Here is a 144,179-nt window from a genome sequence, read left to right on the forward strand (position 1 = left end):
TTGAAATGGAAACTTGTCGAATTACAAATCAATAATGATTATTTTAACACATGAATCAATATGTGTAAGATTTTAATTGTAATCAACAGTTATGTAAATTAGTTGCAAAAACTACAAGAAAAATTTGAAGAGAACTTTGTTGATACCAATAGAGTTGCTTTTCAATTTATGTAATACCTCTTTGAATTTGATGCATTGATCCTGAATCAACACAAGAGTTGATGACTTTACTTAATTTGGTAGTCATTTTGAAACTGATATGCTTTTGCTTTAAAGTGAAATCAATTCTTCTTCTAAAAATGAATCAGTTTTATCAATGTAGGCACAGTTATTAAAGGAAAATGCATTTTTGGTATTTAATTTAATTGTTGGAAACCTTTTAAATATGTTTGGAACAAAACTCAGGCATGTGAATCTACTTTTTTTTTTCTCAGAGACAGAGTCTCACTCTGTCACCCAGGCTGGAGTGCAGTGGCGCGATCACAGCTCACTGCAACCTCGAACTTCTGGGCTGAAACAATTCTCCTGCCTCAGCCTCTCAAGTAGCTAGGACTACAGGCATGTGCCACCACACCTAGCTAATTTTTTACTTTTTAAAATTTTCTGTAGAGACAGAGTCTCTCAAACTCTTGGCCTCAAGTGATGCTCCTACCTTAGCCTTCCAAAGTGCTGGGATTACAGGTATGAGCCCCTGTGCCTGGCCTGAATCTACTTTTTCAACTATAAATGTTACGAAATCTTAACACAGATCAAGTATTCATGATGAAAACTTAGCATCTGAATTGAAAAGTTGCTATAAATATAAAATATTTGATTTTATATTTGCTATTTATTTTGATTTGAAAATTTGCTATAAAGAAAGAATATAAAATATCTCATTAATAATTTAAAATGTGTATTATTACATGGTGAAATGATAATTTGGATATATTGGGTTAAATAAACTATTATTAAAATTAATTTCATCTGTTTATTTTTTAACTGTAGCTACTAGAAAAATTTAAATTATGCATGTGGCTCATATTATGTTTCTATTGGACAATGCTGCTCTAGACATTCAAAGGGCCAGGACTTTCTCATCCTTAGGTTTTAGTTTAAATGTCACCGACTCCACGAAAGCTTTGCTGACCAGACATCGAAAGCGGCAACCTCGCCACACCCCACGCTCCTGACCACATACAGTCTGGCTCACTCTCCATCCCACCGCTTGCTTTCAACTTTTTTCATAGCACTTACATCATCCGAAATCTTATTTACTTACTATTTACAGGTTTATTGTCTGCATTCCCCACTATAATAGGACTGTTATATCCCTAGTGCTTGATTAAGTACTTGATCAATATTTAGTGAATTATAATAAACTCCAGAGAGGCCACCTTCCAGAAAATTTGCAAAGTCATCCTTGATGAAATCATGAATCACACACACACACACACACACACACACACACAAATTATTAAATTATTTTTAAAATTACAATAAAGAAAAGAAATTGGCTTTTAACAGAAGAGATTCCTGGGTATTAAAAACCGGTTCTGGCAATTACATTTTCCCCTGACTCAGCTTCTTCAGTTGTTTGTGCTGAAGCAACTACCTTTTCTGAGATGAAATTTAGCAAATCTAACTCAGATTTTCCCACAATTTTGTTTTCAAACTTGCCCTGCTGCTGTAATATTAATGTATTTACACCTGCATTCTCTCATGTTTGACTTTGCTAAATCTCAGCTGTGCTAAATCTTGGTAGTTTAGGGCAATTTTTTCTGCGTCTGATCTTTTTTTACATTTGGTGTCACAAAAGCCAGCCAGCTTTTCTCTTTACATCAGCCCTCACACTGCCCAATGGCCCATGAGAGGAGGGACAAATAATTTTGTTTTTCTATGGCATCTGAACCAAATTAGACGTAGATTCTTAAAAGACTGAGGATTTAAGGTTTTCGATATGGGAATATTAAGCCACACTATCTTAAAATCACATTTAGCAAAACGGTGGCGCTGAAGAACTACTGCTTTTAGGAGCCACAACATCCCAGCCTTGCTGAGGTGGGCTGAGAAAACGCAAGCGAGGGCCCCCAGGCAGGCCGGAGCGCTGGCGCAGACACAGCTGGGACCAGCACGCTGCTGATGGGGACCCAGCAAGAGAGACGCTCAAGCAGGGGAAGCTCAGCACATCTGAGCTGGGGGTGGGGCGCGGGATTTGTGCAAAGCCACAGAGAGTCAGACATGGGTGCTGTCTTCAGAAGGCAGAGCGCAGTGGGACCCCTGAGTGCCCATGGCCCTGGTGGGCCCAGCAGGCTGGAGGTGAAAGGTAGACACAGACTGCAGGAACCCTCCTCCTCCAGTGCGGTTGCCCCCACGTCTAAATGCAGTATGGGGAGCTCTTGGGATTTACAAAGTGTCAACATGAAGCTTCAGATATTTCCAGTTTGGAACTCTTTCGCCATGTCTGTGGTGGTCTTGTTTCTATGCCAGCCCTGGGGATGGGCAGCTGTGCAGGGAGGTCACCCAGCCACAGGCAGGGCAACCGCACTCAGGACCTGCTTAGCATTCAGTGTGCCTGGGGACCAGGTGGGAGCCATCGTGAGTGGGGGTCTGGGCTGTTTGGGCAGAGGGGAGAGGCAGAAGCCAGGGTGTGCTGGGGAGCTGGTCACATGCAGAGACACACAGCAAGTGGACAGGCAGTGGCACCAAGGGTGTGGCAGCAAGTACAGAGTGGGGGCTTGGAGTGTCTAGTCCTTGAGTGACTGGGAGCGAGGTGGGAATCTAGCCCTGGAGGCTCCTGGGCACAAGGGCAGAGCCCCCAACCACAGAGCCACAAGCCTCTAAATCCAGAAGCATCCTCAACACTGGGGAATTAGGTCCTCCCCAAATGTGCTGCAGGTGCAGGGGTCAGGCAGGCCAGCAGCCATCAGCTCTGTCCCCCTGCCGCCGTACCCAGGCAGGCAAATGGACATGTGGGCCACATCTGGCTCGGCAGACTAGAGATACACAACAGACGCTTTTGCCCAGTTTGAAAATTTGCAACTGGCTGGCAGTTTGCAACACCACCGCTTTCTGCTATGGCTGTCCCTGGGCATGGCCAGTCTCTCCCTGAAGCCGCAGCCTCCTAAAGGTGGGCATTCATCTGCTATTCCCCAGGGGCTCAGCACGGTACAACTAGCAACCCATTATTGCTAAATAATAATATAATTTAAAAAATATCAACCGTAGCTTTTGATTCTTTAGTTGACATCTTGACCTAAAATAGGAATTTTAAAACATAATGGAAAACATCTCATTGAGATCCTGAAACTGCACTTGATTAACGCTGTCTATTCATGTCATCCACTTACGGTGTCTTTTGAGTAGGTTGCTCTAGGTCCTAAATGACATTTCATTTCTAAAAATGAGAGTAAGTTGCAGGAAACATACAACTGGGATCTTGGTCCAGGTTTTCAACCGTCTCCTTTCCCAACCTTCTAATTCTGGCTTTGTAATGGTTCTCAACAGGGGTGCTTTTGCGCCCCTCAGTGGACATTGGCAGTGTCTGGAGACATTTTTGTCTGTCATTACTGGGGTGGGGTCTCCTGGCATCTGGGGGGCAGAGTCCCGGGGTGCTGGAGCACAGTGCAGCTCTCCCAGCAGCCAAGAATGATCCGGCTCAGGACGATGGCCCTGCTGAGGCTGAGAAACTCTGGGTTACAGGGATGAAAAAAGCCAGCAACAATTCCCAGCAGCTACATCTGCAAGAAAAGTTTTATTCCATGAAATAAATTTAAAAATCATGTTCTAGCTTTTTCTACATTGGTCCTTGACATCATTGTCGCTACTATCTCCTACTTCTTCAGTTTACTTTTCACTCTAAGTGCACTGATTCTGCGAATATGCCTCATTTTTTTTTAACGGGGAATGAAAAATGAATTGATTTCATATGCTTAAACAATAAAAAGATGACCCAAAAATATACAGAACAATTACTATGAAATCAGTTGAAGATTTATTTTTCAGCAGGAAAAAATTAAAACCGCATTGCTAAAGTCTTTCAACATTTCATTTTTTTATTTTTCTATTAATTAATAGTACATTCTTTAAAAGAAGTTAACAACTTCAATTCCAAATATAAGGATTAAATAATGCAAATGAAAAGCTGTCATTTTCAGTGAAGCTATTGCCTAATTACTCTGGAAAAAAGTTTTTCTTATGACTGAACTGATGCAAAAATCCCTTAGAAAAGCTTCATTTGTTGCCTGTAAAGAGTCTTCTTAAGGTCACTTTTACTTCTGGACCACCCCCTTGTTTCCAGTGAAAGAGTTCTGCTTGGTAATGGCTTGTGGTTCCACAGTGTTTGTGTAGGAAAAGCGCAGACTAAGAGATACTACTGAAGTTGCTCCAATTGCAGATTCTGCCACGAAAGGAAGTCCCAACACTGTCACATTTCCCCTTCATCTTCAGCAAGACACATGAAAAGAAAACTCAAGTCCCACCTTCATCTCTACCGTGACCACCATTTGCAGCGGCGCTCAGAGGCTGCCGTGCGTCAGACGCAGCCCCCTGGCGGCCCAGTGTGCTTGTGGAGTAAGTACCCCGCGGGGTCTGGGTGTCGGCCCCAGGCGGGCCAGGGGTCTGCAGACAGAGGCGTCTGGTGGCGGCTGGGGCACCCTCGAGTGAGCCATGGCACAGAGCACCAAGGAGCCGAGTGCCTGCCGCGGTCTTCTCTCCGAAGGCGGGGGAAGAAGCAGCGCTCCAGACAGGACAAGAAAAGCCCACGGACAATGCTCTCCAGTCACCAGCCAGTCGCCGTCCCGAGCTGGTACCTACTGCTGGGACAAGAGTGCACTCCTATTTGCTTTCATTTTTTCTAGACGCTTCACTAAGTGGCCGTTGCTCACCTCGAGCTCTTCCGTTTTGTCCAACGCAGAGCGGAGCTGGAAACAGAGGAAGGGCGGTGAGCTTTGAGGAGCTTGTCTCCCCCAACATAGCAGGGTTCTGTGTTGCCAAGATTCCAATCCTACCAGAAATACAATTACAACTCGGGCCCACTAAAGTCCTAAAAATGCATGCATACATCTCTGTGTGTGTGTGTGTGTGTGTGTGTGTGTATTTCTTAATTTAAAAAGTAGCATGAGGCACATGATTCTGGCATCATGAGTGACTAGGGAAACTTCCTCCTCCGAAACAACTGACCCCAGATGGGGCACACTGTTGGGGACCGTCACGGTCTCACAAAAGGTAAGTGAGGCAAACAAATGAACACATACAAACAAACAAGAGCTGAGCCTGGCCAGCTTGGAGGCCGTGGCCCCCCGCAGCCTGGGCAGCCAGCAGAAAGGCTTCTGTAGCCGGAAACCAAAGCAGGAATGTCTGAGGCCAAGAGGGTCACACCTGCAGCCAGGGCCCCAGAGCCTGGGACTCAGGGCAGGAGATGAGCAGCAGAAGTTGCGCTAGCGGGAGCCACCTGGACACCAGGCAGCAGGGCAGAGTGGAGGTGCCCTGAGCCAGAAGAACTGTAGCCACAGGGCTGTGGAGATAGGGATCATTAGAACAGAGTCCATGGCTCTGCTCCAGACCCAAAACCTTCAAGGAGGGTGGCTGGGGTCCTGGGACAGAAGTCCTTCCAGCCATCACCAGCAGAGGCAGAAGCAAGTCCTCTGTGCAGGAAATTTCCCCAAGTCAGACCTGGATTAGAGTATTCCTACAAATTAAAACCAAGCATATTCTCACAAAACACTAAATACACGAAAGGACAAACCATTTGAGTGAGAGTCAACAGAAGAAATAAACAACAGAATTAGACCCCCAAACGCTGAATGTGCTTCAGTTGTCAGATATAGAAAATAGAATGGCTGTTAGGAAATATTTAAAGAAATAGGATATAATTAAAAAAGGGAGCATATGCACAACAAGAAACTATCAGGAATGAATACACTTTTTTCAAAAAAAGGGAAACTGCAAAATCTATGCAAAAACATTTTAGGCATCATGAAACAGAGAGAGGTATGGTGATGGAAAATATAAAAGAGAGATGGTTAAAAAATGTGGAGGCTGCAATGAGAAGGTCGAATATCCTTTGATTAGAGTCCAAGAGGGGAAAGTGGAGGGACTAGAAAAGAGGAATTATTGAAGGAGCTAATGGCTATTTTCCAAAATTGATTTTAAAAAAGAATTCACAGATCCAAGAACCACTACACATCCCAACCAGAATAAAGAGCAGTAAACCCACATCTAACATATTAGGGTGAAACTGCACAAAATCAAAGACAAAGAAGGACTTGAAAGAAGCTAGAGAGGGAACAAAAAGATTCCCTACAAAGGTCCCGCGATTAGAACTGCAGATTTCCCCACGGCCTCGATAGAAGCCAGAAGACAGTAGCTACGTGCATTGAGGAAAAATGACGCCCATCCCAGAGCTGTATCTCCCTCGACACTATTGTCCAAGAACAAGGGTGAAATAAAAGCACATAACAAAAACTGAGGGGATTTGCCACCAAGAAGCCTACTCTAAAAGAACTTCTAGTGTAGATACATTAAATGATCTAGATGTACACTGGGAGATACTAACGGGAAAGATACTTACGTGGCAAATACGTAGATATGTCAAAACAAACATGGACTGCACAAAACAACAATAGTACTGTCTGATGAGTGGACATACGGGTATACAAACACACGTGTGTGAACCTGTGTACGTCAGGAAGGGCACTAAAGCTAGTGTTCAAAAGTGCCATCGTACAGGAGGGGAGTAAAGATGTGGTTTAACTTCAAGACTTTTGAAGTTAAATATGAATAAATAATATCCCAAGGGTGATCACTAAAAGAATAGAAATTGAATATAAATTTTAAATTTGGAGAGAGAAAAAGGACACAAAAAGGGCAGGACAAATGGATACCCACAGTAGGATGGTAGAAACAAGTCCAAAAATACCAATAGTGATGGACTAAAGTCTCTTACGAAAATACAGATTTCAGGTTCAGTCAAAACCAGCCACCACCTGGCTACAGGCATTTCAGGAGAGACAACCCAGTGCACGACCATGCAGAAAAGACTGGAACAAGCGATGGAAACGCCCAGAGCGGACAAAGCTGCTGCTGCCACCTGATAACTGACAAGGTGAACTGCAGGGACCAAGAGGGTGGCTGCAACTTATCGAGGGGATATAAGAGTTTTAAACATTGATTATTAATAGCCTCAAAATATATAAAGCAAAATCTGATGGAGAAACAGGGAGAACGAGACAAACCCACCATCATCTATTGGTGGAGTTCGACAAATCTCTCCGTTACTGAGAATTTCGGCAGACACAAAGAATCGGGTCTGAACACAGACTTCACGAGCTTCACCAGTGGGAGAACACAGAATTCTGCATCTGCAGATCGGAGGCGACACATCTCCCTAAGCACATTGGGGGCATTTACAGCGATCGGTCATGTATCAGGTCGTTAAGGAAGAACTAACAAATTTCAAAGACCAGGTATGATAAAGACCATGTTCTCTGACATAGCAAAATTAAGCTAGAAAGTTAAATGGAAAAAAAACCTCACGTTTCTTAAAAAGTCTATTTCTAAACAACTCATGGGTTAAAATATTAATACAAATCATAATGGAAATCTGGAAATACTTAGAATATGGTAACTGAAACAGCCTTCATCAAAACGTGTAGGATGCAACACAAGTGGTACTTTGAGGGCAGGGCCAGTGAAGCAGAAGGAAAATCTGGAGAGTTTGACGGGGAAAAGCATTTGGTCAGTTGGGTCAAACGCACGCAAATGACGCACGAGGTCAGATGGACATATGGAACCACCACCAGGCCCCTTTGGGAAGGCGATTCCGCTAGAACGGTGAGGGGTGCAGGCCTCGGGGAGGGAGGGACCTAAGGCTCTGAGTGCAGACGGCTTGTTCAGGGGGTCGCCCCTCTGCTATTAAGGGGGATAAGGACTGAGGTGGCACGGGGGTGAAGAAAGATTTTTAAAGAGGAGAGAAAGTGCATCTTTGGACACGTCCCCGCTGCCCCCTCCCATGGGAATGGCCGTCCCAAGGGTTTCCCTGCAGGGTCTCTCCTCGGGTCTGAACACGCAGCAGCCAGAGCCACCCGTGCTGCTGGAACATGAACCCGCTCTGCGCCTGCTGGGCGTGGACGGGCTTCCTCCCGGTCTCACGTGACTCACCCCCGACCAGCTTCAGGCCTGTCCTCATAGGTCACCAGAAGGGAAGTCTTCCTTGGCCACCCACTTACAACTGCCCCTGGCCCCAGCCATCACCACACCCCACCCCTTTCCTGTGTTCGGGCACGTTTATTCTGACTTCTCTCCTCTACAGCGTTGGCTCCAAGAAGGCAGGGACTTTGCCCCTGGCACCCAGTCCCATGCCCAGCACCCAGACCCATGCCCGGCACCCAGGAGACACTGTAAATATTTGCTGAATGAACAACTTTGCCAAGTGTCTTTAGTAGGGTAAAATATGTGTAGTTAAAAAAAAAAAAAAGATTGGAAGTACAGTAATTTGTGAGTGTGACCAGCAGGTGGCCTGAGAGCCGCTGGGCTTCCCAAGGGCACTTAGTCCCGGCCTCACGCTGCACCAGCGCCCGGCCCTCAGCCACAGCGGGCCCACTTCTCCTGGTTCCTCGCCAGGCTGGCCCCGCGTGACAAAACACACAGAGCAGAGAGGCCTGGCCACTCCTTTATCTCACATACTTAGTGTTTACGGCTGGGGCCTATAGGAAATGCTCAAACCTGACGGTGCAACTGGTTGATGCCAACGACTGGCCCTAAGCTCCCCCCTGGCTGAGCTGACTCCTGTAGAAAGACGCTCGCACGGCGGTGAATAGCCCCGTGGCACATTTTACTGTAGCGAATCCTCCCTCTCCTATCCCAACTAGGGGGACATTTATTACCCGTTCTTTCCCTAGAAATGGCCTAAAAAATTTTACCTCTCTTTGCAGTTTCCGCTTTTCAGCCTTAAGTTCATCTTCTATTTTTTCTGCATTTTCAGCAGCCGATTTATAACGTGCTACTTGACTCTCTAACCTTATTACCTAAAAGGAAGGCAAAAACCACAGGTATAAATTGATAGGCCTGTTTTCTGTCTTCAATTGCTTTATTTGATCTGAGATCAAAGGCTGTGGTTTAATAGCTGGGAGAACACACCCTGCAAAGAAGTATGAGGTGACATTCTGGACTATTGCACAGGTTATTTGCTCATATTTCTGAGTGACCCTGACAAGGACTCGCTTCCCTGACCCCGATAGACTGGGTGGCCCCCACGGTGCTGGTGCCCAGCCGCCCTGGCTCTGTCTCACCTCTGCGATTACTCTGTTGGAAACGGGAGGTCGAGGCAGAACAATGCAGAGGTTCCGCCAGGAGCTCAGTGCCAGTCTGCTCTCTCTCGGGGCTGGTGGGCAGGACGCAGGAAAGGGCAGGCAAGGAGCAAAGGAGGGGCTTGGGCAGGGCATCCCCCCCATCAGGGTTCTGAGATGACAGCAGCTCTGCCGCACACGCTAATTCTCTTGTGATCAAAAGCGTGCTTTGTAAAACTCGTCACCTCTGTGTGCACTGTTCTCATTTCTGTTTCTATACAAATTTCAAAAAGTTCCAGCCATATCTACCCACACCTGAGGGTGAGAGAGTGGCTGCTTTTCTCCCTCCCTTTGGCTGGAACAAATTGCCCCAGGGCCCAACATGCTAAGGCAGGAGGGCCCAGTCTAGACCCCTGGGAGAGCTGGCCTGGCGGGGAGGGAGACCCAGGCAAGAGGGATGTTCCAGCATGAAGTGCTTTTCACTTCACTAAGTTATTTTTAAAGAGCAAAATTTAAAAAAACTCCCAAGCCACAGTAGCTATTTTCTACAACTGTTGCTCATAAAGGATTAGTACCTATTATAACCACCTAAATCCTAATAATTATCTTTCCTTCCTACTTGTTCTCTCTGTAAGAAAGACTTTGAGAGACTTGCTGTCTCAACGTACTCCCCTCAGGATCTTTTTTTGGTTCTAAAAATCTCTGCTTCTTTTTGTCCTCAGCCTTTCAGGGCTATTTCCAGCAAGTAAAACTTTGGTTAATCATCAGTTTAGCTGTCCATTATTGCTTAAAAAGGGTACACGTACATTTTGTTCTAATGCCGTTATCTCTTGCTCAGATTTTGCAAGTTTAAATTTGAGGTCGCTGATCTGTCTGTTGGCATCCCCTGAAGGTTGAAAGAAAAGGGAAATTCGTTAAGCTCTTGGGCTTTTAAAATGTTAAAACAGTAGTCACTGGGAACCAAGCCCTTACTTTATAATTATCTCAAAAATCTGTTAGTTCTGGCCCATGCCTGCACGCTTGCCCGAGTGGGAACAGGAGAAGGCTCTCTCTCTCTGTGAACCCAGGCTGGGAAAGTGCCTTTATGCCCTGGGCAGGGGGCAGCAAACCCCAGGCAAGAGAGCGCCCGTGGGTGAAGAAGACAAAAAGATGTTGGGGGTGGCAGGAAGGCGGAAAGAGACTGGGTGTAATTTGATCTCCCTTAAGCCTGTTTCTACTCTATTGGATAAAAAAATACCTTTCAATTTTTTCATGCAACCAGATCAAAAACCTGCTGTACCCAGTAAAATAAACGTGGTTTCCATCAGCGCTTAATAGGGTGGTATCTTGGTGCGCATTTTGGGGCACCTGTTCTAACTGATAGGCTCTGAGAGAAACGCCTTTGTTCTGTCCACCTACCCATCCCTGCTCTGTCCCACAAAGAAACATCTTTGTGCTTCTGTATCAAGAGCTTTTGGGGGACCTAGGGGCATACTGGGTACTCTTTGCCATGACAGTTTTTCTCCTCCAGCACGAGTCTAATACAAACAGCACGTGGAGAGTTTACTTCTGTACGAGAATTGGCATTTACTTTGTAGATCCATTACGTGCACATCTGTCCCGTTTTCCAAGACATCATCTTCCGCTCGGAGACCGTCTAGCTTGCCATTCTTCTGTCTCTCCTCCAGCTGCCGTTTGAGTTTCTTAATCTGAAAACACCCGCCAGTAAAATATGTTAATTTCTCTATTCTAAATGAGACTGAAAAGCTGCAGCTTAGAGCCTATGAGAAAGGAAGCCGCATGCAAGGTAAAAACCAACACCCAGAAGTGCAACTGCCCATTGCCTTGCAGTGCCAGGTGTGTTTCCTGGTGCCACAGTGACAGGGCTGGTAGTTAAGCCCGAGATCACCAAGATCACCGTGGTAAAGGGTTACAACCTGCCCTGCAGCCCACCAGCCACACAGGGGATCCCACCCCTTTCATAAAGAAACCAACTCAAATAAATAAAAAACCTCTGCCAATCAGTACTCTTCTCAGGAAGAAAAGCAAACGATTTTTACAACATCAGCCTTGAATTATTTTGTGTCTCTGGGTGAAAAGTTATTTCTAAAGTTGAAATTCCTCTAGACTCAGGAGATTGTACATAAAGTACTTCAAATGTTTATCGGTTAGCAAGTCAGTGCACTATTAAACTTTTACTTTATTCATTAAGAAACCAGAAAGGGCCCCGTGGAGACTTCTGGGCTCAGATGTATCTTAATTAAATTCCCAACAAAGTTCTTGGTGCACTTTCCCACAGAACCCGGTGGTGCTGCAGGTGTGCTCAGAGGCGGGTTGCCAGCCCTCAGGAAGATGGTCTCTGCACAGCTTTCCTCTCTCTAAGACAGAAACAAATACAGTCTTTCTGCTGTGTGTGGTGTGGAGTGGGAAACCCCCAATTAAATATAAGCCATCAGTGCATGGTGCTTTAAGGAAGAAAGTACAGAATTCCAATGCATACATGCTTTTAAAAGATCACAGGGAGTTCAAGAGAATCCTCCCACTATATTTAGTGCTTTGCCCAATGGGCAGAATCTTCAACAGAATTGTGAAAAGGGAGGCAAATACACTTGATTAGGCTCATGAGGGAAAATTAGAAGAACTGAATTTCTTTAGAAAAGTTGTGGAATGATTTAATAAATATCCTCCATTAAAAAAAAAGATCAAATAGGACAACTGTTTAGTTTTCTTGAGGTAGGTGAGAGCAATGAAGATAAACCACAGTTAAAGCAACTGTGATCAGCTGTAATAGAGAAATGCCTGCCAGGTAGGGTCACTGGGAGAGCACAAAACCGATGTTATGACAAGCAGAAGGAAGAGAAGCGGTGTTTGGAATGACTTAGTAATGCCCTCGCCACTCCATGGGCAATCTAGGACTTTTACACTAACATTTATTTTAGGCAGCAATTTGGTACCATATACCACATCCTGTTGCCTGGCTGTGGGTCTGAGACATCCTCATGAAACCTCATATGACTTACAATGTTCTATTTGGATAAAAATACTAAGACCACCAGTTGGCTTGGAAATTATTTTCAGGCATGATACATTTAGGGGTTTTCTGAGTAAGCAAAAAGTAATAAGGATGGGAAGGTGGTTTCAGGTGCCCTGTTCAAGAACCCATAAAGTAATAAAAAGATTGTTACCTGTTCCAATAAGCATTCCCGCTCTTCCACAAGCTTTTTCAACCTAATAGCTAAAGAAATCAGAAAGATACGGGTTTAGGTGGATCTGAGTACTGCACCTTTCAGCACACGGCTAAATTGAAGAATGATTGTTCAGGTTAGTGAAACGAATGATGAAGGTAGTTATACACACGTACCATGGTGAATGAGGCCACAGACAGGACTGGGGGAGAATTCAGCCAAGGGGGGCTGGGTCAACCGCCCAGAACATGCTTCACGTCGGGAGCAGCTTCCGGCTGCATGCAAACAGCTAGTCTTCTACCTTAGGTTAGCATGCAAGAACTCTAGGGCCAAGCCACACTGCAACACAAGATCTCACAGGCTTCATGGTTTAACATCATTAGCAATGCTGAAACACACTGATAATCACGATTCAACAGCACCAACATTTTCATTATCTTCCCCTTATAAGTTTACATCTCAGACGTGTTTATCTTTCTCATTTCTCTCATAGACTCATCGATGTCAGAGTTTTGATGACATGTTTATGAACCCTAAGTCCACTGACAACATGTCTGCTAACCCAGTTACCAAAAGCTGTTATTCTTTTGAGGAGAAATGCAGTGATGGTTTAGGTGTCTGTCATTCATCCCACCACAGATAAATACAGATGCATACACACTGAGTGTCTCTAAATTGCCCAAACATCTCTCTGAGGGGGTGTCAAGTACTATACTCTTCAGATTCAGAGGAGGAAACCAAGGCCTGGGAGAGTTTGGGGGTTTGGGTAAAATGCCACACCAGTTCAAAGGCAAAATCAAGACGATGGGATGATGACAATGATGACAATGCGTTTTGCACACTTCCTCTGTGACACAGACAGGCACTGCTCCAGCAGCTTTGACACCATTAGCTCGTTTCAGTCCAGGAAGCCCCATGGGTGGGCTGTCATTACAGCCTCCTTGGACAGAGGAGGAACAACGGCGGCCCAGAGGGACCAAGCAGCCTTCCTGAGGCCTCGCACCCCTAACCGCTGCACGCCACTGTTTCTCCAGATCGAAACTCACACCTCTGAGTCCGCCCTGACTTCTGGCCCAAGGCTCTGCCTCCTGAGAGGACACTCTGCACTCACAATGCCTAGCTCCAAAATTTTCAGAGTAAAACTCTAACCCCGGTCAGCCATGTGAACAGGAAATAACTCACATGAAATGTATCTTTGTTTTCCTTTAAAAAATCATCCAGTCACAGTCTAATCCAAGTTACATCTTTCTTTGTTTTTCCAAAGAGTCTAAGTTGTTATTTTGAAAGGCACAATGACAAAATAAGACACCAGAAAATGTTGAACATAATATAAAGTGAATTAAATTTATGATCCTTTTGAGTTCCATTTTCATTTACATACAGATTGCTTCTGACAGATGTCTTATTCTTTCCCTTCCATAAACTCGCCCACACTGAAACAAAAGCTTTTTGTACTCACAAACCTAGCTCTTTTATCCAATGTCACTTTTTATTTTATCTCATATATTTTATACTCCCACAAACAAAAACTACAGTCATCGTAAGAAACACTGAATATGCTAGAACATGATCTTGAGGCTCATATATTTATTGTACAATTTTATTATTTTTTTCTATTAGAAGACTTCAAATATTCTAGATTAGTAGAAAATAAATGTTAAAATGTAATGAGTGCTCGCAAAAAATAAAGATAATCTGACCTTTAGTCTTATAGTGAGAATATAAAAAATAGAGAGATAAAACTTTTAAGGAAGAGAAATTTTAAAGCAGAATTGGAGAAGACAATGAAAACTAAATAATTTTAAGAAAATGAAGCAAAATAATTTGATATGAAGAAAGTAGGAGTACTGCTTTTCATAGCTTTAAAAACCAACAAGTCTAATTGCTGAGTGAGCAGAACACATTACTGATGTACTTACTGTGATGCTACTTAGCAAGAATACTGGAAACCTAGTACTACCTTGTATTTACTCAGTAAATAGTGTTGCTCATCACTGGTCTATAGCATCCGATTATAAACAGATGAAAATTCTTCATTTTAAGACAGTGACTGCAGCTTTTTGAAACGAGGCATCAAAAAAGATGAAGTCACCTTGTCCCCAATTTACGATGTTCTTTTATACTGGGAAGTTAGTTGGCTATTAAATGTATTTTAGTAATATTATTAAAGGATTACAATTTTAAAAACCTGGTTTTCATACATTAAATCTCAACAACCTTTCTGGTATGCATTTTAGAGACCCATGAAATGGGAAAAAAAAGAGGTAGACCTAGAAAATTCCTGGGGTAGCCAAACAGGTGTTGGGATTCTGCGAGCTCCCGTGCTCCTTGGCCGTTCTTTCGGCCTGCCCGCTGTTCGCTGGCCTGTCCAGGCAGAGCACGGCCGACCAACAGCGACAGCGGCATCCGTAAGCTGCGCCTGTCAAAGTGCTGGATCTGGTCCTCCCCACGCCCTAAAAGGCGGGTCTCACCCCACTCTCACACAGCAAAACAAGGCCCCGGGAAGTTAAACAGACTGCTCATAATAATGTATTTCCAAGAGCATATTGTTAATTCTGTGGGTTAATTTCAGCCAACACAGGCCAGGGCTCCTCCTCCCACTGCCCAGGACAGTTACCTCCCCTCTGTATTCGTAGAGGTGACAAAGGAGGATGAGGAGGACTGAGGGGGACCAAGGTCTCTGGAAAACACCCTGACTGGCTAACTGCGGTCCTCACACCCACTTGGTCTGACTGCAGTTCCTGCCCAGGTTTTCACCTGCCTGAGGCCAGCCTCCCACCAGGAGAGCGGCTCCTGCCTGCAAAACGCAGACTGGGCCAGGCCGCTGGAGCCCTGGCTGCTTCTCCTATTTCCAGGGCGCGGGGGGACTGTAGAGTTAGGAAATACATCCCTGCGTCAGCTACTAGCCATTCACATCTCCAAGAATATGTACGAGAGACCGTAAAGAGTGGAAGGATGTTCCTCTGGAAAAACAAAGTTTTCTATATACACGATCATCACTCTGAACGAGTCCATATTCTGCACACGACACACACACCCCTCCCTTTCCTTCAGGGGCCTGGACGTGGGAACCAGCCTGACCGCTGCGCTCCCTTGGCTCGGTGGCTGTGTGGCACGTGGCATGCTGCACGCGAGGTCTTCCAGGAAAGGAGGCTGTCGGTAGAAAACACGAACCCCAAACCGTCTATGCCCCAGAATTAGCATTCCAGGGTCCTCGTGACGGTGGAAATTTAAACAGACATTAGGTCTTCTGTTAACTGCAGACACTAAGAATTATAGAAAGTAGTTAACATCTCATTCTGTAAAACTTTAAAAATTTTACTGCTCTCTGACCTTTGTATATTGTAACAACCTATAATTCAAAAATCTATTTTCCCCTATTTTCTACATACACCCATAATTATAATTAATTATACCTTTGAGACAAGATTTACAGCTACACACATTACCTGTGTTCTGGCTGCGGCTGAAAAGTACCCACGCTTTCTGATGTCAGGTGTCACTGATCAATGGTTCTCTGTTCTGTATGATAGTGACCTCGGTGGTCTGGGTTTCCGTAGGGATAGGGCTGGCAGGTAACCTTTCGATCCTTTTCTGAGATTGAATCTTTTGACATTGAAATCTTTCAAACATATTTCCCTGCCTTCTTAAACTGACTACACCTAAGTGAATCATCTTTTGATAATTTAAGGGCCTTCACTGTGAATATCAATTACTGTGCCCTGCTCTGACGTCATCACCCCCCGGGGCAGAGTCACTGCCGTTCATGAGGAAGGCTCTGAAATAACCAAGAAACGGTTTGGCTGTTCAGAGTCTTTCCTTCCTTCCTCTTTGCTCGGGTCCTGACTCCCAGCTGTCCACGCCCCGCTGGCGGGCCGGGTCCTCCCTGTGTGTTCCCGGCACCTGCTCTCCATGTACAGAGTGATCAAAACTGCGCGTTAATGAAGGGACTAGGAGTGGACAGTCGACACTGCTGGTCGGCTGGATTAGGGTGCGAAGTGTGCCCACTGGCCTGAACGGGGCTTTGAATAACATGGGATAGAAGGGAAAGAACTTAAAACGGTCTGATGATCTCAGCTTGTGATGGCTTTGGTGTTGCATTGCTGCCCCAGAGGCCTTTGAAAGCAAAGACAAGGGCTGTTTGTACCAATGCGGCTTTGCTGAGGTGAAAGCGGTAAACTGAAACCCTTTAAGGTCCTGTAGAGCCCTTTGACTTGATTCTCCAGCAAGCCTCCGATTTCTCTGTCATCCCCACTGTCCTCTACTTCAGGGACACTTAAGGGGAAACAGTCAACGTTTCTGCCGCTTTCATCATACTCTTCAAACATTCTAAGGATTGGCACATTTAACCAGAGCAACACAATGGAGACCTTTCACAGCTGGGGATCCTCATCAGAACCTCAGATGACAGGAGAGGGTGCGAGGGGTGACCTCTCACTCTCCCACGACGGCCCACGCTAGCACCAGGCTGGACGCCAGAGAGACGTTCACTCACGACAAAGGGCGCCAGGTCTGGGCCTCCCCCAGCAACCCAGAGGCAGACAACCTTAAAGGTGGTCGTCATGTAAAACAGTCGCCAGCATCAGAATTCAGCTCACCCAAAGAGTGGAACCACAGGCTTGTAAAATTATAAAATGTGTTTATTTCAATTACATAGTAACACTTATGTTTGCCTCAACTTTTACTGAGGTTTTGGTCTTTTTGCATTCAATTATATCTTGTAACAGTAATAGGAACACACATAATCTCATAAAGTGTCAATTAGCATTCATAACATACATTCCTTTGTGATTTCATGTGTCACAATTTTTTAGTCTACCTTTATAATTATTTTTTAAATGCTCCTTTGTATAGAAAATATATTTTCTCTTCAGGCAGATCGAAACAAGAATTTTCAAGTAACAATATGCTGAGAAACAATAAATGAAAATATTTATACCAAAATACCAAAAGTGGTTCAACTCTTTAAAATATCTTGTTATAGTCTAATTAGTAGTCTGCACAAGAAGTAACCCTTTATATTGCTCTCTTGCATAATGATTAGACACTCAAACAGAAAGAGAAGTAATTTTAAGGTCCAAAACCATTTAATGACTTCCCTGCCCAAATACTGCAGTAGGAAATGAAATTTCAACATATGTCACTTCCATAAAAAAGTTTTTTTAAAAAAATCGTAGTATAAATTGAATTTGGTACATAGCAACAGCATGAAGTGAAGTCAAAGTCTCCTACAAAGTAAATTCCGGTATCACTAACAGTGAGATCCAAAAGCATTGATTTGAGATAAAAGATTTACATGAAGTAAAGGAAAATAAGAGTCCCCTCATGCTTTGAGAGATTGTTAACCCTAAAATGATTAATTATTGTCCTAAGGTGCAAATCTTATCACTCAGTGACCTATTTGCTATTTGGGTGTTTATCTCCTTTAAATACAATGCCGTACAGGTTACAATGTATATACTAAAATCAAGTATGAAAGTACACGTATGTGAAGGAGGCATTAATTTAAATATCAATTATACTCCTAATACAGAAATCTAAGAAAGCTGTTTGGTCATTTCCGTTAGAAGCTGATATGTTTGGTCAAGAATGGCCACGTTCATATCAGCCCAAGGCAATTGTTCCACATTTTTATTTCATTTTAGGCTAGAATATAAACAGTACACATTATTGTCTGATACTACTGGAATGCTCTCTGTTGGAACTTACAGTGATAACAGACATGTCTTTCTTCCTAACCTGGGTGACAACGTCAATGATTAAATATGAACCTACAAGTAGCAGTCCTGTGCCTTAGAGCAGCAGAGGACCTGATTGACGTCGTACAGTGCATCTGAATCAACTTAGAACATTCTACTTACGTCGCCAGGGGAGATGACAGACGGGAGCCTCTGATGATTAGACTTACTGTGCAGAGTCCCTGGCCCCTCTAAAACCCGGCCTCACATCGCGCGGCCCTGTGCAGCGGCCTTGCTCAGGACATGGTGCAGTCTTCCTTGCTCCTGCCCTTCTCACCCCCTCTTTTCGTGTCTTCGCTGCTTTCTGAATCCAAGTCCCCTGCCTCTCCCGCTGGTGCCGGGAAGTCGTCGCTTTCTAGACTAATGCTGTCTAAGGCTCTGTCGCCTCTCCCACCAGGGTGTTCCGGCATCGTGGGCCCCCCTGCACTGCCTGTTTGGGGGGCATCGTTCATTTCCTCCACGGGACTCTGACTTCCAAGCGGGCTGTGGCCACTGACTGCTTCATTCTCCGGTTCGGGGGGACTGTCTTGGGTGGCACCTTCTGTCTTAGCGTTACTTTTAATAACATCTTCATCTAGTTCTTTATCACTAACACTAGGGCCTGAGGATTGGATTGTGTCATCTTCAAACTCTAACGTGTCTCCACCGGCTGTTACTCTCCCTGCTTGTGTTTTTACTATTTCTTGGTTAAGTGCTCCATCCAACTCAATTTCAGGGTTTTCTGGACAATCAGCATTTTCCCCGCTTCCTGCCACAGTGCTCTGCTTTGGATTTTCAGCCACCTCATCCTGAGCTTCCACTGTGGACTCTCCATCAGTGAAGGTCACCTGCTCTTCCTCCTGAACTTCGCTTATGTCTGTGCTCTCATGTGTCACCTCTTTCTTAGCATCCTTAAGGGTTTCTACAGGCACTGGTGACTTTTTCTTCTTGTTTTTCTTCTTCTTGTTCTTTGCCTTCCTGGGTGATGACTCCAAGGCCCCTGCCTGGTGGCCGCTCTTCTCCTCCCTGGGCTCTCTCGTGTCTAGGGGGTCATGTTCAGTGTCGACCAGGCTTGGGCCGGCTGCCTCCTGATGATGGCTCTTGGCTGCTGGCGAACCAGGAACGTTCTGGACACCTGCCTCGACTGGTTGCTCACCCCCAATCCCTGCTTCTTCACTCTCCCCTTCACTGCCCTCCCCACCTGCGTCCATGCTCTGCACCGGGGCCGCCTGGGGCTCCGCTGCTTCCTGGCTGGTCACTTCTTTCTCTAAACTGCGCCCCACGCTTGGATCCAGCTCCTCCGGGGCAGCTCCCGCACGCTGCTCGTCATGACACGCTGTGCCCAGCTGCTGCCCACCCGGGGCGTCCCCTGCCTGTGCCACGTACTCTGTGCGGCTCGCACTCTGCCCACAGGGGTCTGCGCCTCCCCCCTTTTCCAGTTCAGATGTCGGCAGAGGAGCGGACTCCTGACGCGGCTCTGGGCTAACCTCTTCCGAGTCGCTTTTAGAATCCTCTTGTTTTCCTTTTTCCTGCTTTTCCACAGATTCCCTACTCTGGCTTTCGATATCGAAGGCATTATCACAACTGCCCTGCCTGCTCCTAGGACCTGGGGCTTCCCCGTCTAAATCGCTCAAACGGTGGCTAAGGAAAGCTCCAGTCCTGTCATCCGGCACGTGTGTGCCCTCAGGGGACTTAACCTGCTCTACGCTTGCAAAGAGAGGGGTGTTCTCTGGACCTTGGCTCTGAGCCTGCTCCTCACGGTCGGCACCCGCTACCGTCCCCAGGGGGGTCACTCTGTCTCCATCGGAGGCTTGCTGGTCCTCGGCACTGCCACCGGGGTGTGCCTCCACGTCCACACAACGCTCTGCCGTGTCCTCTGTGTGCTGCTCTTTCTCAGTATTCTGCAAGATTGCTCTTTTCCCCACATTCTCCACCATTTCATCTTTCACCTCCACTTCATTGGCTCTTCCTAAAAGACCATTAAGAAAGTTGAGGGGACCCCACGATGTGGTAACCACTCAATACACATTAAAATGTAAACACACGTTCTAAACCCCACCGCCACTCCTGCAGAGAGGGAGGCGCCAGGAGCCCCGTGGAATGGAAGCCTTCGCCAGTCTGTGCGGCCAAGCGGCAGCTGCGCTAGTGAGTGTTGGTCAGCAAAGGCCACGGCCACCGCCGCAAAGGCAAGGGTGGCTGCTGGTGCCACCTTGTGCGGACGGATTTTTAAAGGTGAAGTTAAGTTTTAACAACTAGAAAGAGCTCTGGATCAGGCAGCCAAACAACCCAAAATGATGGGTTTAAGAACAGACTCAGGGTTCATGTTCCCCCTTCTCCTTTGTGAATGCACAGCTTGACAGCTCACGCTTTTCCAGCCACCAACCCGCACTGCGCATCTCCCTGCTCTAACAGCAGCTTTCAAATAATTTTTTCAAAAGAACATTCAGTTCACTTTTAGAAACTCAGCCTCAAGGTCAATCTGGAGAAGATACTTTTGAAATAGTCCATGCAGTGAAAAGACATCTATCTTCTGCCACCCAACTGTGGTCTTCCTGAGAGCACCCCTGTCTGTGCCCCGCCGCCCCTCCCTAAGGGACTGGGCAGAGCGCCAGCAGGGGGCAAGGGCGTAAGATCAAGTGACCACTTGATTAAATAATCAGCTAGTCACCAGTCAAAGAACGTACTACTGCTTTAGAATGAACAGTTATATTTTGGATTCTCCAAACAAAACCTTAGCGTGTCAGATATAGCACCATGTCACTGAAAGTCAAGGCCAGACAATTTTATAACCAGTGGTCTCTGTGGTGGGTGCACTTAGCCCAGGGAAAATGGGGGGCATATTAGGGCTTCTGTTGAGAGTTAGTTTTACTTCCCTCTTTAACAATTTCTTTGTATATGTTTTGTAGTGTACATTTTATATTAATGAAATAGTATACATATATAAATTAAAAATAAATATATATATTGAGACGTTCCCACAATTCTTCACTAATAGGATATGTGACCAAAAAACATTTGGAAACCACTTACAAAACTGATATTTCTGATTCTTTAAGCGTTTCACAATGGTTATCAAAGATTTGTAAAACGTATATTTGAGTAAGAGCAGCATGATGAAATTCCTAGCTGTTCAGGGAACCAATATAAAGATATGGCAGAAGTGAATTATCTTTTTCAATAACTTTTACACAATTTGTAAGAGCTGTGTTTCTTTAACAGTCATAAAGGTAATAAATGAGTTACCTCCCCAGGAAGCAAGTCCTGAGAAGTGAGGACCTATGGGTCCCACATTTCCATAAATAAGAAGCAGTACGATGAAAGCTTCTAGATCAAAACCAAAAGTCATGGGCCCTGACCTTATTCCAGCCTCGCTGCAAAAAGCTGGTAAGCAGCGACGGACGAGGCCTCATCTGCAGGCTACAACCTGAGGCTGCACACAAAAATCTGAAGGTTTTCCCCAAAGCCAAATATTACGACAAATATTAATCAGTGAGTCTTGGCAGATCTTTGAAAATTTTATAAAATATTCCTACAATCTGTTGGATTCCTCAATTTTATATTCTTTCAGAAGCAAAAAGGAGGGCCGCCTCTGAGCAAGGCGGGCGATTCAGACCCTTGCTGGCAGGGCGCCCCCTCCTCACCCCCACCCCCACCACCCAGGGCTGCCTGGCCACCTCCAGGGCTGGCTCAAGAAGGGCTGGGCAGGAAGATGTGCTCTGTCACCAGCACCAAGCCGCTGTGCACAGCCACCTCGCACCCCCAGAACACTGACTGCCGTACAGACGCACAGCGCTGGCTCACAAGAATGGGCAGCTAACTTACTGCACAGCCTTCCCTGTTCTCACCTTTTGACAATTCTGTAATGGAGTAAGTTAAAACAGCACACCTGGTACATATCTGGGGAAAACCAAACAGTACTCTCAACACTGTCACTTAATTTGAGGTTACTTTCCTTGCATTCACTGTCTCACTCGGTAGCCTGGGGAAGCAAAGAAATGCATACTCGAGCCACTGGTGATCACGGCACGGAGATGCACGCCAGACAACACGTGGGCGGAACCACACGGCGGGGTGCTGCGGAGTGCGGAGACAGATGGCATGCTGCGTGACTGTTAATTGATCAGTGGTGATTACTTCAACTCGAGTGATGCATGAAGGTGAATCAATGCTGGTTTGAAAGATGAAAGGACCCAAAGGAAACAAATACTTACCTAGTGTCCCATCCGCCGACTTGAGGGCATTTAACTCCTCTTTTGTGATCTTGGTGGGAGCTTGGTATCCAACGTTATTTAGAGTGTCTGAAGTCTCTCCATTAGTAGCTATTTCTGAATTTAGGATTATTCCATGTTTCTGGGAACAAAAATAGGCTCGCCGTAATCCTCAGTGATATCAGGTTAAACTCTTGTTTTATTACTAATAATAAAAAACAAAACTATTTTTCCTGAAGTAAAGGACGACTCTACAGAGACAGAGAAGTGCTAAGGCACCACACTCATATACATTCTATCAACACACACAAATCTGCAATGCCTTCCTCCAAAGGCGACTTCTTTCTTAGATGTTCTAATTCATGCCTTATTTGCTGGTGACAAAATACTTCCAACAGGCATCCTATTTATTTATTTGTTTACTTGTTTATTTTATTTTTGAGACAGAGTCTCACTCTGTTGCCCCGGGTAGAGTACAGTGGTGTCACCATAGCTCACTGCAACCTCCAACTCCTGGGCTCAGCGATCCTCTTGCCTCAGCATCCCAAGTAGCTGCGACTACAGGCGGGCACCACTGCACCCAGAGTAGAGAGGGGGTCTCGCTCTTGCTCAGGCTGGTCTCAAACTCCTGATCTCAAGCGATCCTCCCACCTCAGCCTCCCAGAGTGCTGGGATTATAGGCGTGAGCCACCGCGCCTGGCCAGGCATCCTTTTAAACCAGCAGTGATGGCCTTGGGGCTGCCACAAAGTGGACCATCAACAAATCACTGTAAAGTACCCTTTACTTTTAAAGCCCTGGCTTGCATTCTTTAAAGAGAGTGAGATAAAAAGAAGTATGTATGTGTTCTGAAAGGAAAGGAACTTATGTTAAAGAAGGAATTCAGAGGTGGCTGGAATGTTCGGCATATTCAAGAGAAACACAAGTCATGCTCGTTACAGAGTGAAGTACTTTAGAAACAGCTAAACTTCACGACTCCGTGGGTCCCTCACCCACTGCCTCCTGCCCTTTCCCTCGTGCACGAGGAATCCCCACCCCAGTACTCATGACCTTTTCTGAAGCAGCATCATGAATCTTAGCTCCAGGCCTGTCCCCTGCTGGTTTACTGCTCTGGCTTTGACCCCGGCAGACAAGCAGCAGACACTGATACGGCTCCCACTGGTTACTCAGGGACTATTCAGCCACCTTCTCTCAGCAACACCTCTTACAAAGAGCCCACCCAGAGTGCTGCCCTGCGGTTTCTAACTCTGCGCCAAGCCAGCAGCTGAAGACCCCCTGACGTGGGCCCACACAGGACATGGAAGTTTCCTCCTCCTGCGACTCAGTGGGTCCCCAGGTCTAAGTAGCATGAGGCTTGCCCATGCCACTTACCAGACTCACTGTTCAGCTAGAGAAATCCTTACATTTGAGGCTTTCTATAAAGAAGCAAATAAATTATCTAACTCTGAGAAATATCCTGGAGAATTTATCAATGAGTATGAGAAAAAGTTTAGATAATATATCAAAAAATTCTTGGAAATCAGAGTTGTGTCCAAGATCAGCTATGCTTGTGAACATCTAAAGGCCAAAGGCATAATCCACTGAATTTACATTTATTTCTCGTCAGTGTCAGTTAACCTAAGATTTTAATTTATTAACAGAACTAAAATCAACAACATACAATTAGTTAACACCAGTACACACACATATTCACAGAATCCCAGAATGTGCTGTTGTCACCGGGATTTTTTCTTTTAAACTGTACTTTGGCTTCATACCTTTAATTCCTCTTTCAGCATGACTACTTCTTCTCTAAGATCATCTCGTTCACTCCTTATGGAATCAAAGAACTCTTTCTGCCTCTCTAATGCCTGAGCGTGCAGCAGAGCAAAGAGAAAGAGATTGGCGGGGTGAGAAGGTGCTGTGAGAAGCAGGAACAAGGAGTCGGCTCCTCCTGTCTAAGACACTAGCAGACTTAAGACGTCAGAGAGACTCTGCTCAAAGGTACAAACACAATGCAAGTATTAAGCTTTTCATGTAGTTTACTCGATCCAAGAAACGTTCCCGTTCATGCTCCCTGAAGACATCGGGCTGTGCAGCACACAAACACAGCGCCAGGCACGGAGGCTGCTTCATTTACGTCACTTTCTAGCTGTCTGCGGGTTGCAGCCTGCGGTGGAGGGTTAACAGGAGCAATGGACCCATGTAAATGAGGGGTCAGTAAAGAACAAGAAGGAACGCTGAAGAGCCCCCACGTGAGAACTGTTTCAGTAATGTAATTATTTTTATACATTGACTCTTGGCATCTGTTGTCACTGATATGCACACAGTGGTCATAAAGCAAACACACACACACACGTGCACACACACACATGCGCACAGCGCTAAGGAAGCGAAACACGGGGCGCCACGTGCAGGGGTCAGTGTGCGAGATGCGCTCTCGTGTCTCTGGGTCTTTATCAGAGCTATGTGTGTGAGTCGCTATTCTGGGGAAACCAAAATCACAGCAGTTACTTTGTGGGGTTCCATTCTTCCTATTCTTCAACTCTAAACATAGGCGGGCTGCCTCTTCTTCTCTTGTGGAGGGAGAGGGGTCTGGGAGGCCTTCCCCGAGGAGATTTCAAGGTGGGAATACTCGGGGCACAGCCCTTGCAACCCTGCAGCTTCATCAAACCGCTTCCAGGAACAATCCAGGCACCACCAGCCTGGGAACTGCAATTAGCCTGACCCTCCCTGTGTTCAAGGGGGCACAGGCAGAGAGCGCCACGCTCATGCCCCAAGTCAGCATGGAACGCTGAGTTCACATCAATCTGGATAAGTTAGTGTATTCATTACTTAATTACACAAATCAGATTAATTACCATTAATTAAATTAATAAACGTGTGTGTTACATGGCAGTTGCATGCATACTCAGACAAGCACTTTTGCAAACCAAATTTCTGAAAAAGCTGTTTGCTAAGCAGCCTGCCCATTTGAATAGATTTTCAAAGACTTGAGACTCCTACCCCTATCTTTTTGTCTTTCCACTCTATTGTTTCCTGAAGGTCAGAAATCTCCCTGATATAACTCGCCTGCTTCTGCTGTAGCTGTCGGATTTCCTGAGGAAAGGAACAGACAGAAAGAAAGAAGATAAAGGGTTAAGCAGCAAGAGAAGCCCCAGCGCTGGAGAACCTGGGAGCTGGGACAGTTACCGCGTTGACCCCGAACTCACTGCCAGCATCTAGGGTTGTTTCCTTGTCCTACTCCCAGCTTTAAGAGGGGCAGGAAGAAAACCTGCTTGGGTGAAATTCTCACTTTAAAGGCACCAGTTAAAGTACGGATTGAGTTAAAACACTAAAACCAACCCTGTATTCGTTTCCTATTGCCACTTTAACAAATTACTACTAATTCAGTGGCTCTGAACAACACAAACGTATCCTCTCTCGATTCTGGAGGTCAGACGCCAACATGAGTCTTACAGACTAAAATCAAGCCCTTCTCCGGCGAGGGTCGGCGTCCCTGCCTTTCCCAGGTCCGGGAGCCGGCCGCATCCTGGGCTCCGGGTCCCGTCCTCCCTCACTCCCACATCAGCTTCCTTTGCCACGTCCCTGCTTCTGCCTGTGACCTGCCTTCCTCTTGTAAGGGCCCTTGTGGCCACCTCAGGCCCACCCAAATCATCTAGGGTAACCTCCCCCTCTCCGGGTCTTCAATTTAATCACATTTGCAAAGTCCCTCTTGCCATGTGAGGTGACATATTTACAATTTCCAGGGATTAAGATGTAGACATCTTTGCGGGGTAGTGATGGTGTATTGTCTACCACACCTCCCGACAAACACATGACCACCAAAGAATAAAGATCTTCACCAGCGACAGGATCCGTTTTCCTTAAACCAGGCATGGAGAGTTAGCTTAAACTCTTAATTTTAAAAGAACTGATAACTTGACACATCTCTATAGACTGAATTGGGTCCCCACCCACCCGCCAAATTCATATGGTGAAGCCCTAATGCCCAGAGTGACTGTATTTGGAGACAGGGTCTTTAGGAGATAATTTAGGTTAAATGAGGTCATAAAGGTGGGGCTCTGACCTCATAGGATTAGCGTCCTTATACAGACACCAAGAGCTTGCTCTTTCTCCACCATGCAAGGACACAGCCAGGTGTCTGTCTGCAGGCCAAGAGGAGAGGCCTCACCAGAACTCAACCTTGATCTGAAACTCCAGTCTCCAGAACTGTGAGAAAATAAATTTCTGTTGTTCAAGCCTTGCAGGCTATGGTATTTTGTACAGTAGCCTAAGCCAAGACAGTCATGAACCAACAAATTGCTCCAAAGTCAGAAAAGAAAAAGAAAAACGGGAAACAGCGACCTACCTCAAGCATTTCTTCTCTTTGCTTCAGGGCCTCTTTCACTTCAGCAAACTGAAATTGCAGCGTACTGTGGGCATGTTTTTCCCTTTCGAATTCCTATGAAAGAGGAAGACAGTACTAAGGCAGTGGAATCACATTCTTCCGTCCTGCTAGTTCATTTTTTTATGACTTACATCTCCCCTGGAACAAATTCCCTGCTACTACGTCATCACACTCTGCAAGGCTTGTTTTAACAACACAAATCCATCTCTCCAGACTTTGTAGAAGATACCAGACAATTTACTATAAAATTAACCTGAAGAGCTGATGGGACACAAAGTATTTAATTCTTAAATGGAGTAATTGTATCTTTTCCCAATCAGCAGAAGATAAATGAATACGATTTTCATAAAATCTTTGATGCTCATAACTGACTATTTCTCCATGGTGTTAAGAAAGAACAAAATAAATAAAAATCAGGAAATATATATTAACCAGAAAATCTTGACGCATGTGATTGTGCCTTATGCAAGCATGTTGGCTCTTTCGTGGGCATGTTTTTTCAAGGTTATGATTTTATCTTACATGTGAAACACTAATGTTTTCCTGGTAAAACTGTTTCCAGTTTACATGTTGAAATTATGCATATCAATATTTCAAGTCACTCAGCAAAGAGCATGGTATTCTTATTCTCAGAGGTTTGGGTTTCCTGGATAAGTGGAGAATGATTGTTTCAAAATATGTTATTAATACAACATAAATTTTATATTATATACACACATATACATACATACATACATGCACAAACAATCCACCATTCTCTATCATACTAAAACTTACTTTGTTTTTCTCTTCATATTGTCGCCTAGATTCAGCCAGTTGTTCTTCAAGTTCCAACAACATATCTTTTAGAGTATCAACCTGGTACATGAAGTTTGTCTTTTCATTGTCTAGCTGAGCGTTGGACACCATAGCCTTCTTATATTTCTCCTCAACTTCCGCTAGGGAGTCCTGCAGAAAGCAGGTCATATTTTTGAAATTGTAGAAAGAAAACCAAAACAAAGATTAGTTCAGTATTCTTAAAAAAAAACACAAAATTCAGCACTAAATTTAGAATATATTTCTTAGAGTATACAAATTCGCATAAGAAACACATGGCAATTTTAAATGCACAGAAATCTCCCCTTTTTAATTCAATCAAATTCTCCTCACTCAGAAAATTAGTTACTAACTGTGTCTAGAGGTGAAAGCAACGTATACACTCATTAGAACAAAGGAGACACACAGTGTGGGAAGAGTTGTGGTCACAGAGGATCTTCCCATTGCAGCGTGTCAGGGCTGTTCAACAGGTTTCTGAAGTAATCACTCAAGACACGTGACCAACAACCGGAAAAGAACCAGTGTGTGGCGGCTACCGTAACTAAATATCTGCCACAAGCCACAGGCAGCCGCCAATCATCCCTGTTCTGGCTTATGAACCGGGAAAGGATTAATAGTGACTTCAGATTTTTGACCTATAGGAAAACTAAACAGGGTGCACAGGTCTCACTGGGTAAGTTCTGGAAAGACAAAGGTCGTTCCTTTCAAAAGGCAGCCCAAAGACAGACGCCTGCAAAATAAACAGCGCTGCCCTCACACGGCTCACGCCTTGCGGGTCCCCATCCATGAACGGGGGCAGGTGACTCCAGGAGAGCAGAGAGAGAGATATCGGGCCCACTGGGCACCAAGTACCCAAAGCTAAAGAAAGAGGTGGCAGCTGCCTGGTCAGGGGCAGCAGGTGCTGAGCGGCGGCCTCCTGGAGACCAGGGCCGGTCCCGCCCTGCGCTGCCATGGCAAGGCAGTGATTTTAGGTGTGGCCAGTTGTTCCAGGCTGGTTCGGTAACTCCCTTCACATATGAATTATAAAAGCCAGAGTCTTAGTTTTTCTCCCTTTAAAGAGAGATGATAAATATGGAATTGACGTCTTAGTCATATGATTTATGTCACCTCCTCTGTTTGGCGTCCTTTGATACCGAATTCAGACTATTTCTCAGGTCCCTCAAGGGGACTGAGAAGGAAGAAACAGACCGGCCATCCACTGCTAGATCCGCGACCCGCCATGAGCTGTCTGATGAAGACAGTCACCTGCCGCTCACCCCACCTTCCAGGAACACGGCGCCCAAACTTCCCGGCTGGCACGATGACGTACTAACTCCCCACACTCCAACAGTAGTGTGTGTACACTCAAATCCATCCCAGGTGACACACATGCAGACTTAGTAATCGATTAGTAAAATGTTACAGTACTGCCAATAATTTGGAGTTTTAGAAGCATGGCATGTGGGGACTGCCTTATTGGTGACATCAGCTATTTTGAGAAGCAAATCAAATGAAGCATGCTTTTATGCAACTACTACAAAAAGCGAAGGAAACAAAAAACCTTCTTTAAGTGTCTGGTACGTGTCTATGGTAAATTAGAAACTGGTTTTAGGCCTGAGGGAAGGATGGTGAGTAGAAGACATACTTGGGGAATGTGTTAGTTTAACCCCTTGGACTGGGGAGTTACACTTTCTTTTTCTTGTCTTTTTTTTTTTTTTTTTTTGAGACAGGGTCACACTCTGTTGCCGGGCTAGAGTGCAGTTGCATCTTCACAGCTCACTGCAACCTCAAACTCCTGGGCTCAAGTGATCCTCCTACCTCAGCCTCCCGAGTAGCTGGGACTACAGGTGCATGCTACCATGTCTGGCTAATTTTTAAATTTTTTGTAGAACTGGGGAGCCCAGGCCCCCATAGTGTAGGACTACAGGCGTGAGTCACTGCACCCAGCTGGGAGTTATTACTTTCAAGTTTTGGTTCAACAAACTGCATTTGGGAAAATGGTGAGTGCACCCCCATGCTAGCATTCTCGCCGTTTTGAGTTCTACAGCGGGAGTCTCTTTAGAGTAAGCATGCACTTTGAACTTCATCTTCAGGATCTTCTTAAGTTAAGTTGGGTTAATACTGTGACACCACACTTTCATAAACTGGTACCTTCATCTCTTTCAGTCCCTGCATGTATCTGCCTTCTACGTCCTGAATCTGGTCCTTTAACTCACTGAGTTCCTGAGGAAAGTGGCAAAAAAGGGCAAATGATGTTAAGGAAAAAGGGGTGATTCCCTAAATCTTTTATACTTCTGGGCAGTATCTATTATTTGGGTAGTTTGGGCATCTGATTTTCTTTTTGCTTCTATTAAATGTTAAAGGAAAATAAAATACATTTCAATACTACAAAGATTAAAATTTAGGTGTATATTGTATGATTTTACATAGTTTCAAAAAACAAGCAAAAGAGCTTCTGAAAACAGTACAGCTTATTCCACTCATATTTAACGATTCCTTCCAGCACTCTGAGTTCCTACTCTGTGCAAGATACAGTAAGATGCTAGAGGTAAAAATCACCAAAACTTTGTCCCTGTATTCACGGAGCTCCAAGTCTCCACTTTGCCAAACTCCTGGTGCCTGGGACAGCTACGGCCTGAGCTAGCTTCCCGGTGGGTTCCTGCCGAACAAATGAAGGGCACTACGCCCTCAGGGCAGAGACAAATCAGGACTGCAACAAATGAGTTCCGTGTAGGAAAAGAATAAACAAAGAGCTGCGGGAGACCAAGGGACAGCACAGGGAAACCATTTTTCTGGTTTCATTTACTTATAAAACATAGGAGCTGGAAGGCGTCTTCAGGGTAACCCAGTCCAAGCGCTGGTGGATGCTTAAATCCCCCCTCTGCCTGCTGGGCAAACGGCCGCCCAGTGCTCAGACATCACCGGTGGGAGCCGGTTCCCCTTTTAACCACTTTTAGTATTAGAAGGCTCTGTCACAAATACGCCAGCTCTGACCCCCTTCAGCTCCCTGTCCTGGTTCTGCCCTCTGAGGACAGAAGTTCTAGAAAACCAGCCTTCCCTTCGAGTCGTCTCTTTTTCAGATGCAATGTCCCTAGTTACTCTAACAAACAGCATCGTGTGTCTCTTTCACACACAGAGACGGTCACCAAATGCCTGGCACCATCCTGGCTGCCGAGGATAGAACAGAAAATGACTACATTCCAGTGGGAGGAAAAATCATTAAAATATAACAGCGAGGTCTACTAAGGGCAAGTGGCAGACAGAAAGGCAAGGACACATTCTAGGCAGAGGGGGAAGATGCTCAGAAGCCAAGGTCGGGTGACAGCACTTGGTGTGGTCAGGGAACAAGAAATAGTCTGGCCACCACACGTGCCAGGCACACAGATGACCGAGCATCCGCACGCCGTGGTCAGCGCTCTTGCCACGTGTGCCCTGCTGGGCGGGGGAGGTCAGGGTTGCTTCCTGCACGAGACAATACCTGAGCTGGGTCTTGGTGTTATGAGAATGCCGTGTTTTAGGGGAGGGAAGGGAAATGTGACTGAGAAGAAAGTTCCAGAACTTTATGGATTAGATCTTTTTTTAAATTAGAAGAACGATTTTCACAAAAGGTTCTTTGAAGCGAGTAGAGCGTCTTACCTTGATTTCCCTAATGGAGGCCTCAGTGTCGATGGAGATGGAGGTGTCCCCGCTGCCTCTCCGAGAGGATGTCCCTCCCAGGGAGGCCAGCGTGGCCGCAGACAGGCCCGGCATGTTGCGAGAGCCCTGCAATGTTGTGAGGGCCAGGTGTGATTTCAGACAAAAGCAAAATTACGTGTAAGTCTAACATTACAGCACCTTTCCGTTAATTCCCTGTCCAGATTGGGAGCTCTCCAGGGGGCGTGTGGTGGGCAGCAAGGGAGGTTCCCTTCGCGGAACCTCACGGTGCTTTGGGGTTTGTCTGGACGAACCGTGAGCCGGTCGGGTCCAGCGTGAAGGCCTTCGCTGTCCTGCGGGAGTCAACACACTGATGCGACTCCTGGGGGAGCCCCGAAGGGACGTGACACCAGTGTGGGTGGGCCCCTGCCTCGTCCTGTTCACGTACTGGGGAACATCTTTATTAAAGACCAAGTTCTTGTCAGTTTCAGCCATAAATGTTGGGACCCTCTAGGTTTTTGAATGATTTCTTACCTTCTCAGCAAAATCTTTGTCTGGTCTCTCTTCAACCTGCACAGGAAAATGAACAAATATTAAATACTTATAAGGATTAAATGGATACCATGAATTTAGAGGGTAAGATTAAAAAAATAAAACATTAGCTTCCTTTGCAATTTAAAAAGTGAAAAGTGGGACTCCAAAAATTTGCCTTTACACATCTTTCCTGTTTGGATGTCTCTCGAAGGGCTCCCTTCTCCTTTCCTCAGTAGAAGCCTCGCGGGGGCCCAGAGCAGCTATGGAGCTGCAAAACTGTTCCCAGGAACGGCGAACCCCAAGGGAGAGCTCTGGACTGTGAGGGTTTCTCAGGACGAGAGGCTGGGGCTGGCATTGGTGTTTTTTCTTTGCTCAGTGTGCAACAAAAGACAGGTTTCTTTTTTTCTCTTTACTTTTTTTTTTTTTTTTTTTGGCACATTGAAAGTTCCTTATCACAAGCCCACTGGGAAGGTTACAGGGCTTGAGTTTATCTCCAAACTCTCCAGGACTAAGCTGTCACCTAATCATGCTTTCCCCATCACGCCTCCAACCTCACTTCCTGCAGCTCAGAACTTCTTCACTTTGCCAGAGAATCATCGGAAGGCGTGTGTGGCAACTGCAGACCACACCTCTGATTCAGCAGATCTGAGAGGCGACCTGGGACTCTGCAGTTACCCGGGTGAGCTCACGCAGCAGACAGTTCAGACCGTAGTTTGACAGATGCCGATCAAGCTCTGGCCGAGGCCGGGGCTCAGGAACACTTAAACTGCTCATGACGACATTGGTGCAGGGAGACCAACAGCAGCTCAGCACAGGGTGCAGGTGCCAGGCACATGGGCAGAGTGCCGGGGAGATCTCCAAACCACCACTTCCTGTCTTGTGCTCCCCGAGTTTGTGTGGGGCCTGATGTCCCTGCACTCACTGCCCTGTGCCCACCAAGAAAGCTCACTGCTGCCACCTCCCCTCACCCGAACTCCTTGCACCTTCCCCTTCCCCTCCAAGCACAGCTGAAGCAACCATGAAAACAAGACCGACGACTGCAAGGAGTTACAGCCAATCAAGGGGAGCAAATGGAATCATCCGAAACACCCGAGTAACCCAAAAGAAGGCAAATTCCAAAACCAGCTCTTAGCTCAGGACGGCCAAGCTCAAGGGGTCTCCTGCCCAACAATCCGAGTTTAGCCCGCGGGTCTGGCTCTTGCAGCCACCCTCAGTATGAACTTCCCACTGTCATCTACCCAGTTCCTTAGTGTCCAAAGAGCAGGAGAAGAAGTAAGGGAAGAGGCCCTCAGATCAGTAGGACGGCCCCAGGGACAGCCAGCCTCGCTGCCCACTTTGTTATTAATAAATAAGCCCCCTGGGTGGGCGGGGTTGGGGGGCTTGAATTCCCAGTGGTCCCTTTGCCTAGAGGGTCCTGAGCCCCGGCCTCGGCCAGAGCTTGATCGGCATCTGTCAAACTACGGTCTGAACTGTCTGCTGCGTGAGCTCACCCGGGTAACTGCAGAGTCCACCTTCCACTTAGCCACAGCCACTGTCCTCCAAGGGCCAGTCCAAGGCCACGTGTCTCATAGGAGCTTTCCCCAACCTCAGCCCGCTCGTGACTCGCCTCCCTGACGTCCCTTGGCACTACTAATGTGACACAGTTATGCCAGTAAAGACGGTCACTCTCCAGGTGTGCCCACACCCCCTGCGTCTGTTGACGTGTGTTGATACGTGTAAACACGCACACCTAGAATTATTTTTCCAGATGTGCCTATCACATCGGCCTCACTGCACATTTTGGGGCTCTGGGGCAGCCTCCGATGGCAACAGTTCTGTCTCCCCTAGCAGAGCCCCCGAGAGCCCTGCGCCAACGTTCTTGGCTGTGAGGCTGATTTTAGCATTTCAGTGTGGTTCTTCTCTTCACCTGGGGGCAAAAATATTCCTGAAATATTTTTCAAATTAAAATTTCAAATAACTAAGGAAGAGTGAACTACCTAGCACCTAGTCTGCTGGGGAACCAATGCATTAAGTCTCCTGGGCCCAAGGCCTTCATTCCTTAGAATTAGTTAGTTTGCAGAACAAATATTAATTACACATTAGAGTAAATTCCATTTTGTTTGTTGTCTGAATTAAAAGGGACACATACTCGTTACTTTCCGGCAGCATAAGGTCTGTGGAGCCCCTCGGGTTCCTGCCAGGCCCGGAGCCCTGGCACGCCACGAGCCCCCGCTAGAGGGCAGCGTGTGCCGGCTCTGCCGCCGCCGGGCCCAGAGAGCGGCTGCCCGGCGGCTGCACCCACCTTATAAAGCGCCCCTTTATAAAGCCCCTACCAGGGATGGGTCGGTAAGCCGGGTGGTGGGTTTAATTTTGACACATAGCACAATATTTTATCTCTGAAAATAATACACAAAGAAACTGAATAAATGAAAGGATTTTAAACATTGACAAGGTGTGGGGACCACGTGGAGGTGTCGCCACCAAAGGGGGACGTGGAGCAGGGTGGGGCTGGGGATGCCTTGGCCACGCGGCTCCCAGGGGCTCCGCCCACAGCAGCCGGGCCTGGAAAGGGCAAGAGCACAGGCCGGGCAGCCCACTCACCTTATCACTCCCATCCTCTGAGCTAAACTAAACGTTTTAGGCCCAGGGGAAAACCTCATGCCAACAGGTGTATAAAATACGCACATCAGTATTTCACGATCACGACTGAGTGTACAAAGATATCTTTTAAAACCTACTAGAAACAGTCACTTCTAAAAAATGTCAGTGGAAGTTTAGTTTATGGCAACTTTCCCTTTCAAACACAAATGCTTAAAGGAGCACATCAAGTATTTTGTGAATTCCAACCTCTAACATGGTGCCTAGATGAGTTTACTACTTAGGCTCACATAAACATGGTGCCCCGTAAGGTTTAAAATCCTAGGATTTCCACGTCACCAGCTGCTTGTCCACTTGCCTAGAGACAGAACACAATTCGTGGTCACCCGTCCACGTTCACAGAGACACCCTGCCCGAGGGGACAGGTCCAGAAAGAACGTTTCCTCATGCTGTCCCCAACTCCCAGCCAGGCAACACCAGACCCTGATGGGAAATGGTCACCGAAGCGTCACTGCAGGGTCCCTCCTGAGACACAAACTGATGAGGGCAAACATTGCTCAGAAAACACTCATTTTTAGGGTAGTTTTCTTTCGAATTTAACTGACGGCAGAGTCTATCATTGGGTGGAAACGTTTGGTTTTAAATCCAATAAGACTTACATTATCCTGAATGACTTATGCTTGAACTCCTGTGTTTACAATTCAAGGCCCATTTTACCTCCCAGTCCCTGCCCTGCCTCTTCACGCAACAGGAAACATGAGTCACAACGGTCTTTTGTTTTTCTCGTTCACTCCTGTTTTCTCTGGATACAGAAGGTAACACAGGGGCCTGGGCTCCACTCAGGACATTCCTGACGGACGTTTCAGAAACGTGCTCTGGGTTCCCCGTGGGACTGTGGGGCCGGAAGCGTCAGCTTCACCGGGCAGGTGTGTGGTCCGAGCCTGGTCCTCAAACCTCCGGATTCCAACGCTCTCTGAGTCCCCCCAGTCCCCACACCCCGCAGCCGTGCAATTGAGGTTCACACTGCACGTGTGACCATCGGGGAAGCACCCATGAGGACACGGACAGGTCTGTGTTTGCTCACACTACAGCCCTGTGCCCGGGACATTCTAGGTGCTCAGGGACTGAATGACTGAACCACAACTTCCTCAAGGAGGAGAGCCCGGACGTGTTGGAGAGGAAGAAGAGACCACTCCTCTTCAGGATGGGGAGAAACGAGAATGAGGCACAACCGCGTCACGCGTCCCTGTGAGCTGCAGCCCTGGGAGGACCCGGGGAGGGGCAAACTCTAGGTCCTGGTGCTCCCAGGTGGTCTTGGACACAGCAGCACTTTTTCTCAAAGCGGGACAAGTGACCCTTTCCTTCATTCTGGTCACTTCTGCTCTTTAATAGCACTGCCCTGCCCCCACCCTCTGGGGCCCAGGCTGTCTGTCTCTCTAGCAGATGTGAGTCCCCCAAACCCAGGGCGGCACTCCCTGCAGAGCCCCCGGTGTGACCTCCTCCTTCCTTCCTCTGTCCTCACTCGGACTGGCCCTGGGTGCACAGCCCTGATGAAGTGCCAGGCCAGGTAGCATTTCCCAAGAGCCACCACGCTGCAACAATTGTATCATCCCCTGGATAAGCTAGCTAAGGAGAAGCAAGTTAACAATGCCTCATTTTTTTAGTTGTGTTTGTTTTTAAGGACGTCAAGACCCTTCTTTCCAAAATCTCAAGAAGTTTATGTGCCTGGCCAGATGTCACCAGCCAGGAATGAGCACTGTGACATTTGAGCCTGGTTCCTGTAACTCCCTGTCCCCTGAGGAAGGCCAGACCGCGGGGTCATTCACCTTTGCTGTGACCCTCACCCTGACACTGCCCGGAACCGACTGCTCCTCCCTCCTGGGCGGAAGGAGTATACAGAGTACCAAGCTAGATTTTAAAAACGAAAGTTATATGCTGACGAGCAGCTGAGTATCTTACTATTATTGCTTGATCGGTTCTGGGGAGACTTTTAATGAGGGGCAGTAGGTGCCTGGCGTTCGTGTGGTGTTTGCCACACACCTGACTCGCTCAGCCGCCCGGTTTCTCTCCCTTCTCGCTGGTCTCCAGGGCCCCTGTGAGCCGGGTGGGCACAGTCACGTGTGAGATAGGAGTGGGGTCAGCAGGTTACAGAGGGGACAGCCTTCGCGTCCCCAGAGAAGCAGGCTCCCACGTGCTAACGCCCTCCGCTCTCGGACCAGCTCCAGTGTTCTCACCCTCCGTGGAGGGACGGTGGAGAGCAACGTTTCTCCAGGATGGGAGAAGCACCGCTGCGGGCCGGTGACGGACGGATGGCGCCTGGGCCTTGGCCCCGGAGTCGTTGAAACGGGGTGGGTGGGGACGGAGGCGGCTCCCGTCACTAGTATGGCCCCAGAGCTGCTAGAGACTCCCCTGTTTTCTTCCCCAGAGCAGCTGATATCTGCATTTGGTAGGAAATCTCACAGTTTTAAAAGACTGCATCTGATTTAAAACACAAACAAATCTCCAGCACAGTAAGGAAAACTGGCCAAATGAGGTGTCTGTGCAAGGGGACACCTCAGCCCTGCAGCAGCTTGTTTGACTACCAGGAACAGTCCGCGAACGTTTAGGCATCAACACACTGAAGCACAGTGTTGGGTGACCAAGTTAAGAGCCACATTTAAACTTCTCTGTAGCTGGCGGGTAAGAGATCGCCTTGCCCACCCTCCTTCTCTCTGCCCAGGGCTTACCAGGGAGGGGGCCGCTGGCCCTGAGTGCGGAACCCTCCCCTGCAGCCCACAGCCCCGTTCCCCAGCCAGCATCCCCTCCGCTGTTCCCAGCCTCCCAGACCAAAAATGTCCTGCAAAACCCTCCTTGAAAGAATGCGAGAGTAGCAGGGTGCAGGCCTGTGAATGTGCATATTCTGAAGGATCTGGGAACGAATGCACCAGAACTAGGAATGTCCCAGCGTTTACAGACCCAAGCTTTATTTTAAACACTGCCTGGGTCTGACAACAGATAACATTTCAAACAAAATGTTCAAAGTCAAACCTTCACATTTTTAAATATTAAAAACCCACACCTTCATGCACATGGCTACATTTTTCTCCCATTGCACAAACTTTCCCTCCTCTAAGGACTGTTAACAACTTCTTTTATGGTCTTTGAAAAATTTAGCAGTGTAATCCTAATAATACCATGAAATAGTAATCTTCTAAATTTGGGACCACTGGAAGAGGAGGAGAAAGGGGAGGAGGTGGAAGGGATGAAGGCTGAGGGGCGAGGCCAGGAGGTGGACTTACCACGGGGCTGGCCCGCGCCGAGCTGGCCCTGGAGGAGGCGCGGGAGCCGGAGTTGAGGTGGCCGCTGCACTCCGAGGGCTGCCACACAGCCGCCGCCAGGACGCGCAGCCAGAAACAAAGGAACAGGGTCAGCAAAGAAGCAACGAGAACAGAGGCCAACCGACAAGTTAGCTGTGGAGGTTAGCCACACGCACGCAGGAGGAAAAGAGAGGTTAGGCAGAGAGCAAACGTACACTCAAACAAGTGCCACCAAGAAGAAAAATAAATTACTCACATTATCAAAGGAATACAGAATTCTCGGAGTTAGCAAGAAGAAAATAACACACAGCGTCTGTTCAACTTGGATGTGCAGTCACCCTCGTTTAGACACAGAGAGCCACCCCACGCGGGTGGCAATAACTGTTTTGAGCACCCAAGCCGCCTTGCAGTGCAGAAACCAAACGTCAGGCCATGGTGCCTGGTGCCTGAGCACTGGGAAGTTCTGCTTCTCTGCCTTTCCAGGCACAAACCAAATAAGATTTAGGGTTAATACAAATTGGGTATGGCTTTTTTAAAGTGCCAGATTCCCTTCCACCTGGGTGCCCGTCTGTGCGCACCTGCCTACCCAGCTCCCTGAGCTTTCTCGCTTCTGGTGGAGGAAGACACTGCAACTAAATTCCCTCGCAGCTCTGCCCGCCCAACTTTGACTTGTGCTCGTGTTTGCTCCAGTCTTTAGACATATTTGCATGTTATTAAAGAAAATTCTTATTTTCCTCCGAGCAAGACATGGTGGTGGGGGCAGGATTTGGACACTTTCGGATCACAAGCACCGAGCACATCCTGACCCTCCTGAGGAGCATCTGGGAGAGGGACCCATGCAGCACCGTGCACTGCTGACGGGAGGGCTCCACCCCGTCCCTGGATGCCCCGGCCCGTGCCAGGCGCTGCCCACCCCCTCCGTGGACGTCAGGGCCTGTGCTGACCTGCAGGCTTTACCCTTACGCAAATTATAAGGAGCCCCGGATCTTCAGGGGCACTCAGGGTCTCATCTCAAACACCAGCTCTTAGTGTCTCTGTCTCCCCGCCAGCGTGGATCTCCTGTGACCACATAATACTCACACATTCAAGAAATACTTGTTGAATGAATGAGTGATTTCAACTTTAGACTATAAATAACCATCACATGTTAATTAAAAGCAGTAAGTGTTTCACGGGGCTGTGGTCAGGATGGGCAGGTTCTCCGGACCACTCCTATCTACGCCCATTCCCAACTCGGTAAATATTTACTATACACCCAACTCCGGTGCGAGACGTTGTTCCAGATGCACGGGTGACACTGCTGTGTGCACTCCACATGTATGACATCACTGCCACACATGGCACAGGCAAGAAATTTACCAGTGTTGCCAGCCTCATTTTTTAGCTTTATTCTTCAAAAGAGGAAAACATGGCAGCGCTTTAAGGTAGAAGAATTTCCCCTGAGGGTTTACTGATACGGAGAGAGAAGAACTTCATCCGTAGACAAATCCTGCTACATTCTGTGTCTCTCACGCCCTGGTCGATGGTGTAAGGATACGGCAGACTGTTGACAATAGAGCTTACTGCCAAACCCAGTTTCCCTAATCAAACCAGCTGTCAGACCAGCCAACCTGACTTGACCATGCAGGAAAGAATAAGGTAAAAGTCTCTGTCACTGAGGTCCAAGTGCTGCCTTACGTGTGCAAGTCGTGTGGCTAAGGCAGGGCTAATGTAAGTCAGAAAGCTCTGAGTTTGAACCACAGCTCCATCTCCTGTTGGCCACATGATCAGAGATAAGTCACCTGGTCTGTCATCTGTGACATGGAAGTAAGGACACAGGCCACACGGAAGTGCTGGGTTTAAGAAAGAGAATGCATGTTGGGTTTTTTTCTCTACTTTCACTTTCTGCAAGAAACGCCTTCCCTGGCTCCTGGATCAGATGACACCACCAGTGACAACTACATCCCAGTGTGTCAAACGACTAAGAAGGTCACTTCACACAGCCGTTAGTCCTTCCTCAGGGGTTGCCAGGGGGCAATTCCTGGTCTTCCAGGGGCAGGGGCAAGTCCCCCAAAGTGGGACCAGGACTGTCCATGCAGGCTTGGGGTCAGCCTGGACCCTGAGGTCACAGCAACTGGGGCCGGTGGTGCCTCAGGCCCACGGGCCAGGTCCTTGCTGGACTCTGTCCTGGGCTAAAGGACAAGATACCTGAGCCACAGCCTGCCCATAAGCTAGACGAAAACTAGGGAGGCTTTCTCCCAAGGCACACCCCGAAATGTAAGAAACTGAGTATGCACTTGGAGGGGAACCGTGAGGGTTCAGGGAAAAGACGGGCAAGGTCAGGAGCTCTGAAACCTCTAGGTCCCTTTCTTCTTACTCATGATGCTAAGTTTTTGCCAACAGCAGAGCTTACCAGTCCTATATTAGGCCTTTGTGCTGCCAGGATGAGATGACCTTTCATTTCCTTAATTCTGCTAAAGCCATCACTCCCGGGCAATTCCCAAGGGAGGCTGGAAGCACAGGAATCGCGCTGCTCACAAAGAGCAACGAGGGCCAAGGATCTAAGGGCTGGTGACTCTAGAAGTTCGCCTCAAAGGTGACATGGTAGTATTAACAGAGCACATATGAGCCCTCCATCCTGCCAGACCCTAGAAATTCTACTTACGCCACCAGGAGACCACCTAGTGCTTGGGAAAAATTATCTTAAAGAATTAGTATGCTCCCTCTTTTCTGATAAAAGAAGATCATTCCGTTGCACTTTGTCCATCATACCATAGGCAGGGCTATCTCGGCCTGTAGGCACAGCTGATGAGCTTTCTAGCTGCCTACAAACATGTTCAAGAACTGGGGACAATATTTAGTATAGTGGGCTCTACTACATTAAACAATTTCTGCATTGTAAAAATTGATATTCAATTATATGTCAACAAAAACTAGTGCTATGTCAACTGAGTATTATATTAATATTCATAAAAATTACATTTTAAAGAAACTGTAGGTTAGATTGGCTTACCTCCTAAGAATTCATGAGTATCCATGATGGTTGGACAAACAGCAAAGTAAATCACAAAAATGGACTTACGCAATTAATTAGGTAGCCAATTAATTTCAAAAGCAAAATTATAAAAGCATTTCAAGTACTTCTTAGTCCACCACTATATTTCAGGCAGGGCTGGAACGCATTGGTAGAGGATTGGGGAGGAGCCTCCGGGCACGGGTGCAGCTAGCGCTGCGGAGCACGAACCGGGACTGACCGTGCCAGTTCCACTGGCCCTCAGGACAGGCACGTTCACCTCCTCACTGCCATAGACTCTCTCACGTTTCTATTTTATTACTTTGCTCATTCATTCATTCATTTGCAAATACCCATTGTACCCACTTTATTCTGAGAGCTGAGCCTATCACTTCAAATCCTTTGAAGAGGTGAAAAGACAAAAATATTTTTAAAAGGAAATTAAATATCTGTAATATTTCAAGTCTTTAAATTTGTTCATCTTCCTCCATTATTCAGAAATGAAAACAATTCGTGGCCTGCCAAATTCCTTTTTTTCTCCTGTTATTATTTTAAGAGCACTCCGCTGCTTGTTAGCACGGTCAGCGTGTTAGAAGGGAAGACAGCAGAGGGAACTCGATTCAGGTTAGTCTCCCTTTGACCTCAGCGATGAGTGGAGACATTAACAACCAGAGGTTTCACGAATCATGTTATCCACGACATTTATGACAACAGAAAATGGAGACGAGACAGTATTTCCTCCCTGGGACATGAATCATCTCCCACACCTGGACCCCACCCTGCGAGCACCCCAGGGCCATGCGGGACGGGGGAAAGCGGGACGCAGAAAGCGCCTTACAGCCCGGGAACCGCCGGCCCTGCTCCACGGGGCCCCGCCAAGGCTGCTCTCATCGAACACGGACGCCTGTGACCAAAACAGACTGTCAGGACGGGCACCTTCCTTTCTCCAAGAGTGCCCAGAAAACACTGAAAACATAAGCTAAGGAAAATCAACACGTGCCAGGAGCCTGTCCTGAAAACCACCATGCAGGGCAGGCTGGAAGCCAACTTTTCCAGCTTTTCTCCAAAGAGCCGTGGAGCACACGGAACGTGCAAAAATCAAACGAGAGAGAAGTTTTAGCTGCTGTCAACCTGTGTGCCATTCAATCTCTATTATTCTGAAAAACATTCCATGCTAAGTTAAAACTTGTTAATCCAGATTCCAAATGAACATACAATTCAAACATCCTAAATTTTGTCACGGCACCCTCATACATGACGTTTGAAAAACTAATCTCAAGTGAAGTGACTTTGAAATAAAGTATTAAACTATGTTAATAGTAGTTTTAATGATAAATATTTTATAACTCTTTAAAAGTTGCTTAGTAGAAAACACTATTTGGTTAGCTTGAAAATATGTAATTAATCACCGCGGATAAACAGGAGCTTACAGTACGGAAGTGGCGACGTCAAACTTTGCCCAGTTTAAAGGAACTTAAATTTTCCCCATTTTCCCCTGAGGACACACTGGTTTGCTCAGCCATTGATATAGCTAATTTCTAAGTATACAATCTGGTGGAAATTTAGAAAGTTCTGACAATACAGTATGGCTACTTTGAATATTTAGTTTGGTTCCTACATAGCGTAAGTACCCGTATTCAGAACACGGAATTTGCAAAGAAATACAGTGACATGGATGAGCCTCTGTCCTGGTTACCAACACATTAAAGAGCCAGCTTGCTTTCTGCTAACAGGTAAAGCAAACCTTGCCCGGGTTCCATTCCTAACAATCCTATCCTGGAGGCCGGGGCAGCGTGACAGCTTTATCAGCCCTCCAGAGAGATAAAACCCGGATCTGGGCAAAGGGACCGACAGGCGCCACCAACAGGTGTAAGCTCCGAGCAAAGGTGCGGTCCCGCAGCGGGGCGGCGCGCATGCGCGGTGGGTGCTGGGTAGGGGGACGCACCCGGTAGCTCCCCGCAGGCCAGGCCGCGCGGTGCAGACGCGAGCGCTGCAGGACGGAAGCAAACGGCAGGTTTTAGACGCCTTGGAAAAACACCAGCAAATAGTAAGCAATGAGGCCACCACGGTGCTTTCGGTTACCATGACAGCCACGTCGCTGTGCAACAGTTAGAAGGCACCACGTTGTCAGGAAATCTGACAGATGCAAACCCACAACTTTACAAGAAAGGTAAATCTGAGATGATTTTTAACTTTGAAATAGTAAATGCCAGCATCTTTGAAATATGATTATTTCTAGTCATTTCTTTTCAGGCATTCCTGGACGAAAGGGCCGGGGAATGACACAGAATGGAAAGGTCAACACCACCTACAGCAGCAACAAAAGGGACAACTCAGAAGCCAAGGTTAACAAAGCACTTGGGGGTATTTAGTGCATAATTTCCACCTGTGAAGGGAGCGGCAGGGACAGTGTATTTACTCCTCTTGCAGGCTCCCAGTCACATCTAAGACAGGACAGGGAGCCGTGGGGCTGGCTTGGCGGTCGGCCTGGCACTCTGTGTGCCCTGCATGTCCCCTCCTTGCCAATGAGGAGCCAACGTGAGGACGTGTGTCAGTGAGGCAGTGCCCGTGAGGGGCTGTGCTGGAATTCAAAGGCGGCTCCCCAGTGTGCACAGACTCAGCCACGGAACAGAATCGTGACCGGTTTAAGGCCCCAGGCCCAGGGCACGGCCAGTGAGTCAGAGGTGGTGCGTGGCCGGGCGGTGAGTCCCTCAGCGACTCCAGTCTGCATGCGAGGGAGATGACAATTCAACCTCCAAAACATGACCTGTACTTGGACCTCTGACACGGCTTCCTCGTGTTAGAATAGGACGCGTCTACCTAAAGCTAAAACGGGGAGCACCTTGGGGCTGGAGCTGGACGCCGGCTTTATAAAAACAGGAAACAGAGCGGAGAGAGAGCCGGGGAAATAACACTGTTCTGCCCTCGTCACAAAGACGAAGGAGTCAGATTATGCACAAAAACCTTCCAAATTGCTTCCTGGACACATTTACAAGAGAAAAATATTTTTAATAAAACAAATGAAACCCTAAATGGGGAACAATTGCTGGAAAAGGAGGAGAGACCCAGGAGACCAATTATTTTGGACCTGAGTTTTTGAAAATACAGATTTAATAAAACCCTCCTTTCCTAAATTCCTTTCTTGTATATCAGGTCCTAAATATTTTAGATACTTTTGTTTAAAAGATTGAGAGAAGTTTTAGCAAACTAGTCAAGCCAATTATGAATAAAACACTTACTGAGCTCTGCTCTGTTGACTTCACATAGAAAAGGCTAAAGTATCCACTAAGCTTAATCAGCAATGAAAGGATGCACAGAAGGAAAGAGCAGGGGGGAAAGTGATGTGAAAAGGAGACAGACTCATTTTCCATTCGGGACACACAGGGCACAAGGCCACTACTAGGAAGCCCGAGGTTGGAGCAGCAGGGTTCCTGTAATCAGAGCAAACGGGCAGGCGGGAGGGACAGAAGCTCACACCCTCATGTCATTCAAAGGAACATCAGCACTGTCAAGTTCAGACACAATGACCTTTTACGACAAAAACAGTAAAGGGCATGCACTTATCGGGGAGGGGAAGAAAGATGATCAGAAGGAAATAGAGATGGTCCAGCCCGTTAACTGACGAAACTATTAGATGAGACCAAATCAGGATTTTTGAGTCTACACACAGAGAAACAGATTTTAACTGAGAGCAAGACCATGGAGGTTTTGAAAGTGTTTGTAATTACAGTTCTGATTTGTAAAGTTTTGTGGGAAAAACTCAAAACCAAGAATTTTCAGGGATATCACCTTCTGTTTGACGTAATAAAATACTTCGTCAGGGATGACCTCCTGCTTGGGCCCTAGGTTAGGCATTTACATAAGGAATACGTGTTCAGGATTCACAGAAGTTGTGATAAACTCAGCACAATTCTGAGACTGACAGCATAGGCAACATTTCTGGGGAACACTACTATATAAATTAATGGCTTCCCCCAATAAATGTTTTACTCAATTTAAAGGATCCTTGAAGGGCAAGGTAGTTGCTTCAGATTTCTTTGTTGACGTATTCTAATCATACGAGAACAGCCCAGTCTTTGAAGATGAAGTAGTTCCATGCAAGTCACTTGACAGCACCTTAAGGTAACTCTTCAAGGTCCCCTACCTTGTGCCTCTCGTTCCCATCCCTTGAACAGGCCACATCGAAATGACCTGAAGGAGAGGGAAGTGGAATTCTGGGGTGCACAGGGAGAAACTTTTACTATTTTACACAAATATTGGAACCTGTTGCAGTAGTTGGAGAGAATGCCCTGCGTAGATGTTGCTTGGTCAACCCTGCTGTGGGAGACGGCACAAGGGCCCCCCCCCCCTCGCCACGTGGGAGAAAGAGCCCGCGGCCCCCACTCGGTACCGCACTGTCATGTCCAGGGTTTGCTCTGACAGACCTAACACACTTGAAAAGTTATTCTGAAGAGTCGTAAGTACTACGTTTACACTGATAATTCTCCATGATTATATTTAAATAAAATTGAAGCTGGTGTGCTGTACAGGGACAGACAGGCACCTCCAGAGCATGATGACCAGGAGGATTGGGGGGGGTCGGTGAGTAAAATGAGACTTCAGGTAGCAGGATGATGGGGACTGTGGCCTCAGGGAAAGAGCTCTGATGTCCTTTATGTTTGAATGGGCCGGCTCTAAATTTGGCATTTAACCCTTTGGAGGTGGGTTATTTCTCTTAAATGAACTTATGAGTAAATACAAGCTGAACTTGGGTGAATAATTTGTATCTGAGCAGTAGACATCTATCACCATCTTCTATTTTAGAGCAAGTATCTCAGCTTGTCAAAATGAGGAGGAAATAAAGTTTTCTTAATGACTAAGTGCTCTTTGCAGTAGCACAATCTCCCCTTGAATTAAGAAGATAAACAAGCTCTTTTTCGAAGTGCGAAAACCCACCAATACCTTAGTGCTTATAGCTCATCTTATATCCAGTCAAAACTCACCACTGGGGGACAGGAAGGTCATCAACTTAGGCGAGGGACGGTGTATGAAGCATTACAGGGTCTGGGAGGCAGCAGGAGTTTGGAAAGTGGACAAGCCGCAGGGGTGTTGAGGGTGGTGAACGGGGCCTGTCGGAGGGGAGGAAGAGGGCCGGGGACCTGGAGTTAAAAGACTGTGGCGGGGGAGGAGGCAGAGCCCCTAGCAAGAAAGGAAGCCCTGAGGGGAACAGCACTGGGGTGTGGAGAGTAGGGGATGGAAGGGGGTCCAGCTAGTTCTTCTAGAAGCATTTTAACAAGGTCAAAGGGTACATGGTAGGGTGGGAGTAACGGAGACAGAAGAGGCACTGCGTGGATGTCTGACTTTTTCTGATTTTCCGATTTCAGAGGGGGAGCGGTTGTTGGGGTCAGACACTGCCCTGTACTCAGCCCTGAAGAGCTTCTTCCAGCAAGTTCTCAGGGTTCACGGCCTTTGCTCTGCTCCATGGTCTCCTTATTCTTAAAGAGCGCTACCTGGTTAGTTCCTATTTATTCTTCTTGGGCTTTTATTTTCCTATTTATTCTTTCAGGTTCAGTTCACATCCTTTGTTATGGCACTTTCTGGCAACATTAGTGTCTCCCTAGCATCCTGCCTACTCACCTGTTCATGGCCGCCCTAGTACCCGGTGCCGTGTTCTGTCTCTGTGAGAGCGACTGTCTCACCCGCTTATCTCTGTGACCCCAGCACCCATTCGGTTTCCTTCTTACCTAGACTAGTTCCCTCATTTTGCCGAGTGAATATGAACCTTAACTAGGACGAACAAGCCTTAGCTATTTTAGGGCTCTTAAATGACAGAAATTATATCTACCAAGATTGATGTGTGTTCTTAAAGTATGGGAGGGAATTCTATTGTGTAGACATCTGGATTTGGATTAGATTTGATGTTCATTCCAAGTCTGGTCCATCCCTGAGAAACAGAACAAAATCTGCATGGACCCTACAAAGTATTTATAATTCTGTTTTCAGAAACTCTGTAGGAAAGAACTCCTATGCATTCTTCTCATTCTTTTTTCCCTTTGATTGATTCCAATTAGGAAATAAACACAAAACACGTCCTTTCACTGTAGCCAGCTGAATACGACAGTTCGTACTCAAGCTGGCGTAGTCAAATGCAGGACACAGAAGTAAGTCTGCACGAAATAACTAATGTTAACCACTGCTCAAAAATTTACTTTAACAAAGTAATAATTCATAAAATAGACATTAAAAGAGAAAAGTAGAGCTGAATTCACACATACAAGATTGCATGCTACAAAACCTGTAGTTTCTGAAGACAGGATGTGAAAGATTTAAATGGAAACCAACCAACTTCTCCTCCCTGGATGATGACAAAGTAGAGAATCTGCCGTCACCGCTGTAGCTGGAATTCTGAGCACCAAAGAAGAAGACATTTTAATGGTGAACCCCTCCTTGCTACTCCAAGAGCACTGCCTGTCCCATTCAAAAGGCAACTATGAGCTAACACAACCAAGCCAATATTAGTACCCCAGGGATGTTGATTTATCTAGAATCGAGACAAGTGGTACAGCAGGAATTCTTAACAAATGGAGATTCTAAGCTGTATTTTATATTTCAGTGTCTAGATCTCGGCGATGCCGTGGGTTTATCTAACACTGCTTTTCATAATTTCACACCTCTAGTACTATTTGTAATTTACTTGCTAAATCTCATGCCAGATTGCCTATAACCTCCTAGTCTGAACTATCTTCACTGCATATCTCCTTAGGTAACTAAAATTCTGTTTATTGCAAAATATTTGATTTTCCTTCAGCCCAGCCCATGTGAGGGCGACAGCTCAGCCCTGAAGCTCCAGGAAGGCAGGTGGAGTCAGAGAGAGCCTGCTCCCACCTGTCCAGGTGAGAGCCATTATCCACAGAAGGAAACCACCCTGCAGACTGTCTTTACGGTGTCTTGAGGGCAGTCTTGAAAAATGTTGGAGTCAACCAGAGTCGTGGAGGGAGAGGCGCCATGTATGGAAGTTGCAAGAGGAGGCCCAAGATGGCAACCAAAAGGATCAGTTCTCCTGCTATGGAGACTCTGGGTTCCTGAGAGAGGAAACAGGTATTTCCAACTCTTACATAGGTCTTGTCCTTTTATTCCTTCCCACCAAAAGGTATTTCCTACATCTGCAGAATTTCTCATTCCCATCCAATCTTTCCTCCAAGCTCCTCCTCACACCGTTTCTGGAGTTTTCTGCTCTGGGATCTTCCCATACATGATGCTGCCTTAGATGTACGTTATTTTGTCTTCAATCATTATACTTTCTGATTATTTATTAAATCAATTTTATAGCCAATTACATTCAGCGGTGAACAGTTTTATAATCAGGTCCTTTTGTATTTGATTTATAAAGGCATTACTTAAATCTTAACCAAATCATAAAGTACACTTTTACTGTCTTTATGTGAAAACCAAAGATTAAAATATATGCATATATGTACAACACAGAGCCTGATGTCACCTTGTACTGCCACAAACATGTTGTCAACTACATGTTAGGGATATTCTAGAGAAGAATGTAATATTAGGTAGAAGTTGGAATAAAGAATTTCTAAAGTAACCTAACTCTAACCCATGATTTTTTGTGATCAATTATGGTAATGCATTTAGGAAAGTTGCAAACTAGCCAATAAAATTCCAATGAGCAGTTGAGAGGCCATCAGAAAATACTGCAGTTCTTGTCGTATAACGCTAGTGCTAAACAGTCTGCAGGAATGCTGAGCACGGTTAGCAAAACTGTCAACAGCCAGCATGCACAGAATGGTGAACGTTCCAACCTCTGGAATGGTGTATCACCTTAAAGAAAGGTATAGCAGAGCTGGGGAAAGTTAAAGGACGTCAAGGTAAAAAGCAACACCAGTAGGAGGACCTAGCCCTTAAGTTTGTTTTTCTTAAAGTCTGGAATGAGAAGAGCTTCGGCAAAATATAATGAAAGCGTATGCAATCCTGATGGGAATGAGAAAGTACAAACCTGATCAGCCAGTTTTAGGAAGCTAAGACTGGGCTGGGGCAGAAGGGAGGTGGGGGGGTGTCACCCATTAGAAGCATAAAAATACAATTTAAGTATATATATATATAATATCTTAATATAAAATAATTCAGATCAGTTAAAAGAAATACTACTTTACACAATTAGTAAAATGTATTACTAAAAGAAAAAAATGAAGCAGTAAGAACAGGAAGATTTTAGATCATTTAACGTAGACTGGACCTGTACCAGATCAAGAAGCTTAATTAAAATGTTCCAGTTTAACCTTTTAAAATCCCCAATGACCTCCTTCTTAATAAATCCAAAGGCCTCTGACGCCCTGCCCCTGGCGCGGTTCTCTCTCTCTCTCTCTCTCTCTCTCTCTCTCTCTCTCTCTCTCTCTCTCTCTCTCCCTCTCTCTGGAGCAGTGCTCTGCACTTCCACCTCTCCTCCGGCCCCTCTCCTGCCCACCACCCCTCGGCTGTGAGCCTTCCAAGCAGGAGTGTTCAGTTCTCTTCGGTTTCCTCTCCAGGAAAACACAGACTGTTGTGTATGTGTCTTTAAGACAAACATTCAATGAGATTACAAATGAGAGATGTGAAGAACTGTGAAAATGCTGGAGTTAGTATTTCTGAAAGCTGGACATACTTAATATACACATTATACGCAGACACCTAGGGCAATAAAATAATGACAGCTCATCTTTAATTTTAGATCTGTTTAAACTTAGAGATTCTTATCAATATCTCTTACACTAACGCTCAGAATGTCAGATTAACATTCTAAGAATGTTTGAACACTAACATTCTGAGAACGTTTACTAGCTGAAAAACATTATCTTCCATTCTATCACATGCTGGGGAAAAAAAAGACAGCCCTATCGTAGCATTAAAAAAAAGCAAAGAAGCTAAACTTAGCAATATGGTTTACAAGCTTTAAAGCAACCTGTCTGAATTTCGTGCCATGCAAATTTACTATACTAACCCTGCTAGATCTTCTATGTAGGGACTGTGGTTCATGTAATTCTCCATCATAACCATTTGTCTGTTTCAACGAAGAAAAGAGAATAAGGGACATCAGTACACATGAAGACACAGGCACAAATCAGCAAGGGGTGAGCCGAGTATGAAGGGAGCTTTCTTAGGGAGCACGTGAATGACAAGCTCGGGACAGTACAAACCCCAGCCGCCCCCAGACTGCCCCAGGCCTCCCCTCCCCTCCACACAACTCAGAGAAAACAGCACAGTCAGTAGGCTTTGTGTCACATGTCACTCTGGGTCTTAAGGTAGCGCCCAGTCCCTCCCGTGGGGTGGACACGTGGGCCTGGGGCAGCTGCTGTCCCCGGCAGCTTTCTCCTTTCCTGTTCTATGATGGTGCTGGGGACATTTCACTTCTGCGAAGGCCGCATACCATACCAGCCCTGTGGGGAGTGACCCAGCCTGAATCCAGGCGTTTTCAGTTCCTGGTTCAGGATAAGTCCTCGAAAATCATGGCCCATCGTGAAGCTATATTCAGAAGATTCAGAACTAGTTTCTATTCAATCTATAAATGCAAAAGTTCATCATGGAAATAAGGTTCATCGTGGGGTAGGTACTCTATAGTGGGTTTTCATTCATCCAGTCTTCCTATTTTGTTTTTCAAAATGAAATCCAAGGACATATTTAAATGATTTCATAGTTTGTCCTCCAGAATGAAGAACAATTATGTTCAGTCTACCTTCCCTCTCTTCTCAGTTCTTGGCCCAAGGTCCCCTAACCCCAAGCATGGGCTTTCTAAAAGTGCTCTAATTAATCTACAAGGAAATTTCTGCTGATTCAAGCAAGGCAAGAGCTGTCAAGCATTGGAGACAAAACCATCTCCCGAGACAGAAAAAGGAGAAGCAGTCTACATAACTGGTAAAAATGGAAGGACATGGCATTAGGCCATGGACTTGTGTCCAAATTCCAAACAGATGCCCTGTCATGTGACCTTAAGCAAGTTATTTAACTCCCTTGAACCTTCACTTCCTCTGCAGTAAAAATGTGCGTAATAACATACACTTTACAAGGCCACTGTGAGGATTAAATGCAATGAAAATGAGTATTGCGAGCACTCAGAACAGTGCTCTCGTGCAGCATGTGCCGACTGGACAGCTCCGTGAACACACGTGGAGGGCACCCAGCACGCAGGAGCTACGGGACACCGTTTCTTGTTGGGGGTGACGCTTAGCACATATTTGGCAGCCATGACATTAACACAGAATAAATAACTGAATTTCCAGACAGATTATAAATCCAGTTTCACGAAACCTTGACTATAAAACTACGTATTTACCTTTGCTACAACTCAAAAAAATCAATGAATTTGAAGTTTTGAAACAAAATGTAGAAATCCTTGCACATTAGAGAACTCTATGAGTGACATGAAAACATTTCTGAAATAAATTTTATAGTAAAAACCTTTGGAGATTCGCAGGAGATTTACTGAGCCTAATTTCCATTCATGTCTTCACCGACAAGATGATTTGACATGAAAATGCATGTCAAGGACTTGTATGTTTCAGACCTCACCCTTATTCCCTGGTTATCTCTTTAGAAACTAGTTTCTGGAAAAACAATTAATATAATAAGGAAGGCTAACATCTGAATTTTAGATGACTTTTCCTTTACTAATAAACGAGGAAGAAAACTGTATTACATAAATAAGCCCTCTGGTTTTCACTGTTGCTTATAAAATGCAGACTGCTTTGGAGGAATTCTTCCTCTTGGTCTTTCCATCCTCTAACTCAGCCTGCAGCGAGAGCTGGGGGGGCGAATGCACCCCCTCATTCGCCACCATTTCTCTTCTAGCCTTCCATGAAAATGCAGGAAAAGCTCCTGCTTTGCAGGCTTTGTGGAACATCCACCCAGGTCTGTGGAAATGGGATTCTGTCATAGGGAATATATTCCCAGACTGTGTTCCTAGAATGTATCTCGTTGACTATGTCTCCAGAGTGAAAAGTACTTTGACCTTCTTAAAGAACACCACCAACTTTCTCCTCTTAATTGTGTTTTCACACGTTGTATTTAGATGGGCGGGGCGTTTCTAGGTGGCATAATGGAAGGAGAGATAAGGAGAGATGACAATTAACCATAATAACATTTGAATAAGAAGTCCATAGATAGCATATTAACTTCATGTTTACCCAGCTTTGCTCTATAGAATTCTTTTTACAACACCGTACCGTGTGGCTTTACATGGTACACCTGCTTGTTCACTTTAATGGTTCTACGCTACCAGGCTGTTTCGGGGGACAGTCTGCAGACCACTTGCATCAGTGGTCACCTGGTATGCTTCCTTATTTTTTTTTTAAGAGACAAAGTCTCACTCTGTCGACCAGGCTGCAGTGCAGCGGCACAATCACAGCTCACTGTGACCTCAGACTCCTGGGCTCAAGCGATGCTCCCGCCTCACCTGGCATGCTTCTTAGGAGCACGGGCCCTCACCTAGGAAAGCAGAATACCTAGAGGTAGGGCCCAGGAGTAGGCACTTTAACAAGCTCTCCAGGTGAATCTTACACACGTTAACATTGACAAACACTGCTAGAGGAGAGAACAAAATAAAGAGGACGTTCATAAATTTGCATTTTCTAATTTAGGATAAGATACAAGAGCAAATGCCTTATCAAAACCAGTTATTCTAATGGTAACTTGTGATTAGTCCGAATGCTAATGCGAATGACCACCATGCAGTGTCACCAAGGCATTGGTGAACTTCCCACGTGACCATGCAAAAGTCAACTGTCCACTTTTTAAATTAATGTTAATGTCTATTTTTCTACAGGAGTCAAAAGACAGAGCACATTTAAAGGGCATTAGAGATGGGAAAAAATACAAGAAGGGCAAAAATCAAAACTCTTGAGTGCAATACCTGATGCATTCAATTTAATTTTTAAAAAGAATGAGACTGAAAATAAAAACAAAACTCAAAATGTGTTCCTAACCATTGCTAACATATACATCAGGGACTGGCCCTTAAATAAAATTTACTTTGAGCTTAAAACAAAAACAGTAATAATCTAGAGACACACGGCTAACACATTTAATTCCCTAAAGAACAGGGAAGTTGCTTGAGTTACAGTGTCACAGAAATGCTGTCATCTACCAGGGCAATTGCGGAAGTGCTCCGTGGATAAGTAACGCATTCTGTGAAGGGCACTCTCTGAATCTGATTACACATCTTTGTACTTTGCACTGCCTGCGGCAAATCTAAACCCAGCCAGGCAGTCTGAGTGGCTTAGCAGGAGGCTGGGCTGCAGGGGCGGCCCTCAGCCTCGCTCAGCCTCCGCTCTCTCTGCCAAGCGCAGAGCAGCGGCCCCACGGCAGTCTCAGAGCACCAGATACGCTATGCAGACATACGGTCCTATTTACTAAAAAAGAATTTGCTGAATAATTTTGAAATGCAATGGAATAAATGAAATGCAAAATGCTTTTACGTAAAGTCCCTAATGTGAAGCAGCGTCTAATCTGCTCTAATAACTTCAGCACCAAATCACTTTAATACTGAGCTGTGCTTTCAATGATGACAAATTTTTCTGCTTTCAGGTGCAAATTTTACAAGTTTTCAGGAAGCGTTAAGGCATGGCAACTCTCACAGACAGGATATACGAATAGTAATTCTGAATTTAAATCTAAACCCTCTGTTTTTCTTACTGGAACTGGGGTCTTTCCTCAAAAAGTACTTTCTGGCAAAAGAGCCAGATCATGCATTTAATTTGAATGGACACAGATTAGAAAATAATGGGTTTTCCATTAGGTAAAATGACGTTACATTTAATTTTTTGAAGGAAATATAGAGGCATCAGGAATTCTTGATCTGAGTTCTTTGAAAGCAGACACTATCTTTTTCATCCTGGTATGCACAGCTGCTAAACAAGGTGTGGCAGACAGCTGGTGCTCACACACCATCTGGCGAGGGAGCATTCATGCACCGGTGCCCGGGCTCCAGAGCCTGTCTGGGAAGACAGGGCTGCACCCAGGAGGCCCTGGCAGGAAGACCAGGGGGTGCACTCCAGAGGGCGCAACTGCCCTCCCAGCATCACGGCCCCCAGGCAAAGACTGGCAGACAGACACAGAGGTACTTGGGTTTTTAGAAAAGCACTCATGAAATCAGAGGAAACGCCACAGGTCATTATCAGTCACACCACACACTTAAGGTCACACGGCAAAGTTTATCTGACCAGCTCACCCAGGCGTAGGGACCCCCATACTCCAAGTCGGGCTTCGACTGTCAGAAGAAGGATGGAAAAGGAAAACAACAGAAAAGAGAGTTGCCAAAAATAAATTAAAAAGCTAAATAAAACAGAAAAACAAGCAATCTTCAAAATCTTAACAAAAGGCACTTTTCCATAATTTTTAGGATCTCATGTCTGTTTACAAAAACAGTTACATTAGAATGACAGCTACCATAAAATCTAATCATATTAACCAAAATCTTCATGGCAAAGGTTCCTGTAATTCGTGAAATCTGAAACAGTATGAGAAAGCTTACTTCCTCCTCTGCATCTTACATTCTAATTCTGTTAGGCAAAAGAGTAACAGATGCATCACTGTCAATTTTTAAATAAGGAAAATTTAAAAACTTATAATATCCAAAATCTAGATTTTCTGAGCAGACCATCCACATAAACACCAAGAAAATAAAATCCCCCTCCACCACCTTTTTTAGGGTTTATCATCACTGAATGAAGAAGGCCTGTGCTTTGAAAGTGAAGAAATAAAAAATATGATCATACATCAGAACTTCACAAAATACAGATTTCAGAATATTAAAATACATGACAGCAGAACAAACTGACCATGCACAGAGACGGAGCAAGATGCAATTCCTTGCAGCAGGGTCGGGTGCCTTGCTCGGTGGCAGCGAGCGGCACAGGACAGGGACGGGCAACCCAGCACAGGGAGGACACACAGCCGCAGGCGCCTGCGCAGCGGCACTGGCCTTGTCACCGGCCTTGTCACCGAGAGCCGTGACCCTGAGCAGGCCTCTTAACTGCTCTGGGCTTGTTCTGCACCTATAACAATTAGGAGGTTTGACTCTCATCTCCAGAGTTCAAGTTCTCAAGTTTGGTGGTTTTTAAAGAGAGTCTATTTCTTTCGAGCAAGTAAATCATGAGAGTCGTGTGGCAAACTACCTAGCTGAAAATAAAAATGCCTCCTACTTTCTCCTCCTCTTATTTAGCATCCTAACTGTGGACTTCCTACATGGAATTTCCTACCTTAAACCAAATATACTTGATGTCCTGGAAAAGAATGGTGTCCAACAAAGAAATTAAACTCATTTCTGGTTAAAATCATTGAAAGTGAGAGATGAATGCTGGCATAACCCCAACATACTCGCTAATGTTGCAATAAACTCTTTGGGGCCAGGAAACTCCAAAGAATCTTAAGAAAGTGAACATTCTTTTCCCAGAAAACCATAAGTGCACACAGTTTCAGGAGGATCATAGCTCTGAAGATGATACTTTTTGATAGAGAGTTTTGGATTCTGTCTCAATCTCTCTCTTCCTGTTCTCTCTTGAAACCATATTCATCAACATTTCCATCAAAAGTTCTCATCAATGTCACTAATGTCCCTCACCTGGCCACCCCCCGCCCCATCCCTGAAACGGTGTCTTCATCACTTGGTTTCAAGGACTCAACCTTCTCCTGGGCCTGCTCAGCAGCTGTAATGTCTGTGCCTTGTCTACAGATTTTGTAAACTGAGCTTTGCGTTTATTATACTTTGGTTACATAAATCTTCCTCCTCTAGAATGAGTGGTGTCAGAGGCCCCGTGAGGAAGGTACAACGGTACCATGGAGGTTACGCCGCCTCAGGAGCAAGTTCCAAATAGCACGGTGGCACGTTAATCGGCTTCACCTTTGAATGGTAACTTTCTGGCAAAATCACTATGGATCTGCTGTTGGCACTGCAAGGACAGTGACCACAACAGAGTTGTTTTAACAGCACAATGACAACGTATCGCCTTATCGTGTTATCATTATAAATAGCCAAGTTAGACACAAACTTAGTGCTTATACAGAAGTCAAGGAGTGATTACGATTTAATCATCACAACAATGAAAAACAGGCCTCCAGCTCTGTACAGCCCCTAAGAAAAACGGAGTGGCAGCTTGGAGACCATTCGTCACTCCTGCTACCCTCCCAGCAACGCGGACGCGACTGTGGTAATGAAGGTTCTGGTGGTTTTGATGTGGACCAATATGGAAAAATGATGACTTCCACTCTCGGGAGAAAGAAACAACCAAAGTGCCTACAGTGTATTAATGATCCACCCGCAACAGCAAAGGAACATTGCCCTCTGATTAGGCTTTAAACAGGCATCCTGTCGGTTAGATACTGACTATCGGACTGCAGGGATGACGGATGAGAAGTCTGAAAGCGGGGATGGGGGCAAAGCACTCGGGCCACACACTGCGCCATGCAGCTCAATCGGGTACTGACCCTCAGGCTTCCGCGACTACCCACTGACATGCGCTCGTCTTCATCAGAAGCCTATCAAAAGAAAGGATGAAAACAACCGTGAAGTGACAACATAACACACACAAACAAACCAACGTCCCAGTCACAGAGGGGTGTGGCCGGTCCGACACCATGGTAGTGGGTGGGCCAGCCGCCTCCGAAAATCTCAGCGGTCACAAGCCGAGGTCCTCGACAACATGGGCTACGTGCGCCTCTGTTGTCGTAGGACTATTTATGGATGATACGGATTTAAACTAAGTTCATTAAAGTGGTAGTATTTACGTACAGGTAAAAATACATGGCCTCAGTGTGTATTACTACGCAAATTATATATACACAACCAACGGCAAAACAAGTACTAAAACTGTCATAAATATATTAATACTTGCAGATTTCTCAAATACACTCTCCTTACCAAATTTAGGTCAACATGCTAATAGCTGAGTTCATAGTCTTTGTTTAAGTAATATCAGTATTAATTTCTTTCATAAACATTAAGAGATGATATTATTAAGAGATGATGTATATATTTCAGACACTAAAAGCACACATTAGACTTCGATCAGACTGCCTAGGTAAGCAACGAGCACAGTACTAACCGATGTGGTTCTTCGGGATCTACGAGAGTAGCGCTCACTGTCTTCCTACCGAAACAATGGAGGAAACAGTTTGAAAAGGTTAGAGACAGACAGACACAGCAGAGGTGCTTTACAAAAGCCTAGATAGTCCCATTGCAACATAATACAGCGTTTCTAACCTAAATGTCAAATAAACATGTGCCTTGTTTTCATTTAAAGGCTTTAATTAAACCACTGGAAAATTCTAAAAGGGGGAGGTTCTTAAGCACACAAATAATTGGCGTTCAAATAATTGGCGTATTTCATTTTGCTTTAAAAACAGAGTGTGTCGGGCCAGAACCTGGGTTTTAACTTTTCTTTTCTTTTCTTTTCTTTCTTTCTTTTATTTTTGAGATAGGGTCTCACTCTGTAGTATGGGCTAGAGTACAGTGGCACGATCATAACTCACTGCAACCTCAAACTCCTGGGCTCAAGCAATCCTCCTGCCTTAGCAAGTAGCTGGGACTAGAGGTGTGCACCACCACACCCGGCTAATTTTTTAGAGATGGGGTCTTACTATGTTGCCCAGGCTGGTCTTGAACTCCTGGCCTCAAGTAAGCCTCCCACCTTGGCCTCCCAAACTGCTAGGATTACAGGTGTGAGCTACCGTGCCTGGTCTGGATCTTAATTTTTTTCTTAACCTCTATAATCTGGTCCATTTAAATCAATCTACTCTTTCCTTTATGTTCACAACCTTACTCTCTTTCTCTGGGAATCAGAAGATAAATCATTTCCACAAAAGATCCAATAAAGATCACCCTATCTACTGTATTTTGTGGATTCCAAGGCACACACAGTTTTTCATGCTGGGACATCTCTGAAGGTGGGGTATATCTTATAATCGAAGTTGCTCACAATTATAATTAACATTTTTTTTCTTTCTCAGTGGTATGTAAAACAATGATGCATCCTTTAACTGTGTCTTAAGAGTTGGTAAAAATACATCTGCCTGTGCCATGTAAGCCTAAAATGATGGTTTACAACACAGGTTAGATTTAATCACTTTTTTAAATAGAGAAAGTGTGTATTCTTTATATTTGAAAAACTAGTCTCTTTTATATTATACACAGTATCTAAGACGCTAGGAGATAATTTTACATTTTCCTTTGATTATTTTATGTCTAAGAACATTTAATGGGGCATTTCCAGCCTGGCCAGGTTCCCAAATGCTAAGAGCGTGTGATGATACCCACGAGGGCAGTCAACAAAGCAACAGGGCCAGGAGGAGGTAGAATGACTCAAGTCACTCCTGGTGAATTGAGTGCGGCCGTGTGCTCTCGGACCGGGGGGAGGCACACGGAATGCTCCCTCCCTCTGTGGGCACCGCAGCCTCCTGGGAGGGCCAGTGGCAGGACTCCTGGATCACTAGGGGTGAGCTGGCTCTCACCTGACTTAGGAAGGTAGAGGGTGGTTCTAGGAAACAGGTTGAGAAGGGAAAGGAATTTTCTCACCAGAGAGCAGTGGTTTCAGCAGGCACAGCGGACAGGATGAGCAGGGGCCCGACAGCAAGTGCAGGGGAAGCCGGACGAGGGTGAGGCCAGCTGGTGGCATCACAAAAGAAGGAAACGGAGCATAACGCACCTCTTGGGCTCCAGCCGGACTTGGTGGGCCATGGTGGCAATGGGCAAGTTCGCTGCGAAGTTCTCAAGCCTGGGTACACGTGCCCAGCCTGAGTCCCTGTGGACAGCCCTCTGCCCACGGAGTGCAGGGAGGCCGTGGCAGTGGAGACCCCCAGACTGCTGGCCTGGAGACATCAGCAGTCAGTGGCTACTGGACAGACAAAACGCCCGGCCGGGGCGTCTCCAAGCGGGCTCATTTGGGGATGTAAACAATCAGAGACCAGATGCAGAAATCCCCGGAAGAAAATCTCTCAGTATTAAATTATGGTGCAATAGGAATCTATCTACATAATTAAACTACATAAGAATTAAATTATAAACCATTTAAGTCTTAGAAATTGTATTTGAGGCCTACCATCCACTGCTCGATGTCACCCCATTTTGAATCCAGCCCATAATATTTCTACAGACGGAAGGGAAAGAAAATTAGGCAAGAAGTGAAACAGTAATTGTCTAAGAAACTGTTCTGACATGCATTTCTAAATCCCCGCCCAAGCCACGCAGTGCGGGTGACATGCCAAGGGAAAGCAGTCGGGAACGCGCTCGAGTCCCGCAGAGAAGCCGCGGCCCGCGCAGCCCGGGCAGGCTGTGAGCTGTGAAGAGAGACCCCCACCCCGGCCCCCTCCGCCCCAGCAGGTAATCTGAGCCCAGCAGAACTTCAAGCCCCTCCGTCAAGCTCTTCATGCCTTCAAAGCAAAAGGACTAAGACACAGTTTGAGAGCAGCAGCAGCTCAGAGCCATCCCCGTGTTGCTATTAATACATCAGGAACAAGGACACCCAGGGGATGGGGGAAGTGCGCGCTGACCCCTCGATGTCTAGTGCACCCGTCCCAGCTGCCTGGTGTCTACGCTGAATCTAGGCCCATGGGGATCCACACACTTGGGGTGTCTTTATAGCATGCCATGGGCAAGACGATGACTGTAGCCTACAGAAGAGGTATTTGGACAGGAAGAAAAATCCACAGACCTGCAAGTTGTTTGGAGCTTACTGTAGTTCTAATACCTCCCTGTGTTTCTGCTGTTAGGCTAAACCATCATGGGCCAAGTTAGAATTCGAAAGACAGACTCAGAAAGCCGATTATCAGCACTAATTACAGTAACCCCAATGTTAGGTGGGGACCCAGGTTACAGTCCCAAATAATGGGGTTTTGCTTTTCTCCTTACTTTTTCTTCAATTTCCAATAAGAAAATCAAGAAATAACCCACCAATCCTCCATATCATATAACACAGATGTGAGTTTTCTCTTTACACGTTAAAATCTTATAATCAGAAGAGAAAGTGGATGCTAGAAGTGCAAGACAGTTTTGGACACTGTTTTACAATATCCAAAACGTGCTGCTGCTCTGTTTGGTTTGGTTTCGTTTTGAAGGGCAGCCAGAGTTAAAATCTATGGCTCTCTGATGGTCTCCTCCTAGTCTTAGTGATGGCGGTAAGTAGAAAATTGGAAGAAGAAAAATTAGGAGGGAGAATTTACTGATGCTGTAAAAAATTCAACAACACTGGACTCTAATACAAAAAGTAGATGAGCCACATCTTTTTCTGTAAGTTATTTCCTTAAATATAAATTCATAAAGGAAATAAAAGCAAGCACTTCCCAAAGTCATGTTTTAACCTCAATTTCAGTGAAATGCATCGGCTTAAAGCTATTTTGCATTCAGCTAATGTCAGCTCCTGCTAAGTTCCAGGTTTTTCCCCTGTAACATGTGATGCCATCACCCCTCCTTTATGTCATGGCTTAACTTCAAACATAGAAGAAAAATATATTTTTTCAGAGGAGGGAAGAGGGGCTATATAAATTCACAATAAACTTATTTAAATTCCAAAAGAAATTCGTGTTATCAGTTTTTCTATTTTCATATTTTTCTTTTTGCACTGTTATATACCTATATAAAATATTGCACATTATATATTGTTCTTTTCATGATAAAAATAAGAACTAGTATTCAAGATCTTCCGCCTAGTTCATGGGCAGCCTTGTGGATAGCTACTGTAGCTCTAGCTGCATTTCCATGTCACTCCAGAGGGGCAGGACACCCCTAGACACAGCCAGTGCCATTCACAAGGAGTTCCCATGTTAGCTACCAGCACCCGCACGGCAAACCCATGTTAGCTACCCGCACCCACACAGCAAAGTCCAGAAAGGGCAAAATATTCCAAACGTAAACCACTGTGATCAGCCGGTGAGTCATGCAGACAGAAGCACAAGCCAGGCCACTGCAAAAGGTGCTTGACTTTCAGAAACAGCTTTGATTCCAGAGAAACCATTATACAAACAGCCAACTGGGTGGAGAAGAAGGCTGATTGCCTCCTTTTCCTCTTCATAAACCTCCGTGCTGAAGAAAGCCTTCCCTGCCCCTGGACACACCTGTGTGACAAAGCTGTGCACTGCACTTCCACTGCGGACGTGCACTGTGTACAACTCCCATTCTGACAAGGGTCTCGGACTGCATCCCTGGTGTGTTTGCGAAAGGAAAATGACAGTGATCTAACACAGGAAAGGGGTGGCTGCGAGCGGAAATGATCGCACGGGGCCCCTTTTCTAGGTTTGGGACAACAGCGGGCGCCCCAGCCTTGCCTCTGACCTGCCGGGGCTTGCCCAGACTGGGGATGACGGGGACTCCGGCTTCAGGATCCATTTCAATACTCGGACCCTAGAAAAACTGACAAAGTGCAGAGATTCTGGCGTCTACGTCACTGATCTCTTTGCACTCGCCAGGACGGCACTGGGCAGAGAGAAGGAGACAGAAGGGAAGGCCGTTTGGCTGTGGGCAGCACAGGAATCCGGCACACCAGGCTCCCACGTGCACCGACAGTGGGTGGAAAGGGCGCTCTACCCTCGGAGAGCGAGAGACCTTATTCTCACTTTCTTAGCTGCTCTGAGAGAACAACACAGTTGTATTCTATCTAGAAACTAAAATTCACAAAAAGAAACTATTATAGATGTCACAAGTAACAAACTACAAGCATTTACGGGCAAGACTCACTTGTATGCAAATTCTGTAAATTCTCGGGGAACCGCTCTCTCCTGACCTCACTACTGCTGAACCATGAGCCACCGACTTGCTCTTTCTATTTTCTGAGCCCGGCCTGCCTGGTGTATTCATTGCTAAACCTCAGCCGACTGTACAAAATACTAGGAAATGGGGACACACGCTAGTTCATGAAACTCTGAATATTAGGGATGGAGGGCAGGTTTATTTTATTGCTATATCATTATCTTTCTTACTCAGTTTTTATTATAAATCAATATCTAATGACCTCTCAATAGGTGGTAATTGCATTGATATTTAAAACATTTTATAAGAAAACGACCTTTCTCTTTCAATATATGATTTCAAAAGGCTCCTTAAATTCTGAAATACGATCGTATGTTTTCTTAGTTTTTTTCTCAAGGAAAACAATTTTCTAACATCTTGAGGAAAATGGAGACGGGAAAAGCATTCAGGACACAGGAATGTGTCTGGCTGTGGCTTTTCCTGGGGCTGGAGAGGGGACCTAGCACTTGTTCAAACAAATTCCCACACAAGGCAGAGAAACGGAGTAAGAGCTTCTGTGTATCCCCAGTGCAAGGCGTGATTTCTGAAAGGTGACCAGGCCCTCAGCAAGGAAAAATTAGTCCATGCAAATTAGAAAATAAAGAAGGAAGAGCCTACCTTTTGGACCTGATAGATCTATAGCAAAGAACAAAAAGGGAAAGAAATATAAAATCCAATTAAAGAAGCAGAAACATGAGAAAGGTTCTGTAAATAGAAATACGAATAAAAGCCATACTGGGAAAGAAACAGTGAATGCTGGGAAAATGTGCATAAAACAGTGTCTCTGGTCCCACTGAGAGAATTAGTAATTTCATGACTTACTTCACGTTCCACTTTAGATATATTGGAGAAATACGGGTATACCCACATTGAATCTCTACCACGGTCCTGCTATTGTTCTAATGCAGAAGTTTGTATAACCTATTACCACTTCTTCATCTTTAATTCAAAATTTCTTCTCATACTATTATAGGAAAAGTTTAAACAGAAAGTGCAGAAACTTAATTAGAAAGTCAACCGGTCAAATTCACAAATAATGAAAAAGAGGCTTTCATGTTCTGATTTATGCCGACACATACAGAACACCAGGAACATTCCAGCTAAACTGAGTGATCATTAGAATATCACTGAAATAGTAAAAAAAGAAGTTATTATCACACATTGACACATAAGTTTGCTTCAGAGGTTTCTAATTTTGTAGCAACCACTAGGCAAGGCGGAGATATCTGCTCACTTTCATTCGTTCATTCAACAAAACATTTGTCAGGCACAGTTCAAGGCCCCGCCACAACTCTAAGACTAGACTTAGTGTCTCGAGTCATACGTGGGGACGCTCAGGGGAACATATTCCATGTCGTGACGATAACAGACACAGCACCTCCAACCAAAGAGTTCACCCAGTCAACAGCAATGAAGGAGATACACCCCGATCCGAATTATTTTCTAGTACTGTAGGTTCTTCTAATGAAGTTCAAGGGTCACTTGGATTCCCCCAAAACGATCTACACATAATTTTCCCCTAAAAAGGAGCTCATATCCTTTAAACAGCCCCCAGAGCACAGCTAACATAAGCTGGGGGCCGGTCCTTTCTCACCACGTGCAACTGCTGAAAAGAACCGTTAATGAGAGAGCTGGGTGGGCTGGCCTCTACCTGACACACAGGCAGCCAGCTCACTGTCCCCAAGGCCTGGTCACAGATCCGGCCGGCACTGCTGTCTCTGCTACCTCTCCTCCCTGCATGCTCTCCACGCCCTCCCTGCGGGATCCCGGCCCCAGTCACCAGCTTCCGCCCTCCCCAGTGTTCTCATAGCGTCCTCCCCGCTCAAAAAAAAAAAAAACCCTGGGCTGCTCAGAAACGCCGTGTGCGGGTGGGAAGGCTTGCTACCCAGATGAAAACAGGGATTGTATCTCTCAATTTTTACACCAGAATATCAACCCTACCAGTTAAACACTAGTTTTCCAGAGCGTATTCATTTCCCCTTAATCAACAACTTCAAATGCCACTGCCCCAGGTATCGGGTTGTACAACCTCAGACTGCGTCAGCTAGTTCTCTTACCAGCCAGGCCCAGAGATGTGATACGCAGAGGCCGAGGGAGGTGCTGTCAGCTCACCTTCCTAAATCCTGCAAGCACATCCCAAACCTGCAAGCTCCGAGCACGTCAGCTGGACTCACTCTTCCCTCCATGGGAAGAGACATGTCAGTGGTTCACAGGGATCAAAATGTCTTTACGATAAAAGTGACACATGCCCTAGGATGAACAATTTCAAAATTCTACTGTGACCTACTGACCAAATGACACTTGTGTGTTTGTATGACTGTGGCATTTAAACCAGATTTCCCAGGATTTAATTGGAGTTTCTCTGCAAAGCCCATGCTAACCAGCAGGCATCGAACACCTGAGGGCTGTTCTGGACAGGGCATGGGCTCTGCAAGTCAGGGACCGGAGTCTGCATCTCGGCGCAGCCCTCCAGCTGCCCTGGGCCTGGCTTCTTTATCCTGTGTGTGCAGTGGGGGCTTCCCTGGGCCTCGCAGGGCTGCTGTGAGGGGCAATGAGAGCCAGCCGGGCCCCCAGCACCTCCAACCGCCTCCCTTCCCCTCTCGACATCCATCCCCGATTTTTATGATGCTAAAATTAAATGGCCAAGACTTAGCTTCCCATCTTGGGTTGCAACTATGTTTTACTTTTTGACTTTGCTTTTAAGAGACGGGGGTCTCACTATGTTGCACAGGCTGGAGTGCAGTGGCTATTCACAGGCACGACCTGAGGCCTCGAATGCCTAGACTCAAGTGATCCTCCTGCCTTAGCCTCCACAGTAGCTGGGACCACAGGTGCCGCCACTGAGCCTGGCTTATTTTTAATTTTTTTTTTGGTCTGGCTTGGAATATTGCAACTGAGATGCAGGAGTTCATCAGCAGATTACTCTTACATTGTAGAATTAAAATGCAACAGGAGAGGACTCCCTTTGGCTCAAAGGAATAAAGGGATGCTTTGCTTTTAAAGGAGGCTGTTTGAATAGATGATTTTGTGGCTTAATTCATCTCAATTTTTACTTTCTAAACCAAGACCTTTTTCCAAAGAACTTTATAACAAGCTGCTGATATCATCATTTGTTTATTTAAATCAATTCTACCCCTAATTAAGGATAGAATATATTTTATCTAAATGTATAATTTGGAAGCTAGGTATGCTACCTAATATATTTTCACCTTGATTTTGTAGAATTTTACATTTGTATTCTTGGTGAAAGCAACTTTCTCTCGTGCTGCACATGAGATGAATGACAGAAAGGCGGCTAACACCACGTGAACACCGAAGGAGGCCCCATGCACAGTCCCACTGCCTCCCTGTCCTTGGCTTGGCCACCCCCATAGGGCCGAGGACACGGCCACACAGAAACCACAGGCAGGGCAGGGGATTTAAATCCAATCAAGTGAGGCAGAACCTGGCAGAACAACAAAATATATGGGGAAATTCTTCTTACAACTCTTTTATGACCTTAATAACAATAACAATAAAAAGGACTGTGGGCCTGCTGGGAAACCCGGGGAAGCAGATTAAAACCGGATGCGCCTCGGAGCTCTGGTGCCCTCCACGAGCTCCGGGCTCTGCAGAACGAGGCGGCCACGCAGCCTGAGAAGGTGGCCCTGCCTCTGGGACTAACTACCGTCCTGCCCTGCGCGGTGTGGCTTCTGGAACAGATGGAAGGCGCCAGCAGTGGCCGGCACACAATGAGCCTGAAGTGTCTACTGAAATATGAACAGAAATATTCTACAGAGAAGGTACAGTTTGAAAAGCAATTGGGATCTTGTCACTTAAAACTCGTATTTTAGAAAACCAGTTCAGAACAAAAGCAGCATGCCATTCGGTGGGCCCCGGCAATGCTACATGGAGCAGAGTTTGAGTGTGTGGCGGCTGCTCGGAGTCAGGATGGCTCCCAAGGCAGGTGACACTGCCCCCTCCCCTGCCCACGTATTTGCACATGGAGTGGCAAGCTCCCCAGGCAGGAAGGGCAATAAGTACCTCAGACTCGTGACCAGGGCCTTGTCCCTACAGGGAATGTGACCAGCTTGGTCCTTGTTGGGAACATGGCAGAACAGGCAACCGTCTTAAGGGAAACTGGAGATTCAGATTTTTATCTGAAATCTCATAAATTTTAAAAACTGGTTTGAGTTTTTAAATGTCACCATGAGCGCCAAACAAGAACCTGTGTGTGAAAACCAGCTCTGGGGAAGGCAGCTGGTTACCTCTGTCCAACACGTTAAATTGACACCTTTTTAACAAGAAAGGCCTTTTGGGGTGGGGCCAGGTGTGGTGGAGACCGTGACCTGAGAGGGGCGAGGCTTCTCTGCCTTTGCGGCCACGGGAACCCCCCCGTGAGGTAAAGAGCCCTCGTGCGTCAGAAACGACCTCCGGATCCAGCTCGAGAGGATGAAAACAGGTGGCCGCCGGCGGGCACAGGTGCGTCCACACTGCACGGCCCACGTCCCCGGGGTGGGTGGCTGCCCCGGCTACTTTATCCAGGACGTCTCCTCTCTTCTGTGTCACGCGGGCCTCAGGTATCCTGAAACCTACTCAACACTGGAAAAGCCTTGCGGGAAACAGCTATAAATGAAACAGTTTGGTCAGTTTAAAAATTATTAATCTGCTCTTCTTTCCCGTTTAAATTCAAAGGACCTAATCTAGTTCAGCAGTTAGACCTTGAAGTTCAGCCCAGCACTTTCGGCTCCCCGCAGCCAGACGCTGGCCAGGGAGGGCTCCGCAGGCACGGGGCCCACGCGCTGTCGCAGGACCGACAGCCGAGGTCTGGGGCAGATGCCGGGCTCGTGCTGCGCGCACTCCCGCCCGACCTCAGGCAGAGGTCACGCGTGCAAACGCGCCAGGGGCGGTGAGAGACGGCCAGGTGCGTCCACAGCGACAGGTGCCTCTGCATCTGCACGCTGGGCCTGAAATGAACATCACGGTGAAAAGGCCCAGCGACGAGCCCCGGGCGTTACCTCCTTCTGCTGCCGCTCCAGCTCCTTCATGCGGATCTCCCGAGCCTCCGCGCGGGCCGCGCGCTTCGCCGCCAGCCGGGCCTCCGCCTGAAACAGAGCGGACATCCGATCAGAGGACAGACACCTTCCCGGGACGCGGGCAGCAGTGATGCTGCCGAAAGAAAATCTCGTTCAGACTCAAGAGGTAGACGACAATGAATCCTAGACTCATTCGGGTTACAAGGGTGGTGAGGAGTGACAGTGATGGTGGTTATAGCAACTGCTGCCATTTGTCCAGCCCTTTCAAATCCCAGGAGGGCACTATTCTAAGTGCTTCATGGATAATATATTACACCATGTACTCCTCGAAACAGCCCCATTAGGCAGAGACTGTTACCACCTCCGGTTTATACATGAGGGACCCACGACACAGAGAGGCTAAGTAATCTGCCCAAGGTCACACAGCCTGTAAGTGGCAGGGCTGGGCTGTCTGCCTCCCTCGGAGCTACGACAGACACACAGAGCAGAGCGACAGAGCTGGATGCTCCTGCAGGTTTCCAGCTCGACCCCTCACTTGACAGAGCAGGGAGTGGAGGCCAGAGAGGCTGCCAGACTGAGGGTACGGGGCTGCTGGCCTGGCGCTGGGATTCACCCCCACACTCTAGAGCTCCCGGCCAGCCACCTCGCAGCACCCCTGCACCCTCAGCCTCCCCCTCAGGCCTCAGCCCTGCAACGCGGGAGCCCACTTTTTCTCAAGACAACGAAGATCAGAGCAAATGGTTCTAGCTGTTAGAGTCCTTCCTAATGTTAAAACAAACAAACAAAAAAACCTGCCTCCATTTAACCACCTTTCAATTTGTAGCTGTTCTGCCATATTCCACTCGAGAGCACTGAAAACGCTTGGCGAGGGACGGCCAATGCATGCCTTCGAACCTGGCATTTATGTTCATGTTTCATGTTCTATGATTCTCATGCTGTTATGTTAGGCAGAACAATAGCCCAGTGACATAGATGACATGAGTGTTCCAGAATTTAGATTTCCTGGTATCAAACAAATCCCAGCTTCTTTCCACTTAAGTTTTTTTGAGAATGCAAATCTTCACACCAATGGTTCTACAAACACAGTTTGCAAGGAATTCACATAATCTTTGTTTTTTGTTCAGAGAGGGGTCTTGCTATGTTGCCCAGGCTAGAGTGTAGGGCCTATTTGCAGGTGCCATCATAGCACACTGTAGCCTTGAACTCCTAGTCTCAAGCAATCCTCCCACCTCGGCCTCCTGAGGAGCTGGGATACAGGTGGTTGCCCCCACGCCCGGCTCCTAAAGAATCTTAAAGTAGGGCCTTCTGAGTCGGCCGGCGTGCTTCTGCCCGGTGGGCTCACACCAGGAAGGGGGTCCTGATGTCAAGGGCCATCTCCTCTACACAGCGCGTGTATCACAAATGTATCTTCTTTCTAAATTCTCATCTGAATTGCATTTGGCCGCGGGTGATCTGCCTTCCAGGTCGGCCTGCCTGTGTCCCCATAAGGAATTTGTTCTATTACTTGGTTCATTCACGTGGCTCCTTTATCAACCCACCCATGTCTTTCAAATCAAGGGGTGTCAAAAGTCACAACTGCATCTGAATTTTGAACCCTCCCTGCCGGTTTCGATGTCCAAGGCCACAGCATGTTGTGTGAAGGGCTGTCGGAGTCTGTAGAAAGATCCAGCACTGCGGGAGGGGCTGGGGAAGGAAAGCGCATCACACTGACTTCCTACGGCCCACGGACCACCGCAGGCCAGCAAATGGCGAAGGCCACACGTGGGGAGGCACAGGGCTCCGTGCCCGCTGGCTTGCTTTCTAAGCCAGTTGGTAACAGGCAAGAGTCCTCACGGTGGCCTTAGCCCCTCAGCCTGGGAGAGGAGGAAGGGGGTGCACTGGGAAAGGGAGGGAGGGCCGGGGAGGAGGGACCAGGGTGAGGACACAGGAAGAGGAAAGGGAAGGGAGAGGAAGCTGCCACCAGATGGGGACGGGAGGAGAGGACCCTGGTCAGCAGAATGCTGGGTGGTCCCCAAGATCCCCACCACTGGTGCACACGCACCGCACGGCCCCCTGCCCCGGCGTGTGCGGGAACGCGAGTGTGGTGGATGTCGCTCCTGTGACTGGGATGCGTCACATGGCACAGAGAGTCGCACGAGTAACTGAGATCCCTCATCAGTTGGCTGTGAGTTGAGCAAAAAGGACACTGTGCATGACGGGCCCGCCCTAATCAGTGAGGCCTTTAAACTGGGCTCTAGGTGTCAGCGAGCGTCCCTGCTGGCCTGGAGCAAGCAGGCTGCCGCGTGTGAGGGGCAGCGTGGCCTCGGAGAGCTGAGCGCAGCCCCAGCTGATGGCAGAGGGAACAGGGGCCCTCGGTCCTACAACCACAGGAAGTAAATTCTGCCAACAAAGCCATGTGCGCTCAGAAGAGGACCCTGAACTCCAGAAAGACCCCAGCCTGACCGACACCTTGGCTGCAGCCTCGTGAGACCCTGAGCAGAGATCGTAAGTGAGTGTTATTCCGAGCCGCTGAGTTGGCGGGTGTTGGTTATGCACCAACAGATGACCAACGGAAGGGGGCAGGTGTGAGACGACCCCTCTGGGCTGAGGGGGTCCTGGGCACCTGCACGCCACCCCTCCCCCAGCTCCCATCCTACTCGGTTTAGCTCCGCTTGGATCCCTGAAGAGACCACCTGCCTGAGCATGCAGTGCCTGCCATGCAGAGCTCCCTCTCTGTGTCCTCCCTCGGGTGACAGGCCTCCCGAACAACACCCCGTCGGACCTTGGACCTCTGCGACTCTCGTGGGGCCTGCCGCCAGCAGGGAAAGGGTCCCGTCAAGCGCTGCCTTCAGCCTAACACGTCCCTCCTGTGCGTGAGCAGAATGGCCTTCCAAAGACTAACAGCAGCCACCCCTGCTTTGAGGGACGCAGGCTTGGGCTGACAGCAGAACGACACAAACGAGCCACGTTACAGAATAAATCCCTTGAGGACACGAGCAAGTCAACCTTGAAGACAGATCAACTATACTGATTTTTACCTTAGATTAGAATTTATAAAGACGATAAATTTGTATCATAATTCAACACAATTTCAAGTCGTTGCACTCTCCACCCTCCAAAGTGCCTGCGTCTCTCAGGATGCCCGTGTGACCCCCACTGGAAAGCAGAGTGCCTGTAACACAGGGAGTGGTGGCCACCACCTCGCCTCTAGGGGTCTGCCTAACTAAACCCACAAAAGCGTGCGCCGCGCTCCCCCGGTGCAAACCCATGCGTGGCCGCCTCACAAGCACAAAACCGCCCTTATCAGCGGACCAGCTCTCTGATGCTTGCGAGAAAAACCACACAGAGTTTTGACAAAATTCATCCCACAACAGCCTGGAGGAGCACAGCAGACCCTGATCACTGACACAGTCACCATGAAGTTGCCGGGGACAACGCGGACAGTTCTTCAGGCCTGTGCCTGGATGGTGCAGGACGGCCCTGCCCGGGCCAACTCTGCTGTAACATACACAGTCTCGTGACGGCGACAGCCTGTCACATTGCTCTAAGAGTTCCCAAACACTTCTTTTCCATTTCTGTACTTAGGTTGTAAGGGACCAGGGACAGCAGGGACCACTAACTCACGCAGCAGACCACCAGAGGCGGCCAGCGACAATTTCCAGGGATACAGGCACAGCGACTGGCCACAACGTATAAGTGACGAGGGCCACAATGGGGCGAGGAAAGCGTGGCGGGGACTGCTCTGGAGAACCTGACCCAACCCCGGGAGCTGGGGAAGCACCCGCAGGGCAAGCCGGGAGCCGAACCCTGCAGAGCAGAGAGCAGAAAGCCAGGCCTAGGGCTGCTGTGACCAGCAGCGCGGGCCTCGGCGGGAAGCGCGCAGGACCAGGGTGCAGGCCTCCCTCTCGGCCTCTGGTCTGCAGCCTTGTCTTGAAGGAATTCGGAACCACTGAAGGGTCTTAAGAAAGAACACAGTGGGTCTGATTTCTGTTTTAGAAACACGGCTCTGGCTGAAATGTGGGGAGGAGGTACGGGGCCGGGGGGTGGGGATAGGAAACCCAGGAAGTGAGTCAGGAGGCTGCTTCGAGCACAGAACAGAAACAGCCGGGCCGCAGAACTCCGTGCTAGAACCAAGCTTTGTGCACCGGTCAAGGCTGCAAGGCATAGCAGGAAGGCGAGTGGACAGTGGAAGGACGGCCAGGGTCCCAGAGGTCCCAAGGAGAGCCCATGCGGACCCAATGCTAGAGGAACCCTGGAGAAGAGCCCCCGGCCCCTGCCAGCTCCCAGAGGCTGGTGGCACCCAGGATGCCTACCAACGCCCGACACCAGGGGCCTCTTCCTGCTGCCTGCCAGCCTCAAGGGCCCCGGTGGATATGGAGTCGGGATGCCCCATGTGAACCCTCTCCAAGCTCCCAAATTCAGGGAAGATGACAATGACCAAATGAAGCTGGTAGGACTGAAGGGACAGAGAAAGGTAGGTGGATTTATGGAATTTAGGAGGCAAAGTATAAACTGCACAGGGCTTCAAAAAACAATTCAGAAGACTGTGCACCCTCCCACACGCCCCGTCAGTCCCTCACGCTGCAGCTCTCACCCGAGTGTGTCAGGCCCCCCTGGCTGGCATAGCTGCTCTCTGTCCTCCCCACAGGGCCAACAGGGAAAGGCACAGGTGGCTGAGCAAGCCCTCGGCTACTCCCCTGGCACGGTCGCTTCACGCCGGGGACTCTAGAAATGGCAGGCTCTGGACCCCAAAGCCTCCCTTTTCTGCTCAAGACCGTCTTTGCTGAGATACATACTAAGATATTTAAGGGTGCGATGATAGGATTTCTCTGATTTGTCTCAAATAACCTGGGTGGCAGAGGGCATGGGATACGGACGGCTGTGAGTTGACCACTGTTGAGGCTGGGTCGGGGGGGATACGGGGCCCTTTAAATTGATGGCTCTCAGATGCCATCCCCCAGCACAGCACCAGTCTCACCTGGAACCTGTTAGAAATGCAAACCTCAGGCCCACCCCAGGCCTGCTGGGCTCAGAGAAGCACTCCAGGGGTGCTGGCAATCCCTGATCCCTTGTACCTGCCGCACCTGCCGTGTGGCCGGCCATCCACTTTTCGGTATGTCTGACATATTGCATAATAAATGGCAAAAATTTAAAAAGAAGGAAATGAAGGAGTCCCTAAACCAAAAGCCACGCTTGCTGCTGCTACAAGACCTCCCTGGTGCTGCTGGTTTTTGCTAGAAGCCCCTGCAGTGTCACTCCACTGGGCCCCCCCTGGTCCTGCAGCTGCCTCAGGGCTGGCCCGGAGCAGAGGGAGGCGCTGACACAGCCAGCTCCTCTGACCACATCCCCCAGATCCAGGCTCCAGCTGACTGCGGGTCTGGAATGCCAGAGTGCCACCTCCCTTTGCAGGGGACACAGCCGGGCCCTCTCCCCAGGGTCCTACTGCCCTGGCGGGGATCCCACACAGTTTCACAGCACTGTGTTGTAAAGTAAGACTGTCTCTGAGGGTAGGGATGGTTGGGGAAAAAACGACTGCTGCATCATAATAATCTAAAAAACTGAAACTTTGCCTCCTGAAATCTACTTTCACATCTTATTTTACCATATAGAAACACAACGGCACCCTGGTACCGAGGTGATTGTGGTGAGGAGGGGTCTAAAAATACACAAGGCAGCACAGGCCTGACGCCCCGGCCTCCTAAACAAATGGCCAAGACAGCCAGGTCTCCCAGCCAGTGTCCTCGACGCCATCCCTGCAGCCTGCTGTGGAGCTGAAGGCTTGGGAGGAGCCTCTGCCGGGGTCCCGTCACCAGGCACCCAGCCTGCAGGCCTGAGGGGGAGACAGGCCACCAAAGCCACCCTTCTCCCCCGGGAGGCCTTCTCTGGGCTGCATATCCTTGTGTGATGTCCCGGGAGCCAGGCTGGAGAAGCCTCCAGAGAGCCTCCAGAGAAGTCACCATCCTGAGCCACAGATGAAAGCAGGGCTCAGGAGCTCCCTTCTCGAGAGGTCACTATGTCACACAGAGAGCCTGATGGGCTCCGGTTCTAGACAGAAGCACAGAGCAGACACACGGGCCGTGCGACAGACTGTCCGACCAAGCCTGTTCTTCCAGGGCCCTGACAGGCTCCTGCTCGGAGCACCAGAGACTCCCAGCCACAGGAGACAGTCATCCGGAACAACAGCTGCTCCTTCCTCAGGGTCAGGGAGCTCGGGGACAGGCTGCTCAGGCTGGGGACAGGCCAAGGAGAACTAGAAAAAGAAGTTATTGACCAGGACGCAAAGACAAAGCCTAGGACAGACGCAGCAGAGGGAAAGCTCTCCAAGTACCCTGCTAGCTAGAGATGCTGCCCTGGGGGGAGCAGCCCCAATACCCTGAACCCCAGTTCCAATGACGTCTGGGGGCTCTAACAGCTCTAACATATTTGCATCCTTCTTGTGGCCCCTCCCAGGAAGTCCCCATGCAAAGGACATGAATGTGACATGGTGGGGCAGAGGTTCTGATTGCTGTAGGGACGAAGGTGTGGCAGGGGGCCCTTGTGGCAGCTTCTTCAAAGCTCGGGACAATTTTAGGGAGTCCCAGCTCTGCTAGTCCATTTCCTGAGCTTCGCAGCTTTCCTGGGGTTCCAGCCTAGTGTGGGATTCTACACCCCAGGACCTCCCACCCTGAAGTCACAAAAAAAGTTCTTACTCTGCTTTTAAACTGTGTAGTGACACTCAAGGCATCCAGAATTCTACACAGCAGCTAGAAGGGATTTATGAGCCACAACTCTGGGGCAGTTCTTGAGAAATAGGACTGAGATGTGTCACTTCCTCTGCCCAGGCTGAGAAAGCCCTGGGGCCCAGAGAGGCACCAAACCTTAGCTGAGGAGGCCAGCTCAGCCCAGCGGAGACTGACCGCACATCACTCAGGAGCAAGTCAGCGACTGCCATGCTCCCGGGGGTGGGTGCTGAGCCACTTTGCCAGGAGCTTGTTCCCACACTTTAGGGACACTGCGTGGGCCGGGGGCATCTGCACGTTGATCACACGCATTCATTTGAGCTCCAGGTTTTAGAATCAAGCAGAATTGAAAATCTGGTAGCTTTTCTCCAGGTCCCATGATATGTTCCAACTATAGCTTACAATTTTTTTGGAAAAGTTTGAAGGATGTCTGTAAAGTCGCTCCTGTGACTGTACAGGAAGATTATGCAGGTGACGCCCAAAGTGCCAACAGGGAACTGGTTTTGTCTAGAAACAAGCAGGGGCCTCAGCCCTCGTGGATCCTTCCAGAGCTCAGAAGGAATAAAGCTCCTCTGGATCCTCCGGGAGTTGCCCACAAGCCCGTGTCGGTGTGGCCTGTCGGTGTGGCCTGCCACGGGCCGCTGTGCCCAGCAATGAGGGGCTGCCACACAGGCTCCCTTCCGGAGTCGCCTTCGCTACAGGAAGTGGCAACAGCCACTAACTTTTGTTTTCTTTGTAAATCCCCCACCCCTCAGATGCAGGAGCCTCTAAAAATAGCCTGTTACTCAGGGCAACGAGGAGGGGAAAGGGCGAGCACCAGGCCGCTGCCTCCAAACCGGCCACCGCGTGCATCTTGCTTCAGTCTAGGCAACCTCGGTGAGTCCCCAAACCACAGGGAGCCCCCTCTGCAGCCACGGCTGGGAGGACAGTCGCTGCTGGGTGAGGACACGTGGCTGTCAGTGACGGAAGTGCTGACTCAGAGGGCATTTTGGAAATGGGGGTCACACTGACTGGGGGTGAATGGCATGAAACGGGCGAGGCCGGGCCCGCCAATCTCACCCGGTGTCAGACAGGCCCGCACTGTGGCTTCTCCGGCAGACAGAAAATCTGCTGTTTTTAATTTTTGGATCTACAAACTGATTCCAACTTACACGTAAACTCAAAATATATCTTGCACAGTTCAAACATACATTAAACATTCCAGGAATCAGCATGGAAATTGAGGGAAGACTACACTTGGCTTTGTTCAGAACTTTCCCAGGAGACAGTCACAATTCCAGAATGTCAAATCACAGACGGCGACATAAGGGGTGGTGTGGGGGTCTCAGCAGCGCACACCTGCCCGTCTGCATCCGCGGCTCCGAGCCAGGCACGTCTCTGAGATGAGACGACCGTGCTCATCTCCTGGCATACCTGGGTGTGAGCACTTCTGTACCAAAATTCATGCTGTATTACTATAAATTACCTTTATTTCTTTTTAAGTAAATATTATATTGACTTAAAATTATGCATGCTGGTTGATTTTATAACCTATGAATTTCATTTCAGGTCAGTAATGAGGATGGTAAGGAACTTGTTATAAAAGGGGTGCCGGGTCTGACGGGGCTGGAACTGCAGCTGTAGCAGCTCAGTGTAGAAGCAGGTGCTGTCCTCTCCGCACTCGGATGGCACGCAGCCACACCTCGCAAACTCTCTCGGGGACAACTTAGAGAACAGGTCTGGGGGCTGGTGCTTAGGCCACAGAATAAACAGGACATACTTTCACCAAGTTTAGGTGAAGATCTAGAGGACACGAAGTTAAAACTAAAGTTTAACTGGTTATTTAAAACACCATGTTCCCATCAGAATTAACTCAGATGAATTAGGGAGTACACTAAAATTGTCATGAAATTTTGTGATAAAACAGCGGCCTTCAAAGAAGCCTTTAGCTTGCAAGGCTGCTCCTGCCTGGGCCTACGGCCTGAGGAGGGGTCTACTGCCTCTGCACAGGGGGACCTAGTGGACAAGTCCCGGAAACACCGGGAGCCACTGTCTCTCAGCCTGCTCAGTAGGGATCCGAGTTTCCGCAGCTGGAGACTGGGCAGACCCCGCCCTGGCCACCAGCCTGGGCTCTACCGCTTACCAGTTATGTGAGCTTGGGTCAATTACTTAATTTTTGAACATCCGCCCTCATTACGGAAGTAGGGGGGGCGGGACATAATCTCTAAGAGTTTCCTTCTCCTCTGAAATTCTATATCTACATAATCTCTAAGAGTTTATTTTCTGGAATTCTGTCTTTACCCCAGAGGTGAATTAAATAATTCATAATTAATAATTAAATGTACCCTGAGGTTGTCCACAGACTTTTCTTTCCCTGCTTTGCTACTGGAAATCTCCGGACTTTGCTTTTCAGAATAATAAACAGATTTAAAGCACTTCACAAACTAAAATAACAAACACATTAAACAAGAACAAAATGATGTCACTTTATCGAGTGCAATGACTAATCCATTTACCTGTTCAAACTTCACAATGGGGGCTCAGCAGCTGCCCACGCTGTGCTGAGGAATGCAAATGCTGCAGATGCATTTCTACTCTTGCTATTCATACATTTTTTTTCCCTGAGATGAATGAATCTCCGTATTTCTGTCGATAGCCTCAACATGTTGGGAATAGAAACGAGAGCCAGGACAACCACTAACGGGCTGTGTGGGACTGAAGGTGAGGTTGCGTTGCCTCCCTGGAGCCACTTCTCTCCAGGTGACAGGTGTCCCTCCAGCCAGTGCCTGGACTCCCCTCCCTTCACCTCGGCCTGCTCCCCCCAAGGCCATCCTATAAACCCCTCGGCTTTAAGGTTTCACACAAACATTTCAATTGTTCCTGCTCAGAACACGGCTGAGCAGCCCAGCAGGGCCAGGGGCTCCCGCCTTGGGCAGCACAACTGCTGATGCGCCTTCCTGAATTCAGTCGGTGCTCCTGGAACCAGCTCTGAAAGGAAAGGTAGCCGTCGGTTCTATCCTCAATGCACTTGTTTACCGGGATGAGGATGAGGGAGGTGCTAACCCAACACACAGAAAACAAGGCTTAAATCACAGTGGTTCCTGGGTGTGCGTATGTTGACATAAGTAATAATTAAAATGCTAGTATAGTACAAAAACAGCAAAACAGAAGTCTCTACAGTCTTTCATTTCTACTATTCTTTTCCTTATTTAGAAAATTAAAATTCATTGCATGAGCTCTTATCTGAAAACTGCCAGATATAGAAAAGTTCAATGGGATGAAGTTCAATATGCATTGGGAGCAAGGACTTGGGTCCTAAAAGGCTGCCTTAGCACAAGGAAATCCTCCAGCCCCCATGTGGGCTTGTAAGACCCCAGGCTGCGAGGAAATGCCAACAATAGCGACAGCAGCACATCTACCTGCTAGACCCTGCCTGAAGCACTGCGTGCCTCAGTTACCAGCACCGGTTCCAAGGCAGCGGGCCTGGGTCTGAACTGCCCACTAGCTGTGGGGACTTGGAAAGTCCCCTGACTTTTCTAGCGTCAGTGTCCTCTTCATCTGTAAACTGGAGATAACAAAACTACCTCCCCCTCCCCCCCCCCCCCCCCCCCCCCCGTGAGGTCACAGCAAGGGTCAGGGAAAACTTCCGTATACGACACTTACTGGCCTGACTCAGGAGGGGTTTGGTAAACGTTGGCTACTTTTACAACTTGCACAATATCTTCTGTGACAGCTACTAATCTAACAGTATAAACTCCGTTCCCATTAAATTTGGAAGCCCAATGAGAAGACAAGCACACTAAGGCACCCACCCGGCAGGACAGCGGGAAACGGTGCCACTGAGGAAATTTCAGAGGAGGCAGGTGGATATTCCCAACTCACACCAAAGCCCACTCCCTATTCCTCTCCCCCTAGGAAAATCACACACGTACTTGCAACAGAAAAAAAAAGACAGGAGGATCCAAAATGATGTTACTTTGATAATCTCCATTAGGCAAACATAAATGAAACATTTTGGTTTAAATTAAAAGGAAATCTTACTTCTCTGCTACAAAGTGGTTGTAATTTAGATTCAAGCTCAAACTACTTAACTGGTTTTTGAAGTTGTCAAGTTACAGTATCAAGGAGAAGCCACTTGAAACACTGGCCCTCCCCCAAATGAATGAGTGAACGAATCCCAGAAGACATGTTAGTGGCGCTCGGTGTTTCTTTGTTTGCTTTATTGTTCTGGAGTCTGACCTGGGGTGGGGGTTATAGTGGTGGTCTGCGATAACTTACAGGGCAATTCTGAGTTATTCAATCTTGCATGTAGACAAAATAATGCTTTGTTTAATTTGGGAGAAAGAATCAAGTTTATTTAATTTTATCTAGATAGTCTGAATAATGAAAGTTCTAGTAAATCCACTCCCTGAAAATGAGCTTCTTTATTTAAAAAACAAACTAAAATGTGGGTGGCCTCCAGTAAAAACACTAAGGTAATAAAAATTCCTCTTCTCCCCACCCCACGTCTAACATACACTGAGATGTAACAGGCTTATTGACTGGATAACAGGTTAGCAAGCTAAACATTATGTATGGACTCTGCGGCTCCAAGATTAATCTTTTAAATACGAACATTTTGGAAACACTGGCATATGAGTAACCAGTCACAAACAATTCCTTTGCTGAGTCACACAGACTGATTTTTTAGGGATAAGAATTCCTCTTGAACATTGCCTTTTGAGGAGCAAACACACTGTACCAACATTTACTCTCACAATTCAGCAGGGATTGGATAAGGACCTCACACTAATCAGGTAATACTCCAATCAACTTTGCTGAAAAACAATTTGCATCTATAAATAACTTGATTTCCTGTGCTCAGCATAAGTGGCAGTTGAGGCTCAGGGTTTTTTGAAACTCACTGAAGAGGTTTCTGCTGTATGATACTAGTCCAGGCTGAACAGAAACTAACCCTTAAAAAGGGAAATTTAGTCTCCATCTTTGCCCCAGTAGGGTACTCTCAAAACTATTAGAAAAGACCTACCTTTCTATTTTTATTTCTTAACTGCTCAGGGAAATGACATGCCTAAAACAAGCCATATGACTCGAGTGCTCACCAACTCAGACTGAGCTACAGCAGGGCTGGCCGCCTCATGCTGACTTTATCCCCACATCTGTCAACACTCCCACTCTCCAAGACCGGGGGACCCTGGCACAGGTGCCTACAATGAGACGGGACTTGGGAGATGGTGTCCACGTTGTGTCCTGACAGCCCCTCCTTGGGATGGAACTGACCATTTGTGAGGGCTGAGTGCTAATCAGTATGTGGAAAGAGACCAGGGATGACACAACCCTTCACAAACATGGGGAAGTTACAAAAGCTAAAGAAACGCACAGTTTCTCCACCGTGGGTAGCTGATCCTCTCCTACGGCTCCAGGGCCGGCGCCGACTTGCACAAGAAGCTGCTCAGATCCTGCTTTGGTCTTGCTAGGTGCGGCAGAGCTCGCCAAAGCGACTTCCTCCTGCGACCCAGCTCTGCTCTCGCACCAGTGCCTCCTCCAGCCCCTCTTACCACTGCGGGCCCCTGTTCCCAGGACCCGGGGACACAATGCAGGACACAAACTGGCACAAACCAGTTGGAGACACCCGCTACTCATCTACAGCAGGTATAACGCCATCTACGGCCCAGGGCGGCGCTGGGTGACTCGAGTTCCAACGCAGCCCCAAGCCCTGCCTGGCTGCCATTCAGCACACTCCCTTCCAACCAGACCATTCACCTCACAAACACGGGCCATGTTTTACTTCTACTCTCCAGAGCCCACTCTAATAAAGTTTCTGCTACTACTTACTAAAAAAAGCTCCTACAGATTCATAGTTTCTTACTGGAAACCCCTGGGACCAAATGCGTTTCAGAATTTGATGTAAAAACATCTACAAAGATTTTGTAAGGGTAAGGAGAGGCATACACCACATACTCCGGTACACCCAGAGTGGCAGCCCTTAGTCAAATACATTAACAAGGTTGCGGAGAAACGTATGAACATTCACACTAAGAGGGATAAAGACTAAAAATAGCCTCCCATCAGGATGGTTCTCTGCCAAAATTCTGCCACAAACTTATAAAAACAAAACAAAACACAAACCTTTCCGTTTTCAGAGCTTATTGGATTCTGGAATTGGGAGTGAGGGGCAGTGAGCCTGGGCCCGTCAAGCACCTCCTTGGTTGGATCCGGTCCAGACTCTCCTCTCACTTCTTCCCGGCAGCCTCTCCACCAAGCAGTCAACCGAGGCCCGCCCAGGAGGGACCACGCCTTTAATAACAGACACTGCAGCCAGTGCCCTGGCGCACCTGGGTGTCACCAGACTTCTACATATTCCTGCCATCGGCCTGCCCCTTCCTTCCTCACATCCAGATCTCAGTGTTTACTCTGCACTTCTCCGAGGACTCTGAGCCAGCAGTTAGTTCCTCCTCACATCCACCCTGTTGTTGCCATCTATGGTTTGCTCAGCCCGCTCCCCGGAACACCAGCATTCCTCTGCAGCATTCTCGTCCTTCCTTCTTTCAAGAACCCCTTCCTGGTAGCAATTCAGGGGTCTCCCTCCAGGTTCCGGGACCCTAGGAACTAATTAGGCTAAGGGAGAGGAACCAGCTCCAAAAGCCTGGCCCACTGCCAGAACTTCAGATGAGGTCATAGAAAAAGCACACCAAAATGGACATTAAAAAAGAGAACCCCACCACCACCTGACAAGCAAGGGACTGAATTTTCAAGTGTGCATTCATCAGAATCTACTTCTGTACTTCTCTCTGGCATTTCCTAGTAAGTGCTCCCAAAGTTAGGGCAGTCTTATTCATCTTGAATCTTTCACAAACACCCGGAAGATGATTAATTTCTACCCGATGAAGGAGTGATTGTTTTGGGCTCACACTTTTATCAAGGTCCCATGAAGACCGGATAAAGTGGAAATATAGGGGCTCTCTGTGTACTAACTCCATAAAATATTTCTTTTCCAAAGTGTCCCCTTTCACTTTTAAATACTTCCATTCACAATCAACCACTAGCTGCATGAAAACGGGTAGTTACAAAGCTTCCCCACTCTCTGCCCAATTTTAATGCCAAACTACCCGATCTCCTTGATCCCACTACTGGGTGCAGAGGTGGGTAAGGGTAAAATCCCACAGGTGGAGGATCCTGTCCAGAGTGGGAAGACCCTGGGAGACCAGCCAAAGTGGCTGTGGGGTCCAGGGCCCTCGGGGAGGTGGTCCTAAGGTCCGGAGAAGGACAAGTGCTCCAAAGCACCCCAGCCGCTGGTGTGCCAGGCTCGGGAAGAGAGTGTTGGCTCTGGACACCAGTTCCTGGGCGCTGTATTTTGTAAAATACCAACGAAGCAGCTCGGCGTGAAATTCTAGACCAGGCGCAGATCCGGCCAGAGCCAACCAGCTGGGCAGAGCCTGTCAAGGGATCGTCCCCGCAGGCAGAGGGGAGAGACCGGTTCCTCCTCGCCCTTGGAAGGGGTGTCTACAAAAAAATGTGCTTTCCAGCGCTGTGAGGGACGCCGCGTCCTGGGCCACCAGGCGAGCGGAGAGCAGAGACCGCTCCTGCCCGCACACCCCGTGCTGGGACGCCCAGTTGCGGGGTTCTGGCCCGGCGGAGCCCACCCCGCACCTCTTCCCGCAAGGACTAAGTTGCCGACTGCTCTTGACCTCAGAACAATCAGAAAGTCTACCAAGACCGTTCGCAGTCGGAAAGAAAGTTCCAAAAGTGCATTCCCCTCTTACCAGTCGCTGAGCCTCGGGACTCAGACAGTCTATTTCCTTGTTCTGCGCGGCCGCGGGGCTGGTCATCCTGCCGGCCACACACGCGACCCCGCTCCCGGCGGGGACTCTCCGCACGGCCTCCGGGCGTCCGCCACTGGCACCGCTCAGCGCGGCCGCATGCCGGCTCTGCCCACGAGCGCAGCGAGTACCCGCGACGGCTCCGCGCCCCGATCGCCGAGGAGCGCTCTCGCCGGGCGGCCCGCGGTTCCCGGGCTCGGGCGCGGCCGCAGGGGCGGGGCACAGGTGGCCGCGGGCCCCGCCGGGCGAGGGCGGGGACCGGGGAGGGGGGTGGACCGGAGCCCGCGGCCGCCCCTGCCCGCCCCCCGCGAGCTCCACCCACACGGGGCCGCCCCGCGCCCCGCCCCGCCGCCGTCAGTTACCGCCCAGCCCCTGCCGCCCCCACCGGAAAGGCGCTGGGGCGAAAAGTCCCTCCGGCAGCCCTGCCCGGCCTGGGTCTGCGGGAGGAGCGCGAGCCGAGAGGCCGCGGGAGGCGAGCGCTCCGGGGGCACCCGTAGCCGGCTTGGGTCGGCTTGCGGAGGGGTCCGCCGGGGGAGCAGCCAGTGCGGGCGCGGCGGGGCGACTCCGGCAAACTCGGGTCAGATCCCCGCTCGGGCCACGGGAGCCTCCGCCCCGCGCAGCAGCTCCTGCCGCCGGTGCCGGCCGATGCGTCTCCCGAGAGGCCTGGCTTGCAGGCGGCCGCGGGCGTGAGAGCGAGCTCCCAGGGCCGGGTGCGAGCCGTGCGGCGCCGATTTGGGTCTTGGAGCCCGGGTCTGCAGGGTCCAGGCTTCGCTGCGCCGCGAGGGCGCACGGAGGAGCTGGTTCCCCTCCTCCCACCCCGCCCGGGACGGGGACCCGACTCCCTGCATGCGGCCCTCGTAATTTAAAATAAAAGTCCTGTGGCAAAGCGCCGGAAGGGTCCCTGACCTCGCTGGGCTGCGGGCAGAAACGACGCGGTGGTAATCAGAAGGCCAACCGGTTTTACGCAGCGCCTCGGCCCCTCTCCTGGCCGTGCCCTGGGGACACGTTTCGTGGCCCTTCTTGGAAAGGCCACCTCCCGGGTCCAGACGGGAATCTCTGGCAGAATCGCCTGGCCTAATTCTCTGCAAAGGAGGCTCCAGAAGTCTGGAGAGACCACAAAGTCACATTGAAATTCAACAGTTCCCCAGTTCTCCATTCTCTGCCCCCCGACCTAAGTCTTGGCGGCACTTTAGCGCAGCCTGTGCGCACCCTCCTGCCTGCTGTGCACGGGCGCCCGAGGGACTTCAGGGTTAGGGCTGAGGGGAGGGTGGGCAGCGGGGACGGTGGGTTCTGGGGCAGGGGACACGGAGACGAAGGAAAACGGGTTGCGCCAGATTTAAACTTAAAAGATGAACAGAGCACCAAGCTTTGATGAAGGGCATTTCAGGTTCACAAAAACAACTTTCCAAGAGGATGAAATGCCTATCTTTTAATAGTTTGTTTTCTCCCTATAACACTTTTTAAAAACATTGGTATAACAATTAATTCTATGAGTTCAATTATTTGGAGAAAATAATTTTAAACTGTTCTCCATAAGCAACTGTGAGACCTTATGGAATTTGTCATGGAAAGCAATTATAATTTTACTAGTAGTAACAACTTCACTGATGAGAATGCCACCCAGTTAATAAAATAGCTTCCTCCTTTTGAGACTTGAGTTTGAATATTCTGATCCAGTTGGCAGATTCTAGAGCTACTCACCATCCCAAACCCTGTGACCACATGTCCCAGAGCAGGGCACTGGGACAGGCACCATTTGCTTTGCCTGTCCCTGAGGCAATGCCTGAAGACACCTGCAGTGACACAGGGAGCATTTTCCTTCCTCAAAGGGCCATTCGACTGCTAGTTGGCAGCGTCTGAAAGGGCTAAGAAAGTGGGCTCTGGAACTAAGCCATCTGGGTCAGTTCCCGGCGGCTCTGCCACTCACTAGGGGATTTTGAGCAAGTTACTCAGCTCTTGTATCTTGAGTCTCATCTAACACATGCCAGTGTTAATGACAGTGACAACTAAAAGTGAAAACCAAAGGCCCAAACACGTGTACGCTGCTGGGCACTGTTAGGGCGAGCTGCCCTGCTAGCCTGGCGCAGCCTGGTGTAAACCCAGTATAGCAAAAATAAACCAATGCCTGCCCTGCTGCCTCTCTGGCCCCTCCTTTGCCCTCTGCCGCCAGACTGAGTCACCATGGTGGATGGCCAGGCCTCCTCCCTAGCAGGAAGGAAGCCACTCAACAGGCTAAGACGCTGAGAACAGGGATGAGCCGGCAGAGAGTCTGTGGGCAGCACAGGGAAGAGAACAAACCCACCACCCCCAGAAAGCTACGGGAGGGGGCCCGCTGCAGAGGATGTAGGTGGCAGGGAGGTGGCCCGTGCCAGGACACTCGTGGAGTAAGAAGCAACTAGCTGACCATTCATGGGTCCCAGGAACAAACTATTGATACCAGTGATAAAATAATTGCTGATTTCTCATTCCACTGAGTAGTAGCCTGTTGTTGAAAACTGCCATTGGAACACCCTTCTAGATGGGAGGATGCTACATGCTACTTGTGTTTCAGCCCAGCCAGTCCTGTGAATGGCTGATCTCAGCACCATCCCCACTCTAGGACAAATGTCAAAGTCTATACTGTAACCTGAGTATTTAATACATCTTCCTTGGTGTTATTATTTGGGTCCCAAATAATATGTGGGAATAAAGTGTGGAGGGTCCACAGTTGCCTTCTGATGGTTTTGGTACGAATAACTCTCTAAGGGCCCCTCCTCAAAGCCCCCTTTTGATGCAGTGCCCCCTACAGCCCCTGGCCTTTTTTAACTTACAGTAAGGTCACTTGTGAGGGTGGTGATTGGGTGACTGGAATCTACAAACTTGGTGCTGGGAGAGCCTGCTCAGAAGTCAGGGTATGGGGTGTGGCTATGAAAGGTGACATTTGTAGAATGGAAACTGTGGAAGTACACAAAGTTTCTATCCCAGTACTCACAGCTCCAGAGGTGGCTTGGCGGAGCAATATAAAATCCTTTACCCTGATGAAAACAAAACTAAAATCACCTAAGAGTCTGAAACAATCAGACAAGATGCCCAGGTTTCTGTCCTCAGAAAGGTGCACAGAAGAAACCCAAGGGCACCTTTGAAAGGCCTGAGGGGTCTCAGGAAGAGGGTGGCTGTCCGTCTGGACCAGGCCAGCAAGGCCCAGGGCTTTCCTGTGAAGTGCTGCGAGGTTGATGCCAGGACTCAATTTTCTCCTTTTGGTAATGACGATTCATGGACAGCCACTTCTAACAAGTAGACTCTAAATTTCTGGTCCCTTCCTCCAAATTTCCAGGTGGTTAATGACCTGTAAACACACAGAACTGACCTCTTGAGGTCCCTATTTAAGCCTAGGATCTCTGCACTTAGGTTTTGTGAAAGGTCTGTCTTGGGCATTCTTAAAAGTTACCATGGTTGTGGTAAGATTTTGTCTTCCTCTGTGCCCTCTCAATGAAAATTAAATGCCCCAAACCTAAAAATCTGTTCTCAGAAGTATAAGAGACTCCTCAGCAAAGAACAAAAGATAAATAAAATGGTCTAATTTTGTTCCAGGAACTTCAGAATCATAGCTAACTGGCTAACGCCAGGACATTTAACCAGTCTGGGGCCACGCCCGACCGTGGTTTGCTTTGTCTCCATGGTGTTGGTCGGTTGCTAGGCTCACTAGCTCTGCTGCCGTTGGTTCCACGTGCAGGGGCCACAAAGACAGATCCTTTCAGGGTGACAGCACACAGCCAGAGGCAGACGGGAGGACAGAGTGGCCCTCAGCCTCCCCATTAGTCAGATAACTAACATGAAATCATTTTTCTAAATCACAGCCCTCACGTCTGTTTTCCATGAACATGAATCACCAGCCATATTGATTACAGCAAATAAACATCTCTAAATTACTTGTAAAAACCATGAGCTTACATTTATTTTATTACTTTATTTGGACCCTTTGACTAATATCTAAAAACATGTCATATCATAAATGTGGTTCATGAATTGATCACCCAGAATTTGCGCAGCACCTTTCAGATCACAAAGTACTTTTACACACACACTGAGACTCACAAGGGTTACAGAACCCGTCCACAGACGCATGTTGGAAGGAGGAAGCCAGGTTTTCAACCCAAGTCCCCACTAAAAGTCTGAGCCCTTAGCACGTTATGGTGGAAAGCACCCATCACCCTGCGTGACACAGGTGCTCCTTCCCAGCCACCCAGGGGGCCTCACTGGGAACAGGCATTCAGCAGGTGGGCTTGGTGAATGCCCTTAGCTGTCTTCCTGGGCTTAGCCTGGACCAGTAGCCCTACCTCCCACTCCAGGGGTGTTGGCAAAGCAGGGCACACACCCAGGTCGACGCCAGGAGCTGGATCTCCCAGTAAGACCAGGAGCATTGGTAGGAACATCAAACAGGGCAGCCAGACCTTGCCTGCTGTCTGCCCCACGGTCAGCTGGCTCAGGCCCAAAGTGAACTTGGCCTGCAGGTCCTGACTGTTTCCAGGGGGCACAAGCACCCGCAGCAGGAGAGGCTGGACAGCAACAGTGAGCGAGTCTCCAGCGGCATCGGACGCTCCTGCGCCAGGCTTTACACACAACAGCACGCGTCCTTCTCACCACGACCAGCCATTGACGTGATCTCCCCCACCCTTCCCTCGACCCCCCCGACTATGAGTGGGCTCCTCCGGAATGGGAGCATGTTCTCACAGCTCCGGACTTTATGAATGATGGGTGGGTAGATCAATGGATGGATGAATGATAAATAGAGAACTAATAAAATAGAGAATTTTGGTGGGTTATCATTAACTCTCATTGAGCTTAAGTATTTTATATTTTTGTACCAACGGCAAATAGAAACTCTTAAAACTGACATGTTTTTAGGATTTTTTTTTTTTTTTTTACATAACTACCTAGCACCCAGTAATTCACCACATTTCTTTTTCATCTAATCAGTTTTTGGTCTTGTTTTTTAAATCACATTGGCTCTTCTAAGGAAGGTAGTGAATTTGATTCTGGGTTGAGCTGAATTTGAAGTGGTGGCAGAAAGCCTCAGGGGAGGTGCCCCACCGGCAGCCCAGCACAGAGGAGTGATTAGAGGCATGAGACAGACTGGTAGCCTGCAGGTAACAGAAAGGAGCCCGAAGGAAGGAATCTTGGGATTTTACTTTACGTGGCTGAGATGTGTAAGGAACAAGCCGAGGCAGAGGAGGAGCAGCTGAGAAACAGAAATAGAGGCAGCTCCTGGAAGCCTCAGAGTGAAGAGAACAAGATCAAGAACGTCTTTAATTTGCAACTAGAAAAACATCAGTTATTGTATTCTGTTGTGAAAATTCTACAATTAAACACTTTCAGTGATTTGTGCATGTATAATAAAGGGTAGACTGTGGCCCCGGGGGACGGCAGGACCAAGGGGAGGTTTGTTCATTTGATCACAGGTTTTTTTTTAATTTTTTTATTTCAGGAGATTATGGGGATACAAAAATTGGTTACATGTTATGACTTTGCCATATGCCAACCATGATTTGAGACATGCCCTTCCCCTCCTACAACACTCACTGTGTCCATTAGTTGTGAGTTTACCCACCCCCACCCTCCCATCCCCAAAGAATATTACTACTGTGTGAGCACCTTAGTGTTGATCAGTCAGTGCCAGTTTGATGGCGAGTACATGTGGAGCCTATTCTTCCATTCTTGTGATACCTCACTTCAGAGGATTGGCTTAAGCTCTATCCAAGAGAATATAAGAGGTGCTAGATCACTGTCATTTTTTATAATTGAGTAGTATTCATTGTATACATATACCATATTTTATTAATCCGCTCATAGATTGACTGGCACTTGGGTTGTTTCCACATCCTTGCTATAGTGAATTGTGCTGCCATAAACATTCGAGTGCAGATGTCTTTATTATAGAATGAATTTTGTTCCTTTGGGTAGATGCCTAACAGTGGGATTACTGGATCAAATGGTAGTTTTACTTGCAGCTCTTTGAGGTATCTCCAAATTCTTTTCCACAGAGGTTGCACTAATTTGCAGTCCCACCAGCAGTGTAAGAATGTTCCTGTGTCTCCACATCCTTGCCAGCATTTGTAGCTTTAGGATTTTTTGATACAGGCCAGTCTTACTGGAGTTAGGTGATATCTCATTGTGGTTTTGATTTGCATTACCCTAATAATTAGAGGTGTTGATCGCAGGTTTTTAGGGATGGAAGAGACTTGAGAGCCCAAGGCTGGAGGCTGGAAGGAGAGTGAGAAGAGACAGAGTTTCGGGGAGGCCTGAGAACCCACCAACTAAAGGGGTGCAGGGAGGGGGGAAAGCAGGAGAGGGAGCTGCCAGGCACTGGCCCTGAGTACTGACCAACTCAGGATTTGACTTGATTCTGAGCTAAATGGGAATATGAAAACAAAAGTGGACAGGAGAGGACAGATAACAAGAAGTAGCTGTCCCTGTGCAGGAACGCTGGGTGGAGAATTGAGCGAGGATGAGGACCAGGAGGAGCAGAAACTGAAGGACCTGCCACGGAGCCCCACTGGCCGAGCCAAGGTGATCAGTACCTGAGCTCTGAGCCCTGGCACGGAGGGCCACCAAGCCGAATCACATTGCCGAGAGGGAGAATCTGATCCACACTGAAAATAATTTCTAATGGATTTTACTCTGGAATTAAGTTCGTCTCCAGAAGTGTCCAGGAATAAGTCTGTAACAATCCTAAATGTATCAGTTTTTCCAGTCCATGCCTCAGAATTGGTGATCCTTAAGGCAGACCAGAGAAGTCACAGAAACATCCCCTATACATGGTAACCAAGGAAATGGCCACAGACACACCCAATAAAGCATCTCTTAGGAAAACCAATTCTGTTTTTCATTAACATGACACACTGCAAATACCTACCAATTATTTTCTAAATCTATTGAAAACAAGACAACCAAAATCTTTATGTATTTCTTAGTCACACAGGAGCAAACTCTGAAAAGTCCCCCTAGTCAACTCTAGTGCAAAGAAAAAAAAATCTATATATGTTTTCAGAATAGTCCATTTAAAATGCTCAGAACGGAAGGTGACATGGGGAAATAAGCTTTACTCTCACAATTGTGTACAGAGCTAACAGAATACCCCACTGACAGATAAATCAAATATTTCAATACATACTTAGGAACAGACAATGGCAATTTCAATAAAAAAAGAAAGCAGTATTTTTTTCAGATACCCATTTATTTGGCTTTGCCTCAGTAATCCTGCCTATGAGTTTAACATTCCAGAAAAGATGGAATGTCCCTACAATCAGAGCCCTGAAATAATCTCTACCCCACTAGCTGAAAATCCAGAAACCAGCCAGGCTACAAGTGTGGCTGATAAACGTCATTCACAGAAAGGAAGTGTGGGGAACACAGGGCTTTATAGTCTGAATTTAAACAGTTCCTACCGCAAACAGGGAAATTTAAGGGTGCCTAAGATGGATTCAAAAGTTTAAAAGTCAAACAGCTTGATTTACAGATTACCTGATGGAAAGACAGACAAAAACATCAGGAAAAGTGAGCAACCTTCCAACCTAAGGTATAGAAATTCCTAAAATAGCATCCCTAAAATACTCTTTCAAAGAAACTGAGTTTCCCTGAAGGAAAATAAAGACTGAAACACACTTCAGCATGATACTGAAAACATGCCCACACTCCAACACAAGGGCTTCCCCTTTAGCTGTAGCCCCTGAAACGCGGTTCAAAGCAGAGTCATCAGCTGTCGGGCCACAGGAAAGCACCGGATCATGAGCTGCTGCCTTCCCAGCCCTTCATAGGAACTGGATATCTTTAGAAAAGACTTTAACATTTAAAAGCCTCACCTTTGAAAAATGAAGATTTTAGATGAACTTCAAAGGGAGTTGAGGAACAGCCAAGAACAGCCCTCGGGAGAGATGTTTGGCAGAAGAGTGGAAATTCTGGAATAACTGGAGATCAAATAGCCACTCCTGACCACGTCACCTTTATACCCTTCACCTGACTGGGGCAGCTGCCTTTGCTAATGGCAAGGGCGTGGCGCCCCTCCCCACTGGAGGCTTTCCCAGTGCTGCTTCCCACCAGCGGGTTTGATTTTGGTTACTCAGGTGATATCGAGGCCCCTCCCCTCATCTCCACTTCAGTGACGGCATCTGTATCAAATGTGGTTTTGGACTTGACGGGGAAACTCTAGTATAAATACAGAGCAGGGTTCCCCAGCTCAGCACCACGGACACCTCTTTGCTGTGGTGGCTGTCCCGTGCATCAGCACTCCTGGCCTCCACCCACTGGATGCCAGCAGCACGCTCCACCCCTCTGTGACAACCAAAAATGTCTCCAGACATTGCCAAGCGGCCTTTGGATCCAGAGGGACTTGTACCTGCATCCAAGGTACCCACACTTTGAAGCACGTTGACTTATCAACTTATACGGATGAATCACGCCCCAACATCCATGGCAAAATATGCACAGAAATGATGGCCAAGATGGAAATACGACAGCACATCATCCAATACCTGTGGCCCTCTTTTTTCAAGTGAGAACTCAAAAGGTGGGCGAGAAAGTCGGCACCGGGAACACTGAAAGATAGGGTGTGGGGGCCACAGGGTGGGAGGGCGCAGTCATGCCAAGGCCAAGGGTGTGACTGTGGGAGTCAGTTGAAAGACAGAACATTTGAAGCGAGAAGGTCAAAGAACTGAGTTTTGCTTCTCACCACTCCTGGAAGGCCCGTCGCAGAGTAAGTGACGGGAGAGCGAGCAGCCCTGCACCCAGCACAGACAGCACCAGGGACTTGGGCAGAAGCCCTCCAACCTCCAAAGCAGAGGTTTGGCAGATAATCTGAAGTCCTGCTCTGCTGCTTACTAGTTTGTAGTTCCAAGCAAATCCCATGACCTCTGCCAGCTTCCGTGTAAAACAGGGAGAGACACAACCACCAGACAGGACTGCCCGGGGACTACAGAGAACGGGGGACCCGAGTCTGGCACGAACAGGTGCCTTTGCAGAGAACCTGCAGCCTATTCTGTCTGCTGTTGCTTTACCGTACACAGATGATTTCTCCCACAAGACAAGGGGCTCTGGAATCACAAGTTACGTAGAGGTTAGAGATGTCGTGGGTAGAGACCAGTGTCACTCAATTAGCTTGGACTGGGTTTAAAGTTTTCATCAGCATTTTTTGAACACTCAGGGAGCTTCTGCCATCTTTCAGGCAGCTGCCCCGCTTTGAACCCAGAATTTCGTTGTTGCCTTATTGCTATTCCCAAAGCCAAGCTTTCAGTGTTCTCGGTCCCTAGGCAAGGATATTTGGATATGACTGTGTAAAAGACCTACGCATGCAGACAAAGACTGGAAGGAAACGCAGAATAAACAAAGGGCTGCTCTGTCGAAGTGGTGGAACTGTGGGAATTTTCTTGCTTTTGGAACATCCTTAGATATTGTTAGAATGCTCTTTTTACAATACTCAGGTTAAGGAACTTGAACTTTATTCAGGAAGCAGTAAAGTACTCACCTAAAGTATTGGAACAAGGAGGTAAGATTTTGTTTGAACAAAGAATGTGTAAGCTATAAAAAGTTGAAAATCACTCTTGTTATTCTTTTTCAAAGAGTACTTGGCCAGCCTCACCATTTATTCTTCCAGGCTAACTTTAGAGTCTATTTGTTACTCTTTCAACCATCCTTCCCCTCTAAACCGGGATCTTTTTTGAAGTGCATCATATGGTATCCGTGCGGCATTGGTTCTAGGAGCCACCCCCAGTACCAAAATCCACGGTGCTCAAGGCCCTGGTATGAAATGGCGTGGTATTTGCACATGACCCACGCACATCCTCCGTATACTTCACATCATCTCTAGATTACTTATAATATTTAATACTGTGTAAATGCTCTGTAAATAGCTGTTATACTACATTGTTCGGGGAATAATGACAAGAAAAATAGTCTGCACATGTTTAGTATGGACAAAACCATCCATTTTTTCCCCCAAATATTTTCCCTCCTAGGTTGCTTGAATCTATGGATGTGGAAGGAATGAGTAGGAAGGGCTGACTGTGTTTATTAATCATCTGGGGATGGGTCAGCATCTTTTCAACATAGAGTCTTCTTATTCAGAAACAAGGTCTCTATTTTTCAGTGGAATGTGTCCCTCAGTAAATTATTACAGTTTTCTTCATACAGGCCCTGCGTATTTCTTTATTCCTTCATGCAACTCTGAGTGGGATCTGGATCTTCTCTCTTTTCCATTATTTAAAAAATCATTATGGCAGGATATGGGAATGCTTTGGACTTTTGTTTATATTATTACACACTATCCCACTGAACTCTCAGTTTGAGAGTGATTCTTTGGAATAGACATATCCGTAGTCTGCATGTGGGCACACACGTTATCTGCTCCTTTTCAGTAGTTACACTGCTGATTTCTTATGGGTCTCAACATCAGAACTGCATCATCATTGTAACGTTACAGTGTCTTTGACCTATCCCTTTCTTCTTAAATTGGATGCTCTACCATTAGGAAAATAATAAGGACACAGTAGGTTTGTGCGTTAGTGTTTGCACTGTAATAATACAGCTCAGGACTCCCGGCTCGCTGGAGTTTAAATAGCATTTACAGTTACCTGTAAGGTAAAAGAGAATAGTGCCATAACACACCTAAAGGAAAACACATTACAAGTCTCACAACAAGACACTCTTTCTTGCTTAACGGTTAGAACCTAATTTTGACCAATAAAAGATTAACAGGCAAAGCAACTTGGAGAAGGAATAACACTCAAGTCAGTGAAAAGTTCTTATTGTTGTTGATCTCAGAATAGGATAACCAGGCGCACCTGCAGGTGGTGCTGCCTGGGGCATCTCCACCTGTGGGCAGGTTCCCTGCCGCTCTCTGTGTCTCGATTTCCTCATCGGTAAAATGGGGGTGGTAACGGGGCCTTAGTGCACAGAGTTTCCAAGGGTTAAATGAGTTGTTATTCATAACCATTATTTAAACAAATGTAATGCTGAGTGTAAGTGCAGTGAAGATGCTGGGTCTACACAATGCGAGCTGCGAAATAGTTCCAGGGGCATTTGCTCTAAATCTAACTCGCCCAGTCACACTTCACAAAGGGATGTGGGAGTTAGCTTCTGCCCCAGACAAACTGCCCCCCCACCCGCCTTCCTGCCACACCCCAGCGCTTCTGCCTCTCTCCCCTGCCCCCAGCTCAGGATCCCCAGCCGGTATGTATGGCTGAGTGCAGGGAAACACACGTGCTTGTTAAACGTGCACACAGAAGTCTAAGTCCTGCGGCTCTAGTAGGAGTAACCATATTACTTTTCTATAACAAGAGGCCTGAACTTTCGACGGTTATTTTTATAAAGCACCCGGTACTTCCTCGTTGAGAGTTATGATCTAGATGGCTGGACTTGAACTTCGAGAGCCAGATAAGGAGGTATGACTGTGTCTCCAAAGAATGGGGTTAGGCAATGGAAGCTCCTGAACTTCTCCTTTTGGGTGAGAAGACTTTCCCATGGTATAGATTTTAGAAAAAGGGGAAATTATCTGCCCACAGTGATGCAACTCAGAGCATTAAAAAAATACATATGTTCAAACCTTTCAGCTCTAATATTCTGTGGTTGTTAAAAATATATGTCTTATATTTATAATAAAATATCATAGCTCCATCTCTAACTTTTAGCATTTTCATCTCCAAGAGAGGACAGAGGGACGGGTGTACGCCGTGAGGAAAGTAGAAGTGAGGGAGGAACGGATGCAGCTGGGAGGGTGGGCCAACCCCAAAGGTAGCCACAAGTAAGTTGTGCTAGAGGTTCACGTTGGCTTAATAATATCTGATAATATAATGAGGGAAAGGGATCTACGTTAAAATTTCAAATAATTCACATTAAATGCAAAAAATAACTTACCCTTTTGCAGATAGACTCAACCCAAGTGTCCACTGACAGATGAATGGATAAATAAAATGTGGTATATACATATAATGGAATTTTATTCAGACTTAAAAAGGAAGGAATCCCGTCACATGCTAAAATGTGAATGAACCTTGAGGACATTTTTGCTAAGTGAAGTAAGCCAGTCACAAAAGGATAAATTCTGTATGGTTCCAATTGTATGAGCGACCTCCTATCATCCATAGCGACAGAAAGCAGAATGGTGGGTGCCAGGGCTGGAGAGAGCCAGGAGTTAGTGTTTAATGGGGACAGAGTCTGGGTTTGAGAAGATGAGAAAGTTCTGGAGCTGGATGGTGGTGGCAGTTGCAAAAACAATGTGAATGTGCTTAATGCCACTAAACTGCACACTTAAAAGTGGTTAAATGTTATGGTATGTATATTTCACCACAATTTAAAAATAATACTTAAAAAAAAACCACTTTACTCTTTTGTTTATGCAATATTACAAAAGGAAGATGAAGAAAACCAGTGTGGAGTTTTTCCCAGAAAACAGAAGCTAGACTGTGTGAGTTCCAACAGATTCCTCATGAAATTGGCCACACAAAAGCTGTGGAAATCTGTGTAGAGAGAAATCTTCAGAGCACGCAACCAGTGCACGCCTCTGTTTTACAATCACCTCCCCACCACGAGCTCTCTACATTTGAAATTCATGGAAATGGAAAGTCATCGTGCCCCGCATGAATTTTCAGGTTTCACTGGACACATAACGACTGGGACTGGCAAGGTGGCTTACAGTGCTGCAGCCGCTGAGTCCATTTTTAGGAAAGGAGGCCGGAAGGCAGGTAGGCAGCGCGCAGCACTGCTTGAGGTAAGTGTGTGCATTTAAACCGTCTACCATGTACTTCACTAGAAAAGCACGGCACAGTGGTGAAAATGTACACTAATCAAACTCATACAGACAGAAAGAATGAGGGCTGCCAGGGGCTGGGAGGAGGTACCCCCATTCTACTTTCTATGAATTTGGGGGGTTAGTGTTTAATGTGTGCAGAACTTCAGTTTGGGAAGAGGAAAAAATTCTGGAGATGGAGGATGATGACGGTTGCACAACAGTGCACTTAAAACCCTTGAACTGTACACCTAAAAATGGTTAAAATGGGAAATTTTATGCTACATATATTTTACCACAATAAAAATAATTTATGCTAAAAGTTTTACATTATAAGAAAATGGCCAGGTCGATTTCTACTTTATGGTGGTGTGCGCACAAACTCCCCAGTGAGATCTATGCAACAGTAAACACACATCAACACAGGGCCTCGGGAAACGCGCACAATAGCGCCAGGGCTGCCTTTATGTCGTGGGGGATAGAGATAAGCTTTTCTTTCCTTCTACTTTCCAGTGTTTTTCTGATGAGCATGTACTACTTCTCAGGGGAACAATAACAAAGTTCATTTTCTTCCATAGCTATTTGACAAGAAAAGAAGGAAGAACAGAAAGAAAAACCTTTGTGTTTTGTGTTCCTGGAGGCTTTTAAACCAGGCCCAGGAAGCTGCAGCACCTAGGCTGGCAGCGGTTCCGGTTCCTCAGATGCCCGGGCAGGCTGGTGCCAGAAGCCCACCGGCCATTTGCAGAATAAGATTTTTAAATGCATGAAACAAAACAGAGTTACAAAGGAAATGGATTACTTTGAAACACATTATCAAAATATATTTTTAAATCCGTATACAGTGTATCAATCATAGTCTAGTCAGGAAAAAGAAACTACAGCAGCTATTTTAAGCGAAGTAATTTAATACAGGGGACCCACTAAACAGGTGTGGGATGGCTGAAACGGCACAGGCGGTCATTTCAGGAATAGCTAGGGCCCAGGGCAAAGGGCTGGGTCACTGGGCCCCAAAGCTTGGAGCAGGGACCCAGACCTCCCAGCACAGCTCAGACAGGGCTGATGAGGGTGGTTTCTAGGGGTGTGAAAAACACTCAAAGCGAACCAACAGCGGCTGCCAGCATGAAGCCTGTCCTCGTTGCCAGGGTGATGCTTACAGAAACAGGAAGCAGGCAGGAAGGAGCTACTGCAGGATCCTTCCTCCCGCCGCATGCACGACTGCCTCCACTGCTCCTGTGGGCAGAGCCTGGCGGGCGCAGCTGGTAATGCCCAGCCAGGGTGCAGAGCTCTGGCCCCTGCACCCCAGGTGGGTGAGGAAGCAGGGTTTGGAACTGAGACAACAGCTCGACAACCAGCGCTCATGTGTGCTTCCTTAGCAGTGCATGAAGTAACCAGACATAGTGATACATGCAGTGCGTGAAAATGTCCGTGATTTCTGCTGGCGATGAGGTCACGCATACTTCTAATACTACCGAAGTTTTTGCCGGCATTCATAATTGAAGTTAACGCTACTGTTTTTCTCATCCAATTTCAGGGATCTCTGGAAAGGTTAAGAATCCTTCTGGGTGTTTCAAGGTGTCCAATACAGTTCTTTGTCTTCCTTAATTTTTGCTTTCTGCTTTTAATAGTCACATGATTGACCATTGATACCAGGTTTTTTTTTTATGTTTTGAAAGCAAAAGTAATAATAATGCAAATTCATGCCTTTCTGCACAGCTCTCGTTTAATCGATACAGATGACCACTCCTGCAAAGAGTGAATAGTTAGTAACTTTTGCATCTCATTTATCATATTATACCATTTCTGAATGCCACAGAAAAGAGTGAAAGAAAACATACACGTGCACTGACATCCCTATGCCCACTCATCTGGGGGAGTGCGTAGATCCCTGGGGGTCTGAGGGCTCTTTCCTGCAATGCTACTCCACCACCACCACCCAGATGGTGCCGAGCACCAGATCTAGATTTCTAATCCCGACGTCTCCAAGCCTCAGCCCCTGCCGGCTGGACACCTCTGTCCAGACGTCCCAAAGGCATCTCATAAGAGACACATCCGAGACGGAACTCCTCTTGCCCCTGGAGTCCTTCCCCTGCACGTCCCGACCTGGGGGGCACTACCCACCAGTGCTCCCTGCAAGGCTTTATCGAGCATCTCTGTGCCTTGGTCCCTCACCTGTAAAGGAGGGACAATAATAGTAACAGCCATGTAGGAGACAATACTTTCACACAACACTAGCAGACAGTGCTGTGCGCGGTGCAGAGCCTTAGCTCGGTGGATGCCCACAGATGCCCCTGTTGGCACACGCCTCGGGTCGGCCTCCTCCCACCTCTCGGTTCACCCTCACGTCAGCTCCTCTCTAACAGCGCTCCGGTGCCCAGCCCCAGCTACTGTCATATGGCATGGCCTCAGCGTGTCTCCTCAGAATGATTTAAATTGTCCCAGAGAGCCCCCTCACCGCTGAATGTAATCTCCTCCCTCCCTCCCTCCCTCCCTCCCTCCCTCCCTCCCTTCCTTCCTTCCTTCCTTCCTTCCTTCCTTCCTTCCTTCCTTCCTTCCTTCCTTCCTTCCATCAGCAACTATGGACTGAGGGCCTCCCACGCATCGGACGCCGCGATGAACCCGGGCACTCGAGCCTTCCAGGGGGAAGACCGACCAGAGTCACTGCACAAACAGCTGGCGGTAATTGTGGTGAGCGCCACGGCCTGGCACAGACGCGCCCCTGCACCACACCAGCACGGGGATGCAGGCGGAAAACACAGAGTGGTGCCTTCTCCGGAAAGGAGACGTGCGGAGGGCGGGGGAGAAGCCACGGCCAAACTGCCCCTGCTCCCCAAACTCCCCCTGCTCCCCACCCAGCTCCCCATGATGGGTCCCGCATCCACCCGCGGCCCCCACCACTGCCCCGTCCTCTCGTGGACCAGCGACAGAGACGTCTGTTATGCCTCCTGGTGGCCACTTCGAGCCTTGGAGAGTGAATCCTCAAGGTTTCTTTTTTCACTAAACAGTTTATAAAAATTCAACAGTATTTGTAACAAAAGAAGGCCCAAGCCCTAGCTGAAGAAATCAGTTAACAGATTAACCGATGCCAGCCTTGTATTTAATATAGAGACAAGGCCACTCCTTTATTTTCTCATAATGCGAATGGAGGCACAACTCGTTTTAAGTCTGTCCTTTATCTAAAAAGTTTGAACACTTCCACTGTGTTGCAAAAGAATTTCACGACACTTTATGAAGAACTGAAACAGTGCAATTATTTAAAGATACAGTATGTTGTGGCTTCTCTGTAGCAATACATGAAACACAAGCTGACTCCAATGGAGAGGTTATGCTTAAAGCTGCAATATAAGGTAAACACTTAAAAATAAATATCATCCACTTTTAGATACTTATAAGATCTTGTTTCAATATAAGATAAAGTAGATATTCCCTTAGAATAATCAGAAGGAAACCAAATTTAAAACACACTTAGTTCAATATTTTTTTAAGAACAACATAAATTTGTATTGAGGGGTACAGAAAATTCCCTGCTTTCAATTTTGAACGAGTAGTCTGATCATGGTGGATACCTAAGAATTTTTAAATCTTTTATTTATTCTCAATTTTTTTATTTTTCAAATATTAGATTTTCATCGAACACAAAACTCTAACTCTCTTGCCTAAGAACCACATTTCCCACCTTGATTTTAAGAGATGCACACTGTCAGCATATAGCTATATATTGGCTGCTGTTTTTACAAAAATCACTAACGGAACAAGAAGTTGGGGGTGCTGGCCCTTCCTCTCTAAAGTGACTGTAGGTGCAGAGACTGAACCAGCTTCTGTGGATTCTACCGTAGAAACCATGGGAAGGAACAGCAGGGAGGAAACCAGCAAGAAAGGTTCTGTTGTCCACGCCAACAACGCGGAGGGCCTGAGCCAGGCAGCACAGAAGACGGTTCAGAGGCAGACTTCACGAGGGACAGATGTGCAGGATCAAACCTGAGTCGGAGGTGGCCGGCCTGGGCGCTCGCTGTGAAGGGGGAAGCTCCTCTACAAGGCTGGTTTTCAGGGCAAAAAGATAATTCCTACTCGTGGATAGCTATGCTTTAGTGAAAAATCGCTCAAAGTAAGAGTCAACACGTGTAGATGTGAAGACAAACAGAAATTGCTGTGCTGTATCTGAACGGCACAGGACTACGGATATGAACAAAGTGGTCTCATCGAGGCAAAGAGAACACTTAAGAGGGCTTTGTAAGGATTGGTGTTTTAAAGAGTGGTTTTGTACTCAAGACCACAGATTATCACTGAAACGTGGGCAATTCAAGTATCACACTGGCAGAAATTTTAGAATGAGCAGCTCCTTTGATCACCTAATAACAAACATGTTAAGAGAAGCCACTGATGATTACGGAACAACCACATTCGGAGTCTGCTAATTTGAAATGTGCTGGAAAATTCCTCAGTAATTTCTTGCTTCATCAAAGGGAAGTTAGTTTTTTACTGACTGGATACAGGTACTGGGTACAGGCGCAAGGATAACACTACACATCCTAAAGGATCTAGACGTAAACTACTTCTGCCTGAGTAATTGCCTGCTGAAAGAAACTATTCACGAAAATACTGAGTTTAAAAAGAATGATAATTGTATCAAGTCATATAATTTAGTAAAAGATGCAAAAAGCAAAATAAAAAGAAACCCAACTGGTTAACAGAGTAAAAGCATTAAGAAAAAATGTGGCCAGACCAGTCAGTTACATCACCTAAATATAATTTACTTAGAGAGAGTGTCTGGTGTATTTCAAAAGGAAAACACACACACACACACACACACACATGCACATACACACGCACACACACACACATGCACAGTCATGTAAATGGCCCTGGGCCCGGCCAGCTCCCTAAGAAGGGACACAACGCAGGGGGTGGGAGCTGGGAGACAGCCCCCGAGCCTCCCCAGCACCTCTCCCCTCTGCCCTGGCTTCCTTCCCTGTCCCCAACTCACCTGTCTTCCTCGTCCCTGTGCCCTCAACTCTCCCTGCCACAGTTCTCTTTAGTTGCTGCTAGAATACAAAAGGCTCAAACAACACAAAAGGTATCATTGTAATGGGTTTGTCTCTGATTGAAAAGTGTCCGACTTAAAAGTGTATGACTTAAAAGTGCCCAGCAGGACCTGAGAGCCAGCAAGAGAGTGTCGATTCTGTGCCATCCTGGGTTTCTGGTGTGTGACAAGCAAATTAGCATTTGTGGGGTCACTGGCTGTGCCCGGATTTGTTTTCATGAGTTGATATGAAGAGTTTCAGAGCCTTAACTGATCTGAAAAGCCTCTGGCTCTCAGATTTGCACCACCATGGCACTGGTGGGATGTGTGTGTCATGCAGGTTGTCACATGAGCAACACAAGTCCGCGGCCACCACTTGGACAGGGTGCTCTTGGGGTTATCAGCAACGATTGCCAGAGACCTGTAGGGCTTCCCTCGGTTCGTAATCCCTGGACTGCCTTGGCTGCAACAGGCTGGTTCTCCCAGGAGGCATCGAGGGTCTGCTCCGAGCGGGCCGAGGGTGGGGAGGAGCGCACCGGGGAGGGCGGGGCTCCCCACACGGCTGTCAGCACCACTGACGTCCGCCAGCCTCACCACCTTCACCTGACCTTCAGGGCCGATATTTCTAAGTGAGGAGGAGAAGGACAAGATGCTGCCGAGGCTAACGACACAACAGCTCACACCACGTGCCAGACATTGTTCAAATGCCTGACATACTTCGACTTGCTTACTGAGGAATGACCGCGCTCTCTTACTTAAGATGAGGAAGCCAAGGCACAAAGCAGCAGCTTGCCCAGGCCCCACACCCAGTGAGCGGTGGAGCCTGGCACGCGGAATGTGCCACCTGGAGGGTGTCATTGTCACAGACACTCATCAGACACGCACAGGTGCTGTGTTGGGCACTTCACACGTCTTGGCTCACGTAAGCCTCAGCAGCCTTGAACTGTCATCCCCCTGGCACCGCTGTGGAAACTGAGGCTCAGGGTCCAGTAATATACCACGTTGACAGACTCAAGACGGTGCGACCAGACCCGCAGCCCAGCGGTGCTGGCTGTGGCGCTTTTTCCTGCCCCACCCCCGGCTTCCTCAGGACAAGTGAATGTTCTTCCCTCTTTCCTGGAACCGCAGACGGGAAGAGGCCTCCGAACGTGATTTGGCCTGGGCCACTGCTCCCCGCAGGCCGGTGTCACCACCCCTGGCTTGACGAGTGAGCTGTCCACAGCCACACGGCCAGGCAGACACGCCGCGGGGTCAGGGCACAGAGCGCCTGGGCGGAGCGACCTCCGTCTCAGCAATACCTCTCTCCGCCCACCAGCTGCGTTCTAACAATAGCAAATAGCTTTATTTTGGACATTTCAGACTTTTTCCTCGTTGTGAAAATCCAAATGACAAATCATCCTTAGAATGTGCATCACTTTTTCCTTTTTAAAATTATAACCATCTACCACCATTTGTCAGATGTCCAAGAACACAGGAAAACCTGCTCCTCCTAGTTGGTTTTCATGAAATGATTTGGTGTCTCATACTCAAATTTGTCCAGACACTGTCCTGTTCTTCTGCCAGAACTTGACGCAAGCTGACCTCGGCGCCGGCATGTGCGGGCTCTGTGTCACACGGACACGCCTCGCACACGGGTGGAAACGACGGAGCCCTGCTAGGCCTCAGCTCGTCAGCAACTGTTTCCTAGGGAACGAAGTGATGGAACAGCTGGGACATGTTTAACGACGTCGTGTTATTTTTACAGAGAGGACTGTTTGAGCTTTCGCCCGAGGTGGAGCCGTCGCTTTGGTTCTACTCAACTCAGCCTTCATCGCTCACTCATCTGCCCAACATGCTGTGACGGCGTCAACATCTTCCAAGATAAAGCCTGGCAGAAAGATCTATTTTTAGGTTATCAAGCACCTGGTCAGGCATATTTCTTTAAGGACATAAGGCAGATGTTCAGCTCCTAATCTAAACTGAGAAATAATGTTTGCAACAACTATGAAAAAGGTTAATAAGCAACCCACAAATCAACAAGAACATGCATACTAAGAATGTCCTTCCACTAAGTTTACTCCAAAACTTGTTTTGACAATTTGAAAAAGAACTTAGGATAACTAAGAATCCATTAGCTACCAGTTTTTAGCTATCAAATTTACAAAGCTGAGGCAATCAGAGAGAACCCAGATGCAGGTGTACACTGATACAACCTTTTTGGAAACAAGTAACAGGGTCCTTAGCTATGTTTATACTTTTTAAATTTATAATTGTACCTCTAATATTGTAATTTAAGGAAATAGTTTTAAATACAGAAAGTTATTTACCCTTAAAGATGTTCACAGCAATGTTATCCACAATAGTAAACAAACACAATGTTTAATGACATTGTGTTGCTTTTACAGAGAGGAGTGTGTTTGAGCATTCGCTCAAGGTGGAGTCGCCATTTTGGTTTTATGCAACCTGTAAACAGCCTAAGTGTCCAACCATGTACGAATGAAGACATGAGGCCACATCCTCAGAGCCTTATTCTGTGGCTATTAAAATCTTACAGAGCAGTTGATACCTGGGCTGTGATTATTGCTTTCCTTAAAAAAAAAAAAAAGAATAAAAACTATATGCAGTATTTCTAAACACAATTGAGACTATATTTAAAACATGATAGATAAAAGAATGGATAAAAATAAAACAATGTTAACAGATCTTATGCTTAGTCAAGTGTGGGCCATAATTTTTATTTTCTCTTGTTGTCTAAATTTTCCTTATTATTTTTCTACACCAAGCATATATGACATTTAATATAATAAATTGAAGCCTTTTCTTTCATCAATAAGGATTACCTTTCTTGATGATTTTTTCATTTATTCAACAACAACAAAAACCTGTTGTAGGCCAAACCTCAGGATAAATGCTGTGAGGATAATATGCAGCCAGTGTGAATGCTCCTGCTCCTGCCTGAGGAAGTCAGGGAGGGCTTCCTGGAGGAGCGGGCACTGAGGTTGGAGGGAGAGCAAGTGATAGGGGACACTGTTTAGTAGCTCAGTATGACTGAGTGTAAGGTCCCCGTGGGAGAGAGACGGGAGTTGAGGCAGGAGGGAGGCAGCTGAGAGGCCTTGGGTGCTGTCATAGGAGCTTAAGATTTATCCTGGAAGCTGCCAGGAATCATCGAGGATGGGAAGAGAGGAATCATAGCATGAGGTTTGTGTTTTCTTTTTGTTTGTTTTTAAAGATGACATGGCAGATTCCATTCAAGGGGGGCCACAGGGACAGGTGTAGGGACCACTGTGACGGCATCTTGTGGTCGGGGAGAGAGGTCGGTGTTTTCTAGGGGTCACCAGGACACCAAGATGGAGACGCATTTGCAGTGGGGTCAGTCCTGGAAGCAGACGGACTGGGAGGCTGGGAGGCACCAGGGGAGGCGACGGGCTTCGGCCAGGACAAGTTCACCACCCACGGAGGGAGGGGCTGCTGGCCAGCTGGAGATGAAGATGCCTGGATGTCAGGGTGCCAGGTGGAGTGCAAAAGAAGAGGGGACTCTCAGGGGTGATCGTGAAGCCACGAGGGTGGCTGAAACTGCAAAGAGAATGTCCTGTGGATATGACAGGGGAGAAGGACCAGAGCAGACAGCGTCACTCAAGGGTGCCGTGGCATGAAAGGATGCAGAGGAGACGGGAACAGGGGCTGTGGCTGAAGGACCCAGAGCGGGACGGTGGCTGGAAACACAGCTGCCACTCAGCCCCTGGTCAGGTAACTTCATTTCAGTATCCTGAATGGATACCACGGAAACCACACAACACGGAGTGTTCGATGCTGAGAACACACCTCTCAGTGTGGCTTCTGCAGCGTCATCCGGGGTTTGCCTCCCTCCCCTTGTCTGCCCTTGTCTGCCCCACGAGACCTCTCAGGGTCCCACCTGTCTCCAGGAAGGCTCTGGCTCTCGCCTGTCATTCCAGCATCCTAGAAGGCCCGGGCGGGAGGATCACCTGAGCCCAGGAGTTGGAGATCAGATTGGGCAACATAGCGAGACCCTGACTCTACAAAAGATAAAATTATCTGAGTGTGGTGGTGGCACCTGTAGTCCCAGCTATTTGAGAGACTAAGGTGGGAGGATTGCCTGAGCCCAGGAGTTTGAGGTTACTACACTGAGCTGTGATCACACCAGCCTGGGAAACAAAGTGAGACTTTGTCCCCCCCCCAAAAAAAGAAATCCCAATGCCCAGGAAGAGAGGCAAGATGGATAAAATTCCCATCGGCAGGGACTGCAGACAATTTAAAAAGAAACCTAAAAACAATGACAACTGCTGTACAATCTCACATTGCTTCACAGGATTTGTCAATGTGCCCATTTACAGACAACTAATGTATTTGATTTAGGGGGAGGAGCTGGATTCTAGAGCTTGCCATGTGCCAGGCCCCATGCTGGGCCCTGGATGTGGGTCCTCTTGTCGAATTCTTACAACAAGCAAGCGCAGGAGTTAGAGCCACTTTCCAAGTCAGAACACTGAGGAACAAAAAGGCGGAACCACCCGCTCAAGGTCATGCGCCCAGTGGGTGGTGCAGCTGGGGTGGGGCCGCCACCCCAGCCCCCGAGCTCCTGGCCAGGGCCCTGGGACGCCTCCTGGGGAAGGCTGCGGGCTCCCGGGTGCTTTGAGCCAAAGACGTGTGGGTTCAGGGACCACTGAAGCAGGACCGAAGTTGCCATGGAAACTCTCAGCATTTCCCATTCAAGGACTTGCAGGGGCCTTCCAGTGTGTGAGGCCAGGAGGAATCCTGCCACAAACCACCCCAGTGCTGACCGCAGTTGGGGGGTCTTCAGGCCAGTAAGGAAGGCTGTGCTTGCTGCGGGGGGCGGCATCGCCTACCCACACTGCAGGGGCTTCTCCTTCCACACGCCCCAGCTCCGCCATGCTAGAGGGACGTCAGCGCCCCTTCCAACGCCACATAACACCGCTTTCACACGGTGTCCAGCTGCATGTTAATGAAGTTTACAGAGAGCACATATGTGTGTTATTTTTGTAGTACTTTTTGGGCAGTTTCATAGCAGGAAATGAGTCACTCAGAATAGAACCTCAATTTTAAATATTGTGCTGACAAATAAATAAGACACTAAATTAAGGTATTTTGGCTTGTTGGTGTCTCTGGAAGCCGACTCATTCTTCTATGAAGAGTGGACACCAATCCTGGCTCTCTGATCAAAGCCAGTGAGAGAGATTGGGATCCTCGTGTTCCGCAGATTACAGATTACTTCAATTATACATGTTTTGTTCAAAAGCACAGGCTCGTAGATTAAAATTATTTCAATATATAATATAAAAACATCAGAACAATTCACTTTAGTAAATAAGAAAATTAGCATTTCTTTATTTCTTTTTTTTTTCAGAGACAGGGTCTCACTCTGTCGCCCAGGCTGCAGTGCAGTGGCATCATCAGAGCTCACTGTAACCTCGAACTCCTGGTTGCAAAAGGTCCTTCCCACCTCAGCCTCCTGAGTAGCTGGGACTAGAGGTGCCTGCCACCACGCCCAGCTAATTTTTAAAATTTTTCTGTAGAGGCAGGGTCTCACTACGTTGCCCAGGCTGATCTTGAACTCCTGGGCTCAAGCAATCCTCCTGCCTTGGCCTCCTAAAGCGCTGGGATTACAGGGGTGAGCCCCCGTGTCTGGCCTCTTTCTTTTTTTAAACTAAATTACTATTGTATTTTACCTTAATATTTATGTGAAACCCTTAGCCTTTAGTTTCATTAATTTTTAAAAACATAAGTACATGGCTTATTCCACAATAAGAAAGTCTACATTATTTAACAGTGAATAAGAAGCTTTTTTAAATGTTTCTTGAATACAGTTGTAAGTATCTTTAAGAGAAGTGAAAAACTTGAAAATTCTTCAGAGTCAGCACCGTGCAAGGGTCCAAGGACAAGCCTGAAGTCATTTACTAGCTTCCAGAGAAAACCCTACTCTCAAGTTTATGAATGAAAATTCTTGGCTGTCACCAAATTCTGCAGTGTAATGGAAAACTGAGGAGGCATGAAAACCAGTGTGCTTCAAAAGTCTTAAATGGTCACATCCTCTGAACCCAGCAATTTCCCTTCTAGCGACTATCAAAAAGGCACACAAAGATAATTATCCATGGATGTTCATCCCAACATTATTTATCTCAGAGAAACACGAGGGCTTAAGTGAATAAACTGTGGGAAACATAGATAGAATACCATGCAGCCATCGGGTAGAAAAAATAAACGGAGAATGATTGTAAAAGGCAATCTGCTCAAAATTTAAAAATTAAAACAGAAAAGCTCAAGGAATGCAGGAAACACATGTCTCCAAAGAGCAGACCTCACACCTCAAAGGGAAGTCCACTCAGCGTTTGAGCAGCTTTCCTTTCCGGGAGGTTCTCTTCGTGTGGAAACCCTGCCTCCCTGGCACTGTTACCCTCATACGCGACATAACCTGCTTCTTCCAAAGGTGGTATTTGGGGACCGGACGCACTGCCACACCTCACAGCCGCCTCCTTTGCCGGTGGACCTCGGTCTGGTCAGTGGCAGAATCAAAAACTAAGTAACAGCCACCGCAAAGCCTCGGCCAGCACACCTGCCCAGGGAACCACGCTGGGGGGATCACCACGGGCCTCTCCACCAGGGGCCCAGCCCCTGCAGCCCGGGCCCCCCAAATCCCCAGCTCCACTGTGGCCCCACCCCGACCCAGTCCTCTGTGCCCCTTCCTCCCCCCACGGCTTCACTGCTGCTGTGCTGGCCCCACCAGGGCCCTCCCCACTGCGTTCCTCCACCCGGATCCCTTTGGGTCTCTGCAGGGGGGTCACTGCTGCTTCTCCTCTGCCCCCTTCCCACCCCCTGAGGGTGACTCTCCCTCTTCTCACCCCTTCCTCTGTCCAGGTCCCTGGGGCTCCATCCTCAGCCTCTGCTCTCCCCATCTCCTTAGGGGATCTCATGGACCCATGTGGCTTCAACCACCCCTGCCCGCTGAAGACTCCTCTCTCCCCCACAGCCCAGGCCAACATGTCTGAACATTTGCTAGACCCTTCCATGCGGGCAGCACTCAGCTACCTCAAACCCAATGTTTCCGGAATGGAACCTAACTCCCCCTCATTCCCCGCCCCACCAACCCAATAGGCTCCCTAGTCTCTGTAAGTGATACCCTGACACTACGCCATCCTGCCCCAAGCACCCTCTTGGAAGCCTAGAAGTCATTCTGCAAGCCTCTGCCTTGGTCTGCTCAGGCTACTGCAACACCAGACCAGAGACTGGGCAGCATGTAAACAAGGGAAATTGATTTCTCACAGTTCTGGAGGCTGGAAGTCCAAGATCAAGGTGCTGGCAGATTCCGTGTCTCGTGACACCCCTGTTTCATAGATGGTGCCTTCTCACTGTGGCTTCACGTGGTGCAAGGGGCAGATGAGGTCCCCTGGGCCTATTTTTTAAGGGCATTAATCCCATCTATGGGGGTTTCCTGCTCATGACCTGATCACCTCCCCAAAAGTCCCGCCTCCTAATACTGTCACCTTGGGGACTAGGATTTCAATATACGAACCCTGGGGGACACAAACATTCAAACTGTAGTAACTTCTGTCCCTCTTCATCCCACAGAATGGTCACAATCTTTATCAGTCATTTTGTAAAACCAAAAATTCTAATCATTCCACTTAAACCAGTTCCAGTTTCTAATGTTAACCAACGCAGTTTAATTCGGAGAAAATAGGTTTCACTATAAATAGCCAGATCAAGAATGGGAACATAAAACTGTCCCAGTTATAGGTTTTATTAATGGATTTTGCTGCAGAACAAACAAGTGTTTCAGGTCAGTTTATGACATATTGTTAGATGTCTTTAAATCCCAAGACAAATGAAAGAAAATAAATTCAGTAGTTAGACCTGAAAAAGTAGTTTTCCTTATCTTGTCTGAGAAGTTAAGAGCACACGGCACATACCACACGTTACCACCCTGAAGGACAAAATCACACACGTGGTGGTAAGAACGCTGGGTTGAATAGCGTCCTCCAAAACTTCATGTCCACCCAGGACCTGTGCATGTCACTGTGTTTGGAAATAGATGTAATCAAGTTAAGATCCTCCTAGATTAGTATGACATTCACTGACTCCTTACAAGAAAAGAGAAATTTGCACAGAGGGACGCAGACACACGGGGAGGAGACCACGTGAAGACCAAGGCAGAGACTGGAGGGGTGTGTCTACAAGCCCAGGAACACCCGGGGCTGCGGCAGCCACAAGCAGCCAGAGGGTGGCTTGGACAGTATTTTCCCTCAGAGCCTCCAGAAGGAATCGACCCTGCCACACCTGGACTTCAGACTTCTGGCCTCCAGAACCGTGAGAGAATGTATTTCTGCTGTTTCGAGTCACTCAGTTTGTGGCAATTTGTTGTGGCAGCCCTAGCAAACGAATACACACATGCTGTCCTATGTCACCCTGGGGCCACACGGACTAAGTCTTCAGCCCGATCCGCTGAGACACTGATTTCAGTAACTTTCTCCCAATAAGAAGACCACCGACCATGGACAGGTTCTGGCCGGTTTATGGAGGCTGTGCACTTGAGTGCCTTCGTGTCCTGAAAAGACCTTTTAAGGTATAGGGCCTAAGTGTAATACTTTTAAAAGTTAAGTATCCATCCCAAATTGAACATGGGTCATATGTAACATGCATGTTTATTAAATACACATGCGTTAGGACCCCTTTCATGAATATTCATAGATCCTCCTGTAACCTATTGAATATGTATACTTGCCCAACCATTCAGCCTAAATTCCTATCTTACCCTTCCCCTCCTCCTGTCTCTGGCCTTTGCCAGAGGCTACGCTTCCCAGCCTGTCAGGACGGCCACCCTGCAGGCTGTGACCCTTTATAAGACATAAAGTCTCCTTTCTAAATTAATAAATTGTGTGATTTTTAAGTTAACATAGCTCTTGATTTTCCTTTAATTTTTTCTCACTGTAATCCTAAATTGCATATAAAAGATTATAATCGCAAATAAGCCAAAAGGAATTATATACATAGCTCTGATTATTTCTTTAGTTTTTTTAATACATAGTACACGTTTCCTCTATAAGCCAATCATTCCTTTAGGTTACATATGTAATCCCTACCAGGGGGTCTCCCTTACCTCCCATTCCCCAATCCCCTACGTACAAATTACAGTTTCAGGGAGTTAAAGCCAGAAACAAAATGAAACAAGATAAAAATTACTTCAATAACAAGACTAACAGTTTATTGAGTGAATAAATCTCAGACTGGGAGTCAGTTTTGTACATTTCAGAAAATAAGAAGAAACCAGAAAGAGCTGTCTACCCTGCTTGTGGAATTATGAGTCTTTTTCATTAGCAACCAAATAAGAAATAAAGCAGTATCTCCTTTGTTTTGTCTTGTATTATTTCAATTGATGGTTAATGTCATTGGACTTTTCCCCTTTTGCTGGGATGGTCGGGTTTCATTCAGCACTGACCTGTTGTGTAGTTTTCTACAGGAATACATAGAACCATTTTTGGTTATTTTATATTCTGGAGTTAAAAATATGGCATAGATATATCCAGTCACAAAACAAGCAAGCAAGTCATCTTTAGTTTATTTACTAGATTCAGTGAAGCTATCCTATGTATTTTCAAACTCATTTCAAAGATGACAGATTTGTAGCTAACTTGCGAATCAATGGGCATGTCATTTAGCATTCCATAGCGTGAGATATTAGAATCATCTCTGTTGCCACTGCAAATTCAGTTTCTTAGAAAAATTGTAATCATCAGTCTTTCATTCAAACATACAAATCCTCTTCATTAAAAGATGAGTGACATCAAGAAGGTAAGACTTGCCTTGAGTCTTCTTAAATGAAAAACAAACCAGCGTGACTGTAACTTTCTTGTTACGCACTTGTGAGTTTAAAAACTTGTTTTTTATTGTTATGCCCTAGAGTAGCAGCTCCTCAGCAGATCTGTGCATAAGAATATGTTTTTCAGTCATTTAGCTGCCCCGAAACCCACTGCTCCAGCCACCATGGCAGAGTGACGCTCCAAGATGTGCAGTGTCTCAAAGCCACCGGATGCTGCAGCTCATTGCAAAATAACGACTGATATTTTAAAGGCTTTTAATGTGCAGATACTCTTATTCACAAACACTGAAAACCAACTAAATATCTAGAATCATTAGAATCAGGTGGATAACACCTTGAGCCACTATTTGGGCCAACAGTTCTATTTCAACCGATTTCATCCAGATGAAGATTTTACTTCCACTGTGAGTCACAGTCATGCATTGATCTCCTAAAATTGTCAGTTTGCTTTGAGTATGAATGTGTGCATGATTTCCTCAGTGATTTTCTCAGGAATGCTAAATGACATGCCCATTGATTCGCAAGTTAGCTACAAATCTGTCATCTTTGAAATGAGTTTGAAAATACATAGGATAGCTTCACTAAATCTAGTAAATAAACTAAAGATGACTTGCTTGCTTGTTTTGTGACTGGATATATCTATGCCATATTTTTAACTCCAGAATATAAAATAACCAAAAACGGTTCTATGTATTCCTGTAGAAAACTACACAACAAGTCAGTGCTGAATGAAACCCGACCATCCCAGCAAAAGGGGAAAAGTCCAATGACATTAACCATCAATTGAAATAACAATTGAACAGACAGGCCTTGTTGAAGTTAAAGAGCAACAAATGGTGAACCTACGCACTGAAGCACTTACATAGAGTGAAAAGAGGTCCGGGGCCGGAGGGGGCTGAGGACCAGGCAGGAGGACATCAGCCCTGCCCCGCTACCTGGGGATGCAGCAGCAAGCCTGAGTCCTGGCACTGAGTAGCTGATAAGCTTGGGCAAGTCACGGGCCCCACTGAATCTCATTTTTCAAATACAGGAAACGAGATAGAGATAAGTAATCTCTTTATGACTGTTTTATTTAATGGTATTAATCTTGGAAAGCTCTTACCAACTGTCCCTGTTGATCTCAGCAGACAACTCAGCGATGCCTTTTTAATGTATCTTTTATAGAGTCAAACCCTGGCGGCTAACAGCTGCTCTCCACCCAGTCCCCAGGGGCCCCCGCCGCTCTGTCCTCTAAATGGAGGGACAGCCTCTGCTGCACCTACCCTGAGAATGTGCCCCGTTAATAAATGCCACCGAGTCCAGCACACCCTCACAGCAGCCACGGGCGGAGCGACAAAATCCAAAGGAATGACATGATGAGTGGCTCCAAAACAAAAAGCCGGGCTCAGAGTTATTTCCAGACAGACGGCGTCTTAAGGACACTCATCATCTCGAGAAAGCCCAAGCGCTCAGACTGTCAGAGCCACATTGCTGAGTTCCTATCTGCTGACTTGTGCCTGGGCAGAGCCGGCTGTTCCTTCTTTGGCAGCAAACTCGACTGTGGAAATGTGAGCCACGAGACGGTCCTGAATGGCGGGTGGGGCGTGGGGAGATGAGGCCACCCTCCGAGTCTCCTCAAGGGCTGCTGTTCCAACAGGGAGCGCATGTGGCTGGAAGCCGGCGTCCTGTCATCTGCCAGAGTCACTTTGATGCCCCCAACTGCAGGGAAGCCCATAAGTAGAGCAGAGACTCCCTGGCCCACTCCCTGGTCATCTCTGATGAGCTCAACACATCTGGATTAAAGTGCTTTCAAGTTCCAAAACTGTGAAGGGGCCTGAACAGATGAGGCAGCACTAGGGGACCAAGGCTCCCACATGTCAGCCGTTCCTCTCATGGTGATGGGGGTGGCTGGCAGAGGGCAGGATGCCCCGTGTAAGGGACAAGCCTGGGTTATGGGGAAGCAGGACTGTGTGTGTGTGTGTGTGTGTGTGTGTGTGTGTGTGTGTGTGTGAACAGCTTTACTGAGGTTTAATTTACATACCATAAAATTCATCCACTTTAAGTGTGTAATTCGAGGATTTTTAGTAAGTTTACAGAGCAGTGCAACCATCACCATAATCTAAATTCAGAACATTTCCATCGCTCCAAAGGTAACTGTTTTATATAATCTGTTCTGCATCATCTGCTTTGTTTCATCTGGTCTATTTTGTAGAATCAATTCCTGGAAGTACTTTTAGCCCTGCCTAAAAATTATACTGTCTCAAGAGTTTGTTGGATTTTTTGCAGCCTCCAAATTCATGGTGAAGTTGCCAAAACAATTGGTTTCTTTCCTTAACTTTATAACATTTTTTTTTTTTAAGACACAGTCTCACTCTGTCATCCAGACTAGAGTGCAGTGGTGTCATTGTAGCTCACAGCAACCTCAAACTCCTGGGCTCCAGTGATCCTCCTGCCTCAGCCTCCTGAGTAGCTGGGACTATAGGTGCTCACCACCTTGACAGGCTAATTTTTTCTATTTTTAGTAGAGATGGGGTCTCACTCTTGCTCAGGCTGGTCTCGAACTCCTGATCTCAAGCGATCCTCCTGCCTCGGCCTCTAAGAGCGCTAGGATTACCGGGGTGATTTCAAATGTACAGATCCTGCACAGCTAAGCTCTGTCACAGCAGGGTGTCTCCTGCTCTTTTTACATCAGTTCTGGTCTCCGCTGCCTGGTCATCCTATCCCGCCTCCCATATGGTGCACACCCCGCTCCCCACCTCAGTGCCCCAGCTCAACCCTGCCTCCGCTTCCCATCCTTCCCCCAAAGTGTTTTAAAAAAATTATGGTAAAACACACACAACATGAAATTGACCATTGTAACCATTTTTAAGAGTGCAGTTCTGTGGCATGAAGTGCGCTCACGTTGAACAACCACCACCACCTCCATCTCCAGAACTTCATCTTCCCAAAGTGAGACTCGGTCCTCGTGGAACACTAACTCCCCGTGCCCTCCCCCAGCCCCTGGCACCCACTACTCTACTTCCCATCTCTGTGAACTTGACTCCTCTAGAAACTTCACTTAAGTGGGATCCTACAGCATTTCTCTTTGTACGGTTGGCTTATTTCACTTGGCATAATGTCCTCGGTGTTGTGGCATGTGCCAGAATTCCTTTCTTTTCAAAGCTGAATAATATTCCATTGCATGTTTGTCCATGTTTTGTGGACACAGCCATTGCTGACAGTTTGGGCTGTTTTCACTTCTTGGCTACTGTGAATAATGCTATGAACCCTGGGATACAAAGAGCTCTTTGAGGCCTTGCTTTCAATTTTTTTAAGCAATTCATTTATTTTTGATTGAAAATTAAAAAATTATATATATTTATGGTGTACCACACGATGTTTTGATATATATATATCACAGAATAGCCAAATCAAGCTAATTAACATGCACTCGATCTCCCACACTTATCAGTTTGTGGTGAGAACACTTACCGTCTTAGCAATTTTCAAATATACAATATATTCTTCTAATTATAGTCACTGTGATATATGATAGATCTCTTCAACTTACCCTTCCTAACTTAAACTTAGTATCATTTAACCGACATCTCCCCCATCCCCCACCCCCCATGATCTGGTAACCACCATTCTACTCTCTGCTTCTGTGAGTTTGACTTTTAGATTCCACACATGAGTGAGACCGTGCGGTGTTTGTCTCTCTGTGCCTGGCTTATTTCACTTAACATAGTGTCCTCCAGGTTCATCCACGTTGTCAAAAATGACAGATTTTCTTCATTTTTAAGCCTGAACATTACTCCATTGTATATTGACACACCATATTTTCTTTATCCACTCATCTGGTGGTGGACACGGGTTGATTACATGTCGTGGCTGCTGTGAACAGTGCTGCAATGAACATGCAAATGCAGACACCTCCTTGACATACTGATTTCATTTCCTTTGGGAATATACCCAGAGGTGGATTGCTGGATCATACAGTAGTCCTATTTTTCATTTTTTGAGGAACCTCCATACTGTTTTCCATTATGGCTGTAATAATTTACATTCCCACCAACGGTGCACAAGGGTTCCCTTCTCTCTGTATCCTTTCCAACACTTATTATCTCTTGGTCCTTTTTGATAATAGCTATTCTAACAGGTGTGGGGTGATATCTCTTTGTGGTTTTAATTTGCATTTCTCTGATGATTTGTGATGTTGAGCATTTTTTTTCATACACCTCTTGGCCATTTGGATGTCTTCTTTTAAAAAATTTCTATTTGGCCAGGCATGGTGGCTCACATCTGTAATCCCAGCACTTTGGGAGGCCAAGACAGGAGGATTACTGGAGGCCAGGCATTCAAGACCAGCCTGGGAAACATAGTGAGATCCTACTTATTCAAAAATTTTAAAAAATTAGCTGGGCACAGTGGCTGATGCCTACAATCCCAGCTACTTGGGAGGCTGAGGCAGGAGGATTGCTTGAGCCCAGAAGTTCCAGCCTGTGGAACAGACTGAGACTCTGTCTGTATAAAATAAAATAAAATAAAATGCCTATTTGGGCCCTTTGCCAATTTTTTAATCAGGTTATTTGTTTTTTGCTATTGAGTTGCTCAAGTTCCTTATATATTTTGGATATCAACCCCCTATCAGATGTATGGTTTGCAAATATTTTCTCCCATTCTGTAAGTTGTCTCTTCACCCTCTTAGTTGTTTCCTTTGTTGTTCAGAAGCTTTTTAGATTGATGTGATCCCATTTGTCTATTTTTGCTTTGGTTGCCTGTGCTTTTGGGGTCATATCCGAAAAATCATTGTTTAGATGAACATCATGGATTTTTCTCCCTATATTTTCTTCTAGTAGTCTTAAAATCTCAGGTCTTGAATTTAAGTCCTTAATCCATTTTGAATTGATTTTTGTATATGCTATGAACTGAAGGTATAATTTTATTTTTCTGCATGTGGTTATCCAGTTTTCCCAACATCATTTATTAAAGAGATTATCCTTTCCCCATAGTGTGTTTTTGGCTTCTGTGTCAAAAATCAGTTGCCCATAAATGTATGGATTTATTACTGGGCTTTCTATTCTGTTCCATTGGTCTATGTGTCTGTTTTTATACTAGTACCATGCTGTTTTGATTATGATAGCTTTGCAGTAGATTTTGAAATGAGGTATTGTGGTATCTCCAGTTTTGTTCTTTTTGCTCAAGATTGCTTTGGCTATTCAGAGTCTTTTGTGTTTCAAATTTTAGAATATTTTCTTTTTCTGTGAAAAATGTCATTGGAATTTTGGTAAGAATTACATTGAATCTGTAGATTACTTTGTGTAACATGGACATTTTATCAATTTTTCCAATCTATGAACATGGGATATCTTTCAATTTATTTGTGCCTTCTTCACTTTCTTTCATCAATGTTTTATAGTTTTCAGTATACAGATCTTTCACTTCCTTGGTTAAACTTATTCTTAAGTATTTTTTTTTGTAGCTATTGTAAATAGGATTGTTTTCTTGATTTCTTTTTTGAATAGTTTGTTGTTAATATATACACTGCTATGAACACTGGTGTAGAAATATCTCTTCAAGACACTTCTCTCAATTCTTTTGGGTAAATACCCAGAAGGATGGACTTGCTGGAGCATACGGTAATTCTATTTCAATTTTTTGAGGAATCTCCTTCTCTCTTGAACCTACTCCAGCCAGGTGCTCACCCTCATTACTCCTCTGAGCCAGCTCTCATCAAGGTAGCTGTGTCCTCTACCTCCAATGGGCACTTCTCATCTCTAACCTTCCCTGACCCATGGGTGTTACCAGACACAGGTGATCTCTTCCTTCTTAAATACTTTCCTCACTGGACTTCTGGGACAGCTTTCACTGGCTCTGCATCTCAGCGACCTCTCAGCACCGGCCCTCATTTCTGCGGTGATTTCATCCAGCCTCGTGTCATCGATACAGACTTCCCAAATGTGTACCTCCAGCTCAGATCTCGCTCGTGAATTCCAGACTCAGATCCAACTGCCTAGTTTATTTCTTCCCTTGGATGTCAAAATAGGAACTTCAAATGTAACATGTGCAATACGCGACTCCCGATTCCCCGATCCTCCCACAGTCTTCCCCGTCTCAGAAAGTGGAGGCTCTGCTGATTTGCTGATGAAGAGGGGAATGGTGGAAAGGATCCACTGTCACCACCTGCATGCACTTGGGACCTCCACCAAGGACCTCCTGATGCAACACAGCAGAAAGCACCAGCGGCAGCTGTGAGGCCAGGTGTGCCAGAACCTGCTGAAGCCACTGGGGCTGCACCGCCCAACACAGCCACGTGCGGCTCTTGGGCATGTGAATGACCAGGCTGAGATGGCCACCCCGCAAAATATACACCTGATTTCTATGGCTTCATGTGATAAAAAGAATGTAAAATATCTTATTAATAACTCTTACATTGATTACATGTTGAAACAATACTGTTTTGATATATTGCGTTACATAAAATATATTAAAATTGATTTTACCTATTTCCTTTTACTTTTTAAAAATGTAGCTAATATAAAGTTTAAAATTACATATGTGGTGCCTCATATTACATTTCTAATGGACAGTGCTGTTCTAGAGCTAATTTTCATTTGCAGAAAATACAGGGGAGAGGAACAAGTGAAATGATGTTGGAAAGAAGCAAACAGCGAAATCTGGACTGTGGGAGATTCTACTGGTCGAGTGATCTGGTTTCCACAACAATATAGGAGACAGAGGTCTTTCCTAGGCTAAGAGAGACTTAGGAGGCAGAACCCCCAAACATGGGTGTGTGGACTTTGTGTAGGTCCTGATTCAAACAAACCCATCGTAATATGACATTTTTGAGATAATTAGAAAATCTGTATTATACTTTAGATATTAGATGATGCCAAGGAATTCATGTTAATTTTGTTAAGTGTGAACGCATTGTGGTTATGTAAGAATATTCCTGCTGTAGACGCACACACTGAGGACTGAAGGGACGTGGCACATGAGCAAAGAACGTGAGAAAAAGAGGAAGAGCTGGATGAGGCAGGTATGGCAAAATCCTGCTGGATCTGGGTGACAGATGTATGGGTGTTCTTTGTACTAGTCTCCCTCATTTGGGGCATGTTTGACAATTTTTATCTTAGAATTCATTTTTAAAACACTCCCACTTAAAGAGTGTAATATATGTTGTATAAATTAACTTTAGTGTACCCCTTAGGGACTATGAATTAGCCTCTAAACCCCATTAATCAGAAATCCACACCCCAGAGTGACCCAGTGAGGCTTCCAAGGAGGATGTGGGGGGCAGAGTTCAGAGCTGCCAAGAGGGACAAATAGGTTCCCCCTAAACCTGGCATTTACCCAGCCCCCCAGACCAGCTCAGGTCAAACCTGAACATCCACTCTTCTGGTCACTCAGGGCCAACTCCTGGGGTCATGTTTCATGTCTTTCTCTCCCATCCCACACCCAATCCATCAGCAAACCCTGTGGGCTCTACTTATAGAAGACATGAGGATTGTAGCCACTTCTGGCACTCCCATGGCTCTACTCTGGTCGGTGACCATCACTTTTCTGGGTCACTGTGCCAGCATCTAGCCTGGTCTATGGCTTCTGCCCTTACCCCCATTGGTCTGCTCCTCCTACAGTGCCCACATTGCTCAGGTGGTGACGGCCATTCACACAGGAGTCCGAAGGAGGGGTGGACCCTGGGCTTCTGCAGTGCGCAACCTGCCCAGCAATCCATGCCAGTCCTGTACACGGAACCATGAAGAATCCTCTTAAAACACAGGCCAGAGTGGCCAGGCTTCCATCGGAGCCATCTAATAGCTGCCTATCTCACCTGGCGGGGGGAAAGCAAAACCGTACACACAGCCCACTGCCAGGGCCTGGGAGAACACGATGCCACAGACAGGCCACGTCCCCTGACGGCACAGCCAGGAGCTGCCTGGCGAGCCGGAGTGCTCAGAGCAGGGCAGCACACCTGGCCGCACAGCGCCTGTCGCAGGGGGACCGGGTGAAACCCAGTCCCTGCTCCCCCAGCCCTGTGGGGGCTGCCCCGTCTGAGGGAGGGGACACCCTCTCCTCTCCTCACCCTGCACCTGTGGGTGGGGTCTTCTTCCCTTTTTCTACTTTGCACAAAGGCCCTCACAGCGGCCAGAGGAGCCCACCTGGCTCCCTCCCCACCATCTTTGCCCGAAACGATGTGCCACTTGTGGGCAGAGGTCTCGCGCGCCAGCGAATGAGCCTGTGCCAGCGACAAAGTGGCGTCGGGCAGGGACTGAGAGAGGACGATTATCCGAGGCCCCGAGACCTGCGACGCTTCCCGTGTGCTACTGTGTCACACCTGCCCTGTCCTGGCTGACATACGTGGTTTCGGATATTAACATCACAGAAAGGAGAATTCTAAGTGAAAAAAGTCAAAGAAAAGGGAACCACAGGATAATGGCAGGTGGGTAGATTTACAATAAAGCTGCAGTTGTCGGGAACCTTTACGAACCGAACATTACATTAAATCTACAAAGCAACACTATCAGAGGTAAAGGAAAAGTCAACAGATCAGTAAGGCCAGCAACTACTGCTTCCCATGACTCCGCTTCGTCACTTTCCACATGGGAATAATAGTATCCGCCGCCTGGTCTGCTCAGGCTGCTGTAACAAAATACGACAGACGGACGAGGTGGCTTAACCAGTAGAAATTCATTTTCTCAGAGTTTTGCAAACTGGGAAGTTCCAGATCAAGTTGCCAGAAATGCCCGGCTTGCAGAGGCCCCTCGTGCTGTGCGTGTTCACGTGACCTCTACTCCGTGTGCACAGGGAGGGACAGCGGGGGCTCTATGGTTCTCTTACAAGGACAATGATCCTACTGGGTCAGGCCCCACCCCTGTGGCCTCCTTTAACTTCAACACTTCCTTGGAGGCCCCATTTCCAAACACGGCCGCAGAGGGGGGTGGGGCTTGCACATATGAATGCTGGGGGGACATTTACCCCATGGTATCACTGTGTTAATGAGCTAAGGGCTCAGAGCACACAGTGCACGTAACCAGCTAGTAAACCTGAACCCTGCCGTCTGAGTCCCCACAGTGAGCACCAGGCGCCGAAGGAGACCACAGATTTACTGTTCACGTTTTCTAGGGAAAGACTGCAATTCTCTGCAATCCACGCTTTTTTTTTTTAATTGTCTAGTCTGCATTTTCTTTGATCTTTCTCACATTCTCATGCTCACCATCATTCAGGATAATTTCTACAAGCCAGCTAATTTCCCCTTCCTTCCATTAGACTTTCCCCTACAGTCTACTCATTTGAACAGTAGAAAGCAGGAAACAAAATTAGCAAAAACTGTGGCCACTGCACAGCAGTTATTTAGGCCTAACTGGCCAAACAGGCTTTGGCTGACCCGAGGTGCCTGCTGTCTGCTGTTGGGTTTCTTCATCAATGGCACATATCAAAGCCAAACAGGTGCTTTTAGAAACTGAGGTCTCATCTCAAACTGGGGGAATAAGTGAGTAGATCATGAACAGTGACAATGAGTTAAGAAGAAAGTCATTATTCCTTCTACCTATCATGTAAGGCCTTAATTCAAATAATGGTCCAGTATTCGGCCACCCTCCTCCCCTCAAAAAGAAGATGAAGCCAAAAGAATTGTCTCCCAATTCTATCTTGTTTCCATGCATGTAGGGACCCAGAGCACAGCCAGGGCAGATGGCCCGAGCACCCGCTGCTGGTTCTGGTGGCAGCAGGAGAGGAAGGGAACAGTGTGGGCTGGGAAGGTGTCAGAGAGTCCACGTCCCCCGTGGCAAGCAGGACACTCAAAGGTGTCTGTGAGACCCAGAGACCCAGTGGCACCCCGGCAGTGAGGAATGAAGAGAAGCAGCCAGGACCCGGGGCTGGGCCACGACCACGCAAGGGCTCCCCAGTCCCTGCTCTCAAGTTCACTGGTTACACTGATGTTCACACCACAAAAAGAACTGCATATCCGCTGATGAATTCTAGGGTGACACAGGATGTCTGCATAGTCGCCAGGCATTTCTCTCCAAATTACCAGTTATGGCGACGGTTAACCTTAGGGCTGCTAATTCTCTGAGACTCCTCCCTGCAGGGCCTGAGCTAAGTGCCTGTCACCCAGCGTGGGCTGGACCGAGTGCTGCGTGTCCAGTGAACGAGCAGGGAGACGGAGGAGCAGCAACCTTACAGGGGAGACACCTGCAGACACCACCTTAGCCAAGTGACCAAGGCCAACATCCCCAGCAATGACCCGTGTGGGTGGCACGTGCCCCCACTGGGACACATGGGATAGGGCCCGTCACCTTTGTGGGGTTCTTCCCCCAAACCTGTGACCTCAGTCTAATCAGACAAGGCCAAACTGAGGAACATTCTACAAAATACCTGGCCACTACCCTTCAAAAGCGCCCGGTCAGGAAGACAAGGAAAGATGGAGAAACTGTCACAGATTGGAGGAGTCAAAGGCCACGTCATGTCAAAATGCAGCGTGGGATCCTGGAATGGATCCCAGCACAGAGAAGAGACTTTAGTGGAAAAACCGGGGAAACCCTGTCACTAGATTAAAAAAAATTGCTGAGAACAGTTACACATCCCCTTAAAGACTAGTCTAGCTAAGCTTTCCGGTCTCACGAGACACATCTCCGGCATTTCACTCATTTCTATTTCCACCCGAATGCCTCAACCTGCCACCCGCCTTGAACGCGTTAGCACCAGCGTCACTCTCCCCAGATGTTTCCAGTTACTCCCGGGGTGCACAGGGCTTTTCAGAACCACGGTTAAGGTCAGGCAAAGGCGGCTATTTATTGCACCTGGCAGGGTGTATGAATACACCTAAATTCCTCCAGTCCAAACCCTCCGCCCCAACAGGGAGCCACCCAGGAGAATGTTCTGCACATGTGGGCCAAGTGACTTCAGCCCTGGGCGAGTGCCGTCATCCCGGCCGAGCTTTCCTGGACACAGTGAAGGCCTTTTTAGGGAGCACGAGCTCATCGCACTGGCAACGTGCAGTGCAACTCGATCGCCCACACGACGCCCAGTGAGGTCAAAGTCCCAGCGCCAGGATCATTCAGAAGATTTTTTCCAAATGCGCACGACGCGAGAAAGCCAATGGAGAAGCACGAGGGAGGAAACATTGTCAAATGAGGAGCTGGAAAGAGGGAGCAAGTGTAAGAGTGAAAAGGAGAAGGATGTATAGTAATTTCTTGCTTTAACCCTCCCTCCGGATGCTATTCCATGAGAGGGGGTTAAGGTCCCAAACCGCCCCGGCGAAGCGAGGTGGAATCGAAATGCGTGTTTCGGAGGACCCGCACCTCGCCCGCCTCTGTCCTGCCAGCCACCGGCTTCTGTCGATCTGCGCTTACACGTAAGTGGCCACTGACAACCCTTCTGAAATCTCCTTCTAGTCTGAAAAGAATCTGAGCTTTCTGACGTTACTGTGAAGTAGGACTAAGTCCGTTCATTCCTTCACTCGTTCTTTCATTTCATTCATTCATTCACTCACTCATTGGCCACTGAGCCACAGTAGCCCACTGTCTGCTGTGGCAAGCGGCTGACACGCGGGGCTGGGGGCCGCGCCAGGCTCTCATCTGGCAGGAGGGAGGGAGCCCCATGGCGAGGCAGCTTCGCCCAGGCTGCAGGTCGGGGCCATGTTAACACTGATGACTGAGCAAGTCATTGGCGCAGAGATTTGAGCAGGAAAAGGCCGCACTCTGCTACTCAGCAGGGGCAGGGCAACCGCGTTCTCGCTCCTCCGTTGCCAGACACAGCAGCAGCACCAGCTTATGTACCGCAGAGCTTCTGACACCCCGGGGCGCGCCGGGATCGTGTGGCCGGCTTGTGAGAGTGCAGATGGCCGGGCCCCACCCAGGAATCTGCGTCAGTAGCACAGGACGGGGCCCCAGACCCAGCCCTTCCAGCAGGTTCTGGGTGGGGCAGACACTGCGCCTGGAGGCCACGCTTTGGGAACCACTGATTTGAGGTAAAACCAAACCCCCTCAATTCCATCCCAACGTGCTTTGCTTTCTCAAAGTTGGTTTGAGCAACTCAGCTGCTGTTTCAGAGAAGCTTCTGTGAAGTCCACATCTGAGGGTGTAGAACCATCTAGATGGCAGGGTGACCTGACTCCACCCCATCGGGGACAACTGGCTTTTGCAGGTTTGTGTACAACTAACATCTGCAAAGTGCAAGGGAAGGCACAGAGCAAACAGACGCCATTTACCGCAAAGTCAAAGAAACAAAAACAAAAACCCACAGAGTCAGGGCCTTCCTTTGCCTTGAGAAAAGGCTTGATCAGTAACGCCTCCTTGTAAGTGACAGGACCCACTGCCCTCGTGTCTGAGAGGGGGTCTTGCCACCCTAGTTTCCCTTGTGCGTGACACAGACCGCGCCCCAGGTCAGCTTGCAGGCAGGGGATGCCAGGGACGACTCAAGCTGGGGAGGGCCCTCCCTGGCAAGCCTGGGCTCCCAGCATCCTTGTCGTCATGGCGACGGCGACTCTCATCCATATCTTCCTCCTCCACGTGGACCTGAAGGCACAGGGCCTCAAAGGCCAGAGAAGGCTGCACGTGTGGGCAGCTTCGGGCCAGGCTCCCGCACCTTCCCGCCACACCCCTCGTGCCTCCTCCCTTGCACTCGGCCCCTCCTCCAGCTGCGGGAGGAAGCGGTGGTTCTGCTGTGTAAAGAAAAACGTCGGCCACTGGCACCAGCGAGTGTGCTGCTCTGTGTTCAGAAGCAGCTACGAATGAGGCTGAAATATCCAAGTGTTTAAGAATTTATTTTAAATGTTTCTGACAAGAGTGTCACCCCCACTTGTCAGCCGCAAAGCCCCAGAGGATTTCTGTGCTTTGTCTCCAGTGCTTTCCCCTTTGGACCTCAAGTGAACTCTGCCAGGTAGGCCAGCATCATCCCACCTTACAGATGAGCCAGTGATGCTGAGGAGGACTCGCCCCTGTGGCCCAGCCCCTACCCTGCCCCAAAGAGCCTGGAGTGGGGTAGGATCTGGAACCCACAGCCTGGAGCCTGGACCCTGGAGCCCAGAGCCTAGAACCCAGAACCCAGAGCCCAGAACCTGAGACCGAGGGCCTGGAACCTGGAGCAGAGCCTGGAGGAGGAGGCAGGAGCCAGGCCGCCACTTCTCAGTCCAGAAGATTTTTAATACAGGTGGCCGGTGGGCGGCTGCTGCACACACGTGGTCTGTGGCCAGACCAGCCCCCTGCAGGTCTGTGCAGCACTGTGTCCCCGTCACCTCTGACACTGCCCACAGCCAACCATTATTGCCCCCACTTACAGCTGGGACCACCGAGGCTCAGAGTCGCCTGTCACTTGTCTAAGGGGGCAAAGCCAGAGTGACGCTGGCTTCAGGCCCAGGTCTCCTGACTGCAGCCCCGACACTCACCCTGTAACTGCACCCTCCCTGGGTGACCCGGAGAGTTTCTCACGGGTTGGGAAACGTCTGTGGTCGTGGGAGTTAGGAGGAAAACTTCCACACCAGGAGAAATCCAAAATGCAACTACTGCAGGCCTGGCCTTGGTGGGGAAGTTCTGTGTGGCGTCTGGGGACGACAGAGGTTTGTCAGTGGCGCTGCCGCCTGCGGGAGGATTCTGTGAGGTTGTCGACATGGGCGCAGGGCAGTTCCTCCTCCTGATCAATTCTTCCTCCTGATGGGCCCGTCAGGGTTTGGGACGGCTTGTCAGCGACAGGCACCCCATGAGATCGTGCAGGAGCTTTGACAGAGGTGGCTTGAACTACGTGGAAGAAAACTACTGTATTCAAAGGCTTTCATATTAATAAGACGATATGAATGACCACCAAACCACACAGGAATTCCCATTTATCCTTTGACCTTCCTTCCTCCAAAAGTGGTTCCTGAGTGACTACCGTGTGCCAAGGACTGTGCCAGGCCCTGGGTCCGCCTGCGGCAGGGCAGTGCAGCCCCTAGAGAGCATGTGGTCTAACGGAGAGGGAAGCCAGCAAGTGACAACCGCACCGAGACATGTGACAAGGAGGCACTGGGTGGCACGTGGGAAGGAGGCTCATCCCGGGCCTGGCTGAGAGCGGGGCAGGTGGGGAGGCTGCCCCAAGGAGGTGCCACCTCTGTGTGCCCTCAGGGAGGAGGGGGCGGCGCTCGCTGGAGAGAACTGAGCACTCGCTCAGGTGGCACCGATGGGGCAATTGACAAGTGTCACCCTCTCCACCGCCTCTGTCTGCATTCTGCAGGCGAGCAGACTACAGCTTCAAGACGGTCATGGACCCACGTCACCGATGCGCTGAGTAGCAGCGCTGGGGCTCCACTTACATGTTTCCTGCAGAAAAGCCTCATTCACCAGTGAACCCTGCAAGGGCCCAAGAAAGGGAGCGCCACGGCTGCCTAAAACAACACGCGGGAGTCCCCTTAAGGGCCAGGTGTAGCCTTGTCTGAAATATGACATGAACTTGCTCTGCTTCGCTATATTCAAAAATCGCATTTTAGGAGCAAGCTGTTGGATAGTACAGAGTACAACCTGTTGAAGTATAAGGCAATCCTCCCACCATGTGCCATATTCAGGACCATTTATTAGCTATCAGGTTCTGTGTTGGAAAAGATATTTAGGAAAGAAAAATAGATTAAATTTGTAACACTAGTCACAAAAATGAAATTCAAGTAAAAAGGATTTATTAAGGCCAGGTGCAGCGGCTGACGCCTGTAATCCTAGCACTCTGGGAGGCCGAGGCGGGTGGATTGTTTGAGCTCAAGAGTTCGAGACCAGCCTGAGCAAGAGCGAGACCCCCGTCTCTACTAAAAATAGAAAAATTAGCCAGCCGTGGTGGCATCTACCTGTAGTCCCGGCTACTGGGGAGGCTGAGGCAGGAGGATCATCTGAGCCCAGAAGTTTGAGGTTGCTGTGAGCTAGGCTGATGCCACAGCACTCTAGCCTGGGTAACAGAGCAAAACTCTGTCTCAAAAAAAAAAAAAAAAAGGACTTATTAAACCTTAAACCAAGCGGTTTAATTAAACCAAAAGGAATAATAAAGCTGAATTTTCAATGAATGAGAGGGATATCACACATGTATGTTTTCCTTCAGAATTGCGCATAAAAACTGAAGCAAGAGGTGCAAACCACGGAGGTGAATGTCCCAGAACCTTAATGTGGCTACTGTCCCTTCCTGCCCTATCTCTGCAGCCTGAGGGGAGGAAGGGCTGGTCTTGGACAGACGTGACTGCCTGTCACAGTTCTCTCACAGAGACCAGCAAGAGCGGAGGGACGGAGGCTGCACCACACTTTCTGGAGAACAATCCTGGTGTAGGGAGAGTGTCCTGCTGAGATGCACAGACCCAGGGCCCATGCACAGGGCATAAGCACACGACAATGACCCAGCCGTCTATTTTAAGAAGTTCACCTACATGCATTTGCAGGAGACATGGGGACAATTTTAACCCCATGGAAATGTGTCAGTCACTGTTTTTTTTTGTTGTCCAACATCCCGTCCCCCCTTCTCATCTGGAAGGCTGCCCTGGGGGGTGGGGTATGAATGGGTCTCTAGCCCTGCCCCCTACAAGTGAGAGAGAATTGGGGTCTTTCCTATCCCTCCTCCCACACCCACACCTGGACTTCCAGTGGTCTGAAGATACAAAGGGCATGACCTGGATGTGCTGGTGCCTAGACCTTGACTTCCAGCCTCCAGAACTGGGAGAAATAAAGTGTGTTAAGCCACCCAGCTGCAGTATCTGGTTATAGCTGCCGCCCCCGACCCCGCTGCCCGGCCACCCACCCAGGCAGACTCTGGAAGGCAGCAAAGCGCCATCAAATTTGCAGCTGATGTCTCCATATCCTGAGTCTGCAGCTGAGTCCTGATTCAGCTCCACCACGGCTTCCAGAGCATGTGGGGCCCTCTGTGCTGATTTCCAGGAGGTTTAATTGGAGGAAACGCTGAGAAGAACACGGTTTGCTCAGCTAGTGCTTTCTGTCCCCTGGAGAACGGTCATATCCACCGACAGGAGGTGAGAGGGAAGGATCAGGTTTCTATAACTGAGGGGGCAGACCAGAGCTCAAGGTACAAAGCCGGCAGTGTGGCAGGGAAAACCTGTGACAGTGACCCTCAGGCAGGTGTTCTGCTCCCCAGGGGCCGTTTGACAGTGTCTGGAAACATGTCTGTTTGTCACACTGGGGAGGGGGAGCTACTGGCAGCTCCTGCGGAGAGGCCAGGGATGCTGTTAAACAGCCTGCGACGTCCAGGACCGCCCGCCACAGAGAATTATCCCGCCCGAATCCCAATAGTGTCCAGGCTGGGAAACCCTAACATAAAACACAAGTAAGAGAACAAACTTCAGAAACTGCAGTAAAGAGTTGGAAGACCATGTGGCCATCACCTCATCTCAACTCATGTGGCAAGGACTCAGGTTAAAAATAGGCAGGTAATTTAGTAGCTTCTGAGAGGTCAGATAAGCCCGAAGATAAACCGTGCAGAACAAGGCTGGGGGCAGTGGCCTGTTATTTCCAGGAAGCCAGGAAGACCTGGGAGCCCAGGCCGGGCGGCTTGAGAGCAGAGCAGCTCCAAAAATCTGATGGCAACTTCCTGCTGATTCTTAACCCAAGACCAAGAAGCAAAAGTGCTATTGGAAACAGAGAGGCCTTTTCATCTCAATGCAAAGAATGGCACATAGGCCCTAAACTTATAGAAAGTCCACAGGGACGCTGACCCTCAAGACACACACCTATTTACAGTGACAGACATTAGTGCTTTTATTGAGTTCACTGAATTGGTCCCAAGGGCCATCGGTGTCCCTCTTGTGCACGGGAGCTTGTCCTTCCTGTGTTTTTCTCCCATCCTCTCTCTCTCCCTCCTACCCCCATCTCAGCCCTGGGGCACACGCCAACCGGTCAAGAAGCACTGCTGCCTCTTCCTAGAGACGGACACAGCCACCGAAGCAGCAAACAGCACCACCATGGAGCTGGCACCCGCCGGGCACCAGGAGGCAGGCCCTGCAGTTGCCATAACCGCCCCAGGTAACATCACTCCTCTTTCACAGAAAAAGGAACGATGAACTTGCCCGTGGTCACACAGCTTAGGAAGGCTCACCATGCTCTTTCCAACAGCCAGCACATTTTCCCCACGCCGGCCTTGGGCCACAGCCCGGCCACCAGTCCCTGAGACCACAGCCCCCAAGGTTCCAGCCTGCCAGAGGTCAGTGCACCATTTCACTCTTCTTCTGGGCCTGATCATGACTGATACACAGCCCCACGGATAAATATTCAGCAAGTATTCCGCATTACCAAACATACCTCTATTACAACATACCGCCGCAAAGACTAAACCATTGCTCTAGAATTGCCCTATCCAATACACAGCCACTAGCCATACATGGCTATTGAAATTTATATTCATTTAAATTGAATTAAAAATGCAGGTCCTCAGTTGCACGAGCCACGTTTCAAGTGCTCAGTAGTTACATGGGACTAGTGGCTACCACAATACACATTTTCTCCCTGCAGAAAGTCCTAGAGACAGCACTACTTTGGGGGCTTAAAAATAAGCCTGAGGTAGTTTAAAGCAATATCTTTGGGGACCCAGAGTGGAGTCATGCCAGTTCAGTCAACAGGGAAATCCCGTCTCTCTAAGCATCAACCTTTAAAACCCCACATCTTCCCAGATGCCTAAAACCCTACATCTTCCCAGATGCCTAAAAGAAGGGGACAAACAAAAATGAAAGAAATCAAGAACACGGGTGGAAGAATGGGTAAACCTACATGATGGGGTTAAAAGCACAATGACCAACTTAGATCTTCTGGTTTCTTTATGTTTAAATATGATCCTAATCATTGTGTGATTTTTTCATTCACTCCTCTGAGCCAAGAAGGGGGTGGAAACTTGGTAATACAATATGTCAGTGGAGGCACTAAGCAGACCTGGCTCTTGTGTACTTGCTGATCCAAGGTTTACCCACTGCCAAGACTGTATCACATTCTGCCTACCTCAACTCTCCAGGTATTTTATATTTGTTTTATGGAAAGTATATCTCAGATCTTAGAGGATTTTCCAAGCAAATAAATGAATTATTCTTGATGCCTGAAGCTATGAAAATCGTGCTTGTATTACTCTCTTTATTTGCTCACCTAATTTGACATTTTATTCCACTCTCAGTAAAAGAATACCATAATGATTGGCTCCTTATTTGGGCTGTGTGGATGTTAGAGGGTAACTGCCCTTTCCTGGTATAAGTGTGAGATTAACTTCAACTTTCTTCTCAATCCCTACCACTCCCTTAATCAAAAACAAAACTACCTAGAGGCAGTTAGAGAATTAGAGAACTCTGTCCTGTTAACATTAAGCAACATTTCCTCCCAACACTGGCCTTGAAGGCAGGGGACTGGGTTCAAACCAGGGCTGTGTGCCCCTGCCCTGAGGAGCCACTATCTGGTACCCACACTTGAGTCACCCCATTGCACCCCAGGTGGTGTCCTGCTCACCCCTGGTGACATCTCCCCTCCTGGTCTTTGCTCAAATCATATGCACAATTTTTAGTGCCTCACTCTCAAATACGAATCCACAGCCAGGGATCACCACACACCTGGGAAAGGCTCCAAGATGAGAGACAGAGGCCAAAACAGACAAAAAGAGAAAAGGAAACAGGAAGAAACAGATAAAAATGCAAGGGAAAAAAGAAAATTTCAGGAAAAAACAAAAAACCAAAGTAAGTATCCTTGCAGCAATAACTATTTGTGAATCAGGAAAGGGTGCTATAAAAAAGTAACAAGGAACAACCAAAAAAAAAAAATCTTGCATATTGAATATAGAACAGGTAAACTTAGTAGGAGGAGTGGAAGGTAAAGTTGAGTAATCGTCCATGTAGCACTACCAAAAGGCAAACAATGAGAAAATAAGAGTGAAAAGGAACTTTCACCCAAACAACAGGAGTTCCTGTAAGATGGAACAGAAAAAGTGATGGGGAGGGGAAAAACTCAAGAAAATTCCCCAGAATTTTAGGATACAGGTTTCAAGATTGCATGAACCCAACAAATGCTCAATAAGTGGGGAAAAAAAAATCCAGAATACTGAGGATAAAGAGATCTTGAAACCTTCTAGAGAGTAAAAGTGGATATTATATTAATACAAGATACTGAAAATATACAAGACATCAAGATTCTCAAAACAATCCTGAAAGCTAGACTAAAATAAAAAAAATCTTAAAATTGTGGTAAAAATTGTTTTTAATTTAACTTTTTTGATATTTATTAATTTATTTTAATGACTAGGTAACAGAGTCACATGGTTCAAATATCAAAAGAGTATGAAAAATTACACTTGAGAAGGCTGCTTCCACCTACAACCCCACACTCCTTTTACTGTGTGTTCTGCCAATGTTTTTTAATGCAAATGCAAGAAAATTACAGCCTTTCTCACACAAAGAACAGCACACTATTTTTACTTTCTGCACGTTGCTTTTTTCAATTAACAATACCTACTGGAAATTATTTAAAAAATACCTAGAGTTCTTCATCATTCTTTGGAAAATTATTTTCAACCTAGAACTTTATAAACAGCTGAACTATCCATCAAGTGTGATGGTAGAATAAAGACATTTGCAGACTCGCAAATACTTAGAAAAGGCGTTCTTGCTCAGAAAGCTACTGAAGGATGTGTTCCAGCAAAATGAGATAACAATCCAAGAAAGAAGACAATATAGCATCCAGGAAATATGGATACAACCAAAAAAAAAAAAAAAAACTGGCAAAGGAATTCTCAGAATGGTGCCAACGGGAATGACAGCTGCAGCAAACCCCCGAGAGCAGCCTGACCAAATTAGACCCAAAGGATGGCAGTTGCTTGGGGCTAGATTTCTAGGGGGGAATAAAATACAATTGATAGATTATTTGATTGGTTTAATCATACAGAAAATAGTATTATGACAGATTATCTGATTTGTTTTATCGTTGAAATATTTGTGAACAATTAGGTATGAAAGATGTAGACAGATGAGCAATTGGAAAAAAAGAACTCTAGAAAAAACAAAAGGTTGTATAAGGAAAGAAATCTTATAGTACACTGCTTGGCTCTGCAAGCAACAGTATTCACATAGTCTGTGACACCATCATCATCACTGGCATTTACTAAGCATTCACTATGTGCCAGTCATTGTTCTGAGGTCTTTTTTGTGAAATATCTCATTTACTCTCATAACCACCCTGTGAGACTTATACTCTTAAAATGTTCCTATCTTACCTACGGGGAACTGAGGCACAAAGTGGTTAGGTAATTTGCCATAATCAGGATTTCAACCCAGGAAATCTGACTCTAGCACCCATACTCTTGACCCGTCATTCTGCCAGTGAATACTCATGTAACCCAGGACTACAGAGCGAGTATAGTGTGGCAGAGAGGAGCAAGGGAGGTGGGAAGTGGGCTTGAGCCAGGTCCAAGGTACCAGGTCCTCATCCTTCCGTGCAGGAAGCCAGCTGATAATAGCTAAGATAGGTAGACCAAGATGTAGCATGTGTGCATATTATTTATGAACACGGAGGGAATTACCAGATCATTTAGGGTCTCGCAGGCCATTCGAGGACTTGGCTTTTATTCAGTGATATGAGAAGCCGTTGGAAAGTTTTAATCAGAGAAGCGACATGATCTGACATATTTTAAAAGGACCACAGAGCTGCTGTGTGGAGAATGGCCTAAGAAGTGGGGCAAGGGCAAAAACATCTATCACTCTGATGAAATAAAAACTAACTTTCTAAAGATGAAAGAATGGGAAAAGAAGACGGGAGACACAGTGAGATGAGGAGAGTACGGGCGCTCATGAAATGTTACGCCTGACACTGCAGAGGTCAGCTGGGGACAGTGAGGCCCAGGGACGGGGTGAAGTCGGCTTGACTGCAGGACACTGGCTGGAACAGGGTCTTGGATGGAGGCTTGGAACTGATCCAGGAGACAGCCTGGGTGACAAACTAGCACCTCTTAGTTACTAGATGACCTTAGGCAAGTCTGTTTCTGAGCCTATTTTCTCTCTGCTAAATGGAAACACTCTAAACCCTTGTGCTAGGATTTATACTAATTATGGGAGCAAAGCTTCTAAGAGTGCCTGGCACACTGTGGGCTCAGAGGCAACCTCTGTCCCCATCTCCCCTTTCCTGTCCTATAGCCCGACAGGGCGCACAGGTGTCCGGCAGGCTAGAGTCTGGGTCCTCTGACTTCCTCCTCATGTCTTCCACATACAAGTCCAACCCTAAGCACTGAGCCAATGAGTCATTACAGACCCACCCAGGAAGGAGCAGGGTGACAGCTGGCTCTCTGACAGAAGCAGCTGTGGGTGCGGTCCCAGGCCAGCGGGGACCAGCAGGCCCGTCCACAGCTGAGTTTTCCGATTCCCTCTCCAACCACAAGCATCTTCTGGGAATCACACAACTGCCCAAGGTCACAGGCACAGTGTTTGTGTCCCCCATGGCTCAGACTTTGTGATAAAAATCTGAAATGTCGGCTGTGTCACATAAGCCTCTCAGGATCTGCCAGAATGTGTGTCTGTCTCAGGAGAAGAAGCTGAGGAGTGGCCCTCGGGGACTCCGGGTGACTGTGTTAGAATTTGAAGCGGGACAGCTGTCCATGCTGGACCATCCTGTGTCCTGCCCTCACCCCTCCCTGCTCCCGTGGAAGGAGGGGGCAGGACACCGTCCCTGCCTGCAAACCACTGGTGACGCTGGACGGGACCTTCCAGTCAGGGTCCAGTTGGTTTTTACCCACTGACCAGCCTCAGAAAAGCAAATTTGTGGAGAAAAAAGGCATGGAGGTGAGGGTACAAGCACAGTGCAACAGGCTGTGGTGACAAGTCCCACATCTGGACTGCGTTCAGGTAAATGGCGGCCCAAGGCCACCGCGCCTGAAGGAGTGTGGTCCCGGGGAGCCAGGTCGGGTCAGCGCTGGGGAAAGGTGAAGCGAAGGTTCTGAACCTGGCTTCCGGGCTGTTCTGAGAAAGATCATGTGCAGCACGCCCCGGCTTGGTGCTCGGCAGCCTTGAGAACAGGGACAGGGTCCCTCAACACAAGCCCATGCACGACGGCTATTTGGGAAGGACGGGGGGAAGGGCAAAGTGAAAGCGAGATTTAGGATTAAAATGCTCTGTATTTATGGACTGCCCAGTGAGGGGCGCGGGCTCACAGGGGGTCCCCAGAAGCAGAGCCCAGGGCAGGGAGGTGGGCAGGGCTGGGGAGAAAGGGCTTGGCCAGCAGGTGGCTTTGGGGGGAGTCGGCCCCCAGCCTGACCCCACCAGCCCTGGAGCAGCAAATGCACCACAGAGTTGGTTCCACCCGAGACACGTCAGTGGCAACGGGCTGCCCGCGGGTGGTGTGACCCCTTCCTCCACAAAGCCACTTCTGCGTGGCCCCTTCTCAAGTGAAAGGGGGTGTTGTGAGCCCTGAACAGGCCAGGACGTCAACTCAGGGCCAGGAGAGGGGAGCAGGGTGGGTTACCAGTGTGCCCAGCATGGTCGTGGGGTCAGAGGACACAGGTCCAGCTTGGAGAGGACTCTCCAGGAAACAGTCCTGCCAAGTGAGGAAGGGGACACCCTGGGGCCATGGAGGAAGGAGAAGCACGCTGCAACGTCGAAAGGGCCCCGGCTATTGCCAGCTCCCGATGCAGCCCGCGCAGATACCACATTTGCGTCAGGTGAGGCCTTCCTCGCTTGAGAGGCACACCTGGATCGCCTCGGGCGTGGTGAGAGCAATAGCATTTTAGCGGTGGCAGAGTGCCGAGTGAGAATTTGGGACACGACCAAAAATCACCAGCAGAATGTCAAACGTGGTAGGAGAGAAAAATCTATCTGCTTTGGAAACACCTCTCCCAGATGTGAGAAACACAGCTCTTGTCTTCAGTCACAACGAGCTTTGCAAAGTGCTCGCCGGACCGTTTCCCCGACAAACATCTTGCCTGAATTCCCCCGCGACAAGATAGCGGGAAGCAATCCACTTGCGCTACTGCGTCCAGGTGTTTGAAAATAACAACTCTATTTACTACTGATATAAACTTGCCTGGAGCTGGAACCATAATGCTAACTGCAGACGTAGACACGTCTGGCTTCACCTGTCTCACCAGCCCTGCCTCCTGCTCCTACCCAGGAAGCGCCAACGGGCCCTGCTGCCCCCCAGGTGCTTGCGCCGAGGATTCCCCACCGACCCTCTCGCAGGCACATTCTCCGTGCCTGACCCAAGTCCGTCCTGCCCCTTCCTTAAGGGCTGGGTTTCCCTCGGGTCCCCACACCCCCTCCAGTGCTCCCAGGCAGGCTGGCTCTGCCCAGTTCCGGGATGGGCCTCACTTGTCATGCTGGGATCCACCCCCCTCGCCACCGGGACTGTGGTGGGCCCCTGAGTCAACCGTCCTAGTTGCAGAGGGTGGCCAGGGAGACACGTGTGGCTTATCAGGGAGAGGCTTCTAGCTCTCAGGTGAGAGCCACCAGGAAGGATAGACTGTGGGCTCCCGAGGGGCAGCTGCGGCCAGTCGGCCTCCACCAGGCAAGGCAGAGCCGAGCGAAGCTGGCGGGAATCCTGCCCTGCCTCCGGGCTTTCTGTCCTCAGGCCAATATATTGCCCCTTGCCAACGCCAGTCCGGTCAGAGTTTGTGTCCTGGCAGCCAAGCATTCCAACTTGTAGATACATCCTTCAAGAACTCAAAGTGCCGCTTCCTCCAGGAAGCCACTTCCGATCCCATCGTCTAGTTGCAATCCTCTCTCATTTCCACACCTTCAGCGCACTCTGCCCAGGCCCTGTATGTCAGATCACTTCCCGTCTTCCGTTAGTGTCACTGATCTACAGATCCCAATCCCTTCTGACCCAGGGTCTCGGGGGCAGATCCCTGCCAGGCTGCTCCCTGGCTCGCCTGCCTTGCACAGGGATTTGGGGACCGTGACTTGTATCTGTTGAGTCAATGAGTGAATAAGAAAGTGCTGAACTTTGGACAATTTTGTTGATTTTTTATAAGAATGCTTAAGAACTCAATGAGTAGATAGTTGCCATTTGAATAGTGAGTTTAATTTTCACAGTTAAGAGATAGCATTCAATTTGTAGTAAAACACAAAATGTTGCACCTGCTCCCTCCACGCCTATCAATATGCACCACTCACTACAGCTGCCTCTGCGGTTGGTTTTGATCAGAGTGGGCATGAGGGGAGCTCTGTTACTTACCCAGAGCCTAGTTACGCACTTTATATCTGCGACCCACTTGCTTTAATCCTGAAAGCCAAGGGGCATTTCTCTTTCCCCATTTTAGAGACGAGAAAACAGAGGCTCAGAGGAGCTCGAGCGACTCACATTCCTAGGATGGCACCACTAGCGGAGAACCGCGCGGTTTCCAGGCCCAGCTCTGACTCCCAAGTCTATCTTTGTAGCTGCCAACTGCACCTCCCTGGGCGGGAGGCAGGACCTCAGGGCTGTCAGCCCGGGGAGCATTCCCTTCCTTGCCTTTCGTTCAATCTATTTTTATAAAAACCAGCAGATAAGAGGCAGACTTTGGGAACTCTCATTCTTCTCGTTCCTTTGCCCTGCAACCACAGACGCCAGACAAGGCCACCGGTTCATCGGTCACCTCTGGCCCTCCCAGGGAACACTTGTTTGGTGTTATGGTCAAACACATACATAAATGACTGTCTTCACAGGAGGTGGGAGGGTGAGTTATATTCAAGCTACTATATTTAGCAAATATCTATACTTAGACAAAGGTCCCTTAAATACCTTGTACTTCTTTGGTTTATGAATTAGTGCAACATGCACAGACAAGCACCTACTATGTGCCTGGCTCTGAGGATACAACAGTGAGACACTCCCTGCCAGGGTATCACCCTCTACAAGTGAACAAATAATGACGAGGCATCCTGGCTGCCACAGCGGGTGCAGGGAGCAAGAGCCGGGGAGCCAAGTGGAGGCCGGGAGACTTATGCTTGGGGCGACGCCGGAGAGCCAGGCGTGGGGAGGTCTCACACAGCACACAGCATCGACAGTGGGCTTCAAGGGATGAACAGGAGTTTGCCTGGAAAGCCCATTTGCCTCATATAGAGTAAAACGAAAGTCTTCATTCATTCAGTATTCAATAATTCAATAAATGTTTATTGACTGCCACAGGTCCATAAAAGCAAACTCAGGTATTTACAGCTACGGACACCTCATAACTGGTTATAGAGTGGACCCCAACAAATACCTGACCGATGCAACCAGACACCACAGCCTAAACTGCCTGGGAGTTTTTCCATGTGAGAATAACGTGTATGACAGAATAACTCTGCATTCTACCCCAATACGGAAGAGAACCTGGCAGGAGGGTTGCACGGACGCACATCACACACAGTTCAAAGGGCACCAAAGGGGATACCACAAAAAATTAAGCTTCCTTCGTCCACCCGGGGCCCCAACCCACTTGCTGCCCTTCCCCAAAGCTGCTGCTCTCTAACGGCTGTACATCTCTCCGGATGTCACCTGTGTTGTTTAGCCTTACGGTAAATCTGTGTGCTTGTGGGAGAAAAAAGGCATTTGTACGGATATCCACACTAGTGCACCTTCAGTTCGTTACACTAAAGTTCATTGCCGAACGTGATCTCCGTTATCATAAACTCTGCCCAGGAAACTCTAATGAGAACCTTTCTGTGTGCCTGGACTCGTTTTCAGGCTCAGTCCAGAAACAGGATTCACAGTGACCCCAGGTTCATCTCCAAGCTGCGCCCTACGGGTGACAGTCGATGAATGGATGGCAAACTTGGGCTATTTCGGCAGGGCCATGTGGCCTCCAGGGACCGTCCACCGTCCTCCAGGGTCGGTCCTTCTCCCATGCGGCACAACAGAGCGGGGCGCTCGCCCCCACCGGCCCGGCCCAGGGCCACCTAGTGCCGCTGCGAGCCGGCTCCTCTCCCCAGGGGCGCAGCGGCAGAGGGAGGCCCGGGAGGGGGAGGGCGCGCAGCATCGTCGGCCTGTCCCCGGGCTAGAGGATCAGTGCCGGTCCGCAGGCTGCGGAGGTGGGAGCCGGGCCCAGCGCTGGGGACCCGCGCCCCTGCCCGCGCCCTGACCAGCCCAGCCCGCTGGCTGCCGGACGCTCGGCGGGGACAGACTGCCCGACGCCTGACAGCTGCCGCGGGGCCACCGTGCCCGCCCAGCCCGCATAACGGGCCACCCCCGCGCGCCCGGGCGCTCACCTCCCGCGCAATCTGGTTCAGCGCGTCGTCCTCCGCCGACAGCCGCTCCCGGTTGGGGAGCCGCTTGCGCCCCGAGCCCTGGGTGCCCATGTCCATCGGCCCGTCGCCCGCTGCTGCCGCGGGACCCGCCGCTCCCGCCGCTCGCGCCTGCCCGGCCCGGCCCTCTCCGCCCCTCCCTCCGCCGCGGCGTCATGGCGTCAGCGGGCGCAGGCTGGGGACGCGGGGGCGCGGGGAGGCCGAGGGACCGGGCCGGGTGGCGGGGACGCAGAACGCCGGGGAGGGGAACTGGGGAGGAGAACTGGGGCAGGGGCGCGGGGACGCTGGGCGCCTGGTACGCAGGGGTTGCGAAGACGCCAGGGGTCGGGAACTACGGGGCCAGAGATAACGGGGGACGTGGGGCGGCGGGGACCCTCAAGAAGGCCGGGGAGGAGAACTGGGGCGGGGACGCCGGGACCAGGAACTACCAGGGCCAGAGATAAGGAGAGTCGCGAAGACGCCGGGATGCCCAGGGCCGGGCACTCGGGACCGTGGGCGCGGGTAGGCGGGGGCCGGGAGCACTGGAGGGTGGACCTCGCGGGGACTGTTTGACTGGAGCGTAGTCGTGGATCGACCCGCCCCAGGGCGGTGGGCACAGACCTAATGGGGACCAGGGACTGTGGGCAGGTTTTCAGGGGCTTGGGTTGTCAAGGCGGGTTTGGGCAGTGGGGCGGGCACAGGATATGGTTTAGACTGCCCCTCCCCTCATACCCTAGGGAGCCAGAGTCGCATCCGTCACCGAGGGGTGACAGCCAGGCTCTGGGGTCAGGCCCAGGTGACCTTGGCCAGCCTCCCGGGTGCTTGCTTCACTGCGCTCCGAATCATCGTGTGGAGTGTGCGTTTGTGTCTTTACGCGCGTGTTCCCCGTGCATCCGCCCCCGTCTCTGCCTCCTGGAGCAAGGACCTGTCACTTCCCTCGTGGGTCCGCAGCTTCTAGGATCTGGTCTGACAGAATAACTGCTGCTCTCAGTATATAGGCGAAAGAGGAATGAACTTGCCCGAGCTCTCCCGAGCTCACAGTCCACACCCTAGAGTTGGATTTAAAAATAAATTGGAGCGTTAGGTAAGGTTTCAAAAACCCCTGCCTTCTGGTCCAGCACTGTTAGCCATCAGTCTCGAATAAGAGAAAAAAGGCGCCCACAGAAGCAGGGTGGGACAGGTACTGGTGTGTTTGGGGTATGGGGAGCTTCCACCTGGCTGGATGGGGGAGCGTAGTGGTGGAAGAGGGAGGGGGTCATAGTGAAGTCAGCTGTGATGCCCCCACCCCCAGGTAGGGACAAGTTAATATTTTGGTATATTTCCAACCAGGTGATGCGGCCAGATTGCTTTGGTTCTTAGGAAGGTGACCTGGAAGCTAGATGGAGGAGACAGTAGGAAGGGGACCCCGCAGTGGCAGGGAAAACTGCTGGAGGTTTCATTGCAGAGAAAAGATGACCAGCGACATGAGAGGGAGGACAGATCCAGGTGACATTGGACAGGGTGACTGAGTGCACTCAGGTGGGTTGGCAGAGCAGACTGTGACCTTGTTCATCACTGAACTCCCAGAGTTTGTGCTACACCCAACACACTGTAGACCCTAAGGAAATACCTGTTGATTGAATCTTCTATGCCATATTCACACCGCTTAGGACCCATACTCCTTAAGTGATGTGATCCTCCTTGTAGGAAACCTTGAGCCACCGCCTCTCCAGCTGCTCTGGCCTTGTGTTGGCTGCTCACCTGGCCCCCAGCCCCCGGGGCATTGTGATAACTGCATCTTTGCTGAGGCTGGTTTCCATCTGTTCAGTCTTGTGCTTGTCCACACCCGCTACCTCCCAGGTGCCACGCTGGAGTCCGTGGCACAGCCATGAAGGAGACAGACGTGGCCGCTGCCCTCTCGGCTGACTCGGGATGCCTGAAACTCCCCATCCAAAGCTACGTCTGAGTTCCTTCCTTCCTGGAAGCAGCCTCCCCGACTCCCAAGACCTGCTTCTTCCTCCCCATCCTTCATCAACTTTGAGCCACTTTTTACTCTAACGCTTACGTTTTTCCATAAGGGGCTGTTGGAGTGGGGCGAGCAGGAGCTGGCCACGTCTTCCTCAGCTTTACACCCTCTCTGGGGATTGGATGTGCCGGCTGCTTAGTGAGGGTGTAACGGCCGAGCTTATGGAATTGGGTCCAGTTCCCGACCCTCCTCCTTACTCTCCCGGTTGGGTTGTTGTCTGGAGACAGGGGACGCACTGCCTCAGGGGCTGGCTGGAGGTGTGTCTGAATAGCCCCAGCCTCTAGACACTGGCGAATTCTGCTCCCTGTCCCCTCCCCCCATCAGCCATCCGCTTCTGGGGAAAAATCCACCTTTTGGGAATCATCAGGTCCTCGGATGGTCCTGTGACGTCATGACCTCCTGGACCTCTGTCCATGGGCATCCTCCTCTGCTAATGTGCTCGAGGGGTGGGCCCTCACTTTAGGGTCAGTTCTCACCTTTTAACGGAAATGTTAATGCCGACTGTCTTAGTCCCTTTGTGCTGCTATAACAAATACCTTAGGTTGGGTAATTTATAAAACACCAGAAATTTATTGTTTGCAGTTGTGGAGGCTGGGAAGTCCAAGATCACGGTGCCAGCAGGTTTGGTGTCCGGCAAGGGCCCATTCCTCATAGGCGGTGCCTCACATGGTGGAAGGGACAAAAAGGCTCCCTCAACCCTTTCTAAGGGCACTAATCCCACTCCTGAGGGTTCTGCTCTCGTGACCTCATTACCCCCACAGTCTCTATCTCTTAATACTGTAGCATTGGGGGTTAGGTTTCCACATATGAATTTGGAGGGGGGCAACATTCAGACCGTGGTATCTATTTAATACCTTGTCAGGGTGGGGACAGTCTGGTAAAGAGCTGAGCCCAGGTACAGGGCTTGACACGTAGGCAAGCAGTAAATGGTCTCTCCAGCTCCTGCCTTCAGGGGCCTGGGTCTGGGACGAAGGGTGGATAACAGCTTCTGCCTGGGCATGAGGGGAGGTGGGCAGGGACCTCAGGCAGCTTCAAGGGTCTCCTCTGTGTTGGGGTGCCGCCTGGAGGCAGATAAAGATCCACAGGACCCCTCCGGGGTGCTGAGAAGCTGTGGCTTTCTTTCCCCCCCGCCCCGCAGCCTGTCCTGCACAGCTGTCGGGGAGCTGTTCCCACCCTCAGCCAGCACTACCTGACCCCGCCCGTGCAGCCCTTGTGCTGTCCCAGGTGACTGTGCGACCCACCAGGGCTTATTTCAGAGCAGGAAATAGAGAAGCTACATCACAGATCTGGCGGCCAGGGCCAGAGAATCAGTATGTTCACCTCCAAGCCTGGTTCCAAGGCCCGTCACAGAAATACAGATGCCACCTTCAGGAAGGGTCTGTGAGCAAGTGGAGGCAGCCGGGCAGCCTGGCGAGAGGCACCACATGGTGGAAACCACGTGGAGTTCCTGTCCCCAGCACAGAGTTCCCTCGTTCGGGAGCTCGTTGGAAAAGCCCCGTGGGCTGCCTGGGAAGGGAGGTAGCGAGCACCTGTGGAGGGCGTCCAGTCTGCACGGGGACGCAGGGCACCCGTGGAGGGCGTCCAGTCTGCACGGGGATGCAGGGCACCTGTGGAGGGCATCCAGTCTGCACGGGGACGCAGGGCACCTGTGGAGGGCGTCCAGTCTGCACGGGGACGCAGAGCCTCTCGGGCAGAGGGCCTCTGAGCAGCCACGTGAGCCACGAGGGTGACTCACTGTGGCCCCACTGAGAGCGTCATCCCTGTGGCCCCACCTCGAACTTCTCACCGGTGCCCCAGCCTGGCTCTTGCAGTTATCAGAGGACAGAAGGCCTCCCCTGGATGACAGCAGGAAGGCAGAGAGCTCCCGCCCTCCTGGGGACAGCCTCTCGTGCCAGAACTACGAGCCCACACTGTGCCCAGAGCGGGGCTGGCTGAGGTCAGGGCACATGGTGCTCGGGAGGTGACGCCTGCTGGACGTCTCAGGTGCTTCCTTCAGCTCAGTCACCACATTTCCGGGCCAGAAGGTGGACCCGCCCCCACCCAATCAGTGCCTCTGCCCTCCGGGGGACCCCCCACTTCCAGTAACTTTCTCATGTTTCTTGGACTAAAACTTTGGAATCATCTTGGCCTCCTTCCTCCCTTCTCCCCTAAACCCCATCCGATGCCCAAATCAGTCCCTTCCTTCATCTCTGTCCTGTCGGTTCTGTCCCCTTTGGGACGTTTGCTGACACCACCAAGGTGTGCACCTGGCTCCCGGTTCCCTCATCCATGGGTTAGTAGCAGTAAGTCAACTTCCGGACTTGGGCTGTCTGGGGTGGGGTACATGAGCCAATCTATGGGGTTACAGGAAGAAAACACTAGAATGTCTACTAATATATATTTTAACTAAAAATTAGAAATTAAATTTTACTAATTTTTGATATATAAGCTCACTTTAGGTGGTCATGTTCTGTCCTAATGATACACAAGATATTTCTGGGGCTGCCAGTGGGATTTTCTCTCATATGATCATTTTCAGCATATTTTTATGTGTTTCCATGGACCAGATTGAATGGATTTAGGGATTAGATAACTTCATTTTAACTAGAATTCAAAGAGTAGCTAAATGGCTTAAAAATATTTAAAAGATTCCCAAAGAGATAATTCCCCCAAACCAGAAGCAAACAAGAAATGAGAGCCTGGTTTCTCACCTCAGGTAGGAGCTTCTGCTCGGCCTCAGTACCAAGTTATCAGGGGGGGTAAGAGCAATTAGTAATCACCAAAACCGCTTGAAACATGAATTTGCATTTCCTGTTCTTAATGACTAGCCTCATTCTAAGTGGATATTGTACCTTGGTATATTAACTAATGATGGTAGATTACGAACACAATTTATATATAAATATGCAAATATTAGTGGGGGTGGTTTAAAAATATTTACTGATTGTTTCCATGATCACAAACATTTGGGGGACAGGGAGGGAAGAAGGAAAGAAGGAAGAAAGGGGAAAAAAAAGTTTGGGTTCCAGACCAGGGATTCTTAAATTTTAGGAATTGGTTAATTCCTTTGAGAATCTGATGAAAGCTGGACTCCTCTTACGGGGGTGGGAGAGTGGGGCATATGGACGTGAAATTTCAGTACAATTTTAGAGGGTGACACTTGGCAGTCCATCTGGGGGCTATCTGAACTCCCATTCTTTTTTGGGGGGAGGGTCTATTAAGTACATTTATTCCAGTGATTTCCCAGATATTTCCAAGTTCCATTTAAAACAGAAGTCTCCTATCAAGCGATCCTTTGAAATTAATTGGAATTAACTGATGAGCACGCATGTGCACAGAGGGAAGCAAAAGGCATTGACATTCAAGCAGAGGGGATGGGGTGGGGAGGGGCTGGGTGACAACCTACCTGCTGGGTACAGTGAGCACTATTTGGTGATGGGCACACCTATAGCGCTGACTCAAGCATTACAAAAGTGATCCATGTAACCAAAAACATTTGTACCCCCATAATATTTGGAGATAAAAAATAAGAAGGAAAAAAAAGTATTACAGTTCCGTACTAGACTCCCATTCTATTCTGTCCCTGTTTGATCCATTCTCCCTACCAAAACCAGCATAATTTTCTGAAATACACTTCCGTCATGTTGCGCACTCAAAACTTCAGAATGGCTCCAGAGTGACTGTTGCAGCAGTTCTGGAGGGTTCCAACAGGTGTGAAACGCATCAGTGTTAATTTGTGACTAGTGATAGCTTCCATGATGAAGTCTGTGAAATTATTTGCGTTAGGTGTTATTCCCATAAAATCTCACCCTCACTGAGTGGCAGCAATTCTGCATCAGTGAAGTGCCTGGGTAGGAGGATGTCATGCTTTGGTGACCACATGCCATGTGTGCCGCTGGGGAGACGAGCTGAGGGTGAGTGCTCTCCTGCACACGGTGCCAGGTGCTCAGACAAGCCCCTAGAGCACTTTCGAGCAGCTCTCCTGGGGTAGCCTCCTGAGACCCAGGACCAGGTGGCCTTTTCATCCCCAGAGAGCCTGGTTCAGGGCAATGGAGCCCATGGGTGCTTGGAGAATGTTTGTGGCTGAACAGAAAGGAGGACCGTTTCATAAAGTGCTGTATAAAATAGGATGTGAAAATCAGTTTTCTTTTTCCTGGTGGAAGAGAAATGCTGCACAGGCAGGTACTTACTGACTAGCAATGGAATCAATTTTCTCCTAGCGTTGGGATTTATTAACTATTAATTCAATTGGTTTTAAACAGGCTGCAGAGGACTTTCAGCTTCTGGCAATGGAGAGGAAGCTTATATCAAACTAACACTCCTGCCAATAACAATGACAAGCCTCAAACTAAGTATAGGAAGTGGCCCTTTGAAGGCACCGGGAGTAGTAAAATGCACAGAGGGATGGGAGTCAGAAAGCCTTTGAAGGAAGAAAGGCAAACAAGGTGACATCCACTTTCCCAGAGGACAGGCCCCGTCTTCAAGGGCTCAAGACTTATTGGACTGAAGAATTAGATGTCTGGGTCTGAGGCGACAAGTGCATCTGGAAATTGAGTGAGGAAATCCCCAAAAAAGGGGGGCCCACAAATCTTGAGGGTTGAGCCTCAAGATTTTCATGCTAACTTGTCGAGCATCCATGGCTTGTCCTGGACTGTGTCTATGTGGGATGCGATGTCAAGAAACCAAGAAGGAAGGAACAGCTGGAGGCTGGAAAAAGTTGAGCAGAGATTGCAGCAGCTGCCTATTGCTGGAGGTAAAGTTAGGACTCAAGTCCTATCAAATTAGAAGGACTTTTCATTGGAATCCTAGCGGGACTACATCTTAATGGTAAGACCACACTCTAGGACTGAGGGCTCTGACAGAAAAATCAAAATAGACACAAAACCTAGAACAAAGTCTCAGTAAGGTCAAGGTGACATGCAGGATCAAGGTAAGTTTAACGCCCTGCTTGAACCAAATCCAAGGCTCTTTGAAACAGGAGAGCAGAGTCCGGAGCCTCTGTCTGGTACTGCCCACCACGTCCAGCACAGGCAGGGAGTTATTAGACAAGAAGAATCAGGAAGAGGAGACTCAGGGGCCAGAGGAAAAACAGTCACCTGGGAAAGACTCACAGATGCCCTAGGTGCTGGAATTGGCAGGTAAGTCGTATAAAACAACCATGAGAAAGGTGGATATAATGGGTGAAGAGATGGAGAATTTCAGCGGAAATCCAGGAATTCTAAACGGGAACCAAATGGCAATTGTGGAACTGAAAAGTACAATATTTGCAGTTAAAATCTACAGAGTAATACTAACAACAGATTGGACAGAGTAGAAGAAAGGACCAGTGGACTCAAGGAATGGTCAATAAAATTACCCAAACTGAAGGACGGAGAGAAAAAACATCAACAAACAACAACAAAAAACCAAGATCCCTAGACTCAATGAAAACACAAGCCCCAGACCGGGGAAATATCCAGGGACGCAGATGTGGCAAAACACTTGCAACCAGAGTGTACAAGGACTTCCCACAAATCACTAAGGAAAAGACAAACACATCATTTAGATAATGGGCCAAAAGCTTGAGGACTGAGCAGACACCTCGTGTAAGGAGATATGCAAAGGCCCAAAAAGTACACCGAAGGAGCTCCACATCTCTGTGGCCAGGGACCTGCAGGATAAAGCCACAAGCAGATGCCACTTCACACCCACTAGAATGTCTACAGTTAAAAGACTGACAAGACCACATGTCGGCGAGGGGGTGAGCAACTGGAACTCTCATACACTGCGGTGGGAGGGTGAGACTGTACAGCCTCTGTGGAATGCTGTTTGGAAGTTCCCTGGATACATAACCTACCATATGACCCAGTCACTCAACTCCTACGTATTTACCCCAGAGAAACGAAAAGCTCTCTACAAGGAGACATACACAAGGGTGGTCGTGGAGGTCTGATTCACAATGCCCCAAAGCTGGAAAGAACCCAATGTCTGTTAACAGGTGAACAAATAAGCAAATTGTAGTTATAGATGCCATACCACTCAGCAATAAAACAAACCACAATACGAAAGAATCTCAAAAACATTATGTTGAGTGAAAGAAGCCAGACACAAAAGTGTATGTATTGAATGATTCCATTTATTGAAATTCTAGACCAAGAGAAACTAAGCTATGATGATAGAAACCAGAAGAGGGGTGGTCTTTGGAGGGTGGGTTGACTACAAAGAGGCACAAGGAAATTTTGGGGGCGATGGGAATGTTCTGTATCTTCAGTGAGTCGGTTGTTACATAGGGTGACCGAATACCTGGTTTCCCGAGGCATAAGGAGCCTCCCAAGGTGTGGAACTGGCAGTTGTCAAACCAGGGTGAATCAGTCACCCGGTGTTATGTGCATGCTGCCACATTTGTCAAACTTGCCGTATTTTGGCATGTATGTGTACTTGCATGTACACTTAAAATTTGTGCATTTTATTATGTGTAATTATACTTTACTTTTAAAAAGAACATTTTTAAATATGATGGTGAGAAAACAACCAAAGCAATGAAATCATGAGCAAGCAAGAGAAGAAGGCATTTGCCTTTTAGGTATCATATTAAACTCATGGTTTAATTGTAGTAAGTTTTGGAAGGTCCATCACTTAGGGGGCTGCCTGACATGTCACTTCATCCAGGACGTGGAGATGCCCGATGAGCAGATGCTGTGAAGCGTACTTGGTGTTCAGCGTATTTGACACTCATTTTCCGGGAGAGCTCAGGGGGCTGGAGTGGCTCCATCTCTTCCCCCACCATGTGCTGTGGGGCCTCAGATGCCCACGGCACGCTGTTCTCCTGCAGCAGAGCCCCAGGTGACCAGTACTTGAACATACAGAGGTGACGCACCCACAGTCCCAGGTCGGCTTACTGTCCCATTTGCAGAAGGTGTCATGAAGCACACATCTTTTTTTATTTCTCTGACAGTTAATCCCATTCCCCAAGGTCGCCATGAGCTTTTCTGTGCTCGTGGTCACTGATGGAGCGTCTATGACCTAGATGGCAGAGCCAGGGTGTTCCGGGCTGTGTTTGGGTTTTGCTGCTGTCTTTCCTAGCTGGGGGCCGGTTCCTCTGCAGCCTTCGACAGCTCGCACACGCCCTCCATCTGGTGGGCACTGTCGGTGTGCAGTCACGACGCCCTGCTGTGATTTCCATGTGCCAGTGAGCTAACGCAGCTTTCCCTGGCGGTATCACTGTATTTATGAGCAAAACACTGTCCTTATCAGTCACTCAGCCCCAATCCTCCAGAGCGGAAATTGAGCACAGATGTTTCAGATCTCTCATGGTTATAGGAATATACTTGCCATATTTTTGGCAATGGCTTTTAAAAGCACTCTGTGTCTTTGATTTGCCAATTTTTTAAATAGCACAAACATTTCATCAAGTTTTTTGTTGTGCTGAATAATGTTCTAAAGACTTTTTCTTGAGAAAAATCACTGAAAATTCCTCTGCATTAAGATAGCACTGAACAACTGAAAGCCTTCTGGAGCGGCCGGGCTCTGCCTGATTTTACTCAGCCTAGCGGAGCTCAGGGACGGGCCAACATGTAGCGCTCTGTGCCAGCATCCGGGCTATTTTAGGAACATAATAGAAAAATAGTTTGCCACTTACTCATTTGCATCCTGTGCTCAAGTTGAATTCTTTATATCAACATCCCCAGACCAAAAACAGCTTATAAAATCTGCTTTAGTTTATAAAATT

The 144,179-nt window shown here is 47.9% G+C and overlaps 1 protein-coding gene across 13 annotated transcripts; it reads right to left on the bottom strand.

Annotated features, from left to right (window-relative positions):
* Positions 1–4,011: 4,011 nt before the first annotated feature.
* On the bottom strand, positions 4,012–80,914 carry LRRFIP1 (LRR binding FLII interacting protein 1). 13 transcript variants are annotated; one of them, XM_045558689.1, is made up of 24 exons: positions 80,736–80,914; positions 66,281–66,367; positions 61,902–61,919; positions 58,603–58,650; positions 56,611–56,655; positions 55,994–56,044; positions 53,739–53,777; positions 49,518–49,577; positions 46,871–46,933; positions 41,388–41,453; positions 37,540–37,617; positions 31,685–31,720; positions 31,154–31,279; positions 29,669–29,740; positions 27,500–27,670; positions 26,684–26,776; positions 25,339–25,431; positions 24,111–24,203; positions 22,359–22,497; positions 12,431–12,480; positions 10,837–10,954; positions 10,073–10,152; positions 8,901–9,005; positions 4,012–4,901 (listed from the first exon to the last, which is right to left on the bottom strand). In XM_045558689.1, the coding sequence occupies exons 1-24, from the start codon at positions 80,799–80,801 to the stop codon at positions 4,791–4,793; spliced, it is 1,908 nt and encodes a 635-aa protein (XP_045414645.1). In that variant the 5' UTR covers positions 80,802–80,914; the 3' UTR covers positions 4,012–4,790. The 13 variants fall into 13 exon arrangements, with proteins under 13 accessions (XP_045414645.1, XP_045414646.1, XP_045414647.1 ...); XM_045558690.1 differs by lacking the exons at positions 24,111–24,203; positions 25,339–25,431 and having other exon boundaries at positions 80,736–80,913; XM_045558679.1 differs by lacking the exons at positions 4,012–4,901; positions 8,901–9,005; positions 10,073–10,152; positions 10,837–10,954; positions 12,431–12,480 and adding an exon at positions 17,050–20,116 and having other exon boundaries at positions 80,736–80,913.
* Positions 80,915–144,179: the final 63,265 nt, after the last annotated feature.

The sequence above is a fragment of the Lemur catta genome, chromosome 8 (assembly GCF_020740605.2).
Source record: "Lemur catta isolate mLemCat1 chromosome 8, mLemCat1.pri, whole genome shotgun sequence".
Classification (NCBI taxonomy): Eukaryota; Metazoa; Chordata; class Mammalia; order Primates; family Lemuridae; genus Lemur; species Lemur catta.

Bases quoted from the DNA above. Each gene is read 5' to 3' on its own strand.
- LRRFIP1 (XM_045558679.1), bottom strand. From the start codon at position 80,801: ATGACCAGCCCCGCGGCCGCGCAGAACAAGGAAATAGACTGTCTGAGT. The intron at 56,656-58,602 runs GTAGGCCTCAAA...TTGTTTCGGTAG, and splicing joins GTGACATCGAGCAGTGGATG to GAAGACAGTGAGCGCTACTC. The intron at 53,778-55,993 runs GTCAGTACCCGA...TTCTTCTGACAG, and splicing joins GTAGTCGCGGAAGCCTGAGG to TCGAAGCCCGACTTGGAGTA.